Source organism: Heterocephalus glaber, unplaced genomic scaffold, assembly GCF_053883595.1.
Source record: "Heterocephalus glaber isolate CG9 unplaced genomic scaffold, H.glaber_assembly_v1.0 deba00000621, whole genome shotgun sequence".
NCBI classification, from domain to species: Eukaryota; Metazoa; Chordata; class Mammalia; order Rodentia; family Bathyergidae; genus Heterocephalus; species Heterocephalus glaber.
In genome coordinates this window covers 34,734,131-34,878,309 of record NW_028258153.1, presented here as the reverse complement: position 1 = coordinate 34,878,309, position 144,179 = coordinate 34,734,131, and the positions used below count along the sequence as shown (strand labels likewise).

The window sequence follows — 144,179 nt, the reverse complement described above, 5'->3', positions numbered from 1 at the left end:
ACATTTCATTATTCTTGAGCTTAGTTCAATTTATAAGAAAAAATTCTCTTAATCATCTTGGATGATGAGTCCCAACCTGGATTGGATTCTTTGTTGTGTCTGAGGCAGCCTCTGAAATGGCCCTCAGTGACCCTTGCCAGCCCCTGGTATCCACATCCTGCACAATGGCTTCCCCTTGAATTTAGGCTGGCCTTGTCTGTCTAATTCTGATGGTATGTCACTGAGACTGGTGTATAAAAGCCTCTCTCTGTGTTCTCTTTCCCCCATTACCCTCTTTTGGGAGACCTGTCGCCATGTCATGGGGCAGCTCTTAGAGAGACCGTAGTGGCTCAGGACCAAGGTCTGCCATGACCACCTTGGTAGGCCAGATGCCTGCTTGGGCTGACAGATGCACTGCACACCCTGAGCCAGAGGCATCCAGCTAGGTCAATCCAGTCTCCTTGGCCCATGGAAAGGAAGAAATGATGAATAATTGGGTAGTTTATTTGTTCTGGAGCAATAGATAATTATTGTACTGTATTAACCAGCTTTGTGTCTCCATAAGGAAACATCCAACACAGACTATTTATGAAAGAGAGATTTATTTTGGCTCATAGATCTGGAAGTTCAATCTGCCCGGGCAGCCGCATTGGTTTGGGCCTCTGGTGAGGGCTCCACATCATGGAGAGGGAGTGTGTTGAGTACGTGCTTGGACCTTGGGCCAGAAAGTAGTGAGAGAAGATGGTCTGGGATCCCACCAGCCCTTTGGAGGGCACACACCCAGTGACATAGGGACTCCCAAAAGGACCCACCTCCCCAAGATGCTATCGTCCCCAGTAGCATCATCAAGGAAACCAAACTTTTAACACATGGGCCTCTTGGGGACAGTCACCATCCATAGCAAATGCCATGCCTGATGCTAAGGGTTGGGGTGTGGTTGGGTGGAGAGGGGAGTAGAGGGCATTGGGAAGGGGCACATCTTGTAACAATACTAGGAAAAGTAATGCTAAATGGGGTAAGGATCCAAGTTTTTAACAGATAACGACTGCTGTAAGCCCAGTAGTTACGCAGAGTGAATCATCATTAGAAGTCTCTGTGAAACCTAAGAGGCCATGATGTCTCTCAGAGCTTAGAAAGAGGAGAGCTGGGAGTTTGGAGCATGTGCAAAGGCATGGCAGTAGTTACATAACACGGAGGGAAATATTGGCATTTAATAGTGCCACAAGAGGAAAATGATTAATTGCATGGAATGAGACTGAGAATTGTAGGAGGGCACTCTAGGTTAGATCTCATAGCTCACAGTGTGGGTTATGGGTTTATATGAGGAGTTATTGAATCCTTTGTAAAATTAGGAGAAGGGAGTGAATTGGCTGGATTTGCATTTCAGAAATACTGCTCTGGCAGCAGTGGGGAGAAGGAATTTGAGAGGGGAAAATGAAGGCATGTGGAATTGTTATGTTATCAAGTACCCAAACTCTTTGGTAGCATGAAGCAGCAACAGCTTTCTTATTCTCATGCATTCTGTGGGTCAGGATTCAGACAGAAGAGACTGCTCATGGTTTGTCTCTGCTCAAAGATGTCTGGGGCTTCCCTCTAATGGCTGGTGGTGAGCAAGATGTTTGGAGCTGGCTCACAGGAAGCTTCTTCATGCACACATGTGTTGAGAAGGTGGGCTGGAGTGCCTACAAGTGGTCTTTTCTATGGCTTCAGCTTCCTCAGAATGTGGCAGCTTTGGGGTGGATGGAATTTTTATATATGGCAGCTCAGGGCAGGTGGAATATATGTTCCAGTGAAAAGGCCAAACTTCATGTCTTTTATGACCCAACTTAGAAGTCACTTAGCACCACTGTTGCTGTGCTCTACCAGTGAAAACAGTCACAAGCCCACCTGGGCTCAAGGAATGAGGACATACATACAGTTACCTTCTAGTGGGATGAGTGTCAGAGTGTTTTAAAGGGTGTTACTTAGGAAAAATGATATGTTAGATCAGACACGGAATTGTGGTGACTGAAGATGGAGATGATAGTGGTTTGAGTATGGACCTACAGGATGAAATGATTAGAATAGGGGGCAGATTGACCACGGGGAGATTAAAGGAGACTAAGAGATCATGGGTTTGCATGGCTGGATGAAGGAACATTTATTAAGCCGTGGGCACTGGAGGATAGAGCTGGGCAGGGTTGGAGGGTGGCATTTGTGAGTATGGTGTGGGCATACAGTTAGGCTGTTCAAGTTGGCAAAGAATGTGAGCTATGGAGGTACATAGGATTGAACAAGAAAATAGAGTAAGGGCACAAAGAGATTCCTGAACCTAGGATTGAGATAATCAAGTATTTTTATGGTTGAGTAGAGAAGAATGAGCCTCAAAGCTGTGTTCACATCATCAGGAGGAAGGACCAGGGCAGTGAGAACCACAGAAGCCAAAGGAAGAGAGGGTCCCGTGAGGGAGAAAGTGGTCAACCATGCTGCTGTTTATGAAAGCTCAAAATAAATATCTTTGGGAAAAGAAGTGCTGGCCTTCCTGGTGCTCTTACTTGGCACAAGGGAGCCAATGAAAGTGTATGTGGCTGAAGAGGAAGCTGAGAACTGACAGCAAGGGAGAAGTTTGGCTGTGAAGGGGAAGGCTGGGCAGGGTTGCAAAAGAGTAAAAATCAGGCAGTGTTCCCAGTTATTTGTTTTCTAAACAATAAAAAGGAGTTATTATTATTTAAAATGGTGAGATTGGTAACATATATTATAACTACTAGAGAGAGAATGATATCTTAGAAGGCCAGAGGGAGGAAAGGAAGGAAGGAGTAGGGAGCAGAGAAGGACAGGGTGGTATAGAAAGGGCTCCTGCTCCACAATCACAGATGCAGGGCTGCTGTGGCAGTGGACTCAGAGTGCAGGCCTGGAGCACTCTTCTGAGCACCAAAGGCAGAAATAACCACTCCTATAAGTGAGGAAACCACAAGGCCCCTGCCAAAGTGCCTCAATGCCCAATTGTCGAGGTCCCACAAATGTGGCAGCTGTCAATTGTGTGCTGTTGTGGCCTACTTCTTGGAGATACTTGTTGACTGACTCACCTGGGAAATCCAGTCTGAACAAGAATAAGTTTTGATTAATAATACCTTAAGTAGATGTGACAAACTCCAGAAGGAGATCCAAAGATAGCAAGAGGAGGTGCTGGCAGAAGCTTAAGATGCCAGAGCTGTGTGCTTAACAGGCGAGCTTGATAGATCTTTCTTTGAAAGTAATGAATCTGCAATATCCTTTCCCAAGCACCACCGACAGTTGATATACTGGCCATGTACTTGAAGCCTGAAGATATTATATGATATAGATGAGATATTTATAGTATGATGGGGAAGTTATGAAGCTCTGAAATCAGGAGATGAGAACTATAGCTGAGCAGATATCATTCATTAAATAGTAGAATAAGTAAATGCTTATCCATGGAGGGTTGGTTCACGTTGCTCTGAGGATAAGTAAATCCAGGAATGCTCAAGTCTCTTACATGAAATGGCAGTGTTTGCATGCAAATATACTTTAAATCACACTCAGATTAATTATAATAATACATTGAAATGGTATGTACATAGTATGCTGTATTTAAAATGCGTGTGCATTTTCATGACAGATATAAAGAACTATAAAGGAGATAGCAGATGTGTCCTTTTCAGGTGGGTGGTGAGGGTCTGCACAAAGGCAGCCCTTCCTGCCTACATGGGAAGACACTGGGTTCCTCTCTTCCAGTCTTTTTAATTCCATAAGGAACCATAACCTTTGTAAGAAGAGATTTGTGATATGACTTCTTGGAGATTCTTACTGAAATCACTACACTAATGATTTGAAGTCTTCCTCATTTGGGAAGATGGGTGGGCATATAATGGCCTCCAAAGATATTCTGGTCCTAATTTCTAGAACCTGGAAATATGTTATTTTGCATGGTAAGGAGACTTTGAAGATGTGATTCAACTATGGAGATGTGATGTTGCTGACTTTGAAAATGAAGAAAGGAGCCTTGATACGAGGGAAGCAGAAGGCTATAACAGCAAAAGGGGAGAACATAGATTCTTCTATAGCCTTCTATAGCCACGCATACCTGTTGACACTAATTTTAGCCCAGGGAGACCCTGGCCAGACATCTAAGCTACAAAGCTGTAAGATAATAAATGTGTATAGTTTTAACCCTGTTTTGTCTTAATTTGTTAGAAAATATGTGCAGGAATGATTCTTGTGGTTTGGCCCAATGGATATCTTTGGGTGGGGTTTCCGATTGCTTTCCTCAGTCTCATTCCCGATCCCTAGCATTGAAGTTTGAGGTCAGATTTACCCTTATTTATTACGGCTATTTTCTATTTTTTAAATTTACAAGTAACACGTAATAATGTGTATGTTTCTCTGGTACACTGTGATGTTTCAATTTGTGCATACATTGTATAATGATCCAATCAGTTAACTAGCATATCCATTATGTCAAACATTTATCATTTCTTTGTGGTGAGAATATTCAAGATCTTCTTTTCTAGGTATCTTAATATGTTATTGCCAGCTGTAGTCACCTTACTATGTCATACAAAACCAAAGCTTATTGATCCCATTTAGAGTAACTTTATACCTGTGGACCAATCTTTCCCACCTCTCCCACCCTATATTGCCCTGCCTCTGGTACCCAACATTCTACTGTTACTTCTATGAAATCACTTTTATTTAGATTTCACATATGAGCAAGATTATGTAGTATTTGTTCTTCTCTGCCTGACTTATCTCAATATAAATTCTTCCAGATTCATCCACGATGTTGTAGATGACAAGATTTCATTGTTTTTTACAGCTTTCAGTATTAGGTTGTGCATACATACCACAATTTCTTTATGTATTCATCCATCAACAGATATATTCAGGTTGGTTCCACTTCTTTGGGTTGTGTGAGTAGTACTGTGATAGACATGGGAAGGTGGCTATCTCTTTGCATACTCTTCACTCTGTTTCTCAATGGTCAGGACTCAGCATCTTCTCTATCTCTCCATCCTAAGTCTCTAGCCCATTGTTCTCTTAGTTTACTAAAACACTCTGCGCTAAGTGTGTTTTCACTCTCACTCCACTGCCTGGCAGATGTTCTAGCTATAAGACACACTTGGCACTATGGGGACAAGACAAGGCTCTCTTGGGCAGGAAGACTCGGTGGGTAGGCAGCACCTCAGGGTGGTGTGGTAGGTTCCTGCCTTGCTCTATTGTAGAACCCAACATACCAACTGCCATAATGGCATCCTAACCTGCGGTAGTGGAGGATGGTGACTCACCTGGGCCACAGATCAGTAAGTTCCACGGGTAGGCTTTTGTGTTCTATCAGCCCACATTGCCAGCTCCATCCAGGCTCTTTGGGGCAGTACAGCTTTCCATGCCATCCTGACAGCTCCTCTCCTGAGCGCTCTGCCCTAGAACCTGGTACCACCCACCAGCATCCTCCCAGAGTCACACATGCCCATCACAGCCACCTCCCACGTGTCCCCTGTGGATTTCCCTGCCTTCCTCCTCTGTTCTTCCCACCCAGGCAGGATGCTTACACCTCCCTAGTTGGGACTTCTATATCTAGAACACAGCATGCATAGCGTGTTCCAATTCACATCATCTCCTCTGTTGTTCCCCAAAAACTATGTGATTAGGAATCTGTAGTTTCATATTTGCTGCCCTGATCTATCTCTTCTGTTGTTGAGCAAGGCTGTTCCTGAATCCAGAATTAGCTGGGGCAGAGACAGGAGTTCCAAGGCAGACAAAGCCTGCTGAGATCTCTTTCAGTAAAAACCTGCCAGCACTGAGTGGATTGGGAAGGAAGAAATTAACTTATCCTGTTATCTTGATGGTTCTTTATCATTCCTCTGTCAAGACACTTCACACTTAAGTATGAAATGAAATAAAACTGAAAATCTCACAAGAACATCTTCATAATAAGACATATATCCATGGTGATATTATTCGTGTTAACTAATAAAATTAATTTTTTTTTACAAAATAGAGTATTCACTACAAGGTATAACAATATTTGCTAGAGCCAAATAGATGCTCTTAATCCCTCCAGAGTCTGCTCTGAACCCAGGAAAGAGAGAATTATTGATCCATCTAGTTTTATTGCCACATGGATGTACTGGAGGTGCAGTCGTTTTATAAAACCTTTATGGAGTTGTAGTATCATAAATAAAATGCAAAAGGATACTCAATATCATTGACAAAGACATGTGACTTCTAACAGATGTGTTTAGTACCTAGATAACTTTAAGCAATTGTTTTGCCAGGTCATGAATTTATTTGTGTCATGGTAGGTTGAAAAAATAAAACAGATGAAATCTCTGTGGAAAGCAGATCTGTGCAAACTGTACTGGAATTTATATTGGAACTTAGTTCTAAATCCCTGTCAAGAGAAAGAGGTAAAGTCAATTCACTTTATTACTGGCAGGATGATACAAAGACCAGGCAGGTCGGGGAGAGGGGTTGTGCTGTGAAGTGAAAGCTGAAAAATTTGATTGGAATAATTTTAAAGAACTTAGGCTTTTTGACTTGTTGCATTTGTTTCTCCCTGTGAAATCGAGAAGACATTAGAGGTAGTTGGGAAAAGAGTAGAAATAATTACAGAAAAGGTTCAGGAAGATGAAATTGACAATGATTCCTACCATGAAAAAATCTCTCTGACAGTGCTTTCTTGGAAAACACGGTTTATTCTTTAATGTCATCAACCATGGAAAAGCTGTAGAGAGATCCTACAAGAAATCTTTACTGAAGTATGCCGGAAACAGTTGCGGTTATCACAGCAAAACAAATGGTGTCATCTGTGCAGCTGCGTCGTCTCACAACCTTGGGAAGTTCATTAACCTCTCTGAATCTAGAATCGTCTGTTGTGCAGCACTTTTCAATAGAGATAGCCCTCTTTTCTCATTTGCCTCCTGAATTCTTAAGAACGTCCCATTCTCTTGGAAAGAATCTGGGGCACCTCTCGTTCAAGGAGCACAAACTGACCTCATCTCACGCCAGCTCACAGACAATGGACCAGAGTGGTGAGGATGGCTTGCCAGGGGCATCTTTTCTCTGTGATTCACATTTGTCCAAGGAGACAGAGGTTGGTTGCTTCCGTGGCTCTTTTGGTCTATTTAGGTTTAGCAATGCACTTCCTCCCTGTGTCAATAGCAGAGGAAGTATCCTTGAAGATGGGCTTCTACATGCTGAGCATAGCTCACACTCTTGCTCATGAATCATTTTCATTGTAACAGTAACACAAAAGGACTTTGAGAGGCATGCAGAGAACCACAAAAAGGGAAAGAAGGTGGAGGTATATTTTTCTCTGATGATGTTTTTCTGAATTTTTTTGTTCTTTCACATCTCCTTTTAATTGGTATGACTGAGAGGATATTTCTCAATTGAGTTTTATATTAGCAATGTTAAATTTTTTCACTGTAATAAGTACTCATTTTGAATGATATAAGAAGTGGAAGCAACACAGTGGAGAAGTGGGTGAAAGGATGACAACTTTGCTGGGTTGATGGATTCTGTCAGCCAAACACACACTTCCTGAAGGACAGAGGAAAGGAAGTACACCGAGAGGAACGAAGGGCTGCTGCTGTAAGGGCTCGTACCTGAGCTCTCCGAAAGCGTCCTTGAATGGCCCAATGTGATGACACACATTTGAGCCCTGCCTGGGCAGTTTAGGGACTTAGCAAGACCTTGCCCCCCCCCCCCAAAAGAAAAGAGGATCGGGATTGTAGCACAGTGTGAAGGCCCTGGGTTCAATCTCCAGTTAAAAAAAATGATGCTTAAAATGAAGCTGGATGTAACATGAGTCAGGGCAGGTGGTGCAGGAAGGAGGATCTGCATGACCTTTCTGCTGTACTTTCTTTGTTCTGTGTTGTAAAGGCTTGGTTCTCAGGGTGGGACCACTGGGAGATGACAGCTCCCTTTCAGAGGCAGGACTAATGGAAGGTCTTTAGCTCATTGAGGATGTGCCCTTGAAGAGGACTGTAGAGTGTGGTCTTTTTCTCTTTCGCTTCTGGACTGGTAATAAGGTGAGCAGTTTTGCTCTTGCCATCATGTGCTGCCTTTCCACAGGCACTGAGTAATGGGGTTCATTAAGTATGAACTGAAATCTCTAATACTATGAGCCAAAATAAATCTTTTCTCTATAAACTATCCCAAGTATTTTATTATGGGGATAGAAGCTGACAAGTACCATAAGAGATACCACTAAGAGATATGAAACGCCAGGATAATCCACTGAACCATGGGTGTCTGTATCCATGGATGAGGCAATGAGAAACAATGAAAACGTGGAATAGATACATTAATGGAGGCCCTGGTCCATCAAGTCTTAGTTGACACAGTGTGGGCCTCAGCTACTAATTGATTTTAGGCAAGGTTAAAAGCAAAATTTGTCTTTAGTTACTTCTTTGGCAAAGAGACCACTTGGAAGTCACATCCAGGCCAGGGTTGGGCTGGTATACTACACAGAAAGGAGGAGATAGAGTCAAGAAGGATTGAGAAAGAAATTTGCAGGATTTAGTGATTGATTAGTGGGGAACCTGGAGCATCAAGGAAGAAGCAAGGCTTTAGAAACTGGGTGGCTGTTTCCTATGCCAAAGGGTGCCAACACTGACAGGTGCCTCCTGGGGGAGCATTTGTGTGTTGGATAAATGTTCCTCAGTGAGTTACAGTTGGCTGTAGTTCAGTGCTAAGAAGCAACAGTGTATATTGGGTAACGAAGGCATCTTTAAACAGAAACCTATAAAAGGTTATGAATTGATTGTGACTAGCGTCACACAGGAACCTAACCGTTGTATTTCCTCCGGGAGCAACATATCAGTATCGTTCAGTGTGCATAGCAACTTTATGGAACATGACTGTTGCAGATAATGAGAACAAACTCTACTATGCTTAGTTATTTACTTACAGCCATATATTTTAGGTGTTTTCACTGTAATGAAACACTTTGTACACTTACTCTTGTACAACTGTACAAATACTTCTGTGGGAAAAATTCTGAGGTGTAGAGTGTCTGTGAATATTCAGCCACGACAGATTACAATCAGGTTACATTTTATTCTTTACAAATACCACATAAAAATGTAGCATCTTGCTGCTATTAGCTATTTTCAAAATTAGAACTTTTGCCAACTTGATAGATAAAAAATAATGCTTTAATTTTCATTTCTATGGTTTCAAGTGACATTGAGTAATTTTCCATTTTGCTAATTAGCTACTAGTATTGACCTTTGAAAGTTTTTTTTTGTACCGGAGATCGAACTTGGGACCTTGTACTTTCGAGGCAGGTGGTGGAACCACTGAACTAAATCCCCAGCCCCCTTTGAAATTTGTGTTTGTCACCTTTGCCCACTTCTTCATTCAGTTGAAGACATTTTCTTCATGAATTGTAGTATCTCTTTTGCTTCTGTAGTATATCTTTTGCTACTTGTCCAATTTTTATCGACATTCTTTGCCTTTGAACTGTTTCTGCATTTTAAGGTGTGTATGTGACTGTTATAATTTGGATCTTAAAGTCCCCAATTTCCTATGGGTTAAAGGCTTGGTCCACAGGCAGGGCTGTTGGGAAGTTTGAAACTTTTAGGGGAAGGGGACTAGTAGAGGAAGTGAGGTCTCTGGAGGAGCCCTCAAAGGGGGTCAGAGGACCTATCCTTTACTGCTTCTCTTTGCTTCCTGGCCGTGAGATGAAGAGTTTGCTCTACAACACACTCCCTGCCTGTGACCTTTTGGATCTTCAATATTTCCTGAAGATCGTGTGTCCGGGATTGGGCATGATCCTGTGGTACTACTAGGAGATAGTATAAGTTCTATGATGTGGGGCCTGGTGGAAGGAAGTTGTCCCCTTGGAGAGAATATTCCAACCCTTCTCTCTGTCTTTGTCCTGCCCACCAGAAGAGGAGAAGCTTTGCTCCACCATGATGTTCTGCCCCAAACACAGACCTTCGTAGACTAAGCACTTTGCTGGCCTTCTTAAGAGAGGGTCACTTTTCATTAGCTCTCATCAAATGCTCATTATTAGTAGTTAAATCAAAAGCAAAGGTGAGGAGAAGCTTGGCCTTCACTCTGTCCTCACATCAGCAGGCCTCATGCTTTCTTCCTTCAGCCTCGTTTTCCTTTTCCCAGATCTCCTCTTTGTCCTGTTTGTTGTCTGCCATAATGGCCCCAGGTCTGCCTTTGTCCAGAGTCCATTCCAGCCCCTGTCCTTTCTTCCTTGACATCAGAATGTCCCAGTGCCCAAAGGACAGAGCTTGCATTTCAGTCACTAAATAAATACTGAGAACCCAGTGTTGAAGGAAAGAATCCTGGCTGGCAACCCACTATGTGGGGCTCAGGCCAGAAAAGGTAGACTGGCTTGGAAATTTCCAAAACCTAGAAATTGGACGTGTTTTCAGAAGCAAAGCAAGGGTCCCAGAAGTGGGAAGAGTGTGGGAGGCAATCAACAGGATTTCGGGGATAGAATTTTCATGGCAGGAAAGCCAGACCTTAGCCCTGCAGGGAGTGGGTTAAATACTAGGATGAAGTGATCATCCAGCACTTGAATAGCTGCATCATTTATTGCCAACTGCAGTGGAGAGAAGTTCATGTCTGTGGTAGGAAGGAGTTTATTTACAGGAAAAGAAACCTTGAAGACTATGTCTCTCATTGCAATCCAGGGTTAGACTGGGGAAACAGCAGGCATAAGCATCCTGACTTCATTTCAGGGGGAACTGCTGGTTTTGTCATGGACTGTGTTTCCCATGAAGATCAAAGGAAACTGTCCCCTACCACCTTAGAGAATATCAGAGACAAGGATTCTACCATAGCGAGCCATGCTATCTTTATTTCTTCAACATATGAAGAATAACGTTGTTAAGCCAAACCCCACTCATTTCAGAAGAGCTGATCAGCCATGTCTGGGGAAAATAAATGAAAGTAAAAAGATTTAAGAAGTGTCATGTACATGTACTGAATACGCACAGCACAATGTATATAAATGTTATATGTTATAAACATGAACTAAACATAATAACAACAATAATAATGAAAACAGGGAAACAGGATCTAGACATAAAAGGAGGGAGGTGAGTTGGGAGGGGAAGAGGAATCAAAAAGAAATAAGATGTGTAATGTACATGTACCTACTCCTCAAGATGGATGTAAACTTCATGTACAGCAAACCCAAAAATCACATTATCCACTAAGATGGGCCCAACTCCTACCATGGTGCTATGTGAAAATAATGATTCCGAAACTCATAAGATAACAAAAAACACATCAGTTTCTGACACTCACCAGAAAGTACTTACTTGGCAAAACTAGGTAGAGGAAGGCTTAGGTATAGAAAGGAAAAATGTGGCTGGGGGTTTAGCATGGTGACACTGTGCCTGCCTCGCAAGCACAGGGTCCTGAGTTCGATCCCTGGTATAAAAAAGAAAAAGAGAGAGAAAGGAAAATCATACTTGTTTTCAAATTAAAAATTAAGAACCATATTTTTTTGAAAAAAACCCTCCTCTTTCCCAATTGACATACACATATACATAATATTTAGTTAACATTTAGTTAATATGTATGTATGCATGCATGTACATATGTATATATTTTTCTCTTCATTGTCAGGGTCATCTGGTCAACCTCATAAACATGAAGGAGGGAGCAGCCCATGCATGTAGAGGACCAGAGCCCTCTCCAGGTTTGGAAATGTAGACTCAATAATGACTCCCCATAGATATCCTGGTCTTTATTCTTGGAGCCTGTGAATTTTACCATATGTGGTAAAGGCAACTTTTCAGACATGATTATAGTAAGGGTTTTGAGCACATGCTGGGAAGCTTATCCTGAATTATTGTGGTGGGATCTAAGTGTAATCATAAGTGCCCTTATAAAAGGCCAAGGGAGATCGGATTATATAAGTAGAAGAGAACAGCAAGGGGTTGTAGTTATGCACAGGAAAGGTTGTGAGAGGGGAATACATGCGGCCTGTGAAGCTAGAAAAAGTGGGAAAGCAGAGCCTCCTCAAAGAACCAGCCTTGGTGACACTGTGGATTTCTGGTGTGCAGAACTATAGGAGAATAGGGGTAGTTGTTCAAAGGCATCAATCACATGTGCTGTGACAGTCACAGGGAATGAATACACCAAATAATGATAGATATTTTTTGCCCTCACCATGGGTTTGATGTAAAAGCAGACAATATTCAAGACATCTCACAATGGGAATTACATTCTAAGACCCACTTTTATTATTAAAAACAAATCCTTTACCCAAGAGAATGGAAACAAAGTGTGGAGATTTTGTGACAATGTACAACATACTCGGGACTTAGTCTCTTCCATACCTGAGGGGAGCCACCTTAGATGAAGTCCTGAGCTCTTCACTTACCCGTGCAGGGTGGAGTTTTGGTGCCATCCTAAACACTGCCAGGAATAGAAACAGGACCCTGGGAGTTACACTCACAAATAAGTTGATATAACACACAGGGCACTAGTTCAGCCCACAGAAATGCTTGGAAGAGCGGTGATGAAGAATGTTTTATACCACAGCAAAAGATGAGCTGAACTGAAACACGAACTTGGGCCCAGAAATGCTGGTTTTTGGCCTCAGTCAGTAACTTACTAACTTGCAGCCTTGTCTTCAGCTGTCTTTAGTTTTAAATTTTTTTCCACAACAATAATCACTGTATTGGTCATTTTCCCACAAGGAGACACTGTTCCTAATGTGTATGTGTTTCAGTAAGCTAAATTTTCCTCCTAATCTGGCAACCATTTTCAGAAATAAATATTCAGCTAATATGATTGCCTGGGGAGAAGAAGGTGGAAGGTTTTTAAAGAACTATCCTTTACAATGATACATGTAAATGTATTGTATACCTAAAATGTACCAAAGAATTTAAGCAAAAAGAAAAAAAAACTATCCTTTAAAATCCATTAAGCCTTGCTGAATGACTAATGTGCTCAGGCAGTGCTGTGGACCCAGGGGAGAAGGTCAGATCCTAGGCAGGCCATCAGGAGAGGACCTCCTTCAGACACACAGGCCCAAGCTGAGGACAATAGAGAACTCGGTCCTGCAGTGCTGCACAGGGACAGATGGTGAATCTAATCACAGTCCTTATTTGGCCATTTTCCTTGTGTTTTGCCTGCATTCTTGATAATACAATTTATGCTTGAATAGGAGTAAGTCACTGTAAAATCACGTAAGCTGTAGGAAATAAGGCAACCACTAATCTTGCCTGTGAATGGGCTCTGAATCATCTGTTAATACGCATGCGGTATGATAGAAAGATACGGTGAATGTTTAAGTTTTAGAAACTTAAGTTTTAGAAACTGTATTACTGTAAAAGACGCATTGCCATGACTCCTCATCGAAATACTTCCTCTCACTTTGACCACCCTCATCCCACCATTCTTGCCACTTTCGGAAGCAGTTCTGGAGTCCTCCTTCGTGAGTGTCTTTGGTTGTGCTGTCCTGGCTCCCTTGATGACCTGAACCAGTTTTGTAGCATTCACCCACCATGGGCTTTTTGACTTTGGGAAGGAGTCAGAGACATAAGATGGCAGATCTGGTGAATAAGATGGATGAGGATACATCTCACAAAAGACTTCCAGAAGTGCTTTAGAAAGCGGCAGGAACAGTGAGATACGTGTGTATGTGAAGTGAGGGGGAAGATTTTGAGTGGGATTCATGGCAATGTGTCTTTAACTGTAATAAATATCTTAATTTAGACATTGACATACATTTTTAAAAGAAAAATACTTTTAATCATTCATATTCAACAGTAGAAATGTTCTATGTACACACTGACTCCAAACAACACATTTTCTTTGTTTCAAACTTGGCATGCTGTCTATTGGTGTTTTGATGACATAAACACGTCTCCCACTCAGATTCTCAATAATAAGTCTGATTATGTGGATAACTTCCTAATCATAAAAGCTTTTCCTTCAAGATAAGTATTATGCAAATATAGTATAAAATCAGGCTGGCTATAATTGGGCTAAAAAGACCAATTCCAGAAGAACACCGAGCGTGAGGCACCTACTGCACTTTTATGCACTTGTCTTGCATTTGCTGTTTTCCTTCCTCTTTGAGGCGCAAGATTAAAGGGCACTTACACTAGAAAGTTATTAACAGGCTTAATATGAGAGAAGTATATATTCAAGAAAGCAAGACAGTCCATATATGAAATCTCCAATTATTTTCTATTTTACGTATTTTAATGACCTTTTCTATAAAGGAGTGCTTTATGTGCAATACTTGCAGGTAGAAATAAGTTTACATTTCACTCAAGCCCAACCAAAAATATCAAATATAGACATGAAGCAAACTACATGAGCAACAGTGATTCTTAGGGGAGCATGTGGAAAATTCAACATTTTGTTAGCTATTTACATCACTGTGGTCAGAAAAGAAATGTACCAAAATTCCTTTTCCCATTCCACTTAAACTGGTTCCCCACAGTTACAATAAATATTTCCTGTGACATTAAGTTGTCATCAGCTTGTGTGATCCCCAGTTCACTCAACCTTTTCTCCTTCATCTGGCCTCTTTATGTGCAGGCAGTAACTAGTTCATTTACAATTTCACAATTTCCCTCAACTTGCTCAGAAAGGTCAGCAGCTCTTTCATAAATCTCCATCTTGTCAGTTGCACAGTGAATCAGCTCCTCTAGATCCACTCTTCTGGCTGCATCTGCCCGTCCACTTGTTTGAATCTTAACTACTTTATTTTCTTCAGTTTTACCTTGGTCATTTTCTTTCAGGTCAGAGAAAATTGTAGGTTTCACCAAAACAACACCATAGCCTTCATTATTATATAGGACATTATTTACCATGGATATTTTGGGGATATCACAATGCTCATCTAAGAACTCCTTAATGAGGATCCCCTCCTTTCAGTGGTGGATCCCACTGTCACTCAGGATACATTTACTCCCAGGATATATTTCTAAACCAGCCCCCTTGGCACCATATAAATCCAAGTTCTTCATTAGAAATTCTGCTGATGTTCATACTGTGACTCCAGTAGTTTCACATTGCAGTACACAGTTTTCCACTGTAGTCTTGCCATGGTGAATAATCAAGATTCCTTCTACTGTATCATGCTGAACAAATTTTGTGCTTGAAATTTTAATATCCACACCTGTGCAATCCACAAAAGTGTCTCCTTTACCCCTCTTTTCTATTACAGTATCATCTGGTAGACCATATCCTTCCAACACAATGGAGTCAGCAATAGAGAATGTCCCACGTACCACATAATGGCCAGGACAAACAATAATAGTGTCGCCTTCGTAGCAGCCATTTATATCAGACAATGGATCACTATGGAACTGAATTTCTGTATCTTCCTTGAAAGGTTCCTCACAAAGCCTGTCTCTGAGCAGAGACCGCAGTAAACCAGGCATCATGGTGGAGGAGACTACGTGAGTGGCCATTTGGACAGACACCTTTTGCTTGGATATTAGAGTTCTTCTGATAACCAAAAACATATTTCAACAAAGGATTCTCAATGGGTTTTAGCTTTTGTTTCAACTGCTCAATCTCTGAATATAATTTTAACCTTTCCACCATGGAGATATTTTCCTGCTCAGAATCAGAATTACAATTTGACAAACTGCTTCTCAGATTAAAAAATTTCCTGTAACTTTCTTCACACTGAGTCAACAAATTGGGGTAGTCAACAATAACTCCAGAAGGAACTCAGTCTTCAAGAATGTCATAATCCAATCTCTAACGGGGTTCAACATATCTGACAAAATAATCATATACGTCCTCCTCCTCTTCATTCCAACTCCTCCAAATGTATTGGTAGAAAAACCTGACATGCTCAATTGCAAATGCTGTCTGGTCAAACACTCCAGAATCATCAAACACAACCCACAACTCCTGCAGGGACAACTGGTATTCCTTTAGTTCAAGGATCTCTTTCATACATTGCAAAGTAAAAGTGTTCACTTCAGATTCACAAGCATACGGCTCAGCAAGCCTCACCACTGCCTTCAAGGCTGAAAAGTCCACATCCGTTACCTCAACCAACACCTCAAATACGTTAGTGTGCCAGATTGCCTACCATCCAGATGGTTCAAGGACCTTCTCTAAGAACTCAGCTGTGAATTCCCTTACTTTTGAGGCCTTGAAGTCAGCTAACATGTAATCTTGATAGGCTTTGAATCATTTTTAGAACAAAAGTTGACTTCTTTTGGAAAATTTCTGGGAAAGGAGACTTTCTTTCTGGCACAAAACTCTGTAAGCTACTGCCTGGCTTATCATGGGAGCTACAATCACTTGATGAATCTTCAACTTGGAACAAACAGTTCATAGAGGTTTCAGTCCATAATCAGCTGGCTCCAGGGTAGGGATGGCAAACAAGCATCACAGAGGAGAAACAACATGGGGTGCACTGACATTGACATACATTTTGATCACCCTTTATATGAGCCTATCTATCTATCTATCTATCTATCTATTAATTATCTGGCAGTTTCTACTAACCATCTCTGGTTCCACCTGTGAGTGTGCAGAGCACATGTGTGGATACATGGCATTGTCTAACTTGTGCATGGCAGGATTGAACATGACACTATGACACTATTCTTCCTCCTGTCTTTCAGAAGTCACTTAATAAATTTCAGAAGGACCTACCTCCTAAACAGGAAGATTTAATTTCATTTGGTGGTCTTATGTATACTTTGTGCCTATTCTCATTGATTCATGCCCAGGTTTACTGTTTAATCTTCATTGCTAGAGCTTGTTTGTCTTTTCTTTTTTTCTCTCTCTCTTTTATTTTAATTAAATTCTTTTATTGGTACATTGTAGGTATACAACACATTTACATTTCTCGTTGGGAATTGTACCTTTACATAATGCATCTTGGTTCTTATTTTTTCCCCATTCCTAGCCCTCCCTTCACCCCCTCCACCCTTCCCTATTTACAAAGACTTTATTTCCATTTTTTCCATTTCTCATCATTTTTCCTTTCCATTCTTTCCTTTCCCCTGCCCCTCCCACTACCCCTACCCCTTTGGACCTTTTCTTCCTATTTTACATTATCGATTATTCATTCTAATCATTGGTACATTTTAGGCATACAATATAATGACATTCATCATTGGAAATTTGCACCTTTACATAGTCTCTCTTGGTTCTTATTTTTCACCCTTGCCCAGCCCTCCCTTCAACCCCTCCAGTCCTCCCTATTTACAAAGATTTTGTTCCTATTTTTCCATCTTCTCATATTAATCCCATTCCCTTCTATCCTTTCCCCTAGCCCTCCCACTTCCTTCCCCTTTGCCCCTTTTCTTCCTATTTCACATGACCTATTATACATTTAGTCCTTATTTACACTTTCAGTTTCTCACACCAGAGAAACTATTCAGTATTTATACATGTGTGTCCTATTTATTTCACTTAAGAATATCTCCTCAATGTGCATCCACTTAGCTCTAAATGTCTCTAATTTCTCATTTTTTATGGCTGAGCAGTACTCCATTTTATATAAAAACCACATTTTCTTTATCCAGTCTTCAGTTGATGGGCATTTGGGCTGTTTCCAAGTTTTAGATATTACAAACTGGGCTGCTATGAACATGGGTGCACATATATCACTGTGGTATGATTCTTGTAATTCTTTTGGGAAGATCCCCAGCAGTGGAATAGCAGGGTCAAATGGGACTTCCAGTCCTAGTTCTTTGAGGTATCTCCATACTGATTTCCACAGTGCTTGCACCAGTCTACACTCCCACCAGCAGTGGAGCAGTGTTCCTCTTTCCCCACAGCCTCACCAGCATTTGTTATTGGTTGATTTCATGATAGCAACCATTCTTTCTGGAGTGAAGTGGAATCTCAGCGTTTTCATTTGCATCTCTCGAATGACCAGTGACGTTGAACATTTTTTCATGTGTTTATTTTCTATTTCTACTTCTTTGTCTGAGAAATGTCTGTTCATTTCAGATGCCCATTTTTTGGATTGGGTCTTTAAATTTGGGAGGTCTGATCTTTTTAAGTTCTTTATAGATTCGAGATAGTAGACCTTTGTCTGAGGAAGAGCAGGTGAAGATTTTTTCCCACATTGTGGGTTGTCTCTTCACACTGCTGGTGGTTTCTCTTGCTGTGCAGAAGCTTTTTAATGAGAAGAGATCCCATTCGTTGACTGTTTGTGCTAGTTCATGGACAACTGAGGTTTTGTTCATAAAATCTTTTCCTATACCAATGTCTTCAAGGGTTCTACCCAACCTTTGTTCCAGCTAGTTTAGAGTTTCTATTTTAATATTTAGATCTTTAATCTATTTTGATTTTAGTTTAGTGCATGGTGAGAGATATAGGTCTAGTTTTAGTCTTTGGCAAGTTGAAGCCCAATATTTCCAGCACCATTTATTAAAGAGGCTATCTTTCCTCCAGTGAGGGTGTTTGGCTCCTTTGTTGAAGATGAGATGGCTGAGTGTGTCTGGAGTTGTTTCTGCATCTTCTAATCTGTTCCACTGGTCCTCAGGTCTGTTTCTTTGCCAGTACCATGCTGTTTTTATCACAGTAGCTTTGTAGTAGAGTTGCAGGTTGGGGATTGTGATGCCCCCTGCCATGTCTCTGTTACCTAGAAGTGCTTTTGGTATTCTGGGTCTCTTCTTGTTCCAAATGAATTTTTGGATTGTTTTCTTGAGGTCCATGAAATATGCTGGTGGGATCTCAATTGGAATTGCATTCAATCTATATAGCAGTTTTGGAAGTATGGCCATTTTCACTATATTAATCCTTCCTACCCAGGAGCAGGGGATGTTTGTCCATTTTCTGATATCATCTTCAATCTCTCTTTTCAGAGTGCCATAGTTTTCAGAGAAGAGATCTTTGATTTCTTTCATTAGGTTGATTCCTAGGTATTTCAGTTTTTTGGATGCTATTGTGAAAGGAATTACTTGCCCTATTTCTCTTTCAGTGAGTCTGTCATTCATCTAGAGGAAAGCTATTGATTTTTGTGTGTTGACCTTGTAACCAGCTAATTGACTGAATTTGGTTATTAAATCTAGAAGACTGTTGGTGGAGTTCTTGGGGTCTTCTATATAGAGTATCATGTCATTTGCAAATAATGACAATTTGATTTCTTCATTTCCTATCTTTATTCTTTTTATTTCTTTCTCTTGTCTAATTGCCATGGCTAATGTTTCCAGAACTACATTGAACAAAAGTGGTGATAGTGGACATCCTTGTCTTGTTCCTGATTTTAGTGTGAAGGGTTTCAGTTTTTGACCATTTAGTATGATATTGGCTATTGTTTTTCATAGATGGCTTCTATCAGTTTGAGGTAGAGACCATCTATTCCAGTTTTTTTGTAGGGTTTTTATCATAAATGCATGTTGGATTTTGTCAAATGTTTTTTCTGTGTCTAAGGAGATAATCATATGGATTTTGTCCTTGGCTCTGTTGATATAGTGTATTACATTGATTGATTTTTGTATATTGAACCATCCCTGCATCCCTGGGATGAATCCCACTTGATCAGGGTGTATGATCTTCTTGACGATCTTCTGCATTCTATTTGCCAGTATCTTATTAAGGATTTTTGCATCTATGTTCATTAGTGAGATTGGCCTATAGTTCTCTTTTTCAGTTGGGTCTTTCTCTGCTTTGGAGATCAAGGTGATGCTTGCTTCCAGGAATGAATTTGGGAGTATTGCTTCCCTTTCAATTTCATTGAAGAGTTTAAGCAGTAGTGGCAGCAGTTCCTCTCTAAATGTCTTGTAGAATTCAGCAGTGAAGTCATCAGAGCCCGGGCTTTTCTTAGTTGATAAGTTTTTAATTACATTTTCAATTTCATTGATTGATATTGGGTTGTTCAGAATTTTTAGGTCTTCTTCGTTCAACTTTGGCAATTCATACGTATCTAGGAATCTGTCCATTTCTTCTGTGTTGTCCATCTTATTCGCATATAGGTTCTGGAAGTAGGTATTGATGATCATGTGGATTTCTGCTGGGTCTGTTGTAATTTCACCCTTTTCATTCCTAATTGCATGGATTTGGGCCTTTTCTTTCCTTTTTCTGGCAATGTTGGCTAAGGGTTTGTCAATTTTGTTGATTCTTTCGAAGAACCGACTCTTGGCTTCATTGATTTTTTTTTTTGCATCATTCTCTTAGTCTCCATTGCATAGATTTCTCCTCTGATCTTTATAATTTCCTCCCTTGAATAAGCTTTGGGGTTGTCCTGCTCTTCCTTTTCTAGAAGCTTGAGGTTCAGCATCAGGTTGTTTAATTGGGCATGCTCTGTTTTCCTAATATGCATATTCACTGCTATGAATTTCCCTTGGAAGACTGCTTTCATTGTGTCCCATAGATTCAGATATGTTGTATTGTCATTGTCCTTTAATTGAAGGAACTGTCTGATTTCTTCTTTAATTTCCTCTGTGACCCATTGGTTATTCAGAAGTGTGTTGTTCAATTTCCAGGTGTTTATGAAATTTTTTGAGTTTCTTTTGCTATGGATCTCCAATTTCATCACACTATGGTCTGATAATATACAGGGGATAACTTCAATTCCTGTGCACTTACTTAAACATGTTCTATGTGTGAGTATGTGGTCTATTTTGGAGAATGACCCATGTGCAGCTGAGAAGAATGTGTATTCTGATTTTGTGGGGTGGAAGACTCTGTAAACATCTGTTAAGTTCATTTGTTCAAGAGTTCGATTGAGTTCTAGTATTTCATTCCTTATTTTTAGTCTAGTTGATCTATCTATTTGTGACAGTGGGGTGTTGAGGTACCCCAATAAATTGTATTAGTGCATATATGACTTTTCACATCTGTTAGTATTTGTTTTATATAGTTGGGCACACTAGTGTTTGGTGCATAGATATTTATGATTGTCATCTCTTCCTCTTGGATTGTCCCCTTTACAAGGATGTAGTGTCCTTCTTCATCTCGCTTCATCAGTGTTGGTTTGAAATCTACTTCATCTGCCAAGAGGATAGCTACTCCTTCTTTTTTCAGGTTCCTGTCACATGGAGTATTGTTTTCCACACTTTAACTTTCAGTCTGTGAGTTTCCTTTTGAATTAAATGTGTTTCTTGTATGCAGCATACTGTTGGATTTTGCTTCTTGACCCATTCTACCAGTCTATTTCTTTTGATTGGTGAATTGAGACCATTAACATTGATGGTTATAACTGACACATATTGACTTGTCATTGCCATGACTTTTTCTTTTTGTTGGGTTCTCCCCCTTTACATTTATTTTCTTGTCATGCCAGATGGGTTCATTCTGCTTTGCTTCCTGGGGTTGTGATCCTCAATGTCTGTTCCCAGGCTATTGTGTAAAATTCTTTGGAGTGCTGGTTTGGTATTCACGAAGTTCCTAAGGTGCTCTTTGTCATGAAAGTATCTTATTTCTCCATCCATTTTGAAAGATAGTTTTGCAGGGTACATCAATCTGGGTTGGAGGCTGTTTTCTTTTAGGGCTTGGAATATGTCACTCCAAGCTCTTCTTGCCTTGATGGTTTGTGTTGAGAAGTCTGCTGTGATTCTGATGGGCTTTCCTTTGTATGTGATTTGTTTCTTTTCTCTAACTGCTTGTAGAACTTTGTTCTTCTGTTGTGTTTCTGGAATCTTAACAATTATATGCCTATGTGTAGATTTTTTTTGATCCAGGCTATTTGGAGTCCTATATGCCTCACTTATCTGTATGTCAAGCTCTTTTCCCCTGCTTGGGAAGTTTTCTGCCATCACTTCTGTGAAGAGATTTTTTATGTCATCTGCACTCTCTCCTGTTTCTTCATGGAGCCCAATCAGTCTTATGTTATTCTTCTTTGCATCATCTAGCAGCTGCTGGATTGATTTCTCATGTTCCCTTCTAATTTTGAAGCAATTTTTCTTTTCCTGGTCACTAATTGCAATCTTATCTTCTCTATCTGAAATTCTGTCCTCACATTGGCTCATTCTGCTGTGTAGACTTCAATGGAGTTTTTCATGTCCTGGAAGTCTATTTGCATCTGTTTTATGGATTCCATTTGTTTCTTATGTTGGGATTCCATCATGTTCCTGAGCTCCTCTCTCGATTTATTAATCATGTCTTGCACTAGGGGCACAATTTCTCCTGTTATCTGAGAAATTATTTCTGATTTCATTTTTTCCAGATCCCCTTTTGGTGCCAGTTCAGTGGGTCCAGGTGGTTGAGTATCAGAGTGTTCCATCTCATTTCCCTTTGGGATTGCTATAGGTGATCTGGAAGTCTGGTTTTGAGACTTATTTACATGTTTTCTCATTTCAACTGGGACAGGGGGCTTTTATCGCCTGCATGGATTACCTCCTCTGAGCTGGGAGAGGTGGGACAGGGGCCGGGAGCAGCAGTAGGGCTGGTGACCCAAAAGCCCTTTCCTGTGGGCTGGTTGCAGTGGGAGGGATGGTGACTGGGAAGCCCCTTCCTCTGGACCAGGAGCAGTAGGATGGTGGCTCAGAAGCCTCTACCTCTGGGCCGGGAGCAGCAGGACTCAGTACCGTGGTCTGGTGGTCTGGTGTCCTCTGGGTCTTTGTAGTGTGGAACCAGGTGGCTGCCTGTCTGCAGCGCAGTGATTCAGCATGACTTGGGACCTCAGCAGGGCGTGGGCAGACTTGCCTGTCTGCAGCGGGGTGATTCAGCATCTTCTGGGCGACTCGGGACCTTGGTAGGGCGTTTTGTTTATCTTTTCTTAAGTATAACCATGGCTGTTTGTTTCCTTCTCTAATTGTAATTTTATTCTTATTTTTATTGAAACAATATTTGTACACATTTATAGGTACAATATAATAATTTAATAAATGTATACAATGTGTAATGATCAAATCAGGGTGAGAAACACTTCCATCTCCTCAAACATTAATTGTTTCTGTGTTGGTAACTGTCATGCCCTAGTAATTATTTTGTAATATATCACACATAATTATTCTGTGCTACAGAGAATCAGAACAAATGCCTCCTGTGTTTGGGGTCCCTTATCTAACTTCTTGCTATCCTTCTCAGTCTCTAGTGATCACCTTTCCATTTTTGTCCTTCTGTGAGTGTGACTTTTTATTTTCCATGTGTGAGTGGCAATATGTGGTATTTTAATCTATATGTCTGGCTTATTTTATTTAATATAATGACCTCCCGTTTCATACACTATGGTATGAAAGACCAGATCTCATTCTTTTTAGGGCTGAATAATGTTCCGTTGTGAAGATATACCACGTTTGAAATCATGCACTTATTGAAAAATTGTAGTCCATAAATATCATTTTAATATAGTGAAAATCCTTTTAACTTCTATCTAGGTCAAGAAATAAAACATTTCTAGAATATTAATCTGCTTTATATTCATAAATGTACACTTGATTTCTCCCTGCAAAGATAACCACCCTCTGCCTTTTATGTCAGTTACTTTAATTTTAGCTTGTTCATCCACATAAATATTGCTAACCTCTAGAGTTTACTTTTGGTTGTTTTATTTGATTGGAGTAAGGGATGTGCACTCCTTTATGCCCAATTTCTTTCACTGACGGTTCATCCATGTAGCTGCGTCTTGAATGTTGCAGAAGTGTTGGTTTCCATTGCTAAAGAATACTCCATCATCAGCAGAGACAAGGGATCTATTCTTTTTAAAGTTGGTAAATATTTCTGTTGTCTCCACTTTGGAACTGTTAGTGATGATGTGTAGATTCACGTATTCTCAAATATATCTTTGGTGCTCATGTGCTCCATTTCTGTTGGGCGCATCTTTAAATGTCAAATGGTAGTGTTTTTACATGTATACATTTTTAATTTTTCTTGACAATGTTGGAGAGTTTTTCAAAGTCATTGTGCTAGTGCATGCTCCCTCCAGTGTGTACAAGAGCTCCAGTTGCTTCACATCCTTACCATTGCCTGCTCTTCTTATTTCTTTTTATTTTATGCAGACTGTATAAACAATGATAGCTTATTGTGTTTTTATTTGCAGTTCTGCAGTAATTAATGAGTTTGTATATATTTTTTGATATCTTTCTTTTAACATTTGGTATACTTTTCAATTGCAATAGAGTAAAGCTGATGTGTTGGTGTATAGTTTGATGCACTTTAATGTGTGCATCGCTCTGTATAGCACCCCCATAATCAGGGTACAAGGATTCCAGCATGCTAAAACATCCCATCATAGAGGTGACTCTGTGCAGTCACATATTTGCCTCCCTCCTAACCCCTGGAAATCCCTGATTTATTTTCTGTAGAAATAGTTTTGTCTTTTCCATAATGACTTATGTTTAGCTATAGGCAATACATTGATTTTTCTGTCTGAATCCAAGACATTTTTCCTTTTAGTTGTAATTTCCAGAAGAACATGGTATGTCTGAAATGTCTGAAATGGAAATCTTTCAAATTTGCTTAGATTCTAAATTCTAGTAATTGTATGAGTTTTGACCAGCTATGCACAATGATCTGTTTCTTTTCCTCTGCTTTGTCTGGATGACAGGGATTTTCCCACTCTAATAATCAAGGGTTATCAAGGGTTTCTCCTCTTGCTTCTAGACTAGAGAGAGAGGGCTTCTTGGGGAGCTATCCTTCCATAGTCAATTCACATGTAAGGGTTTCAGTTTGTTTTTTATCTATGTGATACTGAAAAGATGAAAATAATAAACATACCCCTGTTTTGGTGGAAATTTAAACTTCATTCCTCTTCCTTGGTTGACCTGTGAAATTTTTCTTCAGCATATTCAGATACTGATTGCATATATTTTTGCCTGGGATCTATTGCTGAATTCAAGGAGAGAAAAAGGATGAAATGTGATTATTCCATCTTTCCTGGAATCAGCACCAGAATTCATTATTTGTGAAATATCTGCTTCAGTTTTTTTTCATATGTTTCCCATTGGATAACCTTTCTCCCTCAATCTCTGTCTTTCTGTTTCACTTAAAAATAGCTCCTTAATTAGATGGTTCCTGTTAATTTTTAATAGTTCCTTTAACTTTTAATGGTTCCTTTGAATCATATATTTCTCAAACACTCAGATGAACAGAGGAATTATTTTCAATACACATCCTATTTTTTTTTAATTGGATATCTTTTAATAATGAAATAGAAAAGTGAGAATCCTTTTAGGAGGAACTTGAGATAATATCATACTTACCCCTTACATCTAGGCTTCTAGGTCTCCAACTGCCTGTGGGAGGGCATGGAAATGTGGATCTCATCATGCAATGACATTTCTACAGTTATATCAAGCTACTTGACACCAAAAACATTGTGAAATTAGTTTCTTTATCTTTACACAACTTCATATCACCAGATACATAGGTAAATGAAAGACTCTGTATCTTCAATAGACCATAAAAAACTATTTAAAACAGTTTTGAACTTCAACTGAAAGACAACATAAATTATAGTGTCTGTTAATATTTTTGATAAGTAAAATGGATCATTATTTACTTCTTTGATATTTAACTGTGAGTTTATAAGTTATTCTTAGCAAATCTTCGACATGTTAATGCACGAACATTTTCCTTATACGGTATCTTCTTCAAGAGTGTCTTTTCCATGTTATCTTTCCATGGAAACTAAATACGAATTGCTATGCTTTTAACTTGAAGGATGTTAGATCCTTAAAAGCATCATTTTTGTATGTTGCTCCTGAAACAACATCCTTTCACCTGAAATTATAGCATGTGTGATCAAGCTCATTAATTGTGCTAATGTAGCAAATTATTGAATATATGTCATGGGGGATATTTGTAATATTTAATATTCTTATGTCTAAATATATACTTTTAATAGCAATAAATATTACATAATTACAGTTTATTACTGTGATGAGGTCAATACTATGTGACTTGAGTATTTTAATTCAGGATAAAATTACAGACATTTTCCTTCCTAATCTGCTTCAAGTGGACATAGCAATTATGATGTATGGGTAAACTCTCCACCTGGCAATCGAGGTTGCCATGGTGATGACCATGTGGGCTGGAGGCGAGGTGACTCACTGTATTTTCTCCTCTTGACTTCATGGGCTGCAAAGGGGAAGAATGAGCATCTGGCCAAGCATTGCCTTTCAGGTCTCTTTGTTATCTTCTGTGCTGCCGTTTAGAAGGGAGCAATGGGCCATGTGGAGTTGCCTTATTAAAAACTATTTCTCCACATAAGAGGACGGGTAATCTGTTTGGCTAAAACACAATCTGCAACAAAACAAAGAAAATCTTATTTTATATCGTGGAGACAATGTGATTGTTGTGATGCAGCTACTGAAGCATGATTAATACCCTGCTCTTCATAATGAAGCCAAAACAAATGTGCATTATTGAGTTTCCTGCCATGTTTCTGCTAGGACAGTGCAAAGTGAAAGGGAAATGCATTATTGACACTTTTCAGGTTCACTCTGACTACTTTCTGGCAGTGAGTTACATCTGTTTTACGTCACTGTCAGCTTAGAGAAGATGTGCAGATATTCAAAGTAAGGATTTCATGACTGGATCCATCATCTGACTGCTCTGAGACCTTCAGAACTTTGGCTTGTCTTTTATGGAAAAAAGAAAAAATATAATAACAAATTTGGAATGAGGAATATATATGAAAATATATTAGTATGCAATAGTTTCTCCTTTCTGTAGTTATACATTCCAATATTCTGTTTTTCTCCTACACATGCATCCTGGTGATAAAGTTTTATTTATAAATTAGGCAAAGAGATGAACTACAATGCATAATAATGAAATAGGACAATGTGCTTTGAAGTTATTTAAAACTTATAAAATATTTATTTCTGGAAAATTCCATTTAATAATTTTGGAATGCAGTTGGCCAGGGGTAACTAAATCTGTGCAAAGCAAAATCACAGACAAGGGGGTACTGACTATGGCACTTCAAGTATTTGTGACATAACAGTTGTTAGATGAGCGTCTGCTCTTTCATCATTAAGCATCAGGCTTCCTTGTGTGTTAAACAACAGGATTTCTCTGGTGTCCCTGAGGAGTAATCTTCCTGAAACACTTTGGTTCTCCTAACCAGTATTTTAACCCTTTCTTGCAACTGGGTCAGTATAAAGAGGAAAAGACAACTACTGCTCCAAGCTTCTCACTACTTTGCGGCTCCTGTGTCAACAGCCCTGAGACGAGGGCTGTCCTTTCTAATCATGAGAGTGTGTGTTCCCCCAACTGTCCTGCACTTTCCCTTCTGTTCTGTCCAAGAGCTACAGGGCAAATGCATCAGCAAGCCCACTGGTCTTGGGCTGAACTGCCCTCCTACCCCAGTGAATTTTTTTTTCCCTCTTCTCGGCTGCTGTTTTACTTCTAATGAGAGGCAGAGCACAGGAAGAAAGAACACTTTTTTTTCTCTTTTTCATTTAGTTTATTAGTACATTTTAGGTATACAACACAGTTACATTCATCATTAGGATCTTGTACTTTTACATGATGCATCTTGGTTCTTATTTTTTCCCCATTCCCCTGCCCTCCCTTTACCCCCTCCACCCTTCCCTGTTTACAAAGACTTTGTTTCCATGTTTTTCCTTTTCTCATATTTTTTATTTTCCTTTCTTTCCTTTTCCCATTCCCTCCCACTTTCCCTATTCCTTTAAACATTTTCTTCCTATGTCACAATATTCATTATACATTTTGATTCTTATTTACAATTTTAGTTTTTCACACCAGAGAAGGAAGAACACTTTCAAAACATCAACTTTGTTGTTTACAGCTTAACATTTAATTGATTTATCATATTGTACCCATAAAAAAACTTATCAGAACAAGCTATAGAAATTCCAGGACCTCTATACAAAACCATAAAAAGATTTTTTTTGGTGATAGTGATGCTTTATTTTATGGAGATATTTTAGAATTATAGGTGTTACATTTTATATTTCCACCTGTAGATCAAGGCATCTTGGACTTTCGGAGTCATATCAGTGAATTTATCATCATGTGGTAATAAAATAAGAGAGAATAAAGCATCAGTTGGTTATTGGGTATGCACGTATCAAAGAAGAGAGAAGCAATGGCAGGGTCAGGGTGTCAAAGCTCCATAGACCATCTAGAAAGTAAAAACAAAAAATAAAAGACACATATGTAAAACTTACAAGGTAAGTCTAATCCAAGGACATGAGCTTCCACAGTTTCTAAAAATGGTTGGCTTTGTCAAAGGTGGATTGTCTTTAAATGAATACTCTATATTACTTTGTCCTCCTGCTTTTTCATTCAGCTGATTATACAGCCCAAGTTGCCACCTGACTGTTTCACTCAGCACTGCTTTTACTTTAATATATGCCCTTTTTAATACATTTGATAATTATCCTTGAATTGCATACTCCTGATATTATTTCAGTTACATCTTCATTTAAAATTGTCTTCTATTTGGTGTTTTCTTCTTTTATTATTTTGGTTTAAATAGCCTATTATTAAATAAATATCTAAATAAGGAATCTCAAACTACTTTGTTCCTAGAATTCTTTATTCTTAAAAATTATTGAGGATTCCAAAGGGTTTTGTATTTTTTATGGTATTACATCCATCAATAGTTACCATAATAGAAATTAAAAATTAAGATCTTTGTAAACTATATTAATTTATTTGAGATTATAATAAATTTGTTACACACTAATATATGTAATATATTTAGTGATATATTTTTATCAAAGATAGCAATTATTTTATGAGAAATTTGGTGAGAAGAATGGCATTATTTCTATTTTTTAAAATCTCTTTAATGTTGGCCTTAAAAGACAGGTTTTCCTATACCTTTTTGCATTCAGTTGATTGTAATATGTCTGTCTTTGATGAATATGAAGAAATTTTGGACTCAAAATATGTGATTATACAAAAGAAGAACAATCTAATAGCCTTGTTAGTTGACTGTGGGTATTTTTTAGTGCTCTAGCAAAACTTGACAAGTAATAGTTTCTTAAAATTTAGTTGCAACATGGAATCTAATACTTTGTCCATCAACTTTTTATACTTATCTGTACTAAAATTTGTTGGACCATGTTGCACTTTGAATAGATCAATTGCCCATATATGATCATGGTAGTATTATATATCATCACTTAAAATATTGATGATAGCAGCACAAGTCATAATAGCTAAATCTTGGAAGCAGCTTATATGTCTATCAACAGACGAATGCCTAAAGAAAATGCAGCATTTACGCACAATGGAGTACTACCCTGTCAAAAAGAAGGACAGACTTGAGTCACTTGTAGGAAAATGGATGCACCTTAAAACTATCATATTAAGTGAAAAAAATTAGGCACACAAGCTTAAATACTGCATGGTTTCTCTTATATAAGAAATCAAAGAATAAATAAAGAGCAAAATAAAAGATAGGTCATACAAGGTAGGGAAGTAGATCTTCCTCAAATGAGAAGGGGATCAAGAGATGGAGGAAGGGAGAGGGAGCTGAGAGAAAAGAATTAAAAAGGGAATTAAGATGTGTTATGTACATGTACCAACTCCCTACAAAGAATGTAAATGTTACTGCAAACATGTATTAGTAAAACAACAACAACAAATATTGATTCTCTAATGCAACTCTAAATGTTGACATATTTAATTCTGTAATACCAAAATTTACATCCAATAACATCTCACTGCCCATTTCATCAGCAAGGTCTTTAAGTTTTGGGACACTCTCAAGCTCTCACTGTGGATTCAAGTACAGTTAACTCCCACATTAATTCTGTATCCATGGATTCAACCGACCAAGACCAAAAGCATACAGAAAAACAATTGCATCTCTAAAGAACAGGTATAGACATTTTCTTTTCATTTCCCAAGCAATATAATAACAATTACAAGATATTATAATCAGTTAGAAAAAATTTAAAGTATATGGGAAGATGTACACAGCAAATACTATATTGCTTTATATAAGGGACTTGATTGTTTTGAGACTGTGGATTCTGGTAACTTGGAGAGACCTGGGGATGAATCCTACATGGATTCTGGGAGATTCTGTTCCTTAAAATTCTAATTTTTATTTAAAAGTTCAAGTCTTACCTTTGACAACAAATAATGTCAGTTATTTTTCCTGAATTGACAAGCTCACTTTGCTAATTTTTGAGAAAATGTCTGCAAAAATGTAAATCTGGTTAACTATAGTTTACTGTTAGTTGTTCTAGCACATACAAATGGTGTTCCATGGAAAATATGATAATTTCAGCTCTTAACTCCTATTACACAGGTGATTTTCTTAAGACAACTGCTCTGCCTCCCTGCATAGAAGAAAAGCCCTGGGGACAACTACCAGTTCATGACACATGATAGAAGACCTGTACTCCTACAGGAGGAGCTTATGTCACAGTAGGACCTCTTACTATTTTATCATGAGCATTCCTAGGCAACACTTGTCCTTATGTTGTGTGTGCAGCAGTGGTGAATACAATGACCATGCATTTGTGCAAAAACTCAAGCAGTGATACCCCAGCCTGAGGTCCATCATTGCTGCAAATACCAATGCAATGAGAAAGCAAAAAGCAGTTTTGTACCATAATAAAAATAGTTCTGACTCTATCAAGACCCTGAAAGGGACTCTGGGGACCTGCAGCATTCTCACAACACAATTTGAGCACTACTAATTTATTTTCTCTACCTAGTGTATAGAATGTTCTACCTACATAGTTAAAATCAACCAACTCATACAATGGTGCTATTTTTTTGTGAAGATTAAGTTATTGAGAACTTAGAAAATCATCACCATGTGTTAGGAAAGATATTAAAAATCAGATGAACAACGCCCACTGGAAAGCAGCTCAGGTGCATGGGCTGAGCAGTCCCAGGCCATCTAGAGCTCAGCTCCCTCTGGCTCGCCATGCCCACCAGTGAGCAGCTCAGGCACATGGGTGCCTGAACCCCCCCCCCCTTGCCTCCTGACTGTGCCACTAACTGGTTCCACACTATAGAGGCACAGGGGGGCATAAAGGCCAGTGTCCTGAGCTGGGGAAGTGAACAACAGATAGAGGGCCTCTCTCAGGCTCCTTGATGAAAACTGAAGCCCACTGGAAAAGTGAAGAGAATCTCTGCAAGAAAGGCACACCAGGCCACCTTACTTGATAAGTTGGAGGGATCATCACCTCCCATCAGAACCTGGACTATCTTCAGGGGAAGGGCAGCTGGAACCTGTAGTAGAGCCTTGCAGAGTTCAACCCTGTAGGAGGACAGGGAGCTCAACTTGGACTTGCAGCCAGAAATCATTCCACAGGTCTTCAACTGGCTTGCTGAGATTCATTGTTTTATATCTGCACACTGTTGCCCACATTGTCTATTGTGACAGCAGAGACATACCCTGAAGGAGGCCCTTCATTTTTATGTTTTATTTGTTAGTTTCAAAATTATTATTAATATTTTTTTCTTGCTCTTATTTTTAATTTCAATTTTTTTCTGCTCTTTTCAAACTTTTCTTTTTCTTTTTTTTTCTCTTTTATTTCTCTCTCTGTCACTTGTTCCCTTACTGTCTCACATTGTTGTTCATCTCCCTTTGTGTTCCTGTTCTGGCCCTAATTTGTATTTCTTCCTTATTTCTCTTTTCTTCTCTTTTTCCTTCTCTTGCCTGTGTCCTCTGACCACTGCTAACCTTCCCATATATTTCTGCCTACCTATCCTTTCCTCCCCAACTACTTCTAACTCCCCATCCCAAATGGTAAAGTTGCTACATTGAAGTTTAGTCACTATAAACATATGTTGAGTTGGTCCTCGATTTTGATTTAATTCACAGAGTTAAAGGTGATAGATTAATAGCTGCCACAAGTTATCATTTTCTAAGATGTACTTGATGGTATAGTGTTGCTGATTGTATAATTTGGTCTAACATGTTGTGATTGATCTAATCAGTTGTCCTTCCTGGTACAATGAAAATGAGACAGTCTCAGAGCCATTAGAGACTTAAAACCTAAAGACCAGCTATTTCTGGAAGACACAGCTAAGAAGCAATCATTCCATAAGGGTTCTAAATACAAGCAGCAAAGATACTTACAATAAGCAATTTCAAAGTATCAACCTAGGAATTAAACCAAGGACAGTACCAAAAACAAAAATGAGGAGACATTTAAGCAAGGCACAAACTCAGACTTCCACTGCACAAAAGGCAAATTCTGGGGGACCAGGTGGAAAAGCCTGATAATCAACCACCTGGACACACTGAACTGATAGCACAGGAAGTAACAAAACAGATGAAGGAGGCTCTAGAGAAATTCAGAGCAGAAATATTCTCCCAGGTAACTACAGAGGTGGTGAGCAGAGTGAAAGACAAGATTAGAGGCTCTAGAACAGAAACAGAAAAAAAAAAAAAAGATGAGCTCAGAAACATGCTAGAAGCCATGAATGACCAGCATAAGAAAGAAATGGAAAGCATGATCACCCAGCATAAGAAAGAAATGGAATCTATGAATCAGATTCAAACAGATATCCAGGAGATTAAAAACTCTATTGAAAATACCCACATCAGATTAAGGGAATCTGAAGATAGAATATCAGATATAGAAGATAGGATTGCCATTAATGACCATGAACACAGAGATTTCTTCAAAATAGTAAGAAACCATGAGAAATCAATCCAGCAGCTGCTAGATGATGCAAAGAAGAATAACATAAGACAGATAGGAGTCCAAGAAAAAATAGGAGAAAGTAAAATTGACATTAAAAAAAACTGTTCACAGAAGTAGTAGTAGTAAACTTCACAGGCAGAGGTAGAGAATTGGACATACAGATAAGTGAGGCATATAGATCTCCAACTAGCCACAATCAGAAAAAAATCTACACCTAGACATATAATAGTCAAGATACCAGAAACCCAACAGAAGAACAAAATCGTAGAAGCAGTTAGAGAAAAGAAAAATATCACATACAAAGGAAAGCCCATCAGAATCACAGTACGCTTCTCAACACAAACCCTCAAGTTAAGGAGAGCCTGGACTGTAGTATTTCAAGCCCTAAAAAAAGAACTTCCAAACTAGACTGATGTATCCTGCAAAATTATCTTCCAAATCAATGGGGAAATTATGTACTTCCAATACAAGGAACACCTGAGAAATTTCAGGAACACCAAACCAGCACTCTAAACAATTCTAAACAATATCCTAGAAGGAGACAATGAAGGTCACAACTCCATGAGGCCCAACAGAGGGAAGCCACCAGGCAAGGAAAGAAACTAAAGAGAAAGGGGGAAAAATAAGGAAAAAAAAAGAGCCAATAACAATAAAACATCATGACAAGGATGAGTCACTATATATCAATTATAACCATCAATGTTAATGGGCTCAATTCACCAATCAAAAGAAATAGACTGGCAGAATGGTTTAAGGAGCAAAATCCAACAATATGTGGTATATAAGAAACACATCTAACTCAAAAAAAAATTCATAGACTGAAAGTAAAAGGAAGAAAAACAGTTTTCCACACCACAGGAACCCAGAAAAAAGCAGGGGTAGCAATCTTATTTGCAGACAAAGTAGATTTTCAACTAAAACCAATTATGAGAGACAAAGATCATCACTACATCCTTGTGAAGGGAACAATCCAAAAGGAAGAGATGACAATCACAAATATATATGCACCAAATACGAATGCCCCCAACTATACAAAACAAATATTAATGGACATGAAAAATCAAATAAGCACTAATACAGTTGTAGTGGGGGATCTCAATACCCCACTATCACAAATAGACAGATCATCTAGACAAAAAATTAACACTGAAATTCTAGAAATGAACCAAGTTATTGAACAAATGGACTTAATAGATGGTTACAGAGTGTTCCACCCCACAAAATCAGAATACACATTCTTTTCAGCTGCACACTGGTCATTCTCCAATATAGACCACATGCTAGCTCGCAGGACATGTCTAATTCAGTGTAAAAAAATTGAAATTACCCCTTGTATATTATCAGACCATAGTGCAATAAAATTGGAGATCATTAACATGAGAAACTGAAAAACCCCCACAAACGCTGGGAAATTGAATAACATCCTCCTGAACAAACAATGGGTCACAGAGGAAATTAAAGAAGAAATTAGACAATTTCTACAAGTAAATGATGATGTCAGTACAACATACAGGAATCTATGGGACACAATGGAAGCAGTTCTATACGGGAAATTCATAGCAGTGTATGCCCATATTAGGAAAACAGAGAGAACTCAGATAAATAATCGAATGCAGAACCTCAAACTCCTAGAAAAAGAAGAGAATAACAAACCCAAAGCCTGCACAAGAAGGAAATTATAAAGATCAGAGCAGAAATCAATGCAATGGAGACTAAGAGAATGATACAGAAAATTAATGAATCAAAGAGTTGGTTTTTTAAAAGAATAAATAAAATCCATAAACCTTTAGCCAACCTTATCAAAAAAGGAAAGAAAAGACTCAAATCCACGTAATTAAGAATGAAAAAGGGGAAGTCACAACAGACACAGAAGAAATCCACAGGATCATCAGTACCTACTTCATGAAACTGTACTCTAATAAAATGGAAAACACAGAAGAAATGGACAGATTCCTGGATACATATGAATTGACAAAGTTAAATGAAGATATAGAAATTCTAAACACCTCAATTACAATGAGTGAAATTGAAAATGTAATAAAAAAACTTACCAACAAAGAAAACCTCAGATCCTGATGGCTTCACTGCTGAATTCTACAAGACATTTAAAGAAGAACTAATGCCATTACTCTTTAAACTCATCGAGGAAATTGAAAGAGAAGCAAGGCTTCCAAACTCATTCTCGGAAGGAAGTGTGACTTTGATTTCAAAACCAGGGAAAGACCCAAACCAAAAAGAGAACTACAGGCCAATCTCCCTAATGAACATAGATGCAAAAATTCTCAACAAGATACTGGCAAACAGAATACAGAGGGTCATCAAGAAGATCATACACCCTGACCAAGTCAGATTTATCCCAGGAATGCAAGGATGGTTCAACATTCGTAAATCAATAAATGTAATACATTATATTAACAGAGTCAAGGACAACAGCCATATGATCATCTCAATAGATGTAGAAAAGGCATTTGACAAAATCCAACGCCCATTCATGATAAAAATGCTACGGAAAATTGGAATAGAAGGTCTTTATCTCAATCTGATTAAGGCTATCTATGAAAAACCAACAGCCAACATCATACTAAATGGTCAAAAACTGAAAACTTTCACACTAAAATCAGGAGCAAGACAAGGATGCCCACTATCACCACTCCTGTTCAATATTGTTCTGGAAACATTAGCCATAGGAATTAGAAAAGAGAAAGAAATAAAAGGAATAAAGATAGGAAAGAAAGAAGTGAAACTGTCATTATTGGCTGATGATATGATACTTTACATAGAAGACCCAAAAAGCTCTACCAAAAGACTTCTCAACTTAATTGACAGATTCAGTAGAGTAGCTGGATACAAGGCCAACACTCAAAAAAAAATAGCCTTCTTATACACAAATACCAGACGCATTGAGAAAGAAAGTAGGGAGACAATTCCTTTTACAATAGCATCCAAAAAAAAAGAAATATCTAGGAATCAACCTAACAGAGGAAGCAAAAGATCTCTACACTGAAAACTACAGCACCCTGAAAAAGGAAATTGAAGAGGATATAAGAAAATGGAAAGACATCCCTTGTTCCTGGGTAGGAAGAATCAATATAGTGAAAATGGCCATACTTCAAAACTGCTATATAGATTTAATGCAATGCTGATTGAAATTCCAACAATATACTTCACAGAGCTAGAGAAAACAATCCAAAAATTCATTTGGAACCAGAAGAGACTTAGAATAGCAAAAGCAATTCTGGGCAACAGAAACATGGCTGGGGGTATCACAATCCCCAACTTGAAGCTATACTACAAATCTACTGGGATAAAAACAGCATGGTACTGGCAAAGAAACAAACTGGAGGATCAGTGGAATAGATTAGAAGATGCAGAAACAACTTCAGACATACTCAGCCACCTCATCTTTGACAAAGGAGCCAACCACCCTCATTGTTGGAAATGGTGTTGGAAAAACTGGATTTCAACCTCTCAGAGATTAAAACTAGGCCCATATCAATCACCATGCAGTAAACTAAGATCAAAGTGGATTAAAAAATCTAAATTTTTTTTTCTTTTAGTACTAGGGATCGAACTCATGACCTTGTGCTTACAAGGCAGGTGCCGGAACCATTGAGGTAAATCCCCAGCCCTTAATGATCTAAATATTAAAACAGAAACACTAAACTTGCTGGAAGATAATTTAGGTAGAACTCTTCAAGACAGTAGCATAGTAAAGAACAATGACCTCAGTAGCAGGGGAACTAGCACAAAGAATCAACAACTGGGATCTCATCTTATTAAAAAGCTTCTGCACTGCAAGAGAAACCACCAACAGAGCTAAGAGACAACTTACAATGTGGGAAAAAAATTTTAGCAGCTGTACCTCAGACCAAGGACTACTACCTAGAAAATATAAAGAACTGAAAAAAACCTACCTCCCAAATTTAAAGACCCAATTCAAAAATGGGCATCTGAAATGAACAGACATTTCTCAGACAAAGAAGTAAAAGCAGCAAATAAACATAGGAAAAAATGTTCAACATCACTTGTCATTTGAGAGATGCAGATGAAAACAACACTGAGATTCCACCACACCCCAGAAAAGAATGGCTGCTATCAAGAAGTCAACCAATAACAAATGTCGGTGGGGGTATGGGGAGAAATGAACCCTTCTCCACTGCTGGTGGGAGTGTAGACTGGTGCATCCACTGTGAAAATCAGTATGCAGAGACCTCAAAGAACTAGGACTACAGGTCCCATTTGATCCAGCTATTCCCCTGCTGGGGATCTTCCCAAAAGAATTAAAAGAATCATACCACAGTGATATATGTGCACCCATGTTCATAGCAGCACAGTTTGTAATAGCTAAAACTTGGAAACAACCCAAGTGCCCATCAACTGGAAATTGGATAAAGAAAATGTGAGTATTTTTTTTTTATAAAATGGAGTACTACTCAGCCATAAAGAACGAGAAACTAGAGACATTTATAGGTAAATGGATGCATCTTGAGGCCATGCTCTTAAGTGAAATTAAGAGGACACACATGTGTAAATACCGAATAGTTTTTCTAGTGTGAGAAACTGAAAGTATAAATGAGGACTAAATTAATTAAAATGAATAATTGATAATTTGAAATTTGAAGAAAAAGTCCAAAGGGGTAGGGGAGGTGGGAGGGGTAGGGAAAAGGCAAGAAGGGAAAGGAAAAATTATGAGAAAAGAAAAAAATGGAAACAAAGTCTTTGTAAATAGGGAAGGGTGGAGGGGGTGAAGGGCGCACAGGGAATGGGGATAAATAAGAACCAAGATTCATCATGTACAGGTACAAGCACCCAATGATAAATGTAAATGTATTGTATGCCTAAAATGTACCAATAAAAGCATTTAAGCAAAAAAAATCCGATGAGCAATCTTTAATTATCTTTGTAACAAGTAGAATAATATATACAATTCATAATCAATACATGCATAGACTGGGCTCTGTGACTTAACAATGAGAATACCATATAATGCAAAAAACATTGCCAGGCTGCACATTATAACAGAAAAATTATGACTATGACAAGATAAGTCCTCCACCTTAAAATTGTCTACTATTGTGCTATCACTATAGTCAAGGTAAATATTTTGTAATTACTCTTTGATGTCCAGGTTTGCAGATAATATTTTCAAAATGTTTGTGTCATCAGTCTTCCCATTATTGAAATAATTTTTCCTTTAAAATACTGAAGATGATGCATGAGTTACAATTGCATCTATAGTTTTAATTAAATCTCTTAAGAATCAAAGAATTCAAGCTGATGTCCTTTTTACTACGTGGCCTTATCTAGTATATGAGTGTCACAGATTGCATGGACAACTCATTCTCTTTATCTCCTCTGGGACAACATGTATTTAGGATGTACTTGGTATTCCGGAGCTTGGGAATCCTTTAATTGAATTCAATTTCTTTAAAAGCTATTGACCTTTTAATTTTACTTGTTAAATTTTATCCCTTAACAATTTTGTCATTTCACATTTTCCCAGAAAATTACCCTTTTCACCTAGGTATAATGTAAACAGGTTAAAACATTCTTAAAAATTGTCTACCTGTTCTTTCCCCTTTCATTTTGTAGTATACATTCTTGAATCTACCTTTTAATTGGTCAGGCTTTCCGTGGCTTTTTTGCTGTTTTCAAAATCTCAGAAGCAGTTTTAGGTTTTGGTAATATTTTTTATGATGTGATTATTTTTGTATATGATGTGATTATTGGTTTCTTTTTTTCTTAAATTCTTTTATTGGTACATTTTAGGTACACAATACATTTACATTTATCATTCGGTGCTTGTATTTGTAAATGATGTATCTTGGTTCATATATTTTCCCCATTTCCTGCCCTCCCTTCACCGCTTCACTCTTCCCTATTTACAAAGACTTTGTTTCCATTTTTCTCTTTTCTCATAATTTTTCCTTTCCCTTCTTTCCTTTCCCCTACCCCTTTGGACCTTTTCTTCATATTTCAAATTATCAATTATTCATTTTAATCATTTTAATCCTTATGGAGTACTACTCAGCCATAAAGAACAAGAAACTAGAGCCATTTACAGCTAAATGGATGCATATTGAGGCCATACTCTTGAGTGAAATAAATAGGAAACACGTGTAAACACCCAATAGTTTCTCTAGTGTGAGAAACTGAAAGTTTAAATAAGTATTATTGGTTTCTTTGTTCCTTTTAAAAAATTTATTTTATGATACACAATTTTACAAAAATGTATATTTTCCCATCATAAACCCTTGGTATTTAAGACTCCTTGTCTCCCAAGTGGGAAGCATGAATTTTTCTTCAGCAGTTGCTTTATGTATCCTTAGTGTTCTTGATTCATTTTGTCTTAGAGTTATTTAGTTGTAAGCATCTTACAAGGTACCTTTTTGACCAAAATGTCATGTATATTAAAATTTTACACACATGACCCCCCCCCACACACACACAGACATTAAGGCCATGGAGATAACACATATTTTAAAAGCTTGACCATTTTAGTCTTTCCTTCATGCTTTTAATCCACTTGAAATTTTTCTCTATATGCTTTTATATAGGAATCATTTTGTTTCTTCCCCTATGGACACAAAGTTGTCTCAGCACCATCTATTTAAGTGGCTGTGCTATCTTCACTGCATGAATATGAAATGCCATCATATGTGAAGTGTATGTGACATTTAAAGCATTTAATTTGACTATCCATGCACAAATACCACATGCCACTAATTATTGTAATTTTAAAATAAGTTTTGATATGTGTTAGAACATCTATGTTATGGCTTATATCTATCTAGATGTCCCCCAAAGTCCCATGTGCTCATAGGTGGGGCTTTTGGGAGGTGGCTAGATTATGGGTATGTGACATCAGATTAGTCCACTGATTGGTTTAGTGTAGTTGTGGATGACAGAATTACTGAGGAGGCAAGACCCACCCTGGATGTGGGTGGCACCAATCATTAGCCTTATAACATGGATGGACTATAAAGGAAAGAAGGAAGGCAGGTGTGCTGCTTCCTGCTTACCTTGCCATGGACTGTTTCTCCTCTTTGATGCCCCTTTGTCATGCTGTCCTGCCTTGGAGCCAGCACTCCAAGGACTGAAACCTCTACAAACTGTGAGGCAAAACAAACCTTTCCTCTTTTAACTTCAGTTGTCGAGAATTTTGCCCCAGCAATGAGAAAGTAAGACAAAATATAAATGAAAATATACTCTTATTAAGTATATCTTTAATATTCTTGGTCTTAATGCTTCCACTTTAAAAATTTAGAATTAATTTATATTCCATCCACAAAAAAATAGGGTTTTTCATTAAGGGTGTAATTTGAGGGATATTAATATATTTAAAATACTTAATATTCCAATCTCTGAACTGTGATATCTTCTCACTTAGTTAATCTCTTTTACTATTTTCCAATAAGGCACCAGCCTTATTGGCCTGTGAGGCCCTCACTCCCAGAAAGCAGAACATTCAAGCCCCCTTCAATCCAAGCATTTTTTAACATCGTTTGCTCTTCACAGTCAGCCACTGTTAAGTTGTGGGGAAAAGGCATTCTCCATGGCTGTGTTCTGCAGCACATGCAGCAGCTTCTGACTCTCAGGATAGTATTCTGGGGAGGCCTGCCAGCCAAAGGCCATGTGTCTCTGAAGCATTAGCCATTTATTACTCCAGAACAGGTCAGTTTGGAAGGGAACAAAGAAGTTCTGGTGATCACAGTCTGACTCACAGCATTTCAGTAGCATCACCCTGATTTTGCCCTAACTGTTGCTCCCTGTCCTTTGGAGCTCCATCCCACACACTGTTCTCTCTGAGAGATGCCCCTATGTGTGGATGATTTAAAGTTGGAGGAACAATTTAACACAGTTGCCCTGAGCTGCAAATCCCAGATTAGTGGCCATAACACTACCTCCTCTGCAACTGATGGCCAGTTGAGACATTGCTCAAACCCTTCAAACTATTGGCATGAAAGATAAACTTATGAAGAACAGCTTTGAATGAAGGGATTATTGATTGCTGCCACAATACACAGCACATTCAGGAACTATTGGGGAGATGGTTGGCAGTAAAAAAAAATGAGTTTCATGTTTACAGCAAAGCATAAAAGGCTATTTTGCATACTAAGCTCTAATTGGACTTATTGACGTTTTGTACAAAACCAGAAAAGCAAGTTGACTAATATGGGATTGCCATATTTGTCAACACTTTTTCCCCAATGTGACTCATTGCCATGAGAAGTATATTTTTTAATGCCATCTGGTGATGAGCATTTGGCAACATTTTCCTGAATATTCAACAAGGCCACTGTGAAGGAAAGGCAGTGTTCTTGGCTTCCTGTAGCAGTGCTGAAGTGGGTCACCAGGTATTTACAAGTCACATCTTTCCTCCTTCTTCTTGTCACAGGCAGGATGGCTCTTGAAAAGGGAATCTGCTCCTCAGGTAAATTTGTTAGTTCAAGAATGATGTACAAAGCTTTGTCTACATGGCACAGTGCTTTGCAGTGGCTGGGATTTACTGATTTAGCTCAACTTTTGCATTTGTGGAGTATTTTACAATGACAAAAATCTGATAGTTCAAAAAAAATCTGTTCAAAGACAACTTATTCTTTGAACAGATGACTCTATCATTATTTTATTCACTCCTATTTAGAACAAAAGCTATGTTTAGAGCAAGGAAAGAATCATCCCATTGCTTAGAGAAGATGGCAGAAGGGTAGCAGATGACAAAGAAAGAGTACACTATAAACTCATTTTTCCTTCATATAAGAGGAAATGCACATTTCCTTTGAATGTTGTAAACAATAAGGAATATTTCCCTAATCCATCTATAGACTTTGCAAAGACAGATATATTTAAATGGGTCAGGGCCTCAGGTCACAATTCTGTACTTTGAAAAAACAAAACCTCTTGAAATCAACCAGATCACACTGCAGAGCAAAAAATAAAATTTCCTGGCTAAGCTGACATTTACAGAAGATTTCCCTCATGGCTGCAACAGAAATTCACTGAGCCCTGATGCCAAAATCCAAAGCTAGAGCCTTGGGCATTAGCATTTTTCTGCTCTTAAATTCTCCTCTTCTAAAAATATCATTTTGTTTTTACCCATTTGTAACTTCAAAAGGAAATCTAGAAATAATAATTGAAAATAATAATAATGGCTGAGACTTAATGGGAATTTTATATATGTGTTGGAGGATCAAATAGGGCAATTCATGTGATGGTCTTAAATATAGCATCTAGCATACAATGAATAAACATTAGTTCCTACTGTGCTACTTAGTCCTTGTTAAAAAACACTTGACTTTGTTAAAAATGAACTTGCCCTGGTATTTAGGGAATAATGAAGTCTCTCTACCTGTCACATTCTATTGCATTCATTTTCTCTACTCAAAATGATCTGCACTGCAGATTGGGATATGACATTCTTGTATTTGCATCAAGTTTTTACGTGCCAAGCTCTCTCTTAATTTCCTATTCCCTGAATCTGATCCATTCTGGCTCCTCTTCCATCTGCTCTCTCACTGTCACTTTGATCCAGTGATTCTTCCTCATGCTGCTTCATTTCTGAGCTTTACTGGGTCCACAGAGTTCACACCTCTCCTGGTCCAGCCTCCTTACCCATGTTTCACAGGTTCCCAGGTCATAAGAGTGAGTGACATGGTCGCTTTTGCTTTTTCATGTGGGTTGCAGCCCAACAAAAAGCCAGGTCTATGATCAAAATCCTTGAGTCATGTTGAGTTTCATGTTTCAGAGACTTTCTTTTTGTTATAGTTATATACTTCACAAGTATTTTCGAATTAGCAGTCTTTCAGTTGACTGCATTATATTTCACAGAATACTTTTGGAAAGGAACCTCTTACACTTTCTGCTTTAAGCACTACTCATGACTTCATTTGTTTATTCAGCCAGCCATCATGCAAGTCACAGGTCTGAATCACAGTGAGGTGCACAATTGATTTTTTAGAATAAAATGACACAGGGCAATGATCTTAAAGCAAAGGACTCAGAGTGTTGTTCAATCATACAGTAGTTGGCTACCATAAGTGAGGCTCTGGATTTGTTTTGGGTTTTTTTCTTTTCTTTTTTTGGTACTGGGGATTGAACTCAGAACCTTGTGCTTGCAAGGCAGGCAGCAGAACCACTAAGCTAAATCCCTGGCTGGATTTGACCCATAGTAACACACACTGTTGTGGCTTGCATCTAGATATTTCCCCAAAGTCTCACGTGCTCATAGTTGGGTAGTTTCAAAGGTGGATGGATTAGGGTGTGTGAATGTGGATTAAGGCTGTGATACTGGGATTAAAGTGTGGATAATGGAAGCCCCACCCTGGGTACGGGTGGCACCAGTCAATAGGCTTGAAGCCTGGATGGACTACAAAGGGACAAAAAAAAAAAAGGCTTGCTACTGCTGCTCGCTGCTTTGGCTGCTTGCTGCCCTCATGCTGCCATGCCATGGACTGTTTCTCCTCTCTCATGCTCCTCTGCCGTGGCACCCTGCTTTGGAACCAGCTGACTATGGGCTGAAATTACTGTAAATTGTGAACTGAAATAAATCTTTCTTCATTTAACTTTGGATATTTTGTCTCAGCAACAGGAAAAGCAACTAGCACACACGCACAGAAAAGCTCCACATTCATTCTGTACCATCACCACCCTAAGAGCCTTCTGTTGAGAAACAAGTAAATTTATGAGAAACACAGTGCTCTACCAGCTTAGAGTTCAATTCCAAAAGTAATTTGTCAAGTTCTCCATATTTTACTTATTATACACTTCATTAGCCAACAGAATCGGCAACTATTACACAATAGCCATCCAAGCAGATGCTAGTACATCAAAAAAGATCATCCCTGTGGCTAGTGCAGAGGAAAGATCCAATTTCCTGCACAGCTGAATTTTATTTCAACATTGTAAAATTTCCAATTTCTCAGTAAAACCTCAAGTAACCAAGAAGCTTCTGGGCTTAGTGCTCATTTCTTGTCCTAGTGCTGAATTTCTTCTCTGTCCTGGATTGAATTCCTATGAATTCTGGAGTCAGAGAGAAGTTGCCTAACAGTGGAAGCTACACCAACATGAATCTACAGAAAAAAACTTTAAAAGCTATAATCTGTGAGTTTCTGGATAGATATTAAATATTTCTTTTTACTGTTTTTGTTTTAATTTCTCAAGGTCCTTCATAGGCAGGAAATGAGAACTATGATTGATAAGAGTCTTGACAATCATAGGTCATTATTCCTGGCATGATGTGCTGGCTGCCTCACGACAGGCCCAGGGCAATGGGGTAGATTGATCATGAACTGGAATTTCTAAAACCATCTGCCAATGTAGACTTTTCCTCTTTACAAGTTGGTTAATTCAGGTATTTTGTTACAGTAGCAGAAAGCTGACTAACACATGTACAAAACAGAAAACTTGGCATCCTATTAAAAATATCTAACATTTATTGAGAACAAAGTGTATGCCAGGCATTAAGGATATATTCAACAAAAAATCATGAAATAAGACCACTTTTCATTCCCATCTTATAAGAGAAATGTATTGCTCAGTTATGATAGATTCCTCACAGCTATGTTGAAGGTAACTCAGGTGCTGATGGTGCTCTGACCTCCAGAAAACTATAGGTTACAAGTAGATGAGCTGGATAGCTTATGCATCCCTCCAGAACTCACTCATCCTTCACCTCCTTTTCCTGTACCCCCAGGCTCCTAGCTGGATATGGTCAATGTGAAACCATAGTCCAGAAATAAATAAGAAAGGAGAGTAAGGTTGTCATGTTTGCTTCTTCATGGAGCAATATCATGAGTGTTGGTGTCTTGATAAGTCAGCAACTCCTGGCAAGCAGGCCTCTCACACCACAGTCTCTTTCTCTAGTTTCTAGTAATTGCTGCCCACTGTAGGCCTTTCAGAAGGCACAGCGCCCTACTCTTCCCTGATGTGAGGTACAGCACCACCCGTCTATCCAACTGGAGTGTTGTCTCTTTCTTGTCAGAATCCTGATAGATTTATACTGTCTATCAGAATATGTTTCATCAGAAGTGAATTATAAAATCCATGGGTACTTTTCTCATCCCTGTGGAGGAGATAGAACCTGATTATTATGTAAGGGCAATAAACTAGGCATGTCTGATCACTTCGGTTTCTGTCTCATATACAGCATTTCATAAATTGGATTAAAAACAACTATGAGTCAATACATATTTTAAATACTTAAATTTCTAATTAACTTGAACATGCTGCTATATGAATATATCTTGGCAATTTCTGTCTGATTTCCTTATTCTTATTGTCTCACCCTACAATTTAGAATACATGTTATGTATTTTCACTCCATGTCAAACTCAAAGCAATGGTGGTCTTTTTTTTAAAAGCCCTAAAGAAATGCAGCTTATGAAGAATAAAGTTTTGGGGGTTCTCCTAGGAAGAACTTAGAATTGTGCAAAATTAGAGTGTACAGCATCACATCTATCGAATACTGGGAGGACTATAGATTTAAAGAGATCATTAGTTTTAATGATGGCACAAAAGTGTTTTATGAACAACCTAACTGAGCTAGGTGGAGTAAGTTTAAATAACTCTAGTCTCAGTCATGTTCATTGTATACTTTGGTTCTAATGGAAGCACACTATATTTACCAGGAAGATATGAATGACACAATCCAGATTTATTTTCCCTTTGTTCAAACTTGTGTATCTCATGAACTAATGATGCTCAGTGATAAAATTCTCTCTGAGTAAGCATTACCTTGGCAAATTTTCTGACTCTTCTGTTTATGTGTCCCCATCCTACACCAAATCATATCATCTCCTATGCTGCTTATTGCCTTGGCACACGCCCTGCCAACCTGGGACTATTCATTGCATGTACCTCCTTTATGGAATGGGTGGCACTTTGTGGATAGAACACAGGCATTCAGAAAGAGTGCAGTCAGTGTTTGTGGAATTTATGCAAGATGCTTGGAGCAATGACAATGAAAAATAATGGGCCCAAGAGTACATTCTGTATTTTTAGAGTGGGGCATGCTCTCTAACATGTCTGTTGCCATTTACTTTGATGACTTTGACCTGATTATAAAGGAAAACCCCAAAGAATTTCAAAATAAGAATAGGAAAATGAGTACTTAAATTACTTATTGTATGTTATAGCCCTAGTTAAATCAAAATTTGTGGTGAAGAACATCACTTAAGAATTCTGAGAGCTTGGTTATCTGTCTTGTGGTAGCATATATCATAATGTAACAATGAGGAATTAAGCCAAATAATAGAATGTAAACTTGGAAAAAAACCCAATAGCTGCATGAGTCATAATACATTATTCTAAAGGAATTAGTTTTCTCATTATATGAGTTGGCAAAAGCAATTTCAACTTGCATCCATCAATATGAGTTGTTTTGGAGCAACACATCTGCTAAAAAATAACTACTTAAAAAGTCAATTTTTAAAAAACCCCAGAATAAATCATCTTGATATGAGAATGTGTGGGGTTCAAGGTCCAGTAGAGAGGGAGAACCAACAAAGATGAGGCTGGAACATGACATTAAGTGCTTCTTCAAAGAAGTATTTGTCAATTCCAAAGGAGTGGCTGAGATTACAAGGGAGTGAACAGATCTCTCAGCAGCCCAGGCTAGTTTAGAGGCAGAAAAATTAGAGTTCAGGGCTGCCGAGAGGAAGAGCCTAGAAAATCCTCCAGAGCTGGGTTGAACCCAAACTACTATGTTTAGTGAACTAAATCAAAGAGGTCAGTCCCTTGGTGCAGTTCTACTTCTGTTTGGTTAGCTCTCTGCCAGAGCAGAAATTAACCATCTAGGGCCCAAATATCATTTAGAGACTCAATTTTTCTCAAAAATCTTTTGTATACAAAGCTCAGTTTTCTATAAAAATTAAGTGCTCAAGAAGGCCCAGAGGAAAAGTAGACAATTCAAACAGATCCAGAGATGATCTAGAAAACGGAGTTATCAGACAAAGGCTTTAAAGACATAGCCACAATCAGTATGTTCAAGGAATTGAAGACAAACTAGAGGGTTTAACAAAAACAAACAAATAAACTAAAAGAGCCAAATGGAAATTCTAGAAATGAACTTATATTGATATGTAGTAGGTAGATACAGTATATAGGTGAGTAGAGATAAAGATAGATAGGTAGAGAGATAGATAATTCTACCTATCTATCAAATTAAGAAATTAATGGACACCTTTAAGAGAACACACATCTGAAAAACATTTAGGGAAAAGAGAATATCGAGACCAAATACCAACCGCCTAGCTTCTCTTCACCTATCAATAAACCCGAAAACAGGGAAAAGGAGGTTAACAGGCATACTGAATATGTGTAAAGAGCTAACACAGGAGTTCCTGGGATCCCAAAAGACAAACAGGAAAAGCCAAAGCAATGTCTATAGAGAAAACTAGCATATGCTGATGTCTAAACGGATAATGTCAAGCCACAGTACCAATTGAACTATGAGCAACAAAGGAAAATATGAAGAAAAAGAAATGAATGTGCATTTGATAAAACTGTTGGAAAACAAAGGACATCATTTTAAGAGTGGGAAAAGAAGCAGGCTGTGGTGGTGCAGAGCCATAATCCCAGCACTCTGGGCGACGGAGGCAGGAGAATTGCCAGTTTAAACCTAGCCTAGGCAACTTGGCAACTTAGCAAGACTGTCTCAAAATAAAAAATTACAGGATGTAGCTCAATGAAAAAGCCCTGGGTTCAATTCCCCAAGTCCCCCCCTCCAAAAAAAAAAAAAAAAAAAAGAAAAGGAAAGAATGGCCAGAGGAAAAGTGTCATCTTCAGAAAACTAAACAAAAATGGAAGGCCACCTTCCCCTCAAAAGACAATGGAAGTTATAAGAAAACTCAATGTTGTTTTCAAAGAGCACTAAAGGACAAAGAAAAATTAAACAAAATCTACCAACCTAAAATTTTATATCCAGAAAACATACCTCAAAATATTTTCAAACAAAAAGTGAGTGAATTTCTTGCCAACACATTGAGCATAAAGTATATGCTAAATAATGTTCTTCAGGTAGACTGAATATAATTCCACCGGAAATTAAGGATTAACAACCAGTGGAAATAAATGTAGGTAAATCTAAATTAATACTGACTGCTTTAAACAATTACTATTACAATGTCTTGTGGTGATTGAAATATATATCAAAGTATCTATCAAGTTAAAATGTCTAAAAATAGTAGTATTAAAAGTGAAAGGAATGGACGGGAATTTAGCTCAGTGGTGCTGCTGCCTGCCTCACAAGCGCAAGGTCCCGAGTTTGATTCCTGGAACCAAAAAAAAAAAAAAAAAGTGAAAGGAATATAAATTGTCTTAGTGTTCTGAGATGATTGCCTCCATAAAGCAAAAGAACAAATGTGTATACATATTGTAATATTTGGTGTAATTATTAAAAAGTTTAAAAGAATCTAATTATCAAGTCAGTATGGTGAGAAAATGAATAATAAATAGCACTTATTTCAAAAGTAGTGAGGACAAAACAAGTACATAGTCCAGTTGGATAAAATAAGAAAAAAGAGTAAAATTATAGGTTGTAGAAAAAGAGCAGAAATTACTTTAAAGAAAAAATGAAATCAATCCTTTTTTTTTTTTTTGGTACTGGGGATCGAACTCGGGTCCTTGCGCTTGTGCAGCAGGTGGCAAAACCACTGAGCTAAATCCCTGGCCCAAAAATCTGATAAATCTTTTTTTTTTTTTCCGGTACTGGGGATCAAACTCAGGACCTTGTGCTTGTGAGGCAGGCACTGGAACCACTGAGCTGAATCCCCGGCCCTTGAAATCAATTCTTCAATTAAAGTACAAAAGTTATCAGATTGGATTTATATATATCACTAAGATGCAGAAAAGCAGAAGGGTGAATAGCAAAAGCAATCAGATAACTTTTATAAGAATAAAGCTAATATAAATTTTTAGTTTTAATTAAAATTTTTTAATTTGTAAATTTCACATTCACATATAATTGCAAGAAATACTATAGAGATTTCTTGTATCTTTTACTCAGTTTCCCACAGTGGTAACATCTTTCCAAGCTATAACACAGTATCAGAACCAAGATATTGCTGTTGATATTTTTAACATATAAAATACTCTCAGCACCATAAATGTCCTCCATGGACCTCTGTATGCACACACACTTACCTTTTGTTCCACTCCCTCCAAAGCAAAGGAAGCCATTAAAGCATTCTTCATTTCTAAAATTTTATCATTTTAATAACCTTATATAAATGAAATATACAGTATGCAAACTTTGGGAACTGACTTACTTAGCTCAACTCTCCAGGAAGACTCATCTGAGTTGTGTTAGTAGAAGGCCATTTGTCTTCATAAAAGAGATGGACTGGTGTGTTTGATGTTTACCTGTTGAAGAATATTTGGATTATTTCTAGTTTTCAGCTATTACAATAAAGGTGCAAGAGCGTGCATACATATTCTTTTTGAATAAAAGATTGCTCAGGGATAAGCACCCCAGACTACAATTATCGGGTCATATGGTAGTTGGATTTTTAGGTTTTAAGAAACAGCTGCATATTTTCTAAATGGCTGCCTCATTTTATATTCCCAGTGGCAAGGGATGAATGATCTAGTTGTTGCTACTTTTTGTTTGTGTGTTTTAGCCATTCTCATGGTGTGTAATGATATCTAATTTTGATTTTAATTTACACTTCCCCAATGGTTAATGATGTTGAATATCTTTTTTCTGTGCTTTTTTTGTCACCTATACATTTCTGTTCATGTCTTTTACCCATTTGATAATTAGAATTTTATTTTTTAATGTATCGTAAGAGATCTTTATGGATCCTAGCTAATTGTTCTTTGTCAGATATTTGATTTCTTCCAAGTTTGCTTTTTATTATCCTTAGAGAGTCTTTCATAAAGCAAAAGTTTTAAATTTTGAGAAAGTGTAGTATTTCAGGTTTTCTTTTTAGTGACTTTTTTGTGGATCAATTCTAAAAATCACTTGCCCTGCTCCAATTCCTGAAGATCTTCCTATGCTTATTTTTCCAAATACTTTATACTTTCATGTTTTATACTCAAGTCCATCATCCATTTTGAGTTAACGTTTTGATGAGGTTTAGGTTAAGGCTTGTTTTTCTTTTAATTGTGGACATCCAACTGCTTCTACACTATTTATAGGAAAAGCTACTAAGAATAGAATTTAAAAATTGAGACTTAATTATATGTTCACTATAAGAGAAACACTTTAAATATAAAGATATGGATACTTTGAAAGTAAAATGATGGAAAAATATGCAACAGAGAGCATAAATTGTTGTGGTTATATTTTAAATACAGTGGGTATTAATGTCAAGACAAGGAATAATACTAGCACTGAAAAGGTGTCAGTTTAAGAGGAAGATATAAAAATCCCAAGTGTTTAAGTAGCCAATAATAGAACTTCCAAATACACAATGCATTTCTATATATACCTATGGAAATTAATAGAACATGTATAAAAAGAATTACACAAATCAAGGGGGGAGGGGATTTAGCTCAGTGGCACTGTGCCTGCCTAGTAAACACAAGGTCAGGAGTTCAATCCGCGGTATCAACCCCCGCCCCCCCCAAAAAAACAAAGAAAGAATTACAAACACCAATGCCCTTTGGCCCATAATAAATGGATCAAATAAAAAATTAAAGTGTTTGTCATGTGATCTACACAATCAACACACTAGACGTAATGGAGTAGACAAACTAGACATTTATGGAGTATTTTACCCAAAAGTAGCAGAATATGCATTCCTTTCAAGAGCACATGTTAGGTTTACCACATAAGGGTATTTTCCTGGGCAAGAAAGTAAATGTCATAACATTTCAAGATTGATTAAATTATAGAAAATGTCACCTGACCATTGGGGTATTAGATTAAAAAATCAGTGGCAATAAGACACTCAAAATATTTTCAAATATTTGGAAGTGAACATACTTACAAAGAACTAACCAATCAAATAAGGAATCATAAGGGAAATTAGACAATACACTGAGTTGACCAGCAGTGAACACAGTCATATGTGGTGTGATCCAAATATACAGTGAATGTTTAAATTTTAAAAAATTACAATTGACACCTTGCCATTAATCCTCCACAAATACCCCTGCTTGCTTTGAACACACTTATCCTATCATTCATGTCACTTTCTGAAGCAGGTCTGGAGGTCCTCTTTCCTATCTTTACAAAGTGTGATAAAAAAATATGTGAGTATTGCTGCCAGTCTCTTCCAATGGTAAGGCAGGTTTGTAAAGTCCTTACTGTGTGTCTTCACCCCCTTATTCATGGGACCCAGTACCACATGGCTCTAGGCTCTTCCCCAAAGTCAGAATGACCATGAAGGCTAAGTGTTTTGTATTGATTCAGGACTCAAAACAGCCACAACAATATGACTAAAGACTCTCACAAAAGAGGACTTCCAGAACGGCATCAGAAAGTGGCAGGAACATTGGGCAAGTGCATTCAAACCAAAGGGGAATATTTTAAGAGCCACTGATGGCAATGTGTCTTACTGTAATTTAAAGAACTTCAACATTTATCATATTTTTAATCACATCTCACATAAAAACTTGTGAGATACAATTAAATCAGTTCTTAGAAGGAAACATAATCTTTAAAGGCCTGTATAAGAAGAGAAATTTGAAATACATGAGAACTTGATAGGAAAAAGAATAAATTATGTGAAAGGAGAAAAAGGGAAGAACAAAGAATATGACATAAAAAACCATGAATTTGAAACTGTAACTGTATTAGGGTTCTCCAGAGGGACAAAGAGGAATTACAGCTATGTGCAGATGTAGATGTAGGTATAGGTATGGGTGTAGATGTAGACATAGAAAAGACTTTATGGGGATTAGTTCACATGACCATGGAGGTATGGCAACAGGTTTTCTGAAAGTTGGAGACCCAGGGAATCCAAGGGTATAATCCAGTTCAAGTCCAAAGGCCTCAAGGAATCTAATGTGTGACTCATTCCAAAGCTGGAGGCTTGAGATCCCCCCAGCCACTGATGCAAAGCTCAGAGTCCAGACTGAAGGAGCTGAAGTTCTGCTGTCCAACTACTCTGACTACGAACTCATGTGCCAGTCTCCCTTGGGCACACCCTCCAACACACCCAGAAATAATTCTTTTTCAGCTGGCTAGGCTTTGCTTCATTCTATCAAGCCAACACTTAGATTACTCATTACGCACAATCTTAATACTAAAAATGAACATGATGTCATAGGACATAAAAACTAGGAGTGGTTTTATTTATTTATTGGTGACAGAAATTTGTAATATAGAATAAAAAGAATAATTTACTATAGCAGCAAAAATATAAAATACTTAGGAATTAACTCATCAAAAGATATGCAGGATTGTACACTTTTTCTGAGAATTTAAAAAATATTTAAATAAGGGACAACATATGCTATATTTCTAGATTAGAATATTCAATTTTGCTAAAATGTCAGTTATCTCTAAGCTGATATACAGATTTTATGCAATCCCAACCAACATCCCAAATGGATTTTATTTCATTGGAAATTTTCAAACTGGTTGTTAAACTGTATATAGAAACACAAAGGATCTAAAATAGCTATAGCAATCTTGAAGAATATGGACAAAGATGGATAACTTACATTGTCTAATTTAAAGACTTACTAAATTTTAATAATAAAGGTATTTGGTGTTGGCATAAAAATAGACAAGATCAACCACATATAAAGTCTAGAAATTGGCTCACACATTTGTGATAAAGGGGACCAGCCACAAAAACTTTTAGGAAAAAAATGACACAAAAATTAACTTTAGATATGTAATAGTTCTATATTTAAAATCAAGCCATAAATTTGCTGAAAAAAAAACCAACAGATGAGTATACCACAATTTGGAGAGAGGCAAAAGATACAGTAAGTGTTAAACCTAAAATATCTTACAGTGTTTAGATTGATTTTCATTCATATTCTAATCTTTTGCTTATCATAAGCAGCACAGAAAGAAAATGAAAAGGGAGGACATATACTGAAAGACAATATTCTCATTACATATCTCTGACAATGACTTATATCCAGAATAGTTAGTGATACCTTACTAATCCATAATAAAAATACACACAGCTCACAATAATGGTCAAAATATTTTGTCACAGAGGAGTGCACATGAAAGCACATTAAACAAACAAAAGTATTAAGTATTTATGAAATGTAAATCAAAAATTAAACAACATACTTCAATGCCCAACAGAATAGGTGAAATACAAAGGGCCTCTCAACACAAAATATTGGTTACCATACTGAACATATGGAACAACTAGAACTTTAAATGTAAAAATATTTAACACTTTGGAAAACTCTTTCTAAAATTATGAGCCATACATCTGCCCTCAGATGCAGCAATTCTACTAAGACATTTACCAAGGAGAAACAAAAATACACGTTCTTTGTAAAAGGTTTATAACACTCCCAGCTGGGGAAAACACAAATGCCCAGCAGCATGAGGGGGCCTTTGTGACGTTACTGGGATGCGTTTGTTATTTGCCAGCCAGTGATACAAAAGAATACACTACTGAGATACACAACAGAAGGGATAAATCCCCCAAACTCTTACATTATGCAAGGAAATGAGACACAGAAGAGCACATTAGTATGTTTCCATTCATACAAAGTTTTAAAACAGGTCCTACTGATCTGCAGTGATTAGAAATCCATAGTGGTTGCCTGAGGGAGGAGGGCTGGTTTCGGATCAAGTCAAAGAGCCACATGGGAGCTCTGAAGGGTAGTGGGAATCGTCTTTTATTTGCTGTGGGTGTTGCAGCATTTCAAAAATCACTGAATTGTGTGCCTGAGCCTTCTGTATTTCCCCATACATAGATTTTTTTTCCTCCATAAAATTATTTAAAAGTACTAGAGCTAACATATATGAAAGATGCTCTTGTGTCACCTTCCAAGATACACAAATGGTCTCCAGAAAATGTGCACATTTTACACAGAAAATAGGCAGGAGGGGTTACAATTTCCTTTCTATTTCTTAGTTTGCCTCACAGAATCAGGAAAACAACAATCACCTCTAGTTGTTAGAAGCCATTCAGTATTTATCATGTTGTGTATATGTTAAGATCACAATAATAACAAATTTTCAAGTAGAATGGCTCAAGTTCAATAATGATTTAGCCTCACTCTCTTCATTTCCAGGTGGATCTCCTTCAGGCGGTGTTCAGGGGCCCAGGCTCCCCTCACTGTGGCTCCACCCCTTTGCCACATAGTTTTACAGGTTGCTGTCATGTCTTCTCTGTCCAGCCAGCTGGGAGGGAAACCAACCTGGAGTTGCGCCAGGCAGGCTTTCTGACGCCAGGATGGAAGGAGCTCCTACTGCCTCTACTCATCCTAGCTGCTGGAACTCAGCCCCCGGGCCATGCCTAACTGCACAGGAAGAACAAACTCTAGGCTGTGTGCTCAGAGAGAAGGTGAGTCTACAGAGCAGTCTGCCAGTCTCTATCACATCTTTGAAGAGCAATGTGCCAAGGACAGAGTTCTACTTCTTTTTTTTTCTGGTTTTCTCTTTTCCTTCCTAGCTTCCATTGAGGAAAATGGAAAAATCTGTCCTATATAAACCAGAATACTGAATGCTAATTATTTATCCCAAAATATGTTAGAAGCCAAATTGTTTGGCATACACATGAAGCCTTAATATCCTACATTTGCTACATAGAAGTGTCCAGGAGAATCTATGATCCAGGGAGCCACAGGGATCCTCCTAAAAAGGAGAAAATGCCTCTTAATCCACGTGACGTCTAAGCCAGTGTTGTCTGTAGACCATAAATATGAGGAAGACTTCATTCAGGAGTGTTCCCATAAGTGTGAAGGCTACTGCAATAGTGGTGAGAGATCAGAGTCACTGCTAAATACAGCCAAGACAGGCAGGGATGACAGCCGTGGAGCAGAGTGTAGCAGACTGGGTGAAAAATTCCTGACAGGAGACATCAAGGGCTGATGATTCTTGCTCCACTGGCTTACTGGAATGATTAGGGTTCACTTGTAGACAGTGAGGTTCACTTGCCCACGCTCAGGTTCTTCCTTTCTTCAGAAATAGTAGCACATTGTAGTTAGTGTCCTGGATAATTCATAGTATTATGGGGTTTTTTTCTTCTGTTTTTTGTTACCATACATACTTTCCATTGTTTTTTAAAACAAATTTTAGATGGAGTCTTGAACTCAAAATACTTGAATGCTAGTCATATTATTCTGCATGACTAGCAGCTGTCATCATTACTGATGACAAAACAAGAGTTCCTCAAGACAAGATAATTCAGAGTTTAAAACGTCAGGTTAGTTCTCAGTGTTAAAATCTTTTGAATTCTTAAACTCATAAAGCAATTGGTTTTATTCTGAAGTATTTTATTCATTCCAAGAATTAAAAAGCATCAAAGCAAATTTTCTGTTGGGAGGCATCCAATTGTCTGAGAACAGAACACAAATACAATGGGCTAGCTGATAGAATCACAGATTTCCCTCTTGTCATGTGTCCTCATGAAATGTTCCTCTGTTTCCTTCCCTCCCTCCCCCTCTCCTCCTTTCTATCCTTTCTCTCTCTCTCTCTGAGATCACACTACTTGCTCATTTGGCCTCTCAGATTTCTCAAATTGATCCCCAAATGACCAAAATCATCTCAACAGCTGACATTCATAGTTCTACCTGCTATTTACATGACACTAACCCACCCTCAGCTGTCAGATCTTTATAACTAATGAACTAATATATAAAATTATATCACTTCTATTATTGAACCAAGAAACAATGAGGACCTGGACAGACAACTCTTTAGCAGGAAGATAGGAGCAAAATGCGGCTTTTAATGATGCTGGTGGCTTCGTGAGTGACTCCTGTCAGTCTTGGGAGCCCTGAATAGAAATTTGTGCTTTTTTATATACCTCTTTTTATATCTAGGAAGCTTAATTTTATTGGAGTTTTCCTGGGAATATAGCAAGCAGGATACAGCAGTAGAGGGCGGGGGAGTGGGGAGAGCAAAGAGTTCTGGCAGAACTTTCTGAGTGCATTATGCTCCGTTAATGACAGATTACAAGTTGTCGTGGCTACTCTGGTACATTTCACAAAGAGCATAGTTACCTGGTTAACCCATAGTTGTCCAATTATGTATGGAGGGGTGGTCTCCTCCCTCATTATTAACTCTGTATAAAATAGAATTTCACTAAATTCACATTCCCCAGTGCAGCAGGAGGAAATATTTCTGCTCTATAGGTGAGTAGAAGGCAACATCAGAAAGTCACGGCAACTATCTCCCTACTATTAGCTAGCACATTCCTTACCTGAGAAAGCAGGATACGGCCATGCAGAGAACAGACACGGTAGATAGTTCCCAACTGTCAGAATGTTTTTTTTACAAAGTGGCCTCATTTTGTGGAAAATAATGACAAATTGCTTCTTACCTGTAAGTAAGTGTAGTCTTATTGTTCAGCATCTTTATTAATAAGGGAACCAATCTTCAAAATCAAAATGCAAGGTGTTATGAAGTGAACAGAACTGAGAACAGAAATAAATAGATGGACGCACAGCGCCTTCTGGCAGGCAGTGGAAACAGAGATTCCTCTCGGCCTGCATGTCTCATGCTCAGAGTGGGACAGCAGCCTGGGGCCAAACAGCAAGGTAGACCCTACATGGGCTACTCCAGAGCTGCTTGGGGGACTTCATCACTGGAGAGCTCAAGTCTTTCTTCAAAACATAACCAAAACAAGGGTTTCCATGCAACCCCTCCCTAATGTGGGATAGCTGATGTAACTGAGATCGAGTCTCTGTTCTTACACAGTTAAAGTATATTACAAAAATCACAGAATGTCTCATGACCCTTCGACATGACCTTCCCTAAAAGGGTTTCAGATGTTAAAAGCCTTCCAAATCAGACCCTGGCAGCCAGGGGCCTCAGATATTATTGACTGGTCTGCTTGACTCTAAGTGGATTTACTCTGGTTTAACAGCTTATTTTGTTGCCTGAGTTGAAATGAGGAAATGTAAAATCATCAGTGACAACTTTAATAACAAAATGCTGAGAAGCACTGTCCTCTCAAACCGGCATGAAATTGCCTCTTAAAAGTCAACGTGTGTCTTCGCTTCCAAGTGCTGTGCTGGATTCCCTTTGTGTCTCCAAATAGATTTGGGGGGAAAAAACCCCACAGTCATCACTGTCACTGTCAATTAGAGTCTCTAGGGTGTCACTTTCTGCCTGAGGTGCTGGCCACACCCTGCCAACCCCAACAGGACAGCAGAAAACATTTTCAGCCCAGCATGCTCTCTCTCAGGGCTTGTACTTCATGGCTTTGTAGCGCAGGATTCATCAACCTCTCCCTGTAGGGGTGGAAGTCATTTTATATGCAGGGAACAACATCTCCTGAGCTAATCTCAGAGTGAGGAGTCTTCAGCTGGACATAAGAGCTTACCAAAATCAAGAATAACAAAAATAACGAAAAGTACCCTCCAAAACCCTGCCAGGTGAATTAGCAACTAACATAAATTAGGAGCATTTTATAAACTTATCTTTACAATTCTACTTTAATTCAATGTCATTACACATACTAGTGTTGTTTCTTTTTCTCAGATACCAAGTTTTTCTCATGAGAAAACCAGCATGAAAATGTTTTCAGGCTTCACATTTAACTATTTAAATTGAGGCTTATAATTATTGAAATTATCTCTGAGGAGGAAACTTATAACTCGACCACATCCTAATGTGCTATACTAATCCATGTTTTTGATCAGGGGATTTTGAAGATTTGCGTGTTCTCTTTTGTCTTGTTTTTCTTCCTCCTAGCTGCAGTATTCATGCCATGAGTGAATGTGGGGCCCACTGAGGCCCTTTGACCTTACTCAGGACCTTTCTAGCCACAGTGGGGAGAGATGAGGTGGTTTATCCTTGGCTTCAAGCCTAGGGGTGCGCAGCCATGGTCCTTCCTGATGAGAAGTCAGCTGGAGCCAGAAGGCCAACAAGAAAGGGAATCAGATGGCACAGAGGGGAGAAGCTGATGGTTCAAAGTCATTGATGAGGCAGGAACTCCATTTCCTAAAGTACAAGTTTAGAAAGTGATGATCCATCTTTATAATCTGATGTTGCCAGGGGTTTGGAAAGGAAGACTTCCTACCATGTCTTTTTAAAGAGATAATATTTGTAAATATTTATGGAATACAGTACGACAATTTGATACATGGTTACAATGTATAATGGTCAAATCAGGGTAATAAGCACTTACATATTCTTTAACAACACTCATTGGTATGTGTTGGGAACTTTTGTACTCTCCTAGTGCTTTTAAAATATGTGAGATTGTTGTAGACCAGTGGTGATGAACCTATGGAACATGTGCCACAGTGGACTATTATCATTGAAAGCTCTAAAAGATTCACTATCACGGCTGTAGACAATAGTTATTATTCTGTGCCATAGAAAACCAGAACGAGTTCTTCACATCTAATCATACTTGGGTATCCCTCATCCCTTCTCTTCTTCTCTCCTACCCTTCCTGGTTTCTAGTGACCACTATCCAACTCCATTATTTTATGAGATTAACTGTTTAGTGTCCACAATTGACTGAAAATATGTAATATTTGTCTTTTTGTTCCTGCCTTCTTTGATTTAACATAATGTCCTCCAATTCTACCCATGTTTCTACAAATGATGGGACTATATTCTTCTTTATGGCTGAAAAATACCCAGTGTATACATAGATTACATTTTCTTTGTCCCTTCATCCATTGATGGGTACCTATGTTGATTCCATAACTTGGCTATTGTGAACAGTGTTGCAACAAACCTGGGAGTATATCTCTTTGATATACTTATTTTCTTTCCTTTCCAAGTATTGGAATTGGCATATTATGTAGTAATTCTATTTCTAGCTTTTTAATAAAACTCCATACTGTTCTCCATAATGGCTAAACTAATTTACATTTCTATAGTAGTGTCTAAAAGTTCCCTTTCTCTGTGTCCTCACTAGCATTTATTTATTTTTTCTTGTTGGTAATAGATGTGCTGACAGGTGAGAGGTTTTGATTTGCATTTCCCCGGTGATTAGCAGTATTGAACATTTTTGCATATATTGGCTATTTGTGTATCTTCTTCTGAGAAATGTGTATGCAGATCTTTAGCATATTTTAATTGGATTCTTTTTGTTGTTGTTGTTGAGATTTTTTTGTTTGTATGCCTAAACTCTTCATAGATGTTTTCTCTAGCTTCTATTGCTACCTACCTAGTGATTATTAGAAATAGACAGCTGTTCATAATGATTGAGTTCTTGCCCTTTGACAAGCACAAGGCTACATATTGCGTACACATCCTCCCAGTCAATTCTCACATTGAATTCATCTCCTTCCTGAGATAAAGATGTTTACCCCTACTAAGCACACAAAAGGAGGTGGCCAGGCCTGGTTCAAATCCAGGCAAGCAGTGCCAGATCTCACAAGTCTGGAAATCTCAACTGTGTGGGAAGGGGGCAGGGAGATCCCAGAAAAGAGGAGAGTGAGAAAGGCATCATCTGTGACGTATTCGTCTTATGCTCCCTGCTCTCCAATTCTGCTGAGACCAAATCTCTGTCAGGTTGATGGTGTCTGACTTATTTGAATGGCTTTCTTGCTTACAAAATATAATTTGAAATATTTTCCTATATTAGACCTAGAAAATCGCTTCTTGGCCTTTTGGCTAAGATCAAGTGTAGACCTAGAAACAAAGGTTAATTTGGGGGACCACAGACTACTGATTTTTCTAAGAAAACTACTAAATAAGTAGCGGTTTGAAGAATGGTAGGTTTATGGTTTTTCTTGTGTTTCATATTCCTGGGAATTGATAGAAAGTGATTCCTCACACACCCACTAAATACCAGAACTGCTCTCTGCCGAGTGATATTTATGACACAACCCACTTCACACTGCCGCCCACTTCCGGATATAGGGAAATGAAAAGCCTTGAGGATGACAACTGAATTGGCTTGGAATTTTCAGTTTGAAAACTCTAGGTACTTTGAAGTCTAAAAGTTAGAAGATTAAACAACTGGCTGAGCTGTTTGGCTCCAGCAAATTTCTTTGAACTTTCTGAGCCTGTGTTTCTCCAGCCATAACGTGGAGCTAGGAAGAGGATTCACAGTGTATGCCTACTCTGAGGGTTTCAAGAACAACGTCAGTATACAGTCACTGGTTCCTAGCATATTGACAAAGTTTCTTACTCTGTTTTCTGTTACGATAACTGAATATCACATACTGGAAAAATTATAAATAATAGAAGTTTATTAAACACACAGTTCTGGAGGCTGGGAGGTCCAAGAACTTGGTACCAGTGTCTGCTTGGCATCTGGAGAAGGTCTTCTTCCTGCCTTATAACATGGCAAGTGCATTACATGGCAAGATGGGGCAAGCATGCCTGACCAGGTCTCTCTTCTTACAAAGCCACTATGCTTTCAGGGAGGCCCCATGCCTCATTTAATTCTAACTGCCTTCCTGCGAACACCGCTGATAAAAGATTTGGAGAATTAAGTTTTATCATGTGGAGTTGGGAAACGCATTCAAATTGTTGCATAAGTGTGAAATATAAACCACTGCTTTTATTGGACTGTTGTTTTCCTCAGTTCCTCACCCATCAGAACCCAGGGAGCCAGGGAGCTTCTCCACACGTTCCCTCATCTCTTTGCTGGTCCTCATGATGGGAGCATGTTAGCCTGTGGGCACTTTGTTTCCCCTCTAAACAGGGAGCAGCTATAGCTTCCAGGGAGATAATGAGATGGAAAGGAACATAAGAGGACAGCTGTACATTCTTAGGTCCTGAAATGAAGACCTGAAGCTGGTCCAGAGAAGGGGATGGGGGATCTTGGAGGTGGGGCTCACCTGTTCCCAGGGAAGGCTGAATGAGCTCTACATGAAGTGAGCAAAGTATTGTTATGTTTGGAGTGCATTGGAGACATTCCATTGGAAACTTCTTCTACATCATCAACAGAGTGTGTAGTTCCCAGTGTGAGGCCCTGGAAGTCACCTCCAGAAGTTTCCTGGCACCAGGGTTCGTGTGCCCATAAGTTGGCTGCAGAAGGTGGCAGAGAAGGAAGCCAGAGGGTCTAAGAGAACCAGGAGAGCATCATAAGGGACTTAGGCTGATGAGCTTGAAGCTCTAAGTTGCCGTGTTTCTCAGAAAAGAATATAACCAAAATTAACCCAAGGGATAGCAAATCTTAAGAGAAATCATGAAATTGGTTTAAGAACTCTCCTAAAAATGCATCAGGTGCAGTGAGGTGGATGAGGTGAGAGCTGGGCTTCTTTCAGAATCAGCAGCTTCCTACGCTGTAAAGCTGTTCTGCAGCATGGAAGACAGAGTACATCAACTCAGCTAGGGTTGCCAAATGATGGTAATCAATCTGTGCTATAGGAAAAAAACAGTGAAATCTTGTTGAAGGGTATAAAAAAGATGAAAATAATGATGACATTTCTGAAGGGTGCACTAAATCTGGCAATTCTCCCCAAACTGACATTTAATGTAATCCTAACCAAGACTCCAAGAACATTTTTACAAAACTTGACAGGCTCATTCTAAAGGTCACATGAAGGAGGAAACACAGAAGATAAGCTAAAGAAATGATGGGATAGAGGAGTGAGGGTGTACTATCTCCAGCAGATATCATAACAGGCCATGAAGTACAGGAATAAATAAGACTATGGATGCACAGAGAGGAGCACAGAAATAATTAAGGGAATTGAGTAGAGAAATGAGGCAGACACACAGCTATCCTGAATGGGTGCTTGTCTTGGCGTTTCCACCAGGGATTAGTGCATAGAAAAGGATGAAGGGTGTGCATGCCACCCGATGTCATCCGCACTGCGTGGGGGCTATGAGAGTAGGGCGTGGCTTCTAAGGGTTTAAATCTCTCACATCAAAAATTTGTTTTAAATGAATTATGTAATTTGAAATCTTCTTCAAAATATTTTATTTTCTCTTTTATTCATTTGTGTTGCTGTTACATTCATTTTGTAAGATGGAGAAAAAGCTTTTGAGAGCCAAGACTTTCCCAATCCTGGAGCCACCCATGTTCAAGCCCCGGCTATGGGATTTTCTAGGTGTGGAATGCTGGGTAAGGTAGCTAGCCTTGTTCTGTCTCAGGCTTCTTACCCGAGTGGCTGTGCGATAGATTAAATGAGACGAAATAAGCTGTGTGCTTGGACTAGACCACGAAGGAAGCTGACTGGAAGGTTAGCAGGGTGCAGAATGAAGCAAGCACCGCTGGGAGGAACAGAGTTGGAGAGTGGTGCCAAGGAAGATGTGATTTCTGAAGGCCGCAGGAAGCAATGAAATTGTTCCATGCAATACAAATGTGTCATCAGATTTTCCCTTTGACAAAATTCCCTTGCCAGATTAAAGTTATTGCTTATAATTTATTACATTTTGTATTTTGTCTCTAAGATTAAGTCTCTTACATTCCATAAACAAAAAGCCTTAGATAAGAGTCAGTATCAGTACTGACATGTGAAAGAAAACATATTTTTGAAAGCATGGTAAGAATACTTGTCACAATTAGCATTCCCAAATGCATTTTGGGGTTCAGCTGGTCAATTGAGGAGAGCAGAGTTTTGCAACACACCAGGTTGCTTGTGACAAAGGAGATGATGTTTTTATTCTACTGGCAAATTGTTGGGGGGAAAAATCATTCCCTGGGGCATCTTGGAAAACCATTTAGAATTCAAATTTGTGACATTGTGTCTTTATTGTATATTTATATTGTTATTCAATTTTTTTTACTTTGCTATTCTTATTATCCTAATTAATAATTTAAAGAAGCATCTCATTAAAGTATATTAAGACATATGTATAAATATTTAATTTAGGTATGTTAGTATAGACCTAGATTCTGAACAGGACTAATATAGGCTGTAATGAAAATGGTTTTTATTATATCATCAAGTTTATAGAGAATTTTAATGCACATTTAAACTTCTGATTTACGTATATAATTTTAAATTGTGTATGTTATTGGTCTCCAAAAGTAACATAAAAGTTTAAAAAGACAACCATGCTAATGTTTTTGTTTTCCATTTATTCTACATAAATTCATGGCAGTCTTATGACATGGTGAGAATTCTGCAAGACTGTTTGTTCCAGTGACTCTTATTCTTTCTGTTTTGGACATTTTAATGTTTACAAAGCATTTATGAGATATAAAGAGAAAAACAACTTCCTTTTCTAAATCCTAGGAAGAGGAGAAAGAAAATCTCAAGAAAAAAAATCTCGACATAATAGCTACTTGTCTAGAGAAAATAAACAGAGATATATTAATGTAACTATTGAAGTAAGAGAATAGATATGGTGAGGTGGGGTGAGTACTTTGCTCATAGTTTTGGTGTTAAGATAGAAAGACGCATGCACATCGTGAGGCAGTCTATGAAATGTTCAAAAATACATTTGGCAGTCGTTTCCAAAATGAGTGAATGGATTTGGTCAGGCATGGAGCACACACATTTATATTAGATAACACAAACACTTCATCTGAGGTTAGTTTTAAAGTGTTTGTTATGACTCAGAACTCTTTCTGAGATAAGTAATGGTCTTACATGGAAATCTCTGCCAGAGTCCTGGAAGAGGAGATTGCTTATGCTTAGGCAAAAATGGAACTGGAGCTGTCATTTAAATTTTGTGAAATTTAATGACATGCAAAACAGTTTAATAAATTCAGTCACCAAAGCTTTCATCTCTGCAGAGTACTGGTCTTTGACTTACCATAAATATTACTGGGGATTGGAAGGTCAAGTGATTTTTAAAATTTTTATTATAATTCCTAATCTTTTTATCAGTCTTATTAATGTACCTTAACTAGCAACATTAAAAATTAAATGGAATTTTTGCTTGCTTACAGTGAATGTGTAGAATCTCAAAGAGAAAAATGGCATGGACACACCCCCCAGGCCTTTCCCCTCCCAGCCCCCTTTCCATAGCTTCCATGAAGGGGGCGCTCTGACACGGTGAGGCTATGCTGACTGCGTGCGACCTCACACCTGCTTTAGAAAATGGGGGGTGCAAGGAAGAGGTGACAGGAGAAGTCTGTGGTGACAGACTGAGACCTCATGTCCAGGGTGTGCGGGGGTGACAACCTCTGTGTTTTCAGAAGATGAACAGTCCCTCCCTGTAACCCACCCGGAGAATGTTCAAGGTGGTGCAAGTTACAGATGTTATAGCTGTTAGGTGGGAGGACATCTAGTCCACCTTCCCTAGCAGTGGCAAGGTGAAGACTGGGTCCCTGCATGCCCCCTGCTTTGTCCTTAGGTGTGGAAGAGTCCGAGCCCAAGAGGAGAAGGAGTGGGTTATGCTGGGCAGTCTGTTCAATCCCCAGCAACCACTTTTTACCATTTCTGCCTCCTGCTGAGTTCAGGGAGCTCACAGAAAGGCTCATGTGCTCTGGCTGCTCACTTGCCTAGTGGGAAGAGCTGGTGGAAGATTGGGGGAACAGGAAAGAAAATTGGGCTATTTATTCTGTCAGAACTTTCACTGCAGAAAGGAACGATTGCTCCAACATGCATGAAGGTTTGAGGAAGACTTCATTCAGGAGTGTTCCCGTAAGGGTGAAGGCTACTGCAATAGTGGCGAGAGATCAGAGTCACTGCTAAATACAGCCAAGACAGGCAGGGATGACAGCCGTGGAGCAGAGTACAGCAGACCGGGTGAAAAATTCCTGACAGGAGACACCAAGGGCCGATGATTCTTGCTCCACTGGCTTACTGGAATGATTAGGGTTCAGTTGTAGACAGTGAGGTTCACTTGCCCATGTTTAATCATAAAGAGTTTTTTTGTGTTTATGTTGTTTGGAGCCAGGGCCTCTCAGTTACTAAATTGCCCAGGCTTGGCTTGAAAGTGTAATCCTCCTGCCTCAGCCTCTCAGACTACAGGGACTACAGGCCAGCTGCTATGATCAACTGCATTTGTTTTCAAACTAGGTGCTGTCCCTCTAAAATCAGGAAGAAGACAAGGGGTCCACTTTCACCCCTCCTGTTCAATATAGCACTCTAAACTATACCCACAGTAATTACAGAAAAGAATGCAATAAAAGGGATACAAATAGGAAAGGAAGAAGGCAGACTGTCCTTATCTGGAGATGATACGTTCCTTTGCACAGAAGCCTCAAAAAACTCTGCAGCAGATTCTCAGAACTAACAAATGCAGTAAAGTGGGGGTGCACAGACATCAACAGCATTCCTGTATCCCGAGGGTGTACCCACCAAGAAAGAAAGCAGAAAAACCATCCCATTCACAGCGCTTCAAAAAAATTAAGTACCTAAGATGCAACCTAACCAAGGAGGTGAAAGACCTCTACAATGAAACAAGTCTCAAAGCACCTATTTTGTGGCACATCAGGCTTCTTCCTGGCCCCTCACAGGTTTATCCACAGGCTATAAAACTGCTTAGCAGCAGGGTGTGGTGCCACAAGCCTGCGATCCCAGCGTTCTGAGAGGCTAAAACAGGAAGATCAAAAGTAGAGCCCCACATGGGCAAATTGGTGACTAGTGTGACCCTGTCTCAAAATAAAAAATAAAAAGGGGCTGGAGGATGTAACCCAGTGAAGACTCTGGGTTCAATTCCCAGTACTGTAAAACAAACAAATGAACACTGAGTAACACAGTGTGGCCTTTTGTAACAAGGTGTAACACTAAGTATCAAGAAGCCCTACTGTGTTAGGCAACTTTCCCTCATGATAAAAAGTACCTGAGATGATCTACTTCTAAAGAGGAAAGGGCTGCTAAGGCTCATAGCTTGGGGTTTCAGTCCATGGCTGACTGCTACCATTTCTCCAAGCCTATGAAGAGCCAGCACGCCATAGCAGGAGGTGCAATAGAGGAAACTGCTCACCTCAGAGGCAGGAATCCAGAGCGAAAGAGAGGAAAGGGCGGAATACAGCTTGAACACATGGGACCTTGACAGACATCCAAACCTGATCACAGCACCTGTGCCTCCATGAGAAGTCTCCTGCCTGTGTTCCCAGGGTGCTCGTGTAGGGCCCGGTGGCACAGACGCCAGCAGATCTCCCTATCCATGGTTTTCACCTCTGCACTGCCTGTTTCCTGCCCTCAGCCCCAGCCTAGAAGGATTGCTATAATGCAATGAGGAATTAAGTCATTTTGAAAGAAAGAAAGAGACCCTGTTCACATAGCTTTTATTATAGTATATTTGTTATGATTACGGTACTGTATTATCAGATAGTGTTGTTAATCTACTGCTGTGCCTAACTGATAAACTTTATAATAGGTACGATGTTTAGGGTTTGGTCTCTATAGCTTCAGGCAGCCATTGCAATGGGGCCCTGGAAGTGCTCTCCGCAGAGGGCTGTTGTCTCTCCACCAGCTGAATCTGTCAAGCTTGGTCCATTTTTCTCTTTTTTATTAGTATATGTTTTTGATGCATAATAAATCCATTATTGTAGGGGATTGGTGCATATACATATCACATCTTGATCCTCTTTACTCCCTGCCTTCCTCTTCTGCTCACTTTCCTCCATCCTCAGGCCCCCTTCCCACCTCCACAAAGTCCATCTCCCCATTTCCTATCATTTATCTTTTGTTTTGATTTTAAAATTATTTATATTTGGGTTTCTTCTGTAAGAGAAACCATGTGATAGTTAACTTTCTGTGTCTGATTTACTTCAATATGTTTTCACTTTAGTCATTATTCCTTACTTCTGGTTTTTTTAGTCACTTTTTTGAACGTTTGAATTCTAATTAAGGTTTAATTTTATTCATCTCCCTCATTCTGAGGAAGCTGTGAGCTGTATTAGTGTTACAAGAATTCTCTTCAGATCACAGTTTGAGCACATCTTCAAGATTTGACATATTTTATTTTCTATCCAACTCTTCTGAACATTTTCCATTCATTCTTTTTGTGATTAATTTGTAGTTATCTTACACAACGCTGTTATAATGTAAGTTGGTATAGTAATTCTTTTTTTTTACTTTATTGAGGTTTTGCTTGCGGTCCACTTGGCTAATTTGTGTTGATCTTTCATGGATGCTTGAAGCGCACACATTACTGTGCTACATCCTTGTCTCACTTGTGTCTGCCTGACATTGGGCTGACAAGGGCCAGTCCTGTCTGCCCTAATACTGGGTCTCTGTTTCTCGGGTCTCAGAAGGTGTAATCTGTGGCTTTCTTGTTGCTTGCAGGTTTGTCAGGATACTTTCTTCCTCTTTGCCTTGGGCCCAAGATATTTACAGATATTACAATCCCTACTTCTTTTTAGTTGGGATTTTTCAGTAAGACCTTGGATCCTTTTACATACAACCTTTGTTACATCTTTCCATTAGAAACGACATGGTCCTGTCTTGATTTTTTTCATCTGTTGTATTGAGATTACTTTTATTTGCATAGATACATACATATACAGTTTTATATTTCAGAATATACTCCATGAATAACAATTGTTCATTAGTTCCCTTACCCCTCATTTTCAGTTTTAATCTGGGTCTCTCTTTCCTTCAATCTTTTCCTTCCATGCAAATCAGGTCTCTTTTTTCCATGAAGAAACCCCAGAACAACCTAATGTTTACCTTCTGGCTTTCCCTGAGGCTACACACACACACACACACACACACACACACACATCACACCTGAATTTACCCACAACCGTGTCTATGTCTGCACCTATACCCCTGCCTCTCCTACATCCACCTCAACATCAGCATCTGTGCTGAGCCTTGCATCTATGCAACCCAGCACCCCACCTGCTCACCTGTGTGTGGAACCCCAGAGCTCCACATTCCTCCAATGTGCTACAATGTTCTTTAGATAGTTTGTAAAAACATCAAGTTCACTTTTAAATATTAGTTTGAGTGGGAAGATTGGTCTGAATGCCTTGATCTATCATTATTGGAAAAATCTACAGAGGTTCTATTTTGAAATTTTATTTTATATTAAATTTGTAAAATTGGCATGTTTGTCCCTCCCACTTTTCATTTCTTACTTTATGTCTTTCACCAATATTCTATATTTTAGAAAATACATACAGATCTTGCAGCATTCTAATTAACTGTATTAATGTACACATTAAAGATTTTGATGTACTTGTAAATATAATATATATAATATTCTCCCCTTATCTGCAGGGGGATACATTCTAAAACCCCCAATGGATGTCTTAAAGTCCAAGTTCCCATATAGAACCTTACAGAACTATTTTTTCTATACATATATCTTTAAGATAAAGTTTCATTTATAAATTAGGCACAGGAGATATTCACAATAACAAGAATTAGTAAAATAGAACAATTATCACAATATACTATAATACAAATATATAAAACAGGAATTGTTTATTTCTGGACTTTTCTATATAGTCCTTCATTGACCATGGATTAAAAAAAAATCTTGGAAAGTGAGATGGCAGCAAGCAGGGTGTTGTTTAGATGTTTCCTTTTGTGGCTCCTTTTAGGGAAAAGCACTCCTGAGATACAATAAGAAGTTAATATTTGCTCTTTGTCCTGGGTTCCTGGCACAGACATGCTAAAACCTTTGTGATGTCTAGAATGCAAGCCCCTTTCAACCTTTGCTGAGTTCATTCATAGGAGATGGATTTGGGGGCCCCTGGGAACTTTCAGGTTGGGGCTGGTCACTGTGCGATGACAGCATGGGAACTTTCAACCCCATCCCAGACTTCCTGGGAGGAGAGCAGATGCTGGACTTTCAGTCATTGTCAGAGGAAAATGATTCAATCAATTGTGCTTGTGCAATGAAGCCTCCATACAAACCCTAAACTTGGGGCATTAACCCCAGGACCACCAGGCTGCACAGCAGGGAGTGCATAGTGGGCAAGCGGTGAAGCTTCATGGTTTTCCAGATGTTCCTTACCTCTGCCCTTACTGACTGTGCTCCACCTCCTGTTAAATCAGCAGGGCACTGTCAGACTCTCCTAGGAGTGCAAATGCTCCTGGAACTGCATGTGTAGGGGATCTAGGTTGCAAGCGCCTTATGAGAATCCAGTGCCTTCCCCCTGCTCTTCTATAAGAAGTAGTCTTCCTCTTTGGTCACTAGGCCACTTCATATAATTCTGGTATGCTCTTTCTTTACTAAAATTTTCAAATTTACTGTAAGATATTGCCTGTAGAATATGTATTTATTCACCTTGCCACTATCACCCTTTAATCAAAGCCTTGTATTTTATTCCCAATTTTGTACATGCTTTGATTGTTCCCTTTTTGCTTCATTAAGCTCATGGAGTGATAGTAGTTTCTCCTCTGATTCTAATAGATCTTTTTAAAAAAATACATGAAGTGATCCTATTTTACACTGTCAAGGCAGCATGCATTGTGTTTTAATGTATCACCTTATTTTAAGCTTCCTTCCTATCTTTTGCTATTTGGCCTATCTGTGCTATTTGTGTGTTTGTTTATGTATACTCTGTGTCCCTGTGGGTCTGCCTCTTGGTAATTTGGAAGTCATATATTCTGCTTTTGGTTTCTGTAGTCATACTTTTTATAATTCCTCATGTTATACTTAACCCTCTTTTCTGAATTTAGCTCTCTTCTAGAGCATCTGTTGCCTCTTTTATGACTAAGAGAAAATTGCCACTCTTCCACTTCCTCTCTCCCCGCCACCCCCAGACTTTTCCTGGTTTCATCCTTATTTTTAGTTCTGGTGATTCCCTTTACAGCTTCACTACTCGTGAGCTTGCTTTTTCCTGACTCACCCCTCATTTCCAGGACAGATGAAGAAAGGACAGGATTTACATTTCCTGCTATTTTTCTGCTTGCCATTTGTATTGTGCAAGTTTTAGCTTCTTCAGGTTTATACGATATACCTTTAGGAACCAAGTAGCCTTATGAAATTTTGTCTTAGATTTGTTTTTAAATGTTTCTGGTCCTCTTTTCCCTTCTACCACTTGAATATCTTTTCCCTTCTACACCGTGAATATTCAGGCAGAAGATGCTGTTCTTCCAAACACAGTGGGGTGTCTATGGTGTTAACGTCTGTGTCCTCCCACCCTCAAATTCATGGATTGAAATCCTTACCTCAGTGGGATGGTACTGGAATTTGACCTTTGAGGGATGATTAGATCAAGAAGGTGGAGCCCTCATGAGCGGGCTTCGTGCCCTTATAAAGGAGGTCCGAGAGCTTCCCCTCTTCCCTTCCACCATACGCGCATACAAGGAGGCACCATCTATGAACCAAGAATAGAACCCTCAACCTGACAGTGAATTTCCCAGGACATTGATCTTGGACTCTCAGCCTCCAGACCTGTGAGCAATAAGCATTTGCGGTTTACAAGCCAGCTGAGCCATGGCATTGCATTATAGCATCCTGGATGGATAAAGACAGGAACATATCCGTGGCTTTTTTCCTGTGTGAGCTATTGCACCTCATGACTTAGCTTCAGATCTCAGGTTACCTGCATTGGCTGTCCAGAGTCAGCTCCACTCCTGGGGAGACTGAGTCCAGGCTGTTGTTTTGTCCCTGGCTTCGCCAATGATTTGTTCGGTTCCTGTATGAACATTTAAAGAGTATTTGCTTATATAATTAAGTTTAAAAGCTTCTCTAGTCCCTGTGTCTTCATAGATGTCATTGTACCACTTTTGGGAAGTGTGGGTTTTCCTTTAGATTTGCAGACTTATGTCTAGGAAAAGACTTTCCTATTGCTTTTTGTTTTTGTTTTTTGCTTAAATTATTTTATTGGTACATTTTAGGTATACAATATGTTTACATTTATCATTGGGTGCTTGTACCTGTACATGATGTATCTTGGTTCTTATTTTTTCCCCATTCCCTGTGCACCCTTCACCCCATCCACCGTTCCCTATTTACATAGACTTTGTTTCCATTTTTTTCTTTTCTCATAATTTTTCCTTTCCCCTTCCCCTCACACCTCCCCTACACCTTTGGACCTTTTCTTCCTATTTCAAATTATCAATTATTCATTTTAATCATTTTAATCCTTATTTACACTTTCAGTTTCTCACACTAGAGAAACTATTTGGTATTTACACATGTGTGCACTATTTATTTCACTTACGAGTATTGCCTCAATGTGCATCCATTTAGCAATAAATGTCTCTAATTTCTCAGTTTTTATGGCTGAGTCATACTCCACTTTTTAAAAAACCATATCTTTATTGAATTTCCAGTTGATGGGCACTTGGGCTGTTTCCAATCTTTCACTATTATGAACTGAACTATTATAGACATGGGTGCACATATATCACTGTGGTGTGATTCTTTTAATTCTTATGGGAAGATACCCAGCAGGGGAATAGCTGAGTCAAATGGGACTGCTAGTCCTAGCTCTTTGAGGTACCACCATACTGATTTCCACAGTGGTTGCACCAGTCTGCACTCCCACCAACTATGGAGAAGGGTTCTTTCTCCCCACACCATTTGTTATTGGTTGGTTTCTTGATAGCAGCCATTTTTTCTGGGGTGAGGCGGAATCTAGGTATTGTTTTCATCTGCATCTCTCAAATGACCAGTGATGTTGAACAGTTTTTCCTATGTTTATTTGCTGCTTTTACTTCTTTATCTGAGAAATGTCTGTTCATTTCAGATGCCTATTTTTGAATTGGGTCTTTAAATTTGGAGGGTCTGAATTTTTTCAGTTCTTTATATGCTCTAAATAGTAGTATTTTGTCTGGGGTACAGCTGCTAAAATTTTTTTCCCACATTGTAGGTTGTCTCTTAGCTCTGTTGGTGGTTTCTCTTGTAGTGCAGAAGCTTTTTAATAAGATTAGATCCCAGTTGTTGATTCTAGTTCCTGTGCTACTGAGGTTTTGTTCATAAAGTCTTTTCCTATGCCAATATCTTCAAAAGTTCTACCTAACTTATCTTCCAGTAAGTTTAGTGTTTCTGTTTTAATATTTAGATCTTTAATCATCATTGATTTTAGTTTAGTGCATGGTGATACATATGGGTCTAGTTTTAATCTTTGGCAGGTTGAAATCCAGTTTTTCCAACACCATTTATTAAAGAGGCTATCTTTCCTCCAGTGAGGATGGTTGGTTCCTTTTTCAAAGATGAGGTGGCTGAGTATGTCTGGATTTGTTTCTGAATATTCTAATCTGTTCCACTGATCCTTGGGACTGTTTCTTTGCCAGTACCATGCTGTTTTTATCACAGTAGCTTTGTAATACAGTTTCTGGTTGGGGGTTGTGATACACCTTGCCATGTCTATGTTGCCTAGAATTGCTTTTGCTAGTCTAGGTCTCTTCTGTTTCCAAATGAATTTTTGAATTGTTTTCTCTAATTCTGTGAAGTATATTGGAATTTCAATCAGCATTCCATTAAATCTATATAGTAGTATTGGAAGTATGGCCATTTTCACTATATTGATTCTTCCTACCCAGGAGCAAGGGATGTCTTTCCATTTTCTTAAATCCTCTTCAATCTCTTTTTTCAGAGTGCTGCACTTTTCAGTGTAGAGGTCTTTTGCTTCCTTTGTTAGATTGATTCCTAGATATTTCTTTTTCTTGGATGCTATTGTAAAAGGAATTTTTTCCCTAATTTCTCTCTCAGTAAATCTGTTATTTGTGTATAAGAAGGCTATTGTTTTTTGAGTATTGACCTTGTATCCAGCTACTCTACTGAATCTGTAAATTAAGTTGAGAAGTCTTTTGGTAGAGTTTTTTGGGGGTCTTCTATGTAAAGTATCATATTGTCAGCAAATACTGACAGTTTCACTTCTTCCTTTCCTATCTTTATTCCTTTTATTTCTTTCTCATTTCTTATTGTTGTGGCTAATGTTTCTAGAACTATAGTGAACAGGAGTGGTGATAGTGGGCATCTTTGTCTTGTTCCTGATTTTAGCATGAAAGTTTTCAACCATTTTGTATGATGTTGGCTGTTGGTTTTTCATAGATAGCCTTAATCAGATTGAGATAAAGACCTTCTATTCCAATTTTCTGTAAGGTTTTTTTTATCATGAATTGGTGTTGAATTTTGTCAAATGCTTTTTCTCTATCTATTGAGATGATCATATAGTTTTTGTCCTTGGCTCAGTTAATATAATGTATTACATTTATTGATTTACGAATGTTGAATCATCCTTGCATTCCTGGGATAAATCTGACTTGGTCAGGGAGTGTGATGTTCTTGATGACCGACCCTTTGTATTCTGTTTGCCAGTAACTTGTTGAGGATTTTTGCATCTATGTTCATTAGGGAGATTGGCCTGTAATTGTCTTTTTGGGTTGGGTCTTTCCCTGTTTTTGGAATCAGGTAACACTTGCTTCCAGGAATGAATTTGGAAGTATTGCTTCCCTTTCAATTTCCTTGATGAATTTAAAGAGTAATGGCGATAGTTCTTCTTTAAATGTCTTGTAGAATTCAGCAGTGGAGCCATCAGGATCTGAGCTTTTCTTTGTTGGTAATTTTTTTTATTATGTTTTCAATTTCACTCATTGTAATTGGGGTGTTTAGAATTTCTATGTCTTCTTCATTAAGCTTTGGCAATTCATATGTATCTAGGAATCTGTCCATTTCTTCTGTGTTTACCATTTTATTAGGGTACAGTTTCTCGAAGTAGGTATTGATGATCCTCTGGATTTCTGCTGGATCTCTTGTGACTCCACCTTTTTCATTCCTAATTGCATGGATTTGAGCCTTTTCTTTCCTTTTTTTGATAAGGCTGGCTAAAGGTTTATGGATTTTATTTATTCTTTTGAAAACCCAACTCTTCGATTCACTGGCTTTTTATATCATTCTCTTAGTCTCCAATTGCATTGATTTCTGCTCTCATCGTTATAATTTCCTCTCTTGTATGACCTTTGGGTATGTTGTGTTCTTCTTTTTCTAGGAGTTTGAGGTTCTGCATTAGGTTATTTATCTGAGTTCTCTCTGTTTTCCTAATATGGGCATACACTGCTATGAGTTTCCCGTATAAAACTGCTTTCATTGTGTACCATAGATCCCTGTAGGTTGTACTGGCATTATCATTTACTCATAGAAACTGTCTAATTTCTTCTTTAATTTCCTCTGTGACCCATTGGTTGTTCAGGAGGGTGTTATTCAATTTCCAAGTGTTTGTGGGGGGGTTGCAGTTTCTCATGTTAATGATTTCCAATTTTATTGCACTATGGTCTGATATACAGGGGGAAACTTCAATTCTTTCACATTACTTAGAAATTACCTATGAGCCTGCATGTGGTCTATTTTGGAGAATGACCCGTGTGCAGCCGAAAAGAATGTGTATTTTGATTTTGTGGGGTTGAACACTCTGTAAACATCTATTAAGTCCATTTGTTCAATAGCTTGGTTCAGTTCTAGAATTTCTTTGTTAATTTTTTGTTTAGGTGACCTGTCTATTTGTGATAGTGGGGTATTTAGCTCCCCCACTACAAGTGTATTAGTGCTTATTTGGTTTTTCATGTCCATTAATATTTGTTTTTTATAGTTGGGGGCATTCATATTTGGTGCATATATATTTGTGATTGTCATCTCTTCCTCTTGGGTTGTTCCCTTCACAAGGATGGCAACTAGGCCATCTTTATCTCTCTTAATTAGTTTTTGTTTGAAATCTACTTTGTCTGCAAATAAGATTGCTACCCCTGCTTTTTTCTTGGTTCCTATTCCATGGAGAAGTGTTTTTCTTTCTTTTACTTTCAGTCTATGAATTTGTTTTTGAGTTTGATGTCTTTCTTGTACATGGCGTATTGTTGGATTTTGTACCTTAATCCATTCTGCTGTTCTATTTATTTTGATTGGTGAATTGAGGCCATTAACATTGATGGTTATAATTGATAGATAGTGACTCATCCTTGTCATGATGTTTTACTGTTTGGCTCTTTTGTTTCTTATTTTCCCCCCTTTCCTTTTAGTTTCTTTCCTTGCCTGGTGGCTTCCCTCTGTTGGGCCTCATGGAGTTGTGACCTTCATTTTCTCCTTCTAGGATATTGTTTTCAATTGTTGAGACCCCAAAGCAGAGAAAGATCCAACCAAAAAAGAGAACTATAGGCCAATCTCACTAATGAACATAGATGCAAAAATCCTCAATAAGATACTGGCAAACAGAATGCAGAAGATCATCAAGAAGGTCAAACACCCTGACCAAGTGGGATTCATCCCAGGAATGCAGGATGCTTCAACATACGCAAATCAATCAATGTAATACACTATATCAATAAAGCCAAGGACAAAAAACATATGATCATCTCAATAGATGCAGAAAAAGCATTTGACAAAATCCAACATGAGTTTATGATAAAAACCCTACAAAAGATTGGAATAGACAGTCTCTACCTCAATCTGATAAAAGCCATCTATGAGAAACCAACAGCCAATATCATACTAAATGGTCAAAAACTGAAATCCTTCACACTAAAATCAGGAACAAGACAAGGATGTCCACTATCACCACTCCTGTTCAATATAATTTTGGAAATATTAGCCACAGCAATTAGACAAGAGAAAGAAATAAAAGGAATAAAGATAGGAAATGAAGAAGTCAAATTGTCAATATTTGCAGATGATATGATACTCTACATAGGAGACCCCAAGAACTCCACCAAAAGTCTTCTAGACTTAATAACCAAATTCAGCAAAGTAGTTGGATAAAGATCAACACACAAAAATCAAAACCTTTCTCTACATGAACAACAGAGTCACTGAGAGAGAAATAGGGCAAACAATTCCTTTCACATTAGCATCCAAAAAACTGAAATACCTAGGAATCAACCTAACAAAAGAAATTAAAGACCTCTTCTCTGAAATTTATAGCACTTTGAAACAAAATATTGAAGGGGATATCAGAAAATGGAAAGACATCCCTTGCTCCTGAGTAGGAAGGAGCAACATAGTAAAAATAGCTATACATAGTAAAAATGGCTATACTTCCAAAATTGCTATATAGATTCAATGCAATCCCAGTTGAAATCCCAGCAGAATACTTCATGGACCTTGAGAAAACAATCTAAAAATTCATTTGGAACAAGAAGAGACCCAGAATAGCAAAAGCAATTCTAGGTAACAGAGACATGGCAGGAGATATTACAACCCCCAACTGGAAACTATACTACAAAGCTACTGTGATAAAACCAGCATGGTACTGGCAAAGAAACAGACCTGAGGACCAGTGGAACAGATTAGAAGATGCAGAAACAACTCCAGACACACTCAGCCACCTCATCTTTAACAAAGGAGCCAAACACACTCACAGGAGGAAAGATAGTCTCTTTAATAAATGGTGCTGGAGAAATCGTGTTTCAACTTGCCAAAGACTAAAACTAGACCTATATCTCTCACCATGCACTAATCTAAAATCAAAATGGATTAAAGATCTAAATTTAAAAACAGAAACACTGAACCGGCTGGAACAGGGGTTAGGTAGAACTCTTCAAGACATTGGGGTAGGAAAAGACTTTATGAACAAAACCTCAGTTGTTTGTGAACTAGCACAAACAATCAACAAGTGGGATCTCTTTTTTACTAAAAAGCTTCTGCACAGCAAAAGAAACCAAAAGGCAGTGTGAAGAGACAACCCACAATGTGGGAAAAAAATTTCACCAGCAGTCCCTCAGACTAAGGTCTATCTTGAATCTATAAAGAACTTTAAAAAATCAGACCTCTCAAATTTAAAAACCCAATCCAAAAACGGGCATCTGAAATGAACAGACATTTCTCACCCAAAGAAGTAGACAAGGCAAATAAACAGATGAAAAAATGTTCAACATCATTTGTCATTTGAGAGATGCAAATGAAAACAATGCTGAGATTCCACCTCACTCCAGAAAGAATGGCTGCTATCATGAAATCAACCAACAACAAATGCTGGCAGGGCTGTGGGGAAAGAGGAACCCTGCTCCACTGCTGGTGGGAGTGTAGACTGGTGCAAGCACTGTGGAAATCAGTATGGAGATACCTCAAAGAACTAGGACTGGAAGTCCCATTTGAGCCAGCTATTCCCCTGCTGGGTATCTTCCCCAAAGAATTAAAAGAATCATACCACAGCAATATATGTGCACCTATGTTTATAGCAGCACAGTTTGTAATAGCTAAAACTTTGAAACAGCCCAAATGCCCCTCAGTTGGAGACTGGATCAAGAAAATGTGGTTTTTTAATAAAATGAAGTACTACTCAGCCATAAAAAATGAGAAATTAGATACATGTATTGCTAAATGGATGCACATTGAGGCCATACTCTTAAGTGAAATAAACAGGACACACATGTGTAAATACCAAATAGTTTCTCTAGTGTGAGAAACAAAGTGTAAATCAGGACTAAAAGGTATAATAGATAATGTGAAATAGAAAAAAAAAGGGCAAAGGGGAGGGGGAAGTGGGATGGGTAGGGGAAAGGAAAGAAGATAATGGAATTAATATGAGAAAATGAAAAAATGGAGACAACGTCTTTGTAAATAGGGAGGGATGGGAGGGGTTGAAGGGAGGGCAGGAGAAGGGGGAAAAAATAAGAACCAAGAGAGTATGTAAAGGTGCATATCTCCAATGATGAATGTTTGTATTGTAGACCTAAAATGTACCAATAAAAGGATATATAAAAAAAAATTGTTTTGAGTGCTGGTTTGGTGTTCATGAAATTTCTCAGGTGTTCTTTGTCATGGAAGTATGTAATTTTCCCATCCATTTTGAAAGATAATTTTGCAGGATACAACAGTCTAGGTTGCAAGTTATTTTCTTTAGGGCTTTAAATACTTCATTCCAGGCTCTCCTTGATTTGAGGGTTTGTGTTGAGAAGTCTGCTGTGATTCTGATGGACTTTTCTTTGTATGTGATTTGTTTCTTTTCTTTAAATGCTTGTAGGATTTTGTTCTTCTGTTGTGCTTTGTGAATTAAATCAAAATTGAGGATCAACCCAACATATGTTTATGGTGAATAAAGTCTTCAATATAGCAACTTTACCCTTCGGGATGGGGAGTTAGAAGGAGCTGGGGAGGGAGGGATAGATAGGTAGAAGGATAGGGGAAGGTTAGCAGTGAGGCCAGAGGACACAGGCAAGAGAAGGAAAAAGAGAAGAAAAGAGAAATAAAGAAGAAATATGAATTAGGGCCAGAACAGGAGCACAAATGGAGATAAAGAACAATGTGGGACAATAAGGGAATGAGTGTCAGAGAGAGAAAGGAAAGAGAAAAGAAAGAAAAAAGAGAAAAATAAAAATTTGAAAAGAGTAAAAAAAAAAGTTAAAATTAAAAATTAGAGCAAAAAAATCGTAATAATTTTGAAACTAACAAATAAAACATAAAAATGAAGGGCCTCCTTCAGGGTATGTCTCTGCTGTCATAATAGACAATGTGGTAGCAGTGAGCAGATGTTAAGACAATGACTCTCAGCAAGTCAGTTGCAGACTCATGAAATTCAGGCAGATTTAAGGCTGAAAGTCCCAAGTTGAGCTCCCTGTCCTACAGGGTTGAACTCTGCAAGGCTCTACTGCAGGTTCCAGCTGCCCTTCCCCTGAAGAGAGGCCAGGTTCTGATGGGAGGTGATGATCCCTCCAACTTACCAAGTACGGTGGTCTGGTGTGCCCTTTATTGCAGAGATTCTCTTCACTTTTCCAGGGGGCTTCAGTGTTCATCAGGGAGCCTGAGAGAGGCCCTCTATCTGTTGTTCACTTCTGCAGCTCGAGACACTGGCCGTTATGCCCCTGCTGTGCCTCTGTAGTGTGGAACCAGGTAGCGGCACAGCCAGGAAGCTGAGGGGGGGCACTGGAGGGGCCTGGGTTGCAGGCTGGTGGGCTTGTCGAGGGGTCCTCACTGCCTCACTGGTTGCAGGTGGGCATGGCAAACCGGAAGGAGGGAGCTCCAGCAGGCCAGGGACCTCTCAGCCCACGCTGCTAAGCTGGTGGCTGGTGGGCCTGTCGAGTCCTGTTGTATTTTGAATACACCCTTACTTTTTTCTTTGAAACCCAGGTGCACCACTGACAGCCACCTTGGTGTTGAATGTACTTGCTCCCCATCTATAGAATGTCCTCTGCAACCGCAGTCATTGCATCGCGTTCCTTTTGCATTTGTAGTGAGGCCTCAACCCTTTCCGGTGTATGAATTATGTGGCCTTGCAGTGAGTCTGTCATATTCCCTGCTCTTCATTGACCAAGTATGCACTGGGCATGTTTTGATTCAAAATGTTAATAACAGCTGATTTTTTCTTCTAGACTAGATCTCTATGTGTGCAATTTCATATTATATTTATTTCTTCTTTCACTTTCTTTTTAATTTAATTTAATTGTATTTTTTGGTACTGGGGATCAAACTCAGGACCTTGTGCTTGTGAGGCAGGCATCGGCACCACTGAGCTAAATCCTGACCCTCTTTTTCTTTTTAAAATCATTTAACCATTCATTTACTTCTATTGCACAATAGCTGTGTAAATATCTGTCGGGAGCAATGCTACTTCCTGACAAATACTAAAATAGGCTTTCCACACTGTTCGTGAGTGAAGTGGGCCATTTTGTCCAGGTGATGTGTTTGTCCTGACTCAGTGGGATAGGTTTCCCCAGGGGCCTTCCCCACTTTCTTTGGGGTCTGGTCTCTTCCGTGTTGGGCTTCTGATTTGGTGAACACGGAGGGTGCAGGTGTACATGGCTGGGTGTGCCAGCTTCCCCGGGACGTCCCTTCCTGTCATGCATCCAGCTCCTCAGGTGCAGAAACCCTTCAGTGCTTCTCTCCTGGGCCAGGACTGCTTTGACTTCAGCCAGTTCTTTCTGCTCACCTCTGTCTGTCTTTGGGGAGAGAGGGGTTGTTGGATGGGTTTGCCCCACCTCTCTGCAACAGAATGCTGAACAGTCTTAATGAAGCAGATTGGCCCTGAGGTAGACCTGCAAAGGTTGTTGGGACTTTGTTTGGTTCTTTCCCAGTTTCTGCTCCCATTCCCTGCTGACTTAACTTTGCTGTGTTTTCTCTTTGACTAATTGCAGTGTAATAGTAGACATAATTACCTGTGCCGATGTGAACTTTCTTTGTGTACTCCTCACTCTGGTGGAAAATGGCAGTGACTGTGAACATTTTGTAGTGAGCTTCCAGCCATTCCCAAATCATACTTGTGTGGCTTTTCTCCAAGTTGAGGTTATTTATGACTTTTTCACCCTATAGTTTTGTTTCTAATCTCGCCTGTGTAGTGTTTCCTTCAACTGGAGGGTTAAATCTCTCTAGTAAAACATTACACCAATCAGAGGGAATTTCTGCAAATTTCTACCTTCCCTTGTGGTAGAGTTGGAGCCATTCTCCTTTACCAGATTTCTGTGGTTGGTACCAGTTTCTATTTTTTCTTATTTACCATTCTGTGTTCTAGGTTTTGTAAGATATAGGTTTTGATTTCTCATTTCATTCCATCATCTTAAAATAAGTCCCTAAATTTGGCTTTTGGGATGTCAGAAGAGTATACTTTCTTTCCCCATGAATTTAGGCATATAAAAACTGCAGCTCTCCCCTATCACTATGGCAGGACTTTGTACTGTGGGGACTTGGCAAGGGATGGTAGCTCCAGATGCTGCTCATTACACACCTGTCACAGCACATGTGATTTTAGAGACCCTTGAAGAGATTTATTAACCATATACAGCTAGAGACTCTTGTCAACCTGAGCTGCTATTAGATTGTCAAACAATCACAGTGCTTAAATGAGGTGTTTTAAGAAGAAATGGTAAAATTGGAGAGCTCTTTTGAAGGATGAACACTATTATGCATAGCTTGGAAAACAATGCTATAAAATACCAAGAAGCTACCAATCTAAGTACCTGAAAAGATCAATAGATCAATTGACATTTGTGAGTGACCAGGTGTAAGGTGGGACGTGGGGGGTGCAATCAATTGTAGTGCATCTGCTGAATTAAGCACATTCCTACCAAAATCCTTCATAGTCATCCTCTGGTAGCCATGAAGATTGGTTCCAGAACCTCCCACAGACACCAAAATGAACAGATGCTCAAGGTCCTTGCATAAAATGGCACAGTATCTGCATAGAAACTACTCACATCTTTGGTATATTTAAGTCTTTTCTACTTATAATACACAAGACAGTGTACATGTTATGTAAATAGCTTCTATCCTGTATTATTTAGGAAATAATGACAAGAAAAATGTGTACATTTTTAATACAAAGGCAATTTTTTCTGAATATGTTCAATCAGCATTTGGTTAAACCCATAGATGGGGAACCTGAGGATATGGTGATCATGGGTATGAGCATTTCCCATCTCCTAGATTAGACAAGGAGCCCTGGCTTCCATGGTCACTTGGTTGATACTGTAGTCTTGATCTGCATCTAAAAAAATTGCTTGTATATAATCATCTACCTATGGTGATGTTATATATTATACTTATTTATTTTAACTGCAAATTTACTGAAAAACAATATTCATAAATCAGTCTCTTTAGTTTTTATATATCAATTGTTTTCCAGTCAATGGACAATTTCCAGCTGCTTCTAGGAAGACGTATTTCTCTCCCTTTGTTTTGAAAATAATGTTAGGAATGGTTTGGGGTGTTGAAAATGGTACACAGAGAAGCTTTGGACTCCAGCATTTCTTATGTAGCTGAGACTCCACTTATCATGCAACTAATTAGGCAAATAATATGTTCAACATAATTTCTTGTCCACAGAGAATCCCACAGAGACTGTTTTCAAAGGCTCTATTAACTGATGTGTAAATAAATGTAAAAATGCTAATCTGACAAATAAGTCTAGAAGGAGAAAAGAATTTTCTTCAGAGTCCTTTAAATCTGAAACCCCTCTGAATTGCCCTGATGGCTTTGCCCTTCTTTAAGGTTCAACTTGATGTGGCTGCACCTTTAGTGCCAGTAATGTGCCTGAAGTCTTTAAGCTGGAGATCACCTAGACACTTTCTGGCTTGAATGAAGTCACTTTCATTCTAACCTGTATGGAAGCCTCTACTCTGACACACATTTCAGGGATCCAATTGGTTTTGCTCTCATCCACGGCAACATGTGTGGCAGTAAGTCTCCCAGTAAATTGATCTCTGTGCAGTTTTGTATTTCTTGGCCTCTATTGTGCTGTAAATATGAAGAGTCTTCCAAAGGTCCATGCATTGTTGGTGCTAACCTCATCAAGATAGGTCAACCATTAATCCCCTTCTGAGATCTTAGTTGAATGTGGGGTTAGGAGATGGGGCTGGCTGGACAACTGGACACTCTGAGGGTACATTTTCTCTCTGGCTCTTTCCAACTCTTTCTTTGTTTCCTGGCTGCCATGAGGTCAGCAGTTTTTCTCTGCTATGATGTCTCTGCCTCAGAGCCAGTCAACCATGGACCAAATCCTTTGACGCCATAAGCCAAATTAAAGCATTCCTCCTGTGAATTGATTTTCTCAGGTATTTGGTCACAATGACGAAAAAAAAACCCCAAAACAAAAAACAACAAAAAACCTCATTACTGCAACCTCCTTCTTCAGTTTCACAGTACCTTGGACCCAGTCTCCATACACTGGGGCTGTGTTGTTATGAAATAGCTCTGTAAACAGCATATCATGAAAGAACTCTTATCGATGAGCTGTCTACTGTGAGATTCATTTCTCCACATTCATCATTTTATTTATACTTATCCCAAGCCAGCAAAGAAGGTGTATGATCCTCATTACACAAAGAGCCCTTGATGCTGAGGCAGTGGTGAGCCTATTCTGTCCTCAACTCTGTGCCAGGGACAGGGAGCTGTTAACAAGTCTGTCTCTAGTACACACCTGGGTTTAACACTAATTTGTTCTATTAAAACTTTTGGTTGATGAAGAATATAGCTGATAAGAGCAAAGCCCCTGTACAAATCCAAGGCAGCCTTAATCCAAACCAATCATCTTATGATAGGGCCTGATGTTCTTCACAGGTGGGCTCCAGGTGTCTTTCTTTAGGCCCCAGCTTTGGATCATGAGAGTACATCAACGGTAATATTGATGCCAATAGACCTGGACCTCTGATTGTAGGGTGAGTAGGGGGTTATTTCTTAAAACTATTCATAAATGAACTATTTTTCCTTCTCTAATGAAATGCGTTTGTATCTAAGTCCTATTTACAAACTAAGCTAATGCTGTGCATGTTCAATTTCCAAACAAATCCTTAAAGCCATAGCTGTTTTATTTCTGTAATTTTTCATTCATTATTTTCAGACAGTAGTTGACTGCAAGTAACTAAAATCATGGACAGTAAGATCATGGATAAGGGAAACTACTGCAGATGAGTGTGAGCATAGAAAAAGGCCATCATCCATCGGCATTCATACTTACGGTGGACTGTGTATGGATCTAATGTACATGTGGCACCGAATATTTCTGAAGTTTTAAACAAGCCGCTTTTTGATAGCACTCATTTTCTCCCCAGGTGTTCTTGGCAAGTGACACAAGTAAATCCAGAGCTTCTCATAGAATTAAATGGCAGTGACAGGTCTGACTAGGAGTCTCCGTCACTCTGTCTCACAGATGGAGACCATGCGTGTGTTACTTCCAGGCACCTTTTATTTGTTGAGCTTCCTGACTCAAATACCAACTTTGGTTCTTGTAACCATGTCATGTGACCAGGAAGTATAATGCTTCATAAAGCAGGGGAGAGGGGAAGAGGGAGAGGTGAGCTTGGTTGCTACATGACCCAGGATTCAGGAGGAGTGGCCCCCCACCCTCCCTGTGCTCCATCATCAGGGCCCAGGTGCCCCATTCCAATCTCCTTGCATCTCACTACTTGGTCATTGACTGGATAACCATGTTATTTGAGTTCTAACATTCAGCTTGTGAATCTGGTTCTGTGACCTCTGAGACAGCCTGCCTAGTGGTGAACCAGAGGCTACCATGGCATCCATGTAATTCCTAGCTAACAAACCTTACCCTTGTTGCAGGCTTTTTCAAACTTGCTAAAGGAAAGAGCAGTCAGCCCTCTGTACCCATGGGGTCTGCATCCATGGAGTCAACCAAACATGGATAGAAAGTATTTTTAAAAATTACATCTAAGTGGACATGGTGGTGCACACCCGTAAACTCAGCACTCTAGGGGTTCAAGACAGACGGATTGTAAATTCAAGCCCAGCATGGAAAACTTAGTGACTTAACAGGCCCTGTGTCATAATAAAAGGTGAAAAAGCTTTCGTGATATAGTTCAATACTACGACTCAGGGTTCAATCCTCAGTACTGCAAAAAAAAAACAAAACAGTGCATCTGTATTGAGTATGTATAAACTTCTTTTCCTTATTATTATTCTCTAAATAATACAGTTTAGGAGCTACTTACCAAGCATCTGTAGTGTGTTATGTATTATAAGGAAAATATGATTAAAAGTGTATGTGAAGATGTGTGTAGGTTGTATGTAAACACTAGGCTATTGCATAGAAGAGACCTGAGGATCTGCAGATTTTGGCATCCAATCCCCTGTGGACATGGAGGGTGATTATCTTCTATTTCTGCAGAGCACCCATGAATCAGTGAGGATGGAATATCTCTTCTCCCCTGCCCACAAGCAAGTATTAGGTCTTCAGCTCACAAGTTGTTCATTGATCTTGTTACATTCACTCAACTTTGTGCTGGATTCTGGGAATTAACAAGACAGATATCCCAGAGGTTATGGTCAAGTTGTGGAGAAAAATAAAGCCTCCTTTTCATGCTTGAGATCAACTGACCCCTTCCCTTGTCACAGCCTGGCCTAGTGCTCTTTGACTTCAGTTTCTCCTGCTCTGTCTCACTCTCTGTCCCCAGCCATAAGCCTCCTTCTCCATTGGGAAATGACTATCATTGAGGTAGCACCTGATGTTACTTGATGTATTGATTGAATAAATAAAATAGTTTTAGTCCATTTTCTGCTGCTAAAACAGAATACTTAAGCTGGGTAATTTACAAAGAGAAAGGGTTTATTCTGACTCACAGTTCTGGAGGGCAGAAGTCCAAGATAGAGCAGCCACATCTCATATCTAGTGAGGGTCTCATGTTGCTTCAAGTCATAGTAGAAAAACTGAAGGGTAACTAGGTGGGAGAGGCAAAAGATGAGGTGCTGCCTTGTTTCCTAACAACTGCTCTCATGGTAGCTAATCCACCCACAAGAAAGGCATTGATCCCTCTTAAAATCCTCGTCACCCTTTAAAGGCCCATCACCCCCTAATAGGGCTACATTGGAGACTAAATTTCACTGTGAGTTTTGAAAGGGACAAACCACATACAAGTCATAAAACCACATAGAAATCATAGCAGTGTCATTTAGAGATGCATTAGCTGCCAAGTTCCAGAAAATATATCCATAGAGACTTAAACAAGTAAGGACTTATTTCTCTATGTAGTTTAAGTTCAGGGATGGTTCCAGTGTACTGGTTCAGTTTATTGGCCCAATGATATGGTTTCTGAAGTCTCTGCAGATTTCTCAGCTTTTCTATTATCATCACAATATCTGTATTTGTCCTTGTTCTTGCTTTATTCATGATAAGCCACTGTAAAAGTTAGTGGCTTAACACAGCAATTTCTTATCACGTTCCTGATGCTTTGGGTTGAATTCAGCTGGGAATTCCTTGGACTCTTCATGCCTTGGCATATTCAAATATATTTGAATATACAAAGACTCATTTAAAGGAGTTAAGTTTGCTTGAGTCCTTTGATATGTTGTAACAGCATAATTTATAGTATATTATTATAAAATGTCTTGTAAAATTTATTTTCTGGAACAAGTTTCTCTTTTGACTTTGATGAAAACATGAGCAGGTCCACACATTTGCTCTTTCTTGGGTAACATGCAGTCCTCTGATCAATAAGTAACATTTCTGGTAGCATGTAACTAAAGCAGTGGATGCTGTTGCTTCTGGGACAATTCACATCTTCCCGGGAAGGAGCAGCTGCATTCTCCCTGTATTAATTTAGAGCTTCTACTTCTCCTTGGAAATGCAGAAAAGTAAGGAAAATCGTTACCCAATTAGTACTCCCACAATCTGGGCTCTGGCTGTCTGTGTCTGGCAGATGTTTTAAATGAACTTCATCTCTAATGAGTGTTTCTAATGGTTCTTCAAATTGGCTTGTTTGTTGTATAACAAAATATCCAAGAATATAATGGCTTAAAATAGCACAATTTTAATATATCTCATGACTTGGTGTGTCAGGAGCAGGGGCAACACTCAACTATTTGCACATCACTGGTACTGTATTGTAGGTGGTGTCTGAGTCCATTTGCTGTTGTTGGAACAAAACACTTGAAACTGGATGCTGTTTTTTGATAAAGAAAAGAGATTTGTTGAGCACATGGCTTTGTGTCTGAGTATAAGATCAGGTAGCCCCTTCTGCTGGGCTGCTGGTAAAAGCCTTTGGCTTCCTCCGGACATGCTGGGTGGCATCATATGGCAGGAGGACAATGAAGAAAGATCGTATGTTGACAGAGGAAGCAGGAGATGAAATCAGGGAATCCAAGCACGGCTTATAGCAACTCCCTCTAGAATAGCCTCACTGCCAGTGAGCTAACCCACTCCCACAAAATGCACATGATCCCTCTGAGAGCGACAGTCCCACTGAAATACTCACCTGCCATGAGGCCCTGCCTTTGAAAGGTTCCACTGCCCTCTCAGCATCGCCACTCTGGAGACCAGGCTCCCAATACGTGAACCTCGGGGAACACGAACTGCAGCCAGACCATATAGGTGGCCTCTTGCTTGCAGCTTTTTATTCAGGAGAGGTACTCTCTCCTGGCCCATCATTCCCAGAATCTCTGCTGAAATCTGACCTCCCTTCCTGGTGCCTTGTGAGCTCAACTGGCTGCTCTGCTATCTGGATGGAATGTTAATCCTCAGGAAATACTGTGCACTTTGTGCCGTTGGCTATCAGATTATTTTTAATTTCCCCAAGGCAACCACTTCCTCGGGGTTCATTGAAGTCCACTCTCTAGACCTTCTTTGACTGTTTAGATTTTCCACACTGAAGTCACACAGAGAAAGAAATCACTAGGCCAGAAAGGAGGGGCTAGTTCACACCCTTTTTTCTTAAGTGAGTGGCAGAGAACTCCAGTCTTATTATGAAATTTCTCTCCTCTCTCTGCCTCTCCAGTCTCTTTCATAGATGGAAGTGTAAGCTTAGGCTAGAGATACATGATTCCTTTCACATCACTTTTGCAACTCTCGAACTTGGTCCTGCTTTAAAATGATGAGTTTATTATCTTCATGCCTCAGCAAAAGCAGAGATAAGAAGATTTCCATTTAATTTTATTAGTGTTTCTTTTTAAATCACATGCATGGCTGTTATGATAAAATTAGAACTACTAAGAAAAAAAGCATAGCTTTCTTTGTTTTACAGCTTCAGTTTGATTAACACAGGGCCATTTGGGCTATTTAAACACATAACACTTTTTATAACCTCTTCAGGTAGTACTGAACACCCGGGGCAGGGGTGCGCCGTGCACTATCCGTCATACACAGTGCATATAAGTTTAAGATGCAGCTTCTGATCAAGACTTACCAGGACTGTATTATTGTGTCTGACGTTTCTGGCTTCATGGTCCCGGATCTTGCATTTGGTTTTAACTTTCTCAGCCTTGCTTTTCTCATATATAAAATTGAAAACATAATGTATGCTTCCTAAAGATAAGATAAAATGGATATGCAAAGTACTACAGTGCTAGATGTTTTCTCCTAAATGTGGCAGTGATGTTAATAAGTACACATGTTTGATTAACTTTTCACACATTATCAATGAGAAACTGCTTTAAAAGTCTTTCTCTGAAGATCATCTCATTTCCAGTGCAGTACTGTCATTCCGTCTTATTTGGCTTGAAATCTCATTGTTGGTGGTTTAACACTTTGCAGAATTAATTAGGTGTTTGGTGTTAAGTTCTGCAATCTGCCTATCGAAGTCATTTAATTTATACTTTAATTGACTCGTTTTGACAGTCAAGAATTTGAAGGGAACTTCTCTTTGAGGAAAATGATGCAGTTTTTTAATATTAAAAGGTCACATTAGCAAAATGACTTCAAACTTTAATTTGTCAAACATCATGCACCTGTTGCCCTGCTTCCTTGTTAGCAATGCACTGTCAGATTTCTGGATTTTTTTTATCCTAATAGGTACCCTGTTTAATTTGCAATTCCCTAATAAAAGTTAATACTAAGCATCTTTTCATATGTTTGTTTACTATTATTGCATACTAAGCAAAAGAAGCCACTCTGAAAAGGCTACATATAATTCCAATTATTCATGACATACTGAAAAAAGAGCTTTATAGAGATGCAAATAAATATTATAATATTGTATTATAACTCAAAGTTTAAGACACATATCTATTGATCAATATTATAATTAATTAATTACATAAGTTAATGATTGAATTGATTTTAACAGTGGTTTGCAGGGATCTAGCCAAAGAGCACAAAGGTTAATCACAGGTTAATCACAGGCAGTTTTTTTTAGAACAGTGAAATTATTTTATCATATACTGTAATGCTGGATATAAGGCACCATATATTTGCCATGACACATAGAACTGAATGGCATAAAGATTAAATCTTGAAATATAGACATGTTGAAAAATCATCTGGAAGTTTGGGATATACAGACCCTAGGATGAAATGGAGGTTGTGAGGAAGAATCTAACTGTATTGCCAAGGCATGTACAACTGTTAGGGATTGTGGGAAACGAGCACTCCCAAGTAACTTTACACATGAGTGGAGACTTGAAAACAAAAGGCAAAAGGAATGGTCGATATGTATCACTCGTGTAATGATAAATAATGCCTGAAGGACTTCCTTCTCTATAGAGAGAGGGTAAGAATTTTGATACCACTGTATATGTATAATGGAATTAAACAGTTGGGTAACTTAATGGTAGATAATGAGAGCCAGGTTCTTTTCTATTGAGATAGGAAATTACAGACAGGCTAAGAAAGGAGACAAGAATGATCCATGTGATAATAGATCAGTGTCGGAGACACCAATATAAAATCATGTTTCGCTTCACATCCAAACAGGTGGGTATGTATAAGTGTACACGTACAGGGGCGTATGGATAGAAGTTAGTGTGCACTCATGTCTCTCCTTGCTCTACTAGCTCAGTACAACTAGAAGCAATGACACTTCAGCAGCAATGACCATACCTGGAGCCAATTAGGGTTAAGGAAACCTTTCCTCAGCAAAAGAAACCAAACCTCTGGAGAAAAGACTGGTGCTACAGTTGAGACAGATGATATATAAGATAACCCTGGAACATCTTAGAGTGCAGGATAGTAAGGGAGTACCCAAACCCACAGTTAAGTTTGAATCAGCAAGTCACAGGAGCAAACTGAAAGGGTGAATCTGAATGATGTGTGTAAACACTTCATTCTCAGGTTTGTAGAGTAAAACTTCCTTCTCCTTAAGTGCAGGCTGCACATAGTGGCTTCCTTCTAAAGAGAACAATATGGGAAGTGAAGAACAGTGCTTTCCAGGAGAGAAATGTGACAGTACTACCCCATCCAAGTGAACAAGATTGTTTTGGGTCTAACCTGCCGCTAAAGTCTCCTGTGTCCAGAGGTGAGGCTTTTGGGAGGTGATTGAATCATGGGGACTCTAACTTCCTTGATGGATTAATCCACTGATGAGATCAGAATTTGATTGCTTTATTGGGAGGTGATGGGAATAGGTGGTAGGGAGTGGGACTAGGGGCTTGTGACTTTGGGGGACGATAAATGTTTCTGGCTCCTTCACCCCTGGCTCCTCCTCTGTTCTCTGCTTCCTGGCTGACATGAGGTGAGCAGCTCTCCTCTGCTGTGCCTTTCTGCCATGAAGTTTCTGTCTTGGAACCAGCCAACCTATGAAGCCGTGAGCCAAAATAAATCTTTCTTTATTTCAATTGTTTTTCTCAGGTATTGGGTCATGGTGATGTAAAGCTTACGCAAGGGTCAACAGCAAAAGGGTGAATCATGTTGAAAGCATGCAGTCTTCAAGTGATCTGTTGGGAGTGTCACTTTATTTCTGTGACTTTTCCTTCAAAAATTCTTAACACTAGTCTAATCATGAGAAAAACATCAAACTGCAAATGAGAGGTATCTCACAAAATATCTGACCATTACTTTTCAAAACTGTCAATATTATCAAAAACAGAGAAATCTGAGAAAATGTCATAACCAAGAGGCGCCCATGGAGATACAGCAATTATAGGCAAAGTGGAATTGTAGATGGAATTCTGGAGCAGAAAAAGGACATTACATTAAAACAGTGAAGAAATCTGAACTAGGAACAGACCTTAGTTAATAATAATGTGTCCATATTATCTCATCGGTTGTGGCAAATGTGTCTTTCTCTTGAAAGATGTCAACAGTACAGGAATCTGGGGGTGAGGCTGTGGGGAAATTGTGTCTACTCTCTATGATGGCTAGGTTAGATCATTCAATCAGACACTAACTGAAGAGCTTATTTTCTAACTACAGTCGACAATAGTCAGCTGACATTAAGAAAAGGAGATTATTCTCCATAATGGGAGTGGTACTCATGCAATTAGTTCAAAGGCATTCAAAGCAAAACTGACATTCCCTTGAAGAAGTCTGCCTCAAGACAGAAGCTCATGCCTGGGAGAGTGTCCAGTCTGTTGGTCTACTGTACAAATTTTGGATTTGTCAGTCCCAAAATTATGTGATCTAGTACCTTAAAATAAATGTCTTCATAGACACAACAATGAATGATAAAAGATGGCTAGACAGGTGATAATAATGATAGGGGATAGATGATAGATAGATCTAATTCTGTTTCTCTAGAGAACTCTGATTAATAAACTATGTATACAACCATTCTGTAAATCTCTATTATAAAATCTTTATTTTGAAAATCCAACATTAGAAGGTGATATTTGAGAAATCTTTTTTGGCAACATTGATAATTATTACAACACTAATTTATTGCTCTAAATATTTAAAAATAATTAAAAAGAAATAAACATTTATTCCATGTACTTTCAGAATGGCCAACTCTTTTATAATACGAGGTTCCCTTTATACAGAATTCCAAATAGTAAAGGAAAAAAAAATACAGAAGATCAGCATTTTGCTTGGACCAACTGATATGAAATCATATATTGGTGAGAATAATCAATACCACCTGAGCATTCTGCTCAGATTTGGAATTAAGAGAAGTAAAACAATGAAAAGTTAAATTCTTCATAACATAATGAAATAAGAAGTTCATAGTACCACTTATGAAGAATTTTTGAAAATATTAACTTGAATTAATCATAAATCTGAGGTTTGCTAACAATTTGCAGGACACACATTGAGAAACATGATTATATTAAATGAGGTCGCAAAGAAGCAAACAAATTCAGCAAGTGAGAATTTACAATAGAAAGTATTCAGATTTTCCTCCAGCTATTTTGGTCCCAGGATTAAGTGCCGCTTTGGAGAAATCTGATCCTAATTTCATTTTCCTCTTTTTAAGAAAACTTGTTCTGTCTGCTGGTGCTCTGCAGAATTATCTTCCATTAAAATTGGCTATCACAAATAGACTATGCCTAGGTGTTGGTCATTTTGAAATAGAACAGGTACACTGACAGGACGGGGACGTGGCTTCTCAGGCCTTAAGCGATGACCAATACCTACTAAAAAGATGGGGACAGCTCTTTTTTCTGTCCTTCCTTGCTGAGCATGTATGGAATGCACCCTCCCCATCCCTGCTCTTATCTCCAGGACCAGATGCTTTGTGACAGCAGAGGGGAGGGACTCCAGGGAGTCTTCAAGGGTGAGAATGGCTTCCTCCTACAAGGAAGAAGTCTCCTAAAATGTGAAGCCACACTTGTGACCCAATTAAAAAGTACCAGCCACTAGTCCACTACAACAAAGCCACAAAAGCCAGTCCCATACCTTTGGTAATGGCCCAGTCTGATTATCAGAGCTGTGCCTCCTTAAGCGCCTTAAACTAAAGTATCTTCCCTATGTTCTCCTCCTTTCAGCACTGCCTCATATTTCTGCCCATTCTTCTCAGGGATGTGTCTCAAAATTCTTTTTCTATGATGAAAGTTGCTGAATCTACTCCATGGGGTGAGGAGAACCTTGGGGGACCTCCTTGAACCCCTGCCTACTAATGTATCAGTTTTGTCATTTCCATCCAAATTGAGCAAAATTGCTCTTGGCTGATTGGTAACAATTTTGTATCAATTTTTCTGTTGCTAAGGGTGTCTCTGGTGTATATAAGCAGTTCTTTCTCTGTTTCTGTAAAATTCTACTTTATTACATCTTTGAATAAATCTGTTTCACTTTAGGGAATTCTTTAAAACCAAGACATTAATTATCTCTGTATTATGTTACCTGTTTGTTCTCCCTAATGCATTATCTTTCCTTTAATTGCTTTAATAAACTTGTTTCTAACTTGATATTCATGGTACTTATTTTAAACCATTTTTCTTTATCTGTAATTTAGTTTTAAGCTATTATCTTTTCCCCTACATTGTTCCTATTTTTTCCCTATTTATTCAGAAGTATATTGATCTTATTTGTAATTTTCTAACCTCTATAACCTCTATTTTTAGCCACTTTTATTTTAATACCCCATGTTTGAGCTCCTTCAAGTCTTTATTTACATGTCACTATTTATATGTTTTATTTATATATTGACATGGTGTACAATATTAGTGAGTTTTTATATTCTTGGATAAAAGTTTTCCTAAAAGTCTTCATTTTTTATTTTCTTCACTTGCCTTTTTCCTTCTTTTTGCCTTTTCTATATTCCTATTCCCTTTTCCTCCTCTTTTTAATATTTGTTTGTTTGTTTGTTCATTTGTTTGATTTTGTACCTGGAATTGAACCCAGGACTTAACACTGAGCTACATCACCAGCCCCTTTTTATTATTAATATTTTTTTATTTTAAGGTGCCTAGGCTGGGCTCAAACATGCAACCCTCCACCTCAGCCTTCAGCCTTCTACAGTGCTGGAGTCACAGGTGTGCACCACCATGCCTGGCTTTAAATATTATAATGTGAAAGGGGATGGCTGTGTGCAGAATTTTTATATGCACTAACACTGTGTGGGTGGATTCTCCTGGACTCCTTGTCATGATGCAGGTATCTCTTTCACCTTTCCTGTGACGCAACAGCATGGCTCTATGTTCAGGGCCTGATGTTCAAGACACAGGAAGGGAAGAAACAGCCATGATGAGCTGTTCCTGACTCTGACCTTTCCTATACAATATTTTGATGTCAAGGGAGTACAACGCAAGATGCCCCAGAGTCCATCATTTGACCCCTGTCACACTGGACTAGTTGGGTGTCATGGTTCCTCAATATCAGGGACAATTCAATTATTTAATATCAAGGATTAAGTTTCTTCCAAAAGGGGTAGGTTCATTTACACATTATTAAATGACCTGTCAGAGGAGGCACAAATAATTTCCAAATGAATTGGTTTATTGAAATTCACACAAAAGCAAAAGCAAAAGGAATATAAAAAACTAATAGGCAAAAAATAGATAAAAGAAAATTACTCAAGGCCAGGAACAACCAGATACTGTGTTATAGTTCAAATCATAAATGTCCTTCAGAAGACATGTGCTCAGAATTGTGGCATTTGGAAGATAATTAGATCTTGTGGACTAATATTACCAGTGGCTGAAGCCACTGATGAGTTCTTAGCTGATTGTACTATTGGAAAGTAAGTCACTGGGAGCATGACTTTGGAAGGGATCTATCTTTCTTCTCAAGCTCTTCCCCATGCTCTGCTTCCTAAGTTTTCCTCCACCTGCCCTTCCAGCATGCACGTTCTCTGGGGTATCTACTACTTCCTGGGGAAGAGCTGCATGGAGAGATGATAACCACGGCTGTCAACACTTGCACCCTGGGCTTACCTGCCTGCCTGGTTACCCCTGGTGCGGCCCCCTTGGAAGTGGAAACAGGGTGGCTGCAAGGTCACCCGCCCTCGTGTAGAGACTCACAGGCCTCTCTTAGATATTCTCTGTGTCCATGTTTCCCACTTTCTTTCTATTCACTTCATTTTCTATTTATTGCTCAAGTACATGTAGCCTTAGTTTTCTCTTTTCTTCTGGCTTTCTCCTTTGAAGCAGGCACCACTCTGGAGTCCCTGTGGGTTGTGCTTTTGGTTTTGTGATTGTTTTGCCTGTAGATTGAGGAGGATGGAAAGGTCACCATCGCCCTGCTCTTTTCCATGAAGGGGATGGTGAAGGTCACCATCACCCTTCTCTTTTTGCTTCTTTCTAGGCAGTGCCTACCCTGAGCTGGCTGGAGCCTCCTTGCCTCTCTCCAAAGAGTTCTGTTCCATGAGCTACACGGAGATGCACCAGTCTGACCTCTGAGGATTCTTAGAGAAGCCTTGTCCTTGTTTAACTGCAAGACACAAGCAAAGTATTTTAAATTTGTGCTGCTACTTTTTCCCTGTGTTTCTTCACGGTGCCTTTCCTTTCAGGTTCTTTCCACCGCGATTCATTCTTTGTTCACACTGCTGGGCTCTGGGATAGAAAACTTTTCCTATCCAGCCCGACTTCACCAGTTTGACCTGAAATCACACAATGCTTTTTGGACTCCCTGGGCTGTGAGGCTGGGTCGCAGTTCACATCAACAGACGTTAAAATGCACATGGCACCTCGGCTCGGCTCCCCACATGCCGCCCAAAGACGCTTCCTAAAAGCCATTTGTGCACATATTTATTTCCAGCCATCCCTGGAGAAGCATTAATAACTTTAAAGTGTCACTTTTAGGTTTGGGGATGTACTTTTAACAAAAGCAATGACTTTTGGCTACTTGCAAAGTCACCTGGATGTTGAAAAGCTAAGTTTGAGCAAAACTGGGCGGCGTGGCAATCAAGTGCCTAGATCTTGATGTGGCAGGCAGCTGTGAAGCCCAACCTGCACTGCCAAGGACACACTCTGACATGACCACCACCTCTTCCCTTAGCCTGCTGGCTGTGTACATATGCACATCGGTCCGAGGAGGTGCAAAAAGCACATGGACTGCTCAGTTCATGGGGCTGTTTACCCTGCTGGAGCGGGAGAATGACTTTCTTTCCTGAAGCAGAAATAGACAACACAATGGATAATTACAAACATGAACCTTATGATCAAACAGGCAGCAGCTTCTTCCTCAAACTCTTCTCCCTCAGTTCGTCACAAGTTATAGCATTTTATTTTCTAACACTTTATTACTTTATCACATACCCTGACAGTACTATATGTTACATTCTTAAGTAGGAGGCACTATTTTATTTTATTTTGTTAGTTTCTTTTGTTATTAGTATATGTTTACCATACATAATAATCACATTCATCCTAGGGATTGATACATACACATGTCACATCTTAATCCCTCCTGTTATAGTTCACATCTAAAATATCTCCCCAAAGACTCATGTGTCCAGAGCTTGGGACTTTGATTAGATCATGGGAGCTCTCACTCTTATTGGACCCCAGTTTTATGTGTGTTCCATCATCCACTGAAAAGCCATTGTGTGGTACATGATCATATTTAATAAATAGTTTCACATAATCCCCATAGCAATCCCACGAATAAGTACTATGTGTGTGATCATGACAAACTGAGACCCTGAATGCTTAGGTCACTTGTCTTGGTTTACATGCTTAAGGTGGAAGTTGGATTCCACTCAGTCCATCTGATTTCAGAGATGATAACCATCCTCTGTGCAGGGCACTGCAATGCTGATTATGCCCAAAGCAGGCTGTCAGCAGTGCAGGCTGTGAAGAGTTAACCCCACAATTGGCTTGTTTTGAAAAACGAGTCCAGCTGAAGCCTATATGCCGAGGTCAAATTCTGTTCCCACAATTAAAACCTTCTTACTAAAAGGATGATGTTCTAATTATAACCATATATTTTGTCTATTCTGTTCTTAATTTGAGAATGCTTTGTCTTTTCCTTTACAAGCCTTGGCTCCATTAGTTTCCATGGTAACCACATGAAGCCCCATCTTAGCAAGTAGTTCGCCTTTACCCCAGTTGATGACCAATAAAAATCAGTGGCTTAGACGGACCAGTGCCCTTTGCTAAAATAGCATTGGCCATCCTGGCTCCTCACTTTCTAACTCTCTTAAGTTAGCTTTTTCTCAGGCTTGCATCGTACACTGAGCAGGAAACTGGAGCCTACTGCAGAGGTTGCCAGAAATGTTTCAGGAGATTTCAGTTCTCTGGGCTACATTCTTAGAAAAGCCAGAGCTCTCAGCACAGGATATTTCAGGAGAGTACACTAAAACTCATGGAGTATCCTGACATCTGAAAGGTCTTATGGGAGCCCCAGCACCACAAGGCTGCAGTTGCATGGGGTTGAGCCCATCATAGCCTCTTTGAAACTACAAAATGGCACAATGCTACTGAAGGATGGAGCGATGAATTCCAGAGGTGAGCTCTGTGGGGTGTCTGGGCTCAGCACCTCCTAGATAGTTGTTTATGGACTGATTCTGTATAACAGTCACACTGCCTTCATTTCTAAACACACAAATCCTCAAAAAAGTATTTACACATATTTTCCAGATGCTAAATAATTGCAGATTACTAGTCATATATGAGGTCAGTAGAAAATATTTTAATATATACTTTAATGCTAGAAGATTAATGATATTCAAAAGTAAAGATATATTAACATTTTCAAGTGCTATGACCTAAACAATGAATCATGTAAATACAGCTCTGAAAGTTATTTTAGCAAATGTGGCCACATGTCTAGCTAGTGAGAGGAAGAGGCCTGCAGCCTGGGGGACTGAGTCATTTGCCTGGGGGGTGGGGGGTGTTAGGTGCAGCAGCTACTTCTTCAGTGCAGATGGGAGAGTGCGGCCCTTGGAATTGAGTCTCTTGCACCCCATTTATTGCTATTCTTATTTTTAAGTGGGAAAGGAAAAAACTCTACTATCTGGACCACAAAGAACCAAGAGAAAGTGGTTCATTCATTATAGGATGAATTATATGTCCAGAAAAATGGACATACCTAGTATTTGAGAATGGGATCTTACCAGGAAATAGGGTCTCTTCTGATGATCAAATTAAGGTGGAGTCATGCAAATGGACTGTAATCCAATGTGACTGGTGTCCTCTTTTTTCTCATTCATTAATTTTATTGGTACATTTTAGGTATACAATATGCTGACATTCATTATTGGGAATTTGTACCTTTACATAATATACCTTGGTTCTTGTTTTTTTCCCCATTCCCCTGCCCTCCGTTCAACCCCTCTGCCCCTCCCTATTTACAAAGGCTTTGTTTCCATTTTTCCCTCTGTAAGAGGAACACATGGGCACAGAGACAGACATGCACATAAGGAGGTGTGAAGATAAAGACAGAAACCTACAAGCCAAGAAATTCCAAAGATTGTCAACAATTAATCAGAAGTTGGGAAATAGGCCTGGGACAGTTCTTGCACCCAACACTGCCAACATGTTGACTTCAGATCTCTGGCATTCAGAATAATGAAGGTGTAAGTTTTTTTTGATGAAGTCATCTTGTACTTTGTTATATCAACCTCAGAATACTAATCCATGGTTTTTGACAGTGAGCTGAATTTTTCTTTTTTGCTCACCTTATGTCCAGAAACACTGGAAGATGTGCGTTCATGAAGGTTTCAATGGCACATATGGAAATGCGTCTGAAGACCGTAGGACCCAAAAGCTGAGTGAGAATGAAGGGAGAACAGTAATATCATTGTATCCTGGAGCAGATGAGCAACTTAGTGCTGCCTGGCTAGTGAGGAAAGGAAGATCATGAGGGCAAAGAGCCATCTCTGTCTCCATTACCTGGATTCATTCTTTATGTGAAAGCGAATCAAAGACTTACAGAGACAGAGGGTACAAAATTAAAGCACGTATTTTAATAAGAAATTAATACATTAAGATACAATTGGAGGGGCTGGTAGTGTAGCTAAGTGGTTGAATACTTGCTTAGCAGGCCAGGGGCTAGGTTTGATCCCTAGACAGACAGACACACACACACACACACACTTAGACAAAGTTTTGGCAGAAGGCACAAAAGTGACTCTTTTGATAATATGAAATAATTCATAGATTTCAGCATATATGCTTCCTGAAAATTCAGTGCAACTTCTAAAAGCCATCAGAAGTTTTTCACATTGGATCAAAAAATATACTACAGGAAAGGTAAGTGAGTGGGATGAGCCAACAAGGAGATATCTCATGAGTGAAAACTGAGTAATACAGGTAATTCGGGGGCATTGATAAAACACAGAAAGTAATTCCTGCAGAGACTCAGAGGGAAAAAATTAAACTTTATTGCCATTACCCAGGCTTATATTTAGAATAATTTCATGTAATTTCTGCACCAGAAAGGATATTAATTATTCTATTTTACAAATGAGAAAACTGATGCTCAGACACCCTTAGGAGTTTAGTTCAGGTCAAAGAGTTATTGAGATTCAAAGTCAGAAATTGAACCCAGAGACATCCGACTTCAAAAAGTCAGAATCTGGGGCAAGAGGAAATCACTTGAAGGAGTGAGTGCTCTCCTTTCAAGTCAGTTATTGATGCCTACAGACAGCCGTCATTCTGCCCAGACTCTCCTATGGCTGCACATCCTGAAATCTACTTCTATGAGAAAGATGGAATGTCTAAAAATAAAGTGTGAGATAAAGTTTGACTCATGGTAATTGAGCTCTAAGGTATTTCTTGGAAAATAAATTCATTGCTCTCTAAGTCCTGCACCATCTCCCCCTCTAACTATGTTTGCAGGACATCAGATAACCAATGGCTTTGAGTTGTTGCCAAGTCCAGTGAATTTCAAAGGGGATTTTAATTAGAAATGGGCTACCAAGCAGTTGTCATATATTAAGTCAGTGTGATTAGAAGCTGGGCAAGAGAGAATTGTTATAAGAATTCGTAGAGACACAACCTCAAGCAGATTATCCACCTCATTAGTGGTTTTGATTTGGAGGCCTGCCTGGCATATGTGCATAAGTTATGATAGGAACTATAGAAATAGTAGTTATCTCTTCATGAGCACCAAAGTGGCAGGTATTTATCTACATTCCTTTAACCCCCTGAGCAGCAGTGAAAGAGTGCACATCATTGATTACTTCCATTGTATAGAGGCGAAAATAGTCTCAGCAATGATCAACTTGCCAAGGACAAACATCATCATGGAAAAGGCAAGTGTTCCCATTGGGCAAGAACTCTGTGGCAGTTCCCCAGAGTCACAACAGTGACAACTATGAGAAGTGGCTTTAGGTACCAGCCTACAGAAGGGCTTCACTGTCAGAAAAGCTGATCTAATGCTGAACTCTTGGCTGCAGGGAGACACACAGATTTTGCTAGGCCCACAAACTTTTAGAGTAGAAAATACACAATTTTTGGTTACAGAAATCTCAGACACAAAAGAATAGCGTAATGAACTGCTACATAAACATTACCTGCTTCAACAGTTAAAAACATGATAAATCTGAAAGGATGGTGTTTTGATTTAAATAGAAAATCCAGGTACTCTCCTGCCTCAGTTTATCCTATGCACAAATTTGCTCATTTAACAGTGATTATTAGTAGGGTAGAGATTCTGAATTTAGAGTTAAATTGATCATCTTTACTAGTAATATGAAAACGCAGGGAAGATATAAAATGTTCACTATATATACTTGTCAAGAAATTGAAGATATTTTAGCAAAAAAAAAATCCTTGTCATTTCTTTAATACATGATCATCATCTTCCTTGACACCATACCATACTTGCTGAAAATATCATGACTGATTCAGTGAGTCTGTCATTCCTTTAAGGCTCCCAAACTATAAGGCCAGGAGTTAACCAACAAAGAGCACTGAGGGTGGGAGGTGGGGACCACAGTGCTCCTGGGATGAATGGATATGGATGAAGGTTCATGTTCCATGCCAAGTCCATTGCACAGGATGAGTCCATCCTACAAGTTGCCAGGCTCCAAATCTGCCTCTGCTTAATCATTTCCGATTCTTCCCCACAACTATGCAGGTTTGTTCCTGCTCTGTGCATACTCACACAGGCTCATACTCAAAGCTGCTGACACAGATCTCCCCTGTTCCCTGTCAGCTCTTCCCAAGTCTGCAACCTGAAAACAGTGGTGAGGCCTCCTGGGATCACATGGTGTCAGGGTCTGCAGCCGTCTAGGCTCCTATCTCGTCCTGGGCGTACAGCCCCACTGCATGCTAACTTCTGTCCCCCGACCTCTTCTAATGTTTAGTGTGTCAGCCTTCCAGGCACCTGTGTCACAGGACCCAACTGTCAGTCCTCAGGGCCTAACTTACTGATTGGCAGCTCACCAGAACTCTGGCCATCTGCCCTCCTGAATTCATACCTGAGCTGCTGCACACCAAGCCGTGTGGGGTGACCCAGTGGTTTGGTGGCTGGAAAAAAGCCATTCATGGCCTTGAACCTCAGGGGAGAAGACATCCTTGTTTGGTCATCTTCTCAGCTCTCCATAGCTATATAGGCACACATTGTAAGACTAAACTTTTTTCCCGTTTGAAGCCCATAACTTTATCTTCTGTTTTCCAAAAGTAAATAAATAGAACAATAAAGCTCTAATCTTTCTATGCTTGCTGCAAATACAACATAGAAAGATGCAGTATGATACAGCACCCCTCAGTGTCCCTGCCCCACCTCTGTGCCAGCTCAGGGTGCTCTCAACCTCTTCCTGGCCTACTGCACCTGGGTCCTTCTGGTCCTGTCTTCCCAGGGACTCCCATGTACTAGGAACCTATCATGCTCTATCTTCAATTCAGCTCCTTCAAGTTCAACTTCTCTTCATGGTTTTGTTTTAAATAAATGCCTTTATTCCATGATTTCTCTCTTTTGCTTTATCATACTCAGTCCCCCCACCAAAGAAAAGAGGAATAATGTCTCTCCAAAAATGTCCTCATGCTAATCCTCAGAGCCCGTGTGTGTATTATGTTGTCCAGAAAAGGGATTAAAGTTGCTAATCAGTTTGCCTTAAAGACAAGGAGATTATCCCAGTTTATCCAGGAGGAACCAAAGTAGTCACAGGGTCCTTAAGGGAAAAAGAGGGAAGTAGAAGGGAGTGCAGAGCAAATCCATTTGAGAAGTCTCAAGGGTCCATTATGTTGAACCTAGAGGGCACCTGAGCCAAGAATGAGGGAGGTCTCTAGGAGTTGGGAAAGAATGGTAATTATTTGTTCTCTAGAATCTCCAGAAGAAATACAGCCATGATGGCACCTTGATTGATAATAAATACATTTTCATTATTTTAAGCTATTAAGTTTGTGGTACATTGTTACAGTACAAATAGGAAACTGATATATACTCCTGCCACACTGTCCCTCTGATTAGTCTCATTGACAGCATTGTTCAAGCACAAAAGATAAAAAATATTCCACTAAGTTTGTTGGCTTCTTCACGTATTTAACAGATAACATATTTAAATAAATATGTGTGTAATTAGAATTAACCAATTAAAATATTATTTATGTAGATCAAAAATTGAATATTACCAATTTTATACAGTTTAATCTCATCTATATGTTGGATAAATGTCTTCATTCCATGTACCAGTAATGGCTGGGGCAACCTTGTTCTGAGAATAGCTAATGGGAACTCTTTAACCCCACCATAACTCAAGCCCATTCTTAGCCTTACATTTTAGAATTCATCACTCTAAGAATAAAAACAGCTGGAAGTTAAGTATATCCACAGGTCTGTCTGTCTTTCCTATTTCTTCTTCCTGGTACATCAATATGATCAATATGACTATGAGGGAAATAAAGACCATTCACTGAGACAGAGGATACCATCCTCAAAGTGTCAGGGGATTTTCCATACACAGAAGTGTCTGGTCTATGCCGATCTATGATGATGACTGTGTGTGTGTGTGTGTGTGTGTGTATGTGTGAAAGAGAAAGAAAGAGAGAGAGATCAGTGAATTTGAATTCACCTATAGAAACAGACCTTTAGAAATGACAAAAATTCCTCTGACCAGACATGCACGTATTTTTAATAAACCAAGACTATGAGCCAATGCCAATCATTTTAACTCTCCTCAACTCAACAGGGTAAAGGAGAAAGCTAAAAAAGGAAAGAAAGAAAAAGATAAGAAGGAAGAGAAAAGAAGCAAATTGAGAAGAAAAGGAAAGGAGAGAAAGGTAGGAGAAAGACAGAAAATTTAGCAACCCAAGAAAATAGAAGCTTCTCTGAGGCACAATCTGAGTCCCTCCAGAGACACTGTTCCTTTTGAAAATAATTTTATGATTCCCATAAAATAAGATTTGATATTATTCAAACATTGATAATAACATATTAAATATTATTTAATATAATAAGAACAGTGGAGGTCCTGAGCAGCGCACTGGCCATCCGGTGGCCCTGCCCCTTTGCCACAGAGCAGTGGAGCTGTGCGGGCACAAATGCAGCACCCCCCCAGCCTCTAGCCATTGGGCCAAGCCAGCACTTGGATCCACACCACAGAGAGGCAGGGGGTCAGAAAGGACATTGATCTGAGCTCCAGAAGATAGGACAGAAGTGAACAAAAGAAAGAGGGCCTCTCTGAGGCTCCTAGATGAAAATTAAAGCCCACTGGTAAAGTGAAGTAAATCTCTGCAATAAAGGCACACCAGAGCACCATAGTTGAAAAATGAAAACAGTTTCTAGCCTCACTATTGCTGTTAGGTTGTTCTGTTCTTGCGTTTGTTCTTTTGTTCTGTTTCCTTCTCTTCTCTTCAACACCTTCCTAGAGTTTGTGTGATCTTCCTCTGCCCTCTGGCCTCACTGGTAACCTTTCTCTATCATACCTACCTACCCCTCCCTCCCCAACTCCTTCTAAGTGCCCATCCCAAAGGGTAAAGTTGCTATATTAAAGAGTTTATTCACTATAGACATATTTTGGGCTGGTTCTTGACTTTGATTTAATTCACAGGTTTAAAAGTGATAGATTAATAACTACTACAAATTGTCATTTTCTAAACTGTGCTTGATGCTATTATTGTTGCTGATTGTATCACTTGGGCTTAGGTGTGGTGATTGATCTAATCAGTTGTCCTTCCTGGTATACTGAAAACGAGATTGCCAGAGTCATTAGAGACTCAAAACTTAAAGGCCAGATATATCTGAAAGATACTTCTGAGAAACAATCATTCCATAAAGATTCTAAATACAAGCAACAAAGATACTTACAATAAGAAATATTGAAGTATCAACCGAGAAATTGAACAAAAAACAGTACCAACACCAAAAATAAAAATGAGAATACACCTAAGCAAGGAACAAAATAAGGCTACCAGCTCACCAAAGGAAAATTCTGGGGGAAATGAGGTGGAAAAGTCTGATAATCAATTACCTGGATATCCTGCACTGATGGCACAGGAAGTAAAATGGATGAATGAAGCTCTAGAAAAATTCAAAACAGAAATAATTTCCCAGATAACCAGAGAGATGGTGAGCAGAATGAAAGACATGATTAAAGACTCTACAACAGAAACACATTAAAAAAATAGATGACCTCAAGACCATGATGGAAATCATGAATGCCCAGAATTGGAAAGAAATGAAAACTATGAACGCCCAAAATAGGAAAGAAATGGAATCTATGAAACAGAGTCAAGCAGATATTCAGGAGATTAAAAACTCCATCGAAAGCATTTGCAGCAGAATGAATGAATGTGAAGACAGAATATCAGATATAGAAGACAAGATTGTGATCAGTGACCATGAAAAGAGAGATCTCTTAAAAATAGTAAGGGACCATGAGAAATTGATCCAGCAGCTCCTAGATGATGCAAAGAAGAATAATATAAGACTGACAGGAATCCATGAAAAATTAGGAGAAAGTACAAATGACATAAAAAAATGGTTCACAGAATGAATAACAGAAAACTTCCCAAAAGAGCAAAAGAATTTGATATACAGATGAGTGAGGCATATAGGATACCAACTAGCCATGATAAAAAAAAATACACCTAGATATATAATAATCAAAATCCCTGAAACCCAAAAGAAAAACAAAATACTACAAGCACTTGGAGAAAAGAAACAAATCACATACAAAGGGAAGCTGATTCAGACTCAGAGCAGACTTTTCAGCACAAACCCTCAAGTCCGGAAAAGCCTGGAGTGAGGTATTTTAAGCCCAAAAAGAAAACATCCTTCAACCAAAACTGATGTATCCTGCAAAACTATCTTTCAAAATTGATGGGGAAATAAGATATTTCTATGACAAAGAACACCTGAGAAATTTTATAAATAACAAACCAGCACTCCATACGATTCTAAACAATATCCTTGAAAAAAAATGAAAATCACAACTCCATAAGGCCCAATAGAGCAAATCCACCAGGGAAGGCAAGAAATTAAAAGGAGAGGGGGGAAATAAAAAACAAAAGAGCCATCAACAGGAAAATAACATGACAAGGATAAAGCCAATACATATCAATTATAACCATCAATATTAATGGCCTCAACTCACCAATCAAAAGAAATGACTGGCAGAATGGATTAAGAAGCAAAATCCAACAATATGCTGTACACAAGAAACACACCTAACTCAAAAAGAAATTCACAGACTGAAAGTAAAAGGATGGAAAACAGTCCTCCAAGTGACAGGAACCCAGAGAAAAGCGGGGGTAGCAAACTTATTGCAGACAAATTAGATTTCAAACCAAAACTAATTAAGAGAGACAAAGAAGACCACTACATCCTTGTAAAGTGAACAATCCAAGAGGAAGAGATGACAATCCTAAATATATATGCACCAAATACGAATGCCCCTAACTATACAAAACAAATATTAATGGACATGAAAAACCAAATAAGCACTAATACAATTATAGTGCGGGACCTCAATACCCCATTCTCACAAATAGACAGATCATCTAGACAAAAAAATCAATAATGAAATTCTAGAACTGAACCAAGCTTTTGAACAAATGGAGTTAATAGATGTCTACAGTGTGTTCTACCCCAGAAAATCAGAATAGACATTCTTTTTGGCTGCCCACGGGTCATTCTCCAAAATAGACCACATGCTAGCTCATAGAACTTGTTTAAGTAAATACAAAGGAATTGAAATTATCCCTTGTGTATTATCATATCATAGTACAATTAAACTGGATGTTCAGCATCACTGGTTAATGGAGAGATGCAGATGAAAACAACACTGAGATTCCACCTCACCCCAGAAAGAATGGCTGCTATCATGAAATCAACCAATAAGAAATGTTGGCAGGCTGTGGGGAGAAAGGAACCCTTCTCATTGTTGGTGGGGGTGCAGACTGGTGAAACCACTGTGGAAATCAGTATGGAGAAATCTCAAAGAACTAGGACTGGAAGTCCCATTTGACCCAGCTATTCCCCTGCTGGGTATCTTCCCCAAAGAACTAAAAGAATCATACCACAGTGATATATGTGCACCCCTGTTTATAGTGGCACAGTTTGCAATAGCGAAAACTTGTAAACAGCCCAAGTGCCCATCTACTGAAAACCGCATAAAGAAGATGTAGGGTTTTTTTAATATAAAATGCAGTACTACTCAGCCATAAAAAATGAGAAATTAGAGACATTTATAGCTGAATGGATGCACAATGAGGCTGTACTCTTAAGTGAAATAAATAGGACACTCATGTGTAAATACCAAATAGTTTTGCTAGTGTGAGAAACTGGAAGTGTAGATTAAAATGAATAATTGATTATGGAAAGAGGAAGAAAAGATCCAAAGGGGTTGGGGAAATGGGAGAGGTAGGGGAAAGGAAAGAAGGGAATGGAAAAATTATGAGAAAAAGAAAAAAATGCAAACAAAGTCTCTGTAAATAGGGAAGGGTGAGGGGGTGAAGGGAGGACAGGAAATGGGGAAAAAAATAAGAACCAAGATATATCATGTAAGGGTACAGGTACCCAATGATAAATGTAAATGTATTGTATATCTAAAATGAAGAATAACAGAATCTAAGGAAAAAAACCAGATAAATGGTGTTGGAAAAACTGGATTTCAACCTGCCAAATATTAAAACTAGACCCCTGTCTTTCACCAAGCACTAAACTGATATTGAAGTGGATTAAAAAATCTAAATATTAAAACAGAAACACTAAACTTGCTGCAAGATAAGTTAGGTAGAACTCTCAAAGACATTGGCATAGAAAAGATTTTATGAACATATCCTCAGTGGCACGGGAACTAGCACAAAGAATCAACAACTGGGATCTCATCTTATTAAAAAGCTTCTGCCCTGCAAGAGAAACCACCAAGAGGAGGCTTTCCCGCGTGCTGCTCAGGGCCTCCGCTGCTCAATATACATGAAAAGGTGTAATGATTTTAATGACGCAAAATTTGCTTGAAAAGTCTCATAATGATCAGTCATAGAAAGGCAGAGCCAGCTGCTTCCCATCATTCCCCCAAGAACTAAGAGACAACCGACAATGTGGGAAAAAAATTTTACCAGCTGTTCCTCAGACAAAGTCTACTCTCTAGAATCTATAAAGAAGTTGGGCTGGGGATTCAGCTCAGTGGTTCTGGTGCCTGCCTTGCAAGCTCAAGATTCCAAGTTTGATCCTGGTACCTCCCCAGAAAAGAAAAAGAACTCAAAAAAAACAGATTCCCCAAATATAAAGACCTGATTCAAAAATGGGCATCTGAAATGAACAGACATTTCTCAGACCAACAAGTAAAAGCAGCAAATAAATATATGAAAAAATGTTCAACATCATTGGTCATTTGAGAGATGCAGTTAAAAACAACACTGAGATTTCACCTCACCCCAGAAAGAATGGCTGCTATCAAGAAATCACCCAATAACAAATGTTGGCAGGGTTGTGGGGAGAAAGAAACCCTTCTCCATTGTTGGTGGGGGTGCAGCCTAGTGCAACCACTGTGCAAATCAGTATGGAAATTCCTCAAAAAACTAGAATTAGTGGTCCCATTTGACCCAGCAATTCCTCTGCTGGGGTATCTTCCCAAAAGAATTAAAAGAATCATACCACAGTGATATATGTGCACCCGTGTTCATAGCAGCACAGTTTGTAATAGCTAAAACTTGGAAACAGCCCAAATGTCCATCAGCAGGAGACTGGATAAAGAAGATGTGGGGTTTTTTTTTTTTATAAAATTGAGTACTACTCAGCCATAAAGAACAAGAAGCTAGAGACATTTATAGTTAAGTGGATGCACATTGAGGCCATACTCTTAAGTGAAATAAATAGGACACATATGTGTAAATACCAAATAGTTTCTCTGGTGTGAAAAGCTAAATAAGGTTCAAATGGTATAATTGATAATGTGAAATAGGAAGTAAAGGTGTAAAGGAGTAGGGGAAATGGGAAGGGCAGGGGAAAGGAAAGCAGGGAAAAGAAAAAATATGAGAAAAGGAAAAATGGAAACAAAGTCTCTGTAAATAGGGAAGGGTGGAGGGTGTGAAGGGAGGGCAGGGGAATGGGGAAAAAATAAGAACTAAGATACACCATGTATAGGTACAACATCCCAACGTGTAATGTAATTGTATTTTATACCTAAAATATACCAATAAACTTAATGAAAAAAATAAGAATATATTAAATTATTTGTTTCATTGCATATATGTCAATTAACTAATGCAATAACCTAAAACTATAATAAGATTTAAGACTATGATAAGAAAAGTCTATTATTTGTAGGCATTATCTGAAAGAAAATGGACTCAGCTTTTGGAAGAAGTCTTTATATAGCTCATTTTTTACCATTAGACTCAGAAAAGCTGAGTTGTTTTTTGCTTTGCAATATAATGAAAGGCTCTTTGTCAAGGATGTTAGTTAATCAATTGATCAATTGCTTTCTAATTTCAGTACGGGAATGAAACCCAGTGATTCTCACATGGAAGGCAAATGCTCTATCAATGAGGTACATCTCCTGATTTATTTATTTAAAATTTTTAAGATAGGGTCTCACTAAGTTGCCCTGGGTTGGCCTCAAATTTCTGATCTTCCTGCCTCAGCCTCTGGAATAGCTGGGATTACAAGGTTGTGCTACCATGAGTTTTGCAAACCTGAGCACTGAGCTCATTTATGGACAAAACATTAGAAAACCATGCACAGCTGGTCCACAGAGCACAGCGAATGCCTTTGGTACCAAGTAAAGCTACCTGCAAAAATAAACTTATGACATATTTTTTCAAAAATAAAGGAGAGTACAATGTATTTCATGCATTAACTTTTTATTGTTGTATTAACTTTACTTTTTGGAGCACTTTTAGGTTCACAGAAAAATTGAGCAGAAAGCAGAGAAAGATCCCAGATTCCCTTGCTCCCAGCCACATACGTGGCTCCCTCACCACCAACCCCCACCCCAGTGGGGCGCTGGTTATAACTGAGGAGCCTACACCAACACTTTGTGATTGTCCAAAGTCCATGGCTTACGACAGGCTCATGCTTGGTGCTCTACATTCCCCAAGTCTGGACAAAAGGGGTCTCTACCTTATCGCATCACAGAGTAGTCCCAGTGCTGGGGAAATCTCTGTGCTCTGTTTATTTACCCTTCCCTTGCCATAACTTCTGGCAACCACTCATCATTTACTGTCTCCAGAGTTGTGCCTTTTCCAGAATGTCACAGTGTCACTGGCTTCTTTTACTCACTGGTGCACATTTAAGGCTCTTCTTTCATGTTTTTTAAGGGCTTGATAGGTCATTCTTTTTTAATGCTGAATAGTATTCCATTATCAGGATGTACCATAGTAGTTAATGTATTCATTCACCTACTAAACGAAATCTTGGCTATTTTCACAGTTTGGTAATTATTAATAAAACTACATCCAAGAGTGGGACTTTGCGTTGACATGCCTGTGTTGCCTTTTAAAAGGGTAATTGATGAACTTTGTGATATATGATTTGATAGGGTTTATCAACTTTAGGTTATAAAGCAAATTATAGTTACCAAATAGATGTATCTTGCCAAAGGAATGAGAAAGCACATGAACAGGGCTCCCACGGAAATCATGACTCCAATAATAGAAGTCATTAAATATATAAACATTTGTGGATTTATATATAAAATATTAAAACAGAGACAACAGCAGCAAAAACAAAACCTTCACTGTTCATAATAGAAGGGTGTACTTTATTCAAAACTGCTGACCTTCTGGCACAAATCATATTTCAGAGAAATTCAGTGATTGAATTAATGGGATAAAATTTCTCCTACAGGTGAATTCCAGGTAATAAACATAGAAGAACTGTTAGGAGCCCACAAGCAGCATGCGGTGTCCTCTCATCAAGCCTCTCATTGGAGTGAGGCCCATCCAAGCCTGACAGGAGGCCAGGCGGTCTGTGCACAGACCACGTCCTGGTGAAGTGGTGAGGTCTCACCGCTGTCCCACATGCATCAGTCCTAGTCAGCCTTGGAGGAGGAGGCCAGAGGAGACATGGCAGGCAGCTCACCACATCACCGAGCCAAGGTGCTAGATCCGACCTGTCCAATGCTTTGAGCTTCCAGTTTACCAGAAAAAGGGGACAGTGGAATGATTTAACCAACTACCTGAAAAAGGAAAACCAATGCAGTTATGTGATAGTCTGTAGAGCACTTGACCAAATATCAACCAATTTCATTAAAAAGGGGATAGGAAAAGAGGCCAAATTTTTAGAGAATGAAGAGCCTAAACGACATCCAGCATGGAGGATCCTCCAGTTGGTTTGGTTTTTGGCTCAGACTTGAATAAAACAAAGATGATTTGGGTATGTTGAGAGGTATCTGAGTATCGACCTATTATTTTGTGTTATTGAGAAATTATTATTAACCTTTTTAAGTGTGGTAAATACATGACTATTGTGCAAAAAATTTTTTTTTCCTTTTGAAATGTATGGCTGTACGTAGTACAAGTGAAATGATAGGGATTTTTAATTTTTCTTCAAGAATTTCAACTACAACAGGCAAACAAAATAGGATTAAATAAAGCCAGTGTAGCAAAACCTTGATCACCATTGAGTGTGGACATGGGTATTTGGAAATTTTCACCATGGCAACAATATACGGGATACATAAATATGAAAACTTGGAATATACTGAATGGGAACAAAAATAGCCATTTCCTTAATTCCCACTTTGAAGAATCCTTTGTCCTCAGTATAATCAGGTGAGCAGTTGGCCCTTAGCCCTGCCGCTTCAGTCCTCTAATTCGATACTTGAACTTCCCACTTACTTGAGTCCTGGATTCTCCCGTTTCTCTCCCCAGCCAGAGGCAGAAGGGCTGGCGAAAGAGCACGCATGAGCAGGAGCAATGTCAGTGTGAACCTCATTTACAACTGGTGGTTCTTGGAGCCTAAAAGGTCAGTAAGGTGGAGCTTCTACATGTGTCAAAGGCTGTGGCCAAGGCCACCTCATAGTCTTGTCACCGCTGCTTTCTTGGGGGTGCTCCGTTGGAATCTTCTGTTCTCCTAATGTCCTTCTCTTTGATTTTTGCCTTTCATTCATTTAAGTCTCCATCCAACAGCAACACCAAGGAACCACTAACTCTTTCTTGTGCACCTTTCCATCAGCTCAAAGCCTGACTTTACCACAGTGGCTGCTGTGGTCTGAATGTGTCCCCCAAATTCCTATGCTGGCACTCAGTGAACAATGTGGTCATATCTGAGGTGGGATCTTGAGGTGATTAAGTCCTGAAGGCAGAACTTCCTGAATAGAATTAGGATTTCTATCAAAGGGCTTGAAGCTCGGGATGGATTCCCTCTCCTCTGCACTCTGTCACAAGAGAATGTAGCCATGAGGTGCCATCTTGGAAGCAGAGTGCAGCCCTTACTTGACTCCAGGGCTGCCAGCTCTTGCTCTTGAGCCATGTGGGATGCCCCCTTCAGAACCATGAGAAACACAGCCTGTTGTGTCTGTATTATCTGCTCTCAGGTATGTTGTTAGAGGAGTGCGCAGGGACTGAGGCAGCAACTGACATTCCTTTCCTGCTCACTGGAAAGGGACTTGGAGCTGATGCTCTCAGCCATTTTTCTCAACTGGAATTCAGTCACTTCTCTTCTGTTCAGTGCTTAAAAGATCATCACATCCCTTAGTCATCTTCGCTCCTGCTCCCTCCCGGTCTTATGTGCACTCTTATGTGCACTTTTTAAAAGCTGAAGTTATAACCTAATTCATTGAGTGCTTACCATTTGCCCAGAACCAACATCAATCACTTTATATGCATTATTTTACTTAATTTGGATAACAAAATTACATGGAAGATTTCATGTCCCCATTTGCACTAACTGATGAATAAGAGAATTCAAATGACTTAACTGAGGTTATATAGCTGTATAGTAAATAGCGGCAAAATAAAGATATAAATCCATAATAAGCTATATATATATACACACCTATACAAATATGCCTACATAAATGAATATGTAATGTAGTGCTACAAAGGAAAAATAAAGTAAGGCAAAGAGAAAGAGAGTGAAGAGGGATGCTACTTTTAGCAGCCAAAAAATTCCATTAAGTAGATAATATCCAGGATGGGACTCAAGTAAAGTGGGAACCCCAGCCATTCAGCTAAAAGGGTGAGTAATGTAGGCAGAAGGAATGGCTGGTGATGGTGCCCCAATAAAACATAATTCATCAAAATGAAATTCAATAGTATAAAGGTAACCGTTTTCGAAGGGACAACACTAAAGGGTGTTTAGTGCATACATGGTATTATGTTGCCACCACTTTTTTCTAATTTTAAATCCTCTTCATCATTGCAAGGTAAAATCCCTTATTCACAGAGTAATATCTCTCCTTTCCTACAACCCCCTGGCAAGCATCAATGTGTTGTCTGTTTCTAGGGATTTACTCATTCTTGATATTTCATTTAAATGGAATCATGTAATGTATCCTTTGGTATCTGGTTCTTTTCACTTTGTAGAATGTTTTGGCACTTCATCCACATGGTGGCACATCTCAATATGTCAATCCTTTTGATGGCTGAGTAATATAACATTACGTGTATATACCACAATGTGCTTATGCTTTGATGGGCATGTACATTGCTTCTACTATTTGGTCATTGTCATTAGGGTGCTGTAGACATATGTATCTATGTACGTACTTGAGTCTCTGTTTTCAATTCCTTTTGGCGTATACCTAGGAGTGAAATTACTGGATGATATGACAATACTGTGCTTAACTTTTTGAGAAGCCACTGAGCTGTTGTACACAGTAGGTACCTCATTCTACATACTTACTGGCAGCACACAAGGGTCCCCTTTCTCTCCATCCTTATCCAGAGACTAGATTTTGATTTTTTATAAAGAAAGTTGAGAAGACCATTGGATTGGGAGTCAAAATATGGGCAGGAAAGGAATTAGAAATGAATATGGAAAAGAAACCAGGGGCTGAGCACATAAAAGCCAGTCGACTGCAGTAAGGAATATGCAAGAACTCACTGCCAAGACCAATGGCAAGGACTCTTTCTCCTACATAGGGTCTATGTTTTCTTTTAGGAGTTTTACAGTTTCAAGTCTTAAGTTTAAGTCCCTCATCCATTGTGAGGCACAAAGTTCTGCTTTCATTCTTTTGCATGTAGCAACGCATGTTTCCCCAAAGCATTTATTAAAGTCTGCCCTTTTCCCACAGTGTTCCTGAAACCTTGTTGAAGAATAGGTGATGGCAATACAAGGTTTAATTTCTGGTCTCTCTATTCTATTCCATTGGTCATACGTCTGTTTTTATACCAGTATTGTGCTGCTTAGATTACTATAACTTTGTATCAGATTTTGAAATTCGTAACTATGATCAGCTTTGTTCTTTTCAAGATGGACCCAGAAATTTCGGGTCTTCAAGTGTTCCATATAAATTAGAGGGATGGTAGGCAGCTAACTGAGAGCTGTGGAACAGAGAACAACACAAGATTCATGCTCATTCAACATACTGGTTGCCTTATGGGAAATGGATGTAGAGGAATAAAATTGGAAGTGTGGAAACAAGCTAGGCATCTGTTACAGAACAGAGATGTGCTATGCCAAAGGGGGAAGGCCATCCCATCCAGACTGACATCAGTGAGGGCAACAGGTAGGGAAGAAGAGGTTGGATTTGGGCTGGACCAGAAGTAGGTGGGAACAGCACACTGATGACTCTGACATGACATGGTCATCTCCCATTCTGGTCTCTCCCACAAACTCATGCTCTTTTCTGTTAGTCCTGTCTCCACCAGGAAATCCAAAGGATGACTCCCACAGAGACCTCAATGTTGTTTTTAGTGTGTCTCCTGCTTCCCTCTCCAAAATGTTCTGTGCTTATTCTCCTCCTCCTACCCTGTGAGCCAATGCTTGCTGTCGTCCTCAGCGCTGTTCTCTTCCATCCCACCTCCTGTCCATCCACAAAACTTCACACTCTGACGTGGCTGGCTTCTTAGCACCCCAGGAAGTGACATTGGAAAATATGAGTCAGATTGTGCTGCTGTTCTTTTCAGAACATCACAAAGGCTGTCTTGTTCCCTGGGAATACATTACATCAGAACCACGATCCTTGAGGTCATTTCTCAAAGCTGGTCTCTTCTCATTTCTGCCTCCTGTTTGCTTGACTCCACCCACAGTGGCCTCCTTACAGTCCTTGCATAGGAATATGTGTCCTCATTGTTTCCTCCCTGGAATGCCCTACCTCTAAACAGGTGTATGTTACATCCCTGCCTATGTGGGATATTTTGAGAAGCATCTTGTCTGTGTTCCATTCCCTTACTTTCCTTTATGTTTTAATTGCATGCCTTCAAATTATATATTTTATTGACTATTCTCCTCTAATAGATGGTAAATTACATTAGGACAGAATCTATTTTATTCAAAGCCATGTGAAACTCATAAGGGCACTGAGTAGAAAATAGGTGCTCAACTGTTTGCTGAGTGGATGAATATTGTTTAGAGTTATGGACTCAATGAAGCTACACTAAACAGTAAGTGTAAATGAGGAAAATAATAGGTCGAGGTCAGATCTCTCAGGCATCCCAGTGTTAGAGACTGGTTAAAAGACCAGGACCAGGTGAAGAAGATGGAGCAGCAGGAAGCAGTGAGGAAAGTGGAGAGGAGGAAATCCAGGAAATGTTTCAGGGAGTGATCACCTGTGTCTGGTACACCTGAGTGTTTGTTTAGAGGATGACCGAGAATGAACACTTGAATTCAACTATAAAAACGGTCATTAAAAACAACCCTCTGCTAGTGTTCTCCCCCTTTGTCTAACAGTCCATCTGGGAGAGCTCTCCCTGCTGCAGCCTGAAGCTCTAGGCACTGTCTCTAAATGTAGCTTCTGTTCCACCTGAGCACCTCTGCCCGGATGTTCTGTAGGGTCTTCAAAGACAGTGTGGCCAGGCTACCACTGTCCTCCTGCTTCCTCACTTCCTCTGCCCCCTAATTCCTGACATCCTTGGGCAGCAGACACTTCCTGCTTGCTTATGAGAAAGCCTAGTGTCATTCTCATTTCCACCCTTAAACTGCTTCTCCTGTGACCATCTCCATTGGATTTTCTCCATTGTATGCTACAGAACTCGCCAGGAATGCAGAGCTTGAGTTCCGACATTTATTATTTCTTGTCTGTGTTATTACAACAGGTCTTAAGTGATGTCTTTATCTTTATCACCATTTCCTTCTGACTCTTGTTTATCTACTACAGGGCAATCATCATCATATAGATTAAATTTTAAAAGAGATAAATGCTGATGGGTTTATAGATGGGTTTATACAGTCTCTAGAATAAAGCTTAGTTCTTATATCTTAGATCATATATCATATCAACTGAGTAAATATTTGAAGGGTTAATTATAGAAAGGATAGACTTTTAACCCTTCAGTTTGTTGTATCAGGAGTTTCGCCATCCTCATCTTCACCAATCTTATTCTTGAACACAATCTTAAGCCCCACTTCTTCCCCACATGCCTGTGAGCCTGAAGCAAATGTGGGGAAATCAGAGGTGATTTTCCTTAACCGCCCTGTGCCTACAAGTCTCTCACTATCCCTTTAATTGCTCAGTAAACTCTTCTACTCCTTGCAGAACAAATTGAAATAGTAACTCATTTGCCTTCTCTATTGCAGCAAGCAATTAGCTTTGTAATCTCTGTTGCTATGACAATGATTTGACCATTAGCATTCAAGAAATGGCTCCTTCATGTTGCTAGTCACCCTATCTTATCCTTAGTGAATGACAGAAATTTCTTATCATCTGTCTTTTTCTTCCCAGTAATGATACAAATACTCACTATATATTTGGAATGTTGATAAATAATTTATCACATCAACTAATAAACAGTAAATATTGACAATAGAGTCCAAATCCTTAGACTCCAATGATTATAATGATTAACATCTCTGGAAAGGAAGTATAGGAGCTGCATTTATATAAGCATATAATCTATCAGTTCCTAACAATTATGCACAAAAACAACAGAAAAAAAAATAACTGGTGTGCAGTTTTAAAACTATGTCTCTCTTCTCAATAGATTCTAGGTTTGTGCAGGTTTCTTACTTCTGTACTTTCCTGGAATAAATGCTGGATTTCTGGATGATTAGCTTTTGAATTCTTGCGTTTTCTTCTGGGAGATCACCCAAAAAGATGCCAAAATTGTGTGCGGCTGTTACCAGGCATGTGTTAGATTTTGATTGCATGGAAAGTGACTTGCCCTGGAAAACTCAGGTTGAGCTTAGTACAGATCTCATGCTGTGTTCTTATTGCTATTTTTGTTGGATGTAGTTGGAGTTGTCTCCCCAAAAGGTACTGTACTAGGAGCATGGTCTTCAGTATGGTGCTGTGGGCAGGAAGAGGAGCCCAGGGAAAGGACATTAGGGCATCATCATTAGAATGGATTAAGTAGCCCTTGTGGGACCCAGGAAAGTCCTCACAAGAGTAAGTTGTTATAGAAGTACAAAGCTGGCACCCTATTCTCCAGATTCCTCCCTTGCCATGAGGTCCCTCAAACATGCATCTTGCCAGACACCATTAGCCATGTTGTAACTTAGTTGATTTAATGAGGCTGCCTGGTCTTGGACTTTCAGCTTCCAAAACTGTGACTAAATAAATCTATTTTTTTTCATAAGGTACTTCACCTTAGGGTATTATGATATAGTAATGGAAACAGACCAATATTATTGCAAAATATTCATTTCAGCATTACAACAGAAGCAAAGTAAGTGGAAATGAAAGAGATGTCAGTCTCTCAATTGATATTATCTATAGCGTAATAGTGTAATGCTGTATACATTTTTGTGAATATAAGGAAAATGCATGTACATTTGTGTTAATGCTATTGATTATGTTTACACTGACCTGTGTTTGAGCAAGGAAAGATACCATCCTGGGAGGATCTCTGTTAATTAGGAGCACTTGTGGTAGAATGGTTCTATACTAGAAAATAAAGTTGATAAGCAATATAGAGAGGCACAGAGTGATGCATAGTCACTTTTCAGATTTTAATAAACCCAAAGGAATACATACATGTGGTTTAGATACAATGCTATAACATTTCTTGAAATTCAAAAATTATTTTTGCTCACCCTTTAAAATAAAGAAAAATAATAACTATTCAAGAATGTATGATAATTTAACTTAAGAGGTATTATTAACAAATAATTTTGTTAATTCTTTCATTTAATTACACATGAATTTTGTACCTGCTATAAATCAGACACTGGGGACATAGTAGAAACAAAATGAGGAGCATGCTCATGTCTTCATTGGTCTTTTGCTCTGGCAAGATGATATGGGCCATAAAAAACATGTAAATATGTAACATCACAGGATGGCAAATGCTATGAAGAACAAAAAGAAACCTGTGTAAGGAAGGGTAGCAAATCCTCAGTACTATTTGCCCACAGATGAACTAAAAAATTTCTAAATTAAATCTGCAGCAGTACTGTGATAATCAGTGGTGGGGCCAGAGCACATGGCAGAAGGCAAGTTTCTGAGTAGTCTACACAGAAAACAGTATTGAATGGAGCCCTGCAAAGAAATTCACTTTATTTAGGAGAGGAAGTAGCAGTTATGAAAATCCCTAGCAAGGCAGGAGGAAGTTTGCAGGGAAGAACTAAGCATTCAGGCTGAGACTTGGCAACTGATCATCTGGTACTGAGACAGTGTTGCTCCCTTTGTAGTTGCCTCCAACCAGCAAGAATTGGAGGGAGGGCCGGGGTTTTAGCTCAGTGGTTTTGCCGCCTGCTGCGCAAGCACAAGGACCGGAGTTTGATCCCCTGAACCAAAAAAAAAAATTAATTGGAGGGAAATCTGGGTGAAGCCATATCATTGACAATTCCAATTAAGGCACCTGAAACATCTCTCAGGGAGAGCAGGGTATGTGAGACAAGCAGAGGACTGAATAGTCCTCCAGCAGCCCCATCATCTTCACAGAGCAGGGCAGAGAGCTCAGTTAATAAAGTCCACAGACCAAGCAGGGATGTGATGAGCATACTTACAGGAAGCCGGAGTGGTTGGCATGGCCTAATGCTTATGTAAGGACTGGGCTGAGAAATACCCATGGCACATACACAAAAGCAATCTTTGATGATTGCTAGAGTCTCATTGTGTCTCCTCAAAATTTGTATGCTGAAGTTCTACCCCCCTCCCCCACCAACAAAGTGCTTGCAACAGGAGATGGGGACTTTGGAGGTGATTAGGTCATAAGGGAGGAAGAAACCTCATGAATGAGACTAGTGCCCTCGTGAAAGAAAACCCTCTGAGCTCATTGGCCCCTTCTGCCATGTGAGAAGAGGATACCTTTGAACCAGAAAAGGGCTTCCTCCTGAGACATAAAATCTACTGGTACCTTGGACTTACAGCCTCCAGAACTACAAGGAATAAATTTCTTTTGTCTGTAAGACACTCAATTTATGACATTTTGTTTCATCCAGCTGAATGGACTAAGACAGTGACCTTTAAAAGAGAGCTGTTTGGATTGTGTGTGAAGGCCAGAGTGCTGCAGAGAAAGTCACACTAGGGCTGGGCTCCCAAGAAGGTGGCCACAAAACATGACCAGTGGGCAAAGGATAGTTGAGGGCAGGCACTGGAAAACATGGCCTGACCCCTGAGCACATCATTCTTCCTATGTCTGCCAGGCCTTTAGAATCTGATCAGCCCTTTCCTCCTTACCAACTTTCTATTGGGTTAGGATTGGCTGAAGGGCTAGTGCACTATCGCCAACGAGATCGTTTTTTTCCTGTGGTAAACTCAATATGCACAGTGCTGAAAACTGATTCCTGCTCCCAAGTTTTGGAAAAATAGTTGTCTGCTTAATTTTGACAATTCCATGCCTCTGTTGTCCAGTTTTCCTACATTTAGAAGGGAAAGGCTTACTTAGTTGATTGCTTAACTTCCTTTTAGCTTTAAACTTCCATGGAGATATCATTATTTTATAAGAACTTGAAAGTCCCAACATGAAATAAATCCGTCTCAGAAGGATAAATTAGAAATCATCATTTGCATTTTAGAACTGCTTTAAGAAATATTCCTTCAGAGAATGTACAGTGTATGTGTGTGCGCATGCTTCAGTTTGAGGGAGATTGTATATAAGAAAAATAGAGAAAGATCCAATTAAAATATTAAGAGACATCACCCATTTAAACATGTGTAGTTAAGGACAAAATAAGATATAAAGTAAGTTAATGGTAAAATATTCCATTTTGTACAATTTAATTCACATAATTACCAACTCATTCAAGTTCCTCAAAATAATTAAATGAGTCTTCGCTGTTACCAAAAGTCATATATAACCATTAACCTTATGCTTCTGATGGGTACAGTTTCTAGAGTACATTAATTAACAAGATAATTATTCGAGCTGTAATTTGTGGCCTAAATTTGTAATTATTCAGACAGCCTAAATGATAAGTATGTATACTTAAATAATTATTGTGATTTCATCACACCTCATGTCCACAGCATAGACTGAAAGATATTACTGCTGTGCTCACTATCAGATAGAGAATGTTACTCTGTGTGTTTTGATGGTTGAAAACATTTCCATCTGACCACTACCAGGCAGTCATTTAGAAGCATTCACGTTCTACTGGTGATAACCCTAGAGAAAGGACAGTGCTACACCAGGAATTTACTGAGCTCTGAGAAACAGGACCTTCACAGAAGTCCATGTACAGATGGCTAACAGGTGACTGGTGACTGTAGACTGTCCAGATCAGAACTACTGTTCAAAAGAACAGATGACAACAGTCTGATCAGGCTTCAGAACTTGAGATTTCTTGAAGTCTAGATATAAACCTGAACCCACTGATGAACATGCTTGGGTAGTAAAGCCTAACTCTAAAAACTAAACTGTGGGTCAGTGCAACATACTCATTTAGGTTTACTTCCTCTTAAGTTTCCTTTTACTTTGTAGCACTTTTAATCTAGAGATGATGCTTTCTTATTGCTTTCATAAATGTAAAATATGTATACCTAAAGAGCTACTGGTGTTCATTGGTTTGTTTCAACTGTAGCTCCTCCATTTCTTATTTAGTTATTTTGAGATTGATGTCTTAACTGGCTCTTTTCACTATCAAGAAAAATATTGAATATCTGTCATCCATCTTTAGTTAATGAAAATGGAAATGTGCTTAATTTTTGATGCTCTTGTGAGGATAAACAGAATGAAATTGGAGCCTGGTATATAACAAACTGTCAGCAAATGTTATTTACCTGCAATGAACAGAGCTTTATTATTTCTTCTTTGGTTTATATTTTTGGTTTGCTTTGTTTTTATTTTTCAGAGATTTACCCAGACTTTCTCGTATATGTCGTTTCTTTTCTGTTTCATATTCGTCAATTGCCGATGATTTTGTGTGGGTACAAATATTCTGGGCCATGTCTCCCTTCCCTTAGTCCATTGTAGACCATTGTCAATATTTTATATTGTCAACTAGTCTTGAATAAATGTTAATTTAATGAACTGTAAGCAGCCTTGTTTTTTCCCCACTTAGGTAATTTGTTCTATGAATAGAAGTTTTTGTTTTGTTAATCTTGAATGCAGGGTTACAGAAAGATTAGATTCTATAAATTGAATTTTTCAGTTCAAGGATTTTTGTTTTTGTTTTTTATCTGTGAATACTTTTTCTTCCATTTTTATTCTTTTTTCAGTTTCATGTACTCCAATTACCTTGACAATGAAACAACATTGGTGTTTTGGGGCTTTTTCATGGCATTATCCTGTAATTGCTTGTCTTTTCCTCTACATTTATTCATATCACAGTAGGCTTGTCTGTGAGTCACTGATTCAATTTTCAGGAATGTTTAGTTTGTTATTTTTAATTTGGTGTCAGCTATTTCCTTTAGCTCTTCATTTTCCCTTAACGATTATTATTCTATGGATTATTGTTTGCTTTTGAGCCCTCACATTTTAAAACCTGCAGTTTTAATTCTCATTAAATTGTTTTCCAGGGTGAAGTGTTACCAGGAACTTATTTCTGCTCCTCAAGTCTGGTTTTCTTTCAAACAAGTTACTTGGAGCTGCTTAGCATTCTTTTGTCTCCCTGGGATTTCCTGTGCCTCCCTGTGCTATGCTGGTTGCTTCCCACCCAGGCCACTTCCCCCTCGGCAGACTGGGGCAGGGCACCTCCGTCTGCAGTGAAAGCTGCCAGTTGACTTCCGGGTCCCCTTGTCAGCACTGATCTGGGTGCTGTGGAGGTGACAGAGGCCACACGACCAGGGCTCTGCTCTCTTTCACGGCATATTGCTAGTCTCCAGAACCGGAGTTTCCTGAAACTACTACACCCTATTTCCCAGGCTGTGACATGGACCTAGGACTTTGGGGACATAGCTGGGAGCTACAGCCTCTCATAATAATTATGGCCACTGCTCTGAACCCCGTCTGAATATACCAGCATTCTTCCTTCTTTCCAGAACTGAAGGATGAGTGATGTGAACCTGGGTGTAGGGGAGTTGGGATTAGGATGGACATCAAGCTATTCCAGAGTCTTCTCTGTGTTCCTCTGGCCACTGCATGAAAGGGCAACATATTTGGTTTAGTCTGTTTGCTGTGGCTGTAACAAAATTACTTGAGCTTGGTACTTTATAAAGAAAATAGATGCTTGAGGTAGCTTGCACTTTTGGAGGCTTGGCGTACGGAATCAGGGTTCCTCCTGGTGTGGTCCTTGGAGAGGGCCTCATGGTGGATGACATCACAGGGGTAGGGCAGTGCACAGAGAGAATCCTGGGGGAAAACACAAGATGGGGAGACTGGGGGGACCGGAATCCCGGCTTCCGCAGGTATCCAAAGGCCTGCTAGGTCGTTCCCCTAGAGGTTCCTCACCTGTCACCTTTCCCTAGACGGAGCTTCTAGGGCACGAATCTTTGGAGGACTGACTCAACAATATCCAAACCATGGCCTTTCCCCCTTCCTGTGCTTATCTGCTTCTGAAGTTTGCCTCTTCTTTGTCATATTGAATTGTGCATTTCTCTCATCTGGGTCATTTTATCAGCAACTGAGCTGAGGCCCTGACACCCACTGCAATTTCTGGATTCTGCTGGGATGATACTGGTACTGCATTGGATTTCTTCTTTCTGCCCCCTACCTTACTCTCCACCCTTTTGCTACTGCTCTTTGCCCCAATTATCTACTGCTGCCTAACAAACTCCCCACAGTTCAGTTGTGTGAAATAGCCATTTCATCGGACTCACTGTTTTCTGGGTGAGGAATTCAGGATGGGCTTGATATGGGGCACCTGACAGCTGGACGGGCAGGGGTACTGAGCTGTAGTCCTGTGCCTGAGTTCCTAACTGGTTTCCTTCAGTCTTCACCTGCTGGGGTTGGAATGGGCTTGGCTTTCCCTCCCTCTCTCACTCTTGTCTTCAGACAGCAGCTGGGCTGGGTTGATGACGGCTGAGTGGGGTTTCGGTGGCTGAGGAATGGTGGCCCTGCTGCGGTCCTGCTTCAGAAACTGCAGCAAGCTTCTCCCACTGTGAATGCTCAGAGCAGGAGGTAAAGCTACCAACCTCTGGTGGGATCCACCCAGAAACCTGCACATTTTCAAATCTGTTTGTTCAAAGAAGTCACAAACACCATCTTTGTCAAATGCTCTCTTTTTAATTGAATGAAGCATAAGCAATAAAATTCAGAGCAGCAGCCACAGTGGGAGAGAGCCCCCTCAAGACACCCTATTATTTTGTCTCAAAGCAAGTCTAAGGTCAACCACATTCATGTAACTCCAGGCACTAAGTCTAGATTAGATTCATTTGTTTTCCCCCTATATCAGCAAATCATCCAGAAGAGAAAATCCACTAAGAATGTGTACCCTGAAATAGCAACTGCCTTGGGATGCTCAAACACTTCTCTGGATGATAATTATTTTATTCTTCCATATTTGAATTTTTATGTGCACAGAAGAAAAATACAGAAATTTACTGCCAGAAAAAACTTCTATCAATAGTACATCTTTTACAGAATGCATTTTCCCAAGTACGGTGATAAGTGATAGAAATTAGCCATCTGCTACCACTCAATCTTCATTTTCACCTTGAGTCATGAGTGTGGCCAGCTCCCCATCAGGTCATTTTCATAGCACCTGCAAAAATAAAGGATTGATGAACACTGAGTATTTTAGATTCTGCTAGACAAATTTGGAAGTTTCATTTTATTTTTAATTGATCTGAATAATGGTACATATTTTTGAGCTACTTTGTAATGATTACATACACATGTATGTCAGGTAATGATCAAATCAGGATAATTACATCTCCATCAACTCAAATATTTATCATTTCTTGCTGTATACATTTTGTTGCTTCTTTTATTTATTTTGAATAATTCCTTTTTTCTCCATTTCTTTCTTCATTTCTAAACTGCGGACTGAACTATATTTGTTTTTCTTTAGCTTTTTTAGACTTGAGAAATAACATATAAGCATAGTAAAATGCCAATGCTTAAAAATTTAAAGTTTTGCTGTGACAAAATAATTTTATCACTCCTTCAAAGCAACCATATTTGCCATTTTCTTGTGAGTCCTACTAAAGAAATACAGTTTCTGTTTTGTTTTCAGACATTATGTCATGTATGTGTGTGCGTACTTCCAACTCCTTTTATGCAAATATGGACAATGCATAATAATAGTGCACATTACTCTTTTCATGTCCTAGTTATTGTTAAAAAGTATTCAATAATAACACCTTCTTGAACAATTAATGGGTCACAGAAGAAATTAAAGAAGAAATTAAACAGTTTCTACAAGTAAATGAAAGTGCCAGTACAACATACAGGAATCTATGGGACACAATGAAAGCAGTTCTTAGCAGTGAATGCCCATATTAGGAAAACAGAGAAAACTCAGATAAATAACCTAATGCAGAACCTCAAGCTGCTAGAAAAAGAAGAGCATAACAAATCCAAAGCTCGTACAAGAGAGGACATTATAAAGATCAGAGCAGAAATCAATGCAATGGAGACTAAGAGAATGATACAAAAGAATCAATGAATCAAAGAGTTGGTTATTTGAAACAATGAATAAAATTGATAAACCTTTAGCCAACCTAATCAAAAAAAGGAAAGAAAAGGTGCAAATACATGCAATTAAGAATGATAAAGTTGCAGTCATAAGAGATCCAACAGAAATCAAGAGGATTATCAATACCTACTTGAGAACTTGTACTCCAATAAAATGGAAAACACAGAAGAAATGTACAGATTCCTAGATACATATGAATTGACAAAGTTAAATGAAGAATATATAGAAATTCTAAACACCCCAATTACAATAAGTGGAATTGAAAATGTAACAAAAAATTTACCAACAAAGAAAAGCCCAGATCCTGATGGCTTCACTGCTGAATTCTACAAGACATTTAAAGAAGAACTAATGCCATTACTCTTTAAACTCATCAAGGAAATCGAAAGGGAAGCAAGGCTTCCAAATTCATTCCTGGAAGCAAGTGTTACTTTGATTCCAAAACCAGGGAAAGACCCAACCCAAAAAGAGAACTACAGACCAATCTCCCTAATGAACATAGATGCAAAAATCCTCAACAAGATACTGGCAAACAGAATACAGAGTGTCATCAAGAAGATCATACACCCTGACCAAGTCGGATTTATCTCAAGGAAGCAAGGATGGTTCAACATAGGTAAATCAGTAAATGTAATACCCTATATTAACAGAGTCAAGGACAAAAACCACATGATCATCTCAATAGATGCAGAAAAGGCATTTGACAAAATCCAGCACCCATTCATGTTAAAAACGCTACAGAAAATTGGAATAGAAGGTCTTTATCTCAACCTGATTAAGGCTGTCTGTGAAAAACCAAGAACCAACATCATACTAAATGGTCAAAACTTTCATGCTAAAATCAGGAACAAAACAAGGATGCCCACTATCACTACTCCTGTTCAATATTGTTCTGGAAACATTAGCCATAGCAATTAGAAAAGAGAAAGAAATGAAAGGAATAAAGATAGGAAAGGAAGAAGTGAAACTGTCATTATTTGCTCATGATATGATACTTTACATAGAAGGCCCAAAAAACTCGGTCAAAAGCCTTCTAGACCTAATTGACAGATTCAGTAGAGTAGCTGGATACAAGGTCAACACTCAAAGGACAATAGCCTTCTTATACGCAAATAGCAGACCCATTGAGAGAGAAATTCGGGAAATAATTCCTTTTACAATAGCATCTAAAAAAATGAAATATCTGGGAATCAACCTAACAAACGAAGCAAAAAGACCTCTACACTGAAAACTACACCACTCTGAAGAAGGAGATCAAAGAGGATATAAGAAAATGGAAAGAAATCCCTTGTTCCTGGGTAGGAAGAATCGATATAGTGAAAATGGCCATACTTCCAAAACTACTATATAGATTTAATGCAATACTGATTGAAATTCCAACAATATACTTCACAGAAGTAGAGAAAACAATCCAAAAATTCATTTGGAAGCAGAAGAAACCTAGAATAGCAAAAACAATTCTGGGTAACAGAGACATAGCTGGGAGTATCACAATCCCCAACTTGAAACTATACTACACACCTACTGTGATAAAAACAGCATGGTACTGGCAAAAGAACAGACCTGAGGATCACTGGAACAGATTAGAAGATGCAAAAACAACTCTAGACCTACTCAGCTACCTCATCTTTGATAAAGGAGCCAACCACCCTCACTGTTGGAAAGATAGCCTATTTAATAAATGGTGTTGGAAAAACAGGATTTCAACCTGCCAAAGATTAAAACAAGACCCATACCTATCACCATGCACTAAACTAAGATCGAAGTGGATTAAAGATCTAAATATTAATACAGAAATGCTATACTTACTGGACGATAAGTTAGGTAGCACTCTTGAAGACATTGGGATAGGAAAAGACTTCATGAACAAAACCTTAGTAGCATGGGAGCTAGCACAAAGAATCAACAACTGGGATCTCATCTTATTAAAAAGCTTTTGCACTGCAAAAAAAAACCACCAACAGAGCTAACAAACAACCTACAATATGGGAAAAAATTTTTAGCAGCTGTACCTCAGACAAACTACTACTATCTAGAATATATAAAGAATTGAAAAAAATCAGACCCCCCCAAATTCAAAGACCCATTTCAAAAATGGGCATCTGAAATGAACAGACATTTCTCAGGCAAAGAAGTAAAAGCAGCAAACAAATATATGAGAAAATGTTCGACATCACTGGTCATTTGAGAGATGCAGATGAGAACAACATTGAGATTACACCTCACCCTAGAAAGAATGGCTGCTATCAAGAAATCAACCAATAACAAATGCTGGAAGGGATGTGGGGAGAAAGGAACCCTTCTCCATTGCTTGTGGGAGTGCAGACTGGCGCAACCACTGTGAAATCAGTATGGAGATACCTCAAAGAACTAGGACTAGAGGTCCCATTTGACCCAGCTATCCCTCTGCTGGGTATCTTCCCAAAAGAATTAAAAGAAGCATACCACAGTGATATATGTGCACCCGTGTTCATAGCGGCACAGTTTGTAATAACTAAAGCTTGGAAGCAGCTCAAGTGCCCATCAACTGGAAACTGGATAAAGAAGATGTGGTTTTTATATAAAATGGAGTGCTACTCAGCCATAAAAAATGAAAAACTAGAGTCATTTATAGCTAAATGGATGCATATCGAGGCCATACTCTTAAGTGAAATAAATAGGACACACGAGTAAATACCGAATAGTTTCTCTACAGTGAGAAACTGATAGTGTAAACAAGGGTTAAAATGATTAAAATGAATAATTGATAATTTGATATAGGAAAAAAGGTCCAAAGATGAAGGGGTGAAGGGAGGGAAAGGGGAAAGGAAAGGAGGGAAAGGAAAAACTATGAGAAAAGAAAAAAAAGGAAATGATGTCTATGTTAATAGGGAAGGGTGGAGGGGGTGAAGGGGGCACAAGTAATTGAAAAAAAATAAGAACCAAGATGCATCATGTACAGGTACCAACACCCAATGATAAATGTAAACAAATTGTATACCTAAAATGTACCAATAAAAGAACTTAAGAAAAATAAAAATTTTTTAAAAAGCATTCAATAAATTGTCTTGATCCCTCTGCAAAATCAGGTTCCCCACCCAATATATGGTTTAGATGTTGAGCCCAATGACCACACACACTCACTGAGAAAGTGTGAAAGATTTTCTGCTCACTCATGTGACTACACCCTCAGTAGAGAGCAGGGTCCTCTCAGCAAATCCAAGCAGCTGAGGCAGCAGCAAAAGAAGCTGGCTGGGAGTGTTTACTGGGGATGGTAGACCAGGTATGGAGCTTTCCGAACAGGAAGAAACTGGGAGGGAGGGGGTGGAATCTCCTGCTGATGCAAAGGAGGAAGTTCCCAGGCATTCTTAGCTGGTCCAGACAGACAGCTAGAGGAAGAAGGAATGAAAGGTTTAAAGCTGCCAATTGTCAAACATCCTCAAACTAAAACTACAGTAAAACCTTGATTTGGGAGCATAATTTGCTGAGGAAACATGCTTGTAATACAAAGTATTTGTATATCAAAGCAAATTTCCCCATAAGAAATAATGGAAACTCAGATGATTTGTTCTACAATCCAAAAATATTTACATAAAAATGATTACAATACAGTAGTGAAATATAAAATAATAAAGAAAATACAAAATATGAAGAAAAATAAACAAATTAACCTGCCCTTACTTTGAAAACCTTCATGGCTGGTATGAGGGAGACAAGATAGAGGAGTTATTGTGTAGGACGACTTTCACTATTGGTAATGTAATCACTGCTGTCTATTGGGTCAATACAATCCTTTTCCTGCAACTTTAACAAGGAACTTATCCAATGACACTTGCTTTTGCCTTCTTTTGAGGATTTCATACAAACGTGACATTGCATTGTGATTAAACAGATTCATCACTTGCACTGCTACAGCCTTATTTGAGTGGTGCTTTTCTCCAAAATTTTGCAGTTTCACACATTTTACACATCTCCCTAATCTCATTTGAAGTGAGGGATTCCTCCACCTTTTTTGCTCCTCTTCTCTGCAGATCTCCTCCATAACCTCTTGCTGTTGGGAGATGATCACCCACTATCTTGCAGGGTGCAGGGGACCATCACCTCAGTTGTGATCATGTGATATTCAGCATTACATACTACTTGTATTGCAAAACATCACTCATTTATCAAGTTAAAATTTATTAGAAATGTTTGATCATCTTGTGGAACACTCACAGAACAAGTTAATCATCATCCAAGGCTTTGTTATACTTATTTCCTAAACCTGTCCCATTCTTTCCATTTTAAAAGTGCTTTTAGAAGGTAAACATTTTGACTCACAGGCTTAAAAAAATTAGGTTCTCATTAGGTGCATCTAGAAATCAGACATCTGCCACAGCCCAGATAGTATCCCCAGGTTCCCATCTCCACCTTCTCCAAGGGTAGCCACTCTTCTGATTTCTGGGCCACACATTTACTTTGCCTGTTTTTGAATGTAATACAATTGGAATTGTGCAGTAAGTACTCCTGGTGTTTAGTTTGTCATGCTTGGCTTTATGCTTCTGAGATTCACCCACACTGTTGTGTGGAGTTATGTTCATCTAATCCCCTTGGGTGCACAGTTCCTTAGTCCATTTGGTACTGTTATAGCAAAACACCAGAGGCCGGGCAATGTGTGAAGAAGAGAAGTTTACCACACTTGTTTCTGAGTTCTGGAGATCCAAGAACACGGTGCCCATGTTGGTGCCCATGGGAAAGGTATATGGTAGTGAACTGGAAAGGAAACAGGCAGTGTGCTCACAGGCCCAAGTGTATCAGGGGGTTTCACTATAATCACTCTCTTTCACAAGATTCCTCCCAAGGGACGAGCATTAATTTTTCCTGGGGCAGTCCCCTAAGGGCCTAATCACCTTCCACTAAAGCCACCTCGTAAAGCCACCCCTACCTCAACCTCGTCACACAAGCTCCCAGCACACAGACACTGGAGGATGAACTTTCACCATATGCAAAGCACAGCGCTTCCTGTTCCATTTATGACTCTACCTCAATTTGTGGGGCCATGTTACTGTCTAGGAATGATGGGAATTTCCGGGTGCTCGTGATTCCATTAGTTACTATTACAAATAACAGTGCAAGACCCATCTTATGTATGTCTTGGAGCACATTCATAACATTTCGGATGAATAAATGCACTGGAGAGGAATTTCTGAATTTCAGGACACGTATATGTTCATTTCTAGTAGCTGCCTAGAGTCCCCAAAAGTGTTCATCCATTTACACACCAAGTACAAAGAGCTACAGGAGGTCCACATCCTTGCACATATTTGGTACCTCCAGTCCTACCCATCTGCCATCTGTGTGACAGTGCAATAACATTTCAGGGTGACTTAATTCTTATTTCACTGACAGCTGAGGTTGATTATCTTTTGCTTTCTAGCCTTTTATATATTATCTTTGGGGGAGTGTCTGTTTATGACTTTTTCTCACTTAGAAAATGGGTTATGTCTTTTTTTTTAATGATTTGAAATATATACTCTCAACATCAGTCTTTTGGCATAATATATGTGTGTATTATAAATTTCTTCCCTGTAGTATGCTATTTATATTTCTTAATTATGTTTTTTAATAAACAGAAGTTTGATTTTTAATGAGTCTGCTTAATCAATCTTTTCCATTATACTTAGTATATTTTATCTTGTTAGAGAATATGCTTAACATTAAGGCCATAGTTATATTCTACAAGCTTTCTTCATTTAAATTTCATATTTAGATCTAAAAGCCATCAAAAATTGATTTTTCTATATTCTTTGGGGTGAAGTGGCAATTTGCACTTTTCCCATATTTATATTCAATTTATTCAGTGCTGTTTAATTTGAAAAACCATAATTCTTCCCCCTTTTTACCTTTGCTGCCTTGTGTGCATCATGTTATTTCTCCTCTATAATGCCTGTTTGCCATTCCAGGCTCAGAGCCAGCCAATTATGGACTGAAACCTCTACGAACTGGAGGCTTCCAGATCAACCTGCTGCAGCTCCCACTGCATAATAGGAGGCTTCTGGGCCAACCTACAACCTGGCCCAGTGAGCTGTGCAGGGGCCAGCAACACACCCCCCCCCCGCCCCCACCCCCAGTTGAAATGAGAAGACATAAAAAAAAGTCTCAGAACCAGACTTCCAGATCACCTACAGCAACCCCAAAGGGAAATGAGATGGAACATGCTGATACTCAACCACTTGGACTCCCTGAACTGGCAACAAAAGAGGATCTGGAAAAAATGAAATCAGAAATAATTTCTCAGATAACAGCAGAGATTGTGCCCATAGTGCAAGATGTGACTAATAAATCTAGAGAAGACACAGATTAAAAAATAGAGGAGCTGAGGAACATGATGGAATCCCAACGTAGGAAACAAATGGAATCCATAAAACAGATGGAAACAGATTTCCGGGAGATTAAAGACTCCATTGAAAGTCTATGCAGCAGAATGATCCAGTGTGAGGGCAGCATTTCAGATAAAGAAGATAAGATTGCAATTAGTGACCAGGAAAAGAAAAATTGCTTTAAAATAGTAAGGGACCATGAGAAAGCAATTCAGCACCTGCTAGATGATGCAAAGAAGAATAACATAAAACTGATTGGGCTCAATGAAGAAACAGGAGAGAGTGCAGATGACATAAAAAAAACCTGTTCACAGAAGTGATGGCAGAAAACTTAACAAGCAGGGGAAAATAATTTGACATACAGGTAAGTGAGGCATATAGGACTCCAAATAGCCTTGATCAAAAAAAAATCTACACATAGGCATGTAATTGTTAAGATTCCAGAAACACAACAGAAGAACAAAGTTCTAAAGCAGTTAGAGAAAAGAAAAAAATCACATACAAAAGAAAGCCCATCAGAATCACAGCAGACTTCTGAAAACAAGCCCTGAAAGCAAGAAGAGTTTGGAGTGAAGTATTGCAAGCCCTAAAGGAAAACAGCCTCCAACCAAGATTGATGTAACCTGCAAAACTATCTTTCAAAATTGACGGAGAAATAAGACACTTTCATGACAAAGAACACCTCAGGAACTTCATGAATACCAAACCGGCACTCCAAAAAATTTTTGACAAAATCCTAGGAAAAAACAATGAGGATCACAACCCCAGGAAGCCCAGCAGAATGAATCCACCAGGCATGACAAGAAATTAAAAGCAAAGGGGAGAATCCAACAAAAATAAAAAGTCATAACAATAAGTCAATACGTACCAGTTATAACCATCAATATTAATGGTCTCAATTCATAAATTAAAAGAAATAAACTGGCAGAATGGATCAAGAAGCAAGATCTAACAATATGCTGCATACGAAAAACACACTTAATTAAAAAAGAAACTCATAGACTGAAAGTTAAAGGGTGGAAAACAATACTCCATGTGATAGGAACCTGAAAAAAAGCAGGAGTAGCTATCCTCTTTGCAGATCAAATGGATTTCAAACCAAGACTGATTAAGAGAGACAAAGAAGGATACTACATCCTTGTAAAGGGAACAATCCAAGAGGAACAGATGACAATCATAAATATCTATGCACCAAATACTAGTGTGCCCAACTATATAAAACAAATACTAACGGACATGAGCAATCAAATAAGCACTAATACAATGGTAGTGGGGGACCTCAATACCCAATTGTTACAAGTAGATCAACTAGACAAAAAACAAGCAATGAAATAAGAGAACTCAAGCAAACTCTTGAACAAATGAACTTAACAGATGTTTACAGAGTGTTCCACCCCACAAAATCAAAATACACATTCTTTTCAGCTGCACATGGGTCGTTCTCCAAAATAGATCACATACTCGCTCATAGAACATATTTAGCTAAGTGTAAAGGAATTGAAGTGTGATGAAATTGGAGATCAAGAGCAAAAGAAACCTCGAAAAATTTCATAAACACATGGAAATTGAACAACACACTTCTGAATAACCAATGGGTGACAGAAGATATTAAAGAAGAAATCAGACAGTTCCTTCAATAAAATGACAATGACAATACAACATATTGGAATCTATGGGACACAATGAAAGCAGTCTTATGAGGGAAATTCATAGCATTGAATACACATATTAGGAAAACAGAGCAAGCCCAATTAAACAACCTGATGCTGAAATTCAAGCTTCTAGGAAAAGAAGAGCATGACAAACCCAAAACTCCTACAAAAGAGAAAAATATAAAGATCAGAGCAGAAATCAATGCAATGGAGCCTCAGAGAACAATACAAAAAAATCAATGAAGCTAAGAGTTGGTTCTTCAAAACAATAAACAAAATTGACAAACCCTTAGCTAACTTTATAAGAAAAAGGAAAGAAATGGCCCAAATCCATGCAATTAAGAATGAAAAGGATGAAATTACAACAGACCCAGCAGAAATCCAGAGGATCACCAACACCTACTTCCAGAACCTATACGCCAATAAGATGGACAACACAGAAGAAATGGACAGATTCCTAGATACATATGAATTACCAAAGTTGAATGAAGAAGACCTAAAAATTCTAAATAACCCAGTATCAATCAATGAAATTGAAAATGTAATTAAAAACTTACCAAGAAAAGCCCAGGCCCTGATGGCTTCACTGCTGAATTCTACAAGACATTTAGAGAGGAACTGCTGCCACTACTGTTTAAACTCTTCAATGAAATTAAAAGGGAAGCAATACTCCCAAATTCATTCCTGGAAGCAAGCATCACCTTGATCCCCAAAGCAGAAAAAGACCCAATTGAAAAAGAGAACTATAGGCCAATCTCACTAATGAACATAGATGCAAAAATCCTTAAGTCAAATTGTCATTATTTGAAGATGACATGATACTATAGAAGACCCCAAGAACTCCACCAAAAGTCATCTGGACTTAATAACCAAATTCAGTAAAGTAGCTGGATACAAGTTCAATACATAAAAATCAATAACTTTCCTCTACATGAACAACAGAGTCACTGAGAGAGAAATAGGGCAAACAATTCCTTTCACAATAGCATCCAAAAAACTGAAATATCTAGGAATCAACCTAAAAAAAGAAATCAAAGACCTCCCCTCTGAAAACTATAGCACTCTGAAAAGAGAGATTGAAGATGATATCAGAAAATGGAAAGACAGCCCTTGCTTCTGGGTAGGAAGGATCAACATAGTGAAATGGCCATACTTCCAAAACTGCTGTGTAGATTCAATGCAATCCCAATTGAAATCCCAGCAGCATACTTCATAGAGCTCGAGAAAACAATCCAAAAATTCATTGGGAACAAGAAGAGACCCAGAATAGCAAAAGCAATTCTAGGTAACAGAGATATGGCAGGAGGTATTACAACCCCCAACTGGAAACTATACTACAAAGCTACTGTGATAAAAACAGCATGGCACTGGCAAAGAAACAAATCTGAGGACCAGTGGAACAGATTAGAAGATGCAGAAACAACTCCAGACACACTCAGCCACCTCATCTTTGACAAAGGAGCCAAACACCCTCACTGGAGGAAAGATAGCCACTTTAATAAATGGTGCTGGAAAAATTGGGTTTCAACTTAACAAAAATAAAACTAGATCTATATCTCTCATAATGCACTAAACTAAAATTGAAATGGATTAAAGATCTAAATATTAAAACCGAAACATTGAACCAGCTGGAACAGAGGTTAGGTAGATCCCTTGAAGACATTGGTGTAGGAAAATAGTTTATGAACAAAACCTCAGTTGCCCGTGAACTAGCACAAACAATCAACAAGTGGGATCTCTTCTTATTAAAAAGCTTCTGAACAGCAAGAGAAACCACCAACAATGTGAAGAGACAACCCACAATGTAGGAAAAAATTTTCACCTGCTGTTCCTCAGACAAAGGTCTACTATCTAGAATCTACAAAGAACATTGAAAAATCAGAAATCCCAAATTTAAAGACCCAATCCAAAAATGAGCATCTGAAATGAATAGACATTTCTCAGACAACGAAGTAGAAATGGCAAGTAAACATATGAAAAAATGTTCCACATCCCTGGTCATTCGAGAGATGCAAATGAAAACAACGCTGAGATTCCACCTCACCCCAGAAAGAATGACTGCTATCAAGAAATCAATCAATAACAAATGCTGAAATAACAAATAAACATATGAAAAAATGTTCAACATCATTGGTACTTCAAGAGATGCAAATGTAAACAATGCTGAGATTCCACCTCACCCCAGAGAGAATGGCTGCTGTCATGAAATCATCCAATAATATGCTGGCGGGTCTGTGGGGAAAGAGGAACACTGCTCCACTCCTGGAGGGATTGTCGACTGGTGCAACCCCTGTGGAAATCAGTATGGAGATACCTCAAAGAACTAGGACTGGAAGTCCCATTTGAGCCAGCTATTCCCCTGCTGGGGATCTTCCCCAAAGAATTAAGAGAATCATACCACAGTGATATATGTGCACCCATGTTCATAGCAGCGCAGTTTGTAATAACTAAAACTTGGAAACAGTCCAAATGCCCATCAACTGGAGACTGGATCAAGAAAATGTGGGGTTTTTTTTATAAAATGGAGTACTACTTAGCCATAAAAAATGAGAAATTAGAGACATTTATTGCTAAATGGATGCACATTGAGGTGATACTCTTAAGTGACATAAATAGGCCACACACGTGTAAATACTGAATAGTTTCTCTGGTGTGAGAAACTGAAAGTGTAAATAAGGACTAAAAGGCATAATAGATAATGTGAAATAGGAAGAAAAGGGGCAAAGGTTAAGGGGAAATGAGAGGAGTAGGCAAAAGGAAAGAAGGAAATGGAATTAATAAGAGAAAATGAAAAAATGGAAACAAAAAATGGAAACATTTACAAATGTTTACAAATGTTTCCATTTGTAAATAGGGAGGGGTGGAGGGGTGGAAGGGAGGGCCGGTGAAGGGGGAAAAATAAGAACCAAGAGAGATTATGTAAAGGTGCAAATATCCAATGATGAATGTCATTATATTGTATACCTAAAATGTACCAATAAAATAAAATTTTTAAAAAAGAACCATAATTCAGCATGTTCAATGGAGTCTCCTCTGTCAAAATCAAGTACCTATTTATGCTTGGGTTGGTTAATGACTTTTATTATGTCCTATTGGAATGAGTGTGTCCTTGCGCCAATCCCACACTGTCTTAAATAATATATACTCGGTCAAAAGATAAAATTGCAGCCATTTTTGTTGAAAGATCTAAGTAATTCTTATTAGCATTTCTACAATGGGAGACTCCCTCGTTCTGTAAAACAGAATGGGTCCTCCGATGACCTGAGCAGAAGAGTAAGCTTCGTATGTAGGAAGAAATGAGCAGGAAAAAGCAGAAACAGGGAATGAAAGGCAGAGTGGTCTTTTCAAAGATGGGTGAATATGAGGGGCTTCCTCATGATGCTGGCTTAGCCAAGCACGGCCTCTTCTAACTGGGTGCTGTGCATCTCTTGGAAAGCTGGCCTGTTTCCAAGTCCAGTTTGATGATGTGGCCTCTGGCCTGGCGGCTCCATTCCTGCTGGGAATGGTCTCCTGGGCCTATTGGGAAAGCTCAATAAACACAGTGGCTCCCAGTTCGATCCCCGGTACCAAAAAAATAAAATAAAATAAAATAAACACAGTGGCCTCTTGTGAATTTCACTGAGCAATCTTTAAAATAAATTCTGATATTTGACAGCACGAGTGTTGAAATTTTACTTTTCTTTTTAAGGTTATTGAGATCACTCCTGGCTCTTTGTGTTTCCATGTGTGTTTTTAAAGTGAGCTTGCCAAATTTTGCAAAACAAAACAAAACAAAACCAGAACAGAACAGGAGGAGACTGCACAGGACCAACACTGAGTGTGTGGCCGCAGACTGGGGAGAATCATTTCTGCAGCTGAGCTGAGGCTTCCAGTCTTTGAACACAATCTATTTTTCTGTTGGATTAAGGCTGGCTTCTTTACTCTAAAAAGCAGATTTTTTTATGTAGAAGTCTTGTGATATTAAAAGTTTTAGGGTTATTCATTTATTCTATTTACTGTGAGGAAAGATGCATTTTAAAATTGCACTTTCTAAGAAATGCAATTTGCTTTTATTTGCTCATGCATCAAGAGAATTTGCTTGTTTTGATTATGAAAATGCCATTTTATTTCTATATGAGCATGATTTTATTTCTTAATTATTTGTATATTTTTTAATTGTGTATTTCTTAATTATTTGTCATTTTATTTGTGTATGAGCATGATTTTATTTCTTAATTTCACAATTATATCACCTTAGAGAGAAAGTTTCTTTTCTTCTTTCCAATGCCTGTAGCTTTGATTTCTTCTTCCTGCCTTAATTAGTCATAACCTTAATAGTCAGAAGCTCAAGTAGAAAGTTGATATGGGTACTGAATATTCTTATCTCTGCTCCCTGGGGTCCTTTCAATGTTTGCTGTCAGTGTGAATGTGCTGACTTTTGTTGTAGGCAAATGCTATAGTTTGACTGGAAGTCTCATGTAGAAAAGGTTTGGTCCCAGTGTGGTGCTACCGAGAAGTGAGGTGGTGAAACCTTACAAGGGGGGTCCCTAGGGACCATGCCCCAAGGGGATTGTGGGAGCCAGTCCCTCCTTTTCTCCTCCCCTATCCCTTGCCTTCCCCTTCTTTCCTTTCCCACCTGGTGGGAAGTTTTGTTCTGCCACATCTTCCATAATGTGTCATCTTATCCATGGCAAAGGGGCCAATATACGGTGGACTGAAACCTTCAAAACCGTGAGCCAACAGAACCTTTTACTCTATAAATTGGTTAGCTCTGCTGTTTGTTACAGTGTCAGAAAGCTGAGGCATCCTTTCTCAGATGGAGGACTTGCCCTCTTGCTACATGTGAGCTGAGAGTTTTAATCACAGGGGTTGAGCTTTCACAATTTTCTTGGTTTTTGAGAAAATTGTATGGCTTTTCTCCTTTATTCTGTTAATGTAGGAATTTATATTGATTAATTTATTAATCCTAAACTAACTTTGCTTTCCTGGAATACATCAAATTTGGTTATGGTCTGGCATGAGGTGTTTTTTTTTGGTACTGGGGATCGAACTCAGGACCTTGCACTTGCCAGGCAGACAGCGGCAACACTGAGCTAAATCCCAAGCCTGGTATTACTTTTTTATTTCATGAAAAAATAAAACAAAATTTCATAACAGAATAAAAATAGTTAATGTGTATCATTATCGTCAAAGAAGTTTTAGACAGAGACAAAATCACTGTCTCTTACAAAGAAGAAACAGATAATCACATAAAGCCTTTTTTTTCAGTGAACTAAGATAAATTAATAGTATAAATGAACTAAATTAGCATGTATATTAAATATTTTTGAAACAATAGAATAGTTAATTTGGGGGATTATTTGAACTTCTCCCTACTTCGTTATATATTTCTTTATTTGGCTGGCTACTGTTTTGGTTAGAATACTTATGTTTATATTCATGAGAGGGATAAGTCTGCAATTTTTCTCCCTTTTAGAGATTAATACAGGTTTTAAAAAGCAGGTGACTTTGTTATCATTAATAAAGGTGGGGATTTTTTTTTCTCTTTTGCTGAAAGATTATGAGTAAGACTTATTTCTTCATTTTTCCCCTATTCTTTACAATTCTTTGGTGAAGGCATCTGGTACTGAAGTTTTTCTTTACTAGTTATAAGACTATTAGTACTTCCTACTTATAATTGCTTTAAATTTTTTGTTCATCTAAGAATTTGATCAAAATTGCCATGAAATTTTCATGTTATTGTTTTGCTTTTTCCTTTTTTATTGCAGATATTGTTTATTTCTGTTTTCTTTCTTGTAATCAGCATTGTCAGAAGTTTATCAATATTATAATCTTCTGAAGAATCCATTTTGTCCCTATTAATTTTTCTATTTAAAATCTTCTTCTCTTCTTTTGACATGTTTTTCTTTCCATTTTGCTATTTTTTTTTTTTCACTTTCTTAACATTAACTGGTTTTGCAGACTTTTGTTTTGGAATACAGTATGTATATTCAAAGCCATACATTCTCCTCCAGGCCACAACTTTTGAGGAATTTCATAAATTTGATCTGTGAATTCTCATTATTTATTTCAAACATTTTCTAACATCTTTTGTGATTAATTCACAGGGATATTAAAATGTCATTGCTTGCTACTCTTAGATTTAGAGATTCTTTAGTCTTCTTTTTGCTATTGACTACTAGCTTTACTGTGGTCATGACATCATCAGATTTTGGAAGATTGATAGATGCATAATGAGACATCTTGGGGGTAGAACCCAAGGTGAACTTGAAATTCATTTATGTCTCATATACACCTTATTTACATAGCCTGAAGGTAATTTATACAATATTTTCAATAATTTTGTGCATAAAACAAATTTTCACACATGAGGATAGTTGTGGAATTTTCCACTTGTGGTATCAGGTCAGTGCTCAAAAGTTTCTGAGTATGGAGTATTTTGGATTTTTGGATTGGAGGCATTCTACCCGTAGTTGTTTTCAAAAAGTCAGACAGAAATAAAACTAGAAAATCAGAAACAGAAGGAAAACTGGAAAATCTACAAATATGTTGTAATTAAACAGCATACTTTTAAATAAAAATGAGTCAAAGGAGAAATCCCAAGTGAAATTAGAAAGTATCTTGAGAGAAATGAAAATACAACACATCAAAACTTACTAGACTCAGAAAAAGCACCACTAAGGGGAAATTTATAGCTGTACAAATTTACATTAAGCAGGAAAAAATCATACATCAAAACCTAAGTTTGCACCTTAGGGAACTAGAAAAGAGCAAGCTAGAAAAGAAGAAAATAATAAAGACTGGTGCAGAGGTAAGCAAATTCAAGGACAGAAAAATGAGAAATAAGTGAAACTGAGAATTGGTTCTTAGAAAAGTCCTGCAAAATTGATGAGAGAAAGGGAGAGAGAGAGAACTGAATTAGAAAAAGCAACACTGTCAGGCTTCCCATGCTCTGCCAAGTCACTCCTGACTCTCCTGCATGAAATCTCATCACTTCTCCTCTCCCCAATCTCTCTCTTGCTCTGGTCTTTCTTATGCCATGATGCCTAACAGCTAATTAAAGAGAGAGCTCGGCCGGAGCATCTTCAAGGCTCAAATCGACCTTCTTCAAACATACTTACCTCTATATGGATGGAAAGCAGCATTACTAGAAGCCAAGGGCCATTGGCTGTTCACCCATTACAGGCCCACTGTGGAGTTTAGTTCTGAAATGAGGCATGTCCACGGCCAGCATCAGGGGGAAAAGGAGGCAGATTTCATGGTGAAAGACAAATATATAATTTACAACAACACACTTCTGGAAAGCTGAAGACAAATGAAGCAAATAAGGAGACTTTGAAAGGTCCCTTCCAGAAAAACCTGGTCACAGTGCATGAGGATGAGCCCAAGGTTCTGCAAGGCTGGAAAAAGAAGCACCTGCCTGGATCCAGACCTGCACAGAGTGCAGTTTATTGGAGATTTGCCCACAAAGGTCCTGGGTGACAGCAGACTAGCAGATCCCCATGATTTGCTTCAGAAGTAGGGGCTTTATAAAGTGGTCAGGACAGAACTCCCTTCATCCAGTATGCCAGTATATTGTCTATTAATTATTCATGATGCATGTGTTAAAACTAATATCAAGGACATCAGGCATATTCCTGGTGCTAACAGTGCCAGGTCCTGGTCCTAAAGATCCACATCCTACTCTAATGGTTTGTCTGTTGATGATATGTAGGGAAAGTGGACCTGATACATCAGGGGGCCATGGTGGGCACAGCTCAGGATGGCTGCAGCATGTCCAGCTGCATCCCTACAAGGGTCTGAGGCTGGGGATCTGGGCACTGGAGGAGCTGGTCCCTGTGAAGCTCCCTGAAACTCAGCCATCTGCAAAGCTAGCCCTTCAAGGTCTCCTCTTCTGTCACTTTGCCCTTCTGGCTTTAGTAGATTTCAGACCTCCAATTATGGACAACCAGGAGCATAATGGTTGGCTCTAGACTACACTGTACGTCAGTTTGTATTTTTACTTATGGGAAAGCTCATTTGTTTTAAAGGTATTATTAAATGCCTCAAGTCCTTTCCCTGTAATATCGAGCTCTTATTAAAATATCTCCAGGTCCAGAAGCAGAAATAATAGAGGGTTGGGTTTGCCTCCCCAGTTCAGGTTGGTTCTCCACAGCTGAATTGCACCTCTGCTTGATGTTAGGCCTCCCAGACTAGGTGTGCAGGTTAGTACTAAGCCAACATGGCATTTCTCGAGCTCCTGTAGGAATCAGAGAACTGCAGCTGACCATTTCCTTGTGCTTCATTAACTGGGCATGGGAGAGCCAGGGAACTTCTGAGCTGCTTAATCTCCATGAGTTGGCTGGAGTCCAGCCATTCACCTAAGGCCCCTACCCTTTTGTGGCGGACTTCAATTTCTACACAAATGCTGAGTCGCAGCTCTCATTTCTCTCCAGCGGCAGTTTTTAGATTGCTGGTTTAAGCACATCTCGTCTGTGCACATAACAATAATGGTCTGGGCTAGCTTGCTTCCCTTAATAAAAGATGTGCTAGCAGAGGAAAAAACAAGTGCCGCTTCTGTCTGCAAGGCCTGGAAGCGAAGCTTCGGGAGAGAGGTTTAGACAGCTGAGGATGCCAAGGGAAAAAACTTTTTAAAAGTGCTTTACTTCCATTTGAAACCCTGCCTTTGTGGCTTTTGTAAGGAACATTCCATATCCAAACTTAGTGCTTTTGTCTTTAAAAATGCCATTATGCCATTATTGCTCGTCACTTTTAATTCATAAGCAGCTGGCCCAGTTCTGGAGAAAGCATTTCTTGTAATTTAATGCAGATACTTGAAAGAAACCCTGGCGGGGTCTCCAGCACTGGAGAACACAGCTCTTTTCAGTGATGGCTGACACTGCCAGGGTTCAAACTGAAATGCTCCTCGCACTTAAACTGCAAATGCACACAATGCAAGCACATGCTGGGCAGCGCACAGTGTGTGGTGTGGACTCAGACAGGATTGTCCAGGGGTGATGGGAGGAGCCAGAGAGGATAGGCACTGACCATAGAAGCCTTTGCTGATGCAAGCACACAAGTGGGAGGCAAGCTCCCTCACTGGAAGCCGAGATGGGCCCCTGGCACAAAACTCTGTCCTCACTGGCCACAACTCCCTCGGGGCTCACCCGGGGAGCAGGTGCACTGCCCTTGTGCCCTGAGCCCTCTTCTGAGATGCTGTGCACACCTGCTGCTCCTCCTGAGAGCTCTGTTCTGCCAATTGCTCCCCTTATCCCCATGTACAGTGAGCCAGAGATGCCCTGGCAGAGTTCAGTCCTGCCTACACCTCACAGCCCTCGGAGCCCCACGGGGCAGTTTGTTCATTATTGGACCCTGTACAAGGTCCTACTCTACTTCTCTGGAAGGCCTTCCTGCATCTGCTTCTCCATGGTGCTCTTGCAGGAGAGGGGCTGATAGATGGGAGAGACTAATTTGTAGTCTTCTGGAAAGGGTAATCTCCTCTGTCCTCTCGGTGCATGTGGTAACTGCACAGCCAACCATAGAAATCAGGCACAACATTTCTCTGAGGATGAGATGCTTACTTGTACATAAGATACCAAGTATGGCCTTTGTACAACAAAGACGGCTTTTCAGATTGGAAATAGATCATTCTCTCTAAGCTTCCTCTCTCCTTTCTTGTCTAGGAGTTCAGAAAAACAGAAGGAAGGAAAGCAAACAGGAGAGATTTTTTCCAACCACAAAACAATGCTTCAAACTACAGAGTAGAGCTGATGGTGTACACAGTTGAGAAATGTTCCCAGGAGGGAAATATACAGAACTAAGCTTCCAGGGATGAAATAAGTACAGACAGCATGTTTCAGAGCACACTGGAAGTCAAATTTGCTGTGGTCTTGATTACATGGGCCTCTACAGTAGTAAATCGAGCATAGTAAGGGCTGTGGGAAAGATAACATTATGAAGACTTTTTTAAATAAACCGAGGAGCTTCAGATATTTTGAACAGAACTCCCAAAACCACAGCACCACTACAATGAGGGCTCCAATTCCTGCATGCCCTGCATTCTGTGCAATCACCGGGGACATGAGCACACAGTCAACTCTTGACTGCGAACTTGAAGCGTGAGCATGAGGTAGGGATGAAACTTCCTCTGCTCCCTTCTGCTCACTGTCTCATTATAGCTCAGTCCTTGATGAGACAGAAGACAAGATGTGTGTAACTGCTTTGCACATGCACATGCTTCTATCATTTTAGTGAAATGTGTTTATAAGTCCTCATTCCAAAGCAGGTACATCTCAGCTTTTCTCAATTCATCTTTTTGATAGTTCTATAAAATAATGCTTGAGATTCTGATGTCCAAAATGAGCAGATTTTTTTTTTGTAATTCTGCCTTAATATTCTTCATTTTAGCAAGGGACATCTCCTTCAAAAACTTACATACAGAGACAGCCCCTGACTTATAAGTGTTCAACTTAGAAATTTGTCTTTAATATGGCATTCAGTAGAAACCAACAGAAACTGTGTTTTGGAGTTTCATCTTTTCTTGAGGCTGGGCAGTGGTGGTGAGGCAGCCCTTGGGTCATGAGAGGAGACAATGGACACACTAAAGCCTGCATCTTGATGAATTATGATGTGAGGCATGTTGCAGGAATTCAATGCCTTTCCCATTGATAGCATTCCTGGTGTATGATAGTTCATTGGGATGTGACCACACTGTAAACCGTGGAGTGTGTGTGTGTGTGTGTGTGTGTGTGTATATGTTGGTGTGTACATATACCTACACATACACACATTTGGTTTTTAGGTACCCATCAGCTACACAAGATGGGTTTTCAGCTTGTTTGCTTTGTTGCTTTGTTGTTGTTTTTTGACTTTTCATGGTGCAGGAGATTGTCTTAGGGAATATTAGCCCTAAGCCCAGTGTCCATCACACAATCTGTCTCAAACCATCAAGAGAAAATAAAGCAGTCCCTATGCAAATATAGTGTTGAGAGAATTATCCCACCTCCTACAGTAGTTCAACCCACTGCAGTCCTAGGGCTTTTCTTAGACAGAATTTCCTGAATCACTGTTTGCATCCACAAACCACATAAAGTACTGTATTTCTAAGTAATATTTGAAGGGTTCTGCATATTTTACTAGTTGTGTTTATGCATAACTTCTCTGAATTTTTCCAGCAGGCTCCTGAGTGGATAAAATCAACACTAACTTACCACAAGCTCCCTCGGTGCCTTGGTGCTTTAATGAAAATTGCACATTTGCAGGCAGATTGTGAAATGGAAAGTGGATGTCCTTTTGGTCTTATGAGATCTCTTCAGTTTGTAACAGTCACCCATTTTGGATATCCTTACATCTTAGGATGAGTTTAAATATTGGAGTGAGGTGAGATCTTTCCCAAGGCCAATCTGATCATTTTGGGGATGGAAAACAGGGGTGAACTGTCACTCATTTCAAAGGCTTAAGACTTTTACCTTTATCAGAATCCTGTTGGGCTCTGACCAATGGGGGTGACATTCATTTCTTGCTTTTGCAAATTTGTAGGAGTGGCCAGGCTCTAAAGGAAGCGGGAACTGTCAAGCCACAGTTAGGCTCAGCAGCGGTCACCTGGCAGCAGCTGGGGAAAGCTGATTTGTAGATATTGGGGACTTCTGCCTTCCTCTTACAAAACCATCAGTAGCTTGTCATGAGCCATAGAAGAGAATTTACATCACAGAGATCAGCAAGTCCTCCAGATCAGTCCTTTTTTTTTCATTATTCCAGGGAACCGCTTGACCATAGCAGCACCGGACTGGAGAGCCAAGACCTCTGTGCTGCACCCCACACTTCAGAGTCCGCACTCCGGTCTCCTGGATCTGTGACCCCCTCGGGGCAAGAAGTTGGTGGTGCCCATGAGACACGCCCTCCCTAAGCGTGGCCCTCCTGGGAAATCTGAACAATCACCCAGGACCCCAGAAACCTCTACCCAATAGGCAAGCAGCCCACTTCCTGGTCCTACACAAGCCTCTTCCCAGTAGGAGACCATTTGAAAAGGGCTCAGGATGTCCCCTAGTGGGTTGGAACGGTTAACCGGTTGCCATGGGCTTGCAGGCCTAGTTGGCAAGTTCAAGGAGGAGCCTTAATGCCAGGAGACATGGTGCCTGAGCGAGTGCGGACTGTGAGGAGCCTGGGTAGCCTGCAGCCTGCGCATCTGTACATCTTTGCGTCTACAGCAGCATGTGCTTGCTCTCCTCAGCCCCCTCTGGCTCCACCTCAGTGCGCCCAGCACTTCGCTCACACCTTTGGTGACTTTAATTAAGTGGTTATTATATTAACTGAGTGTACTGAAAATAGCACATTTTCTTTTTACTGACAGCCCATGTGATATGGAAGAGCAACTCCCACCTTTGAGAAATTAAGAAAAATCTAAAAAGCAAAAATTGCTTGTAACCACATTATTCTAAGATAGAATCTTAACATTTTGGTTAAATCACTCCTGGGATGATTTTTAATATCTTCACACAAAAATATAAATGCATTTACATGTGTATATGTTCATGATTAAATATTTATGGGGTGTGTATATGTGTAGATGAATATAGAATCATATTCTAGTATGCAATTCTAATAAATAGCTTTTTATTTTTAATTGAGAAAATTATTTAATGCCAATAAAAAATCTGGCCTCAGTAGTGGCTCAATGTGGCTATCATATGGCTACACAATAATCTTCTTTATATTTATTTTATTTTTTATTATTTTAGTTTGTTAGTACCTTTATGTAGTACATAATGTCTACATTTCTTGTAGGAAGTTGGTACACGTAAATAACACATCTTAATTCCTTTTTCCACCACCTTTCCTTTCCTTCTCTCTCCCCTCCGCCCTTCCCTCAACCCCCTTCCTTTTTGGGGGGAAAAAGGTGGTACATGTTTTCAGTACATAACGTTCACATTCTTTGTGTGGAGTTGGTACATGTAATTGTATGCCAATTTCTTTATAGGTTTATCAATATTGGGTATCACTGTCCTTTTAAAATATCTTCCAAATATTATCAAATGGAGTATTTTTTTTTTACTTAGGATTTTTCTTAATATGCCTAATGCCTGCTTTGCCAGAAACCGTGGGCACCTGAGTGTGTGCCGGTGCCTGGGGCTGGGGTCACCTCTCAGTGAGACCAATCTCTGCTCACAAAGTGGCAGAGGCACGAGAGAGGGAGGACCTGGACAGTCTGTGTGCTGTAGCCTGCCTCCAACCTGTCACTGTTTCCACTGTTAGGATCTGAGGGTTTCCAGGGACCCTTTTATTGCCACGTTCACGTCTTGTTGAGTCTTAGCAGCTTCTGCCCCCAGCCATCTCTTGTTTCCTATGTGTCTTTTAAGGACTGGGTCATCTAAAATTTGACATACCCTAGCTTAGGGTTTGCCTCTCACTTATGATTTAATTTCTAGAAGGTTCCCCATGTGAATAAAATCAGCATCTGTGTGCCACACTCCCTTTCTCACTCTGCACAGTTTAGGGACTTGACTTTATGCAGGGCTCCTCAGTGTGCCATGTTATTACAGACAGATAAGTTAGGTAGAAATGTTACAGGCAGTCAGACAGGGCTAGCTTCTCAAAGAAGTCAGTGTAGAAGATGAGAACAAATTACAACTGTGGATGGAGGCACATTCCTTGAAGGCCAGGCCCCAAGAC

At 39.0% G+C, this 144,179-nt stretch overlaps 1 long non-coding RNA gene and 1 pseudogene across 1 annotated transcript; both read right to left on the bottom strand.

Moving 5' to 3' along the window:
• Positions 1 to 14,357: 14,357 nt before the first annotated feature.
• On the bottom strand, positions 14,358 to 16,276 carry LOC101696381 (SHC SH2 domain-binding protein 1-like; annotated as a pseudogene).
• Positions 16,277 to 27,716: 11,440 nt separating this feature from the next.
• On the bottom strand, positions 27,717 to 77,982 carry LOC110346770 (uncharacterized). Its single transcript, XR_015449130.1, has 4 exons — positions 77,859 to 77,982; positions 69,809 to 69,901; positions 48,710 to 48,803; positions 27,717 to 27,940 (listed from the first exon to the last, which is right to left on the bottom strand). It is a non-coding gene; the product is annotated as an uncharacterized LOC110346770 (long non-coding RNA).
• Positions 77,983 to 144,179: the final 66,197 nt, after the last annotated feature.